Here is a 144,179-nt window from a genome sequence, read left to right as displayed (position 1 = left end):
CTACAGACCTCTTCCAGAACTGGGGTTTGCTCCAAATTCACATAGATTCTTTCTTCTAAAGGAGATTTGACTTAAAATAATATTATATAATAAGCAAGTGAGACATTAATTGAAAATAGGCACTTGTCTAATTTTAGAATTACTTATAAGGTTTTGCCTTATTGCTGTTTTCCTATTTTGCCTACTTTGGGAATCTCATGCATTTTTAGTCAGTATCCTTATTCCCTTCAATGGTATTATTGTCTTCAGAAGAGCAACAGGTAATTTTTCCTGCTGCAAAAATGGAAGGGCAGTGGAACAATATCTTCAAAGTGCTCTAAGAAAATAATTATCATCCTAAAATCTTATAGTCAAAAAATAGCTGTGCTGTGCAAGGCAGATTTAAAGGCATTTCAAACAAAAAATAAGAACATCTGCCACCAGCGGAACTTCATTAAAGGAAAATTTTAAAAGTGTTTGTAGGCAGAAAGGTTAAAATCGCAGATGTAATTTTCAAAATGCAGAAAGGAATGAAGATAAAAGATGTACACATGTGGGTAAATCTAAAAGAATATTGACAATAAAACAATAATATCTGATAGGGCTCTATATATTTGTACCTGAATGTAATTAAAATTAGTGGAAAAAATAACATTTACTTTGGGAGGTATTAAATTAAAAGTATCTAAGATAGTTTAATTGACAAAATGAAAGTAAAATTATCAATTAATGTTAGGTTTTGATAAGTCAACAAACTGTAATTTCTAGGGTGGCCACCAGAATTAGAGGAAAAGACTGTAAAACTTCTAAACAAATGATGGGAGAAGAATGGTTGATAACAAATCATCCACAGAAGGGAAGAAATAAAATGTTAAAAAACTTAACTGACAGAATAGAAAAAATTAGTAATGATATAGAAAATTGAAACATGATTAGCAAATTTACCTAATGAACTAATTACCCTACTGCACTGTACTACACAGAAGCAAATACTATATGTTTTCTTAAATTTTATTTTAATTCTAGTGTAGTTAATACACAGTGTTATATTAGTTTCAGGTATACAATATAGTGATTCGACAGTTCCATATATTAACCAGTGCTCATCATGGTAAGTACTCTCTTAACCCCTTTCATCTATTTCATCCATGCCCCCCACTTCCCCTTTGGTAACCATCTGTTTGTTCTCTATAGTTAAGAGTCTGTTTTTTGGTTTGTCTCTCTCTTTTTCCTTTGTTCATTTGTTTTGTTTCTTAAATCCCACATATGAGCGAATTATGTGATATTTGTCTTTCTCTGACTTATTTCACTGAACATTATATTCTCTAGCTCCACCCATGTTGTTGCAAATGGCAAGATTTAATTCTTTTTTATGGCTGAATAATATGCCAGTGTGTATATATATATATATATATATATATATATATACACACACATATACCACATCTAGGCACTGGGACTGCTTCCATAATTGGGCCATTGTAAATAATGCTGCAATAAACATAGGGTGCATATATTTCGAATTAGTGTTTTTATATTCTTTGGGTAAATATCCAGTAGTGTGATTATTGAAGTTGAATCATTCTTGATATCAGTGTTTCTCAGTGGCCAATCAATTACTTTCTTCAGGACTACCTCAGCATGCAGAGTATAGGATGCATCCTCTATTCAACTGACATGTTTGCCCTTAGCTTTCTTATGCACAAAATAATGGCACGAAACATAGAAGTATGGTCCTGCAGAAGGTCCATGGTACTTTCTGTCATTTATGAAGATCCTGGATGAGTTCTGGGATGCCTGTAGTTCAGGTCACGTATGGAGCTGCTTTCCTCTTCTTTCTTTCATTCTGCACATCTCCTAACTCTTGGTGTCTCTGAGCCTCCCAGTGCCTTCAAACTACCTTCTGCAGAACTCCTTTGGCTTTTTTCTATAGGATATTTGGCTAAAAGCCATAATCATTATGGATTATTTTTAAATCAGTCATAATCATGGTTGATTATCTTTGCCAGGGTCAATTCTTCTTTTGGAATATTTTCTTAAAATCTTTAATTGTAAAACTTGAGAATTTCATATAAGATAAACGTGTTTAGTCCTCTTGCAACATTTTATTTTATTTTCAATCTATTTTCCAGTTATGATTCTTTAGGGTGATTTGGCCAATTTATCTCTTCCTTTTATTGGCATATTTTAACAAGTTTTATGAACTATGCAACACTCATTTGTGATTCATTTCCTTTTTGAGGATTCTTGCCTTCCTTTTGCTATTTAAAAGCCATTTTCATGCATACTTTATATGGTTTTATGAAACAAAACAGTGCCTACTCAAATCTTGTTCCCATATGGTAGTTATATTTTTCCCATTAATTTAAATTAAGAACAAAAATATGTGATGGATATGCCAGAGCATTTAAAAATTTTGTTGCACCTTATTATTATAAAAGATTTTATAATTGAAGATTATTAAATATTATATGAATAACACTAATTAGCTTTTAAATTTATAAAATGGATTTGAATAATAAATTATTTTAAAAGAACAATGACCTAAATAAAGCTAGAAACACAGAAATAGTTATAATTATTTCCTTCTAAATTTGTCCACAGAAAATCTTTTTGTAATAGATTCTTAGATGCATTTATTAACATACTATAATTATACCTAAGATTATATCATGAACATTTTCTCATGACTTCTTATTTTACTTTTATTTTTTTAAAGTTTATTTTTGAGAGAGGGAGAGAGAGCATGCAAGCAGGGGAAGAGGAGAGAGAGAGAATCAGTGCAGGCCTAATGGGGGTAGAACTCAGCAACCATGAGATTAGGACCTGAGCCAAAACCAAGAGTCAGACGCTTAACTGACTGGGTCATTCAGGTGCTCCATGACTTCTAATTAAATAAAGCCCCATATCCAATTATCATTCAGTTCCGTTAAGCACACAAGTCAAATCTGATGTAATAATCCTGCTGTCATTAACATGTCTTCAGCCTTTTACCATGATGACAATTTCTTTATTCATGCTAATAATTATTCCAAATTATATCTAGGATAGGTCCAATGAAATGTTCAATACTTCATTAAGCAATTTTAGCATGAAGTTTTCCCTATTTGTGGTTATTTCAAGAACCTAAACCCTTGCTAAAGGTTATGAACATCATTAAGATTCTTGATACTGCTCAATTTAAATGAGACAGTATTAAATCACTCCAATAGTAAATCAAATAGAGTTATTGGTTTCTGTTTTTTTCCCTTGTTCCATTGAGGTATAAGAAACAAATAAAATTGGATTTATTTAAAGTATATAACCTGATGATTTGATATATGTGTACATTGTGATATGACTACCAAAATGAACTTAATCAGCATATTCATCATCTCATGTGTGTGTGTGTATGTACAGAATGCTTAAGATCTGCTTTAAGTGTTTTCATGCATACAATTCCACATTACTCACCATAGTCACCATGCTGTACATTAGGTCCTCAGAACTTATTTGTCCTATAACTCAAAGTTTTAATACCCTTGATCTACAACTCCCATTTCCCTCTGGCAACCACCATTCTATTCTCTGTTTCTATGAAAAAGGTTTTTGCTTTTGTTGATTAGATTCCACAAACGAATGATCCCATACAATATTTTTCTTTTTCTCTCCGACATTGTACATCTAGCATAATGCCCTCCAGCTCCGTCCATGTTATTTCTTGTCTTTTTGATAGCAGCCATATTAACAGGTGTGGGGTGATATGCCTATGGTGACAGCCTTGTAAATGACATCTTCCAGGGAACCACCAGACAGGTAAAATAATGACTGTTCTCTGGGAATGGTTGTGTCTGTGTGCGGATCCTTAAAGGAACTCCATTCCTCCCCCTCTAGAGGTTACTAGTCTGCTGATTTTTACCATGATTGAGGGATGTTGTTTTCACATCTATTGCAGAGCTGGGGAGGGTGGAATGGAAGTAAGGCAATAAATGAAAGCACCACAAAGGTCTCTGCTGTTACCAAGATTCAGCCACGTTTCTTCATTAAATGTTTCAAGAATTGCTGCAAAACTGGTTAATTTCCAGAGTTTTGAAAAAGTTGATTCTGACCATTTTGCCTGTCCTCTTTATCTTTATGGAAGAAAGAATTTTAGGAGGAATTTACTCCACCATTTTTGCAGACTTCCCTCCTCAAATACATTTTGCACATTGCCTTTGAATTCCTGGACCTTGGTAAATTGCTAAGTAGTTCTGTTTGTAAGTTTCTTTGGACTTTCTACATACTTACTAATGTCACTTGCAGATTAAAAACGGTTTTATCTTTTTTTTTTCATTTTTATGCTCTTTGATTTTTTCCCTGCCTGATTGAACTAAATATAAATGACAGTGCAATGTTGAATGGAACAAGTAATAGTATAATTCTAGTCTTGTTCTTAGGGGAAAAGATTTCAATGTTTCACAGTAAAGTATTATATTAGTGGCAGGTTTGTTACAAAGAATTCTATGGCTTGTTTCCTGAGAGTTTTGTTTTATTTTCTAAATCAGGAATCAATGTCAAATTTTATCAAGGAGTTTTTCAACATTTATAACATAATTGTCTTCTTTATTTTTTTAAGTGGTAAAATACTGATTCATTTTTCCAATTTTGGGGGAAATAATTTTAAATTAAGAAAAGGTTAAAATGATAGTGCAGAGAGTTTGTATGCCCTTCTTTCCCAGCTCCTATTCAGCTTTCCCTAATGTTGACATCTTACATAACCATGGTACATTTCTCAAGAAATTAATATGAGAACAATACTATGACCTAAATTACCAACTTTATCCAGTTTTCACCTGTTTTCTCCACTAATATTCTTTACTGTTTCAGATACAATCCAAGATACTATGTGCACTTAGTCATCATCTCTTTAGTCTTATTCAATTATGAGAGTTTCTCAGGCTGTCCTTGTTTATCATGGCTTTGATAATTTTCGAGAGTACTGTTTAGGTATTTTATAGAATGTCCCTCAGTTTCGATTTGTCCATAGTTTTCTTGTGATTAGACTGAGGTAATGGCTTTGGGAAGAAAATCACAAAGGTGAAATACCCTTTACATCACATCATTTCAGGGAGTGTATGTATGATAAAAACATGATTTATCACTGATGATGTTATGCTTGATTACTTGATTAAAATGGTATCTGTGACTCTTGTCCATTGTAAAGTTATTATTTTTCCCTGTCTGTACTTTGTTATTTGGAAATGAGTCACTAAGTTCAGACAACACTAAAGAGAAAGAGAATTACATCATTACCTCCCAAATGTAAGACTACTTACATATATTATTTGGAATTCTGTAAATATTTGTCCCTTATCTCTAAGTTATTTGTTTACTCAATCATTTATTTACAGAGGAATAGATTCATGGATATGTATTTTATTCTTTGAAGGGGATATAGTCCAATAGTATTGCTATTTATTTGTTGCTTAAATAGTTTCACATGTGGGTATTGAGAGTTCTTTCAGATAGGCTCTTGTGTCCTTTTGACAGGCTGTGATCATTGAAAAAATTATTTTAATGTTTATTATTTTTGAGAGAAAGAGAGAGACAGAGCACAAGTGGGAGAGGGGCAGAGAGAGAGAGGGAGACACAGAATCCGAAGAAGGTCATTTATTTTTTAAAACATGACTTCACTTTTGGAACTACAAAATGTGCCTGATTCATCTTGTGTTTTCTTGTCCCAGCCCTAGAATCAAGGAGCCTTGGTTCCTTTTGTTAGAAAATGGTATTTAAAAGTCAAGATCTGATTCAACACTTACATATAGTACTTGGTGCTCTAAATTCTACACCTGGAACTAATATTACAATATATGTTAACTGATGGAATTTAAGTTAAAACTAGGAAAGAAAAAAAAACCCCACCAAGATCTGTTTGCTGTGTGTTCTCATTGCTATTGGGGAGTCACTGCCTCTAGGCCCTTCCGAGGATATAGCTAGGATATGAATATATGCATTCTAACTGAGGTATGCACATGTATCTGTGTATCTTTTCTGGATCCATCTATACATATATTAACATAAATATGATCTCATACTGATGATCTCAGACTGATCTCAGACTCAATTCAGCACCACAGGGTTATGTATAGCCTTCCCTCCTTGGTTATTTGTACTTTCTCTGGTAGTGAGAAGCTTGGGCTTGCATTATCTACAATTTATTTAGTTATTTTTTTCAACTCTATTGCTACTCATTATCTGTCTACTTGTCATGTTTATTACTGGTCTTCAACTATAGTTTCTCATTTCAGATCTATCAATCTTTGCCATATGTATGGATTATGGATATATACATATATACATTCTTCTAAAGCTATATGTACAGAATTATATGTTAGATATGTTATGTATAGCTTTAGAAAATGTTAATAATTTATAGGACTATTTTAAATAATTATTTGTGTTACATTGAAAAACGGAAATAATGGAATATAGGATTATGGACACTGTGGGCAAATGGAAGTTAAATTGTAAAAAATGAAAACAGTAGTTTAGAATAATGTGTATAAAGACTATTATTACTTAAAATTATTCTGAAATTGCTACATTCTTTCCTAAAAGAAATATTTGAAATAAAGTGCTTGTTCCAAATAAATTTTCTGAATAAGAATTGAGGATTGTTCAATATAAACTTCTGTCTCAGGATATCTATAACATCTGTGAGAATAAAGGTGTTAATATTTTTATTTGAGATAAAATCCACGTACCATAGAATTAACCATTTTATTTTTATTTTAAAAAATTTTTAATCTTTATTTTTGAGAAAGAAAGAGAGACAGAGTGTGGGCAAGGGAGGGGCAGAGAGAAACAGGGAGACACAGAATCTGAACCAGGCTCCAGGCTCTGAGCTGTCAGCACAGAGCCTGATGTGGGGCTTGAACTTACAAACCATGAGGTCATGACCTGAGCTGAAGTCAGACGCTTAACCGACTGAGTCACCCAGGCGCCCCTTGTCTCATGCACTTCTAATTTAGGTTGCGGCATCTGACATTATAAGTAGTTAGGAGTACATCTTTTTTTTTTGCTCCATTTTTCCTTTATTTATTTATTTATTTATTTATTTATTACAAATAGTTTATTGTCAAATTATTTCCACATAACACCCAGTGCTCATCCCCACAAGTGCCCTCCTCCATGCCCATCCCCCCCCCCCCCCCCCTCCATCAGTCCTCAGTTTTTGTCAGCATTCAAGAGTCTCTCATGGTTTGCCTCTCTCCCTTTCCCCCACCATTTCTCCCCTTCTTCTCCCCCTTGTTCCTCAGTTAAGTTCCTCCTAATCCTCCTATATGTGCAAACATATAATATTTGTCCTTCTCTGCCTGACTTATTTCGCTCAGCATAACACCCTCAAGGTCCATCCATGTTGCTACACATGGCCAGATTTCATTTTTTCGTTAGGAGTACATCTTAACTATTGTAAACTCAATATCCTTTTGCATGCAGATATGTTCCAGTTCTCCACCATGCTCTGTTTTCATTTCAGCACCTGATATGTTGCAAATACCTTTCCAAAGTTCTTGCTAGAGCTGCCTTCACCTCCTTGTTCTTTAGGCTGTAAATGAGAGGATTGAGCATGTGAGTGACTACAGTATACTGAACAGAAAAGATCAGCTCAAGGGGTGCACCTGAATTTGGCATGAGATGGCGGAACAACCCTGAGCCATAGTAAAGGGTCACTGCAATGAGGTGGGACGAGCAGGTGGAGAAGGCCTTGCTTCTGCCTGAGGTGGAGCTGATGCTCAGGATGGTGGCGATAATACGGGCATAGGATAAGAAGACCAAAAGGAAGGTTCCAAGCCCATGTAGAAGAGTGGAGCAGAGCAAGGCAATGAGGTTGCTGGAGATATCGGAACAGGACAGTGAGAGAAGAGAGGGCATTTCACAGCTGTAGTGGGGGATGACTTGGGCCTTGCAGAAGACCATCTTCACAGCTAGGAAGATATTGATGAATGCATCCAGAAATCCCAGTCCCCATGAGCCCCACACAAGTTGCATATACATCTGTTTACTCATGATCTGTCCATAGAGCAGAGGGTGGCAGATGGCGGCATAGCGGTCATAGGCCATTACAGAAAGCAGACAGGCTTCAGTTCCTGCAGCAACAAACACAAAGAAGACTTGAGCAAGGCAGCCCTCTACTGATATTGTTTTCTTTTGAGACAGAAGGTTCTCCAGCATCTTGGGCACAGTGACTGAAGAGAAGCAGATATCAACAAAAGAGAGGTGACTCAGGAAGAAGTACATGGGTGTGTGCAGGTGAAAATCAGTCCTGATCACCAACAGCAGCATCAGGTTCCCCATGATGGTCAGCAGGTAAATCCCCAGGAAGAGCACAAAGAGCAGAGCCTGGACTTGGGGGTCGGCAGACAGCCCGAGGAGGATAAACTCCGTGATGGCGCTATAGTTCCCCAAGTCCATTTACAAAGTCCTTTCCCTAGAAATAATACAAAACACCAGAGGAACCAAAGGTCTATTATCCCCCAAGGAATATTCTAATTGCATTGATTCTCTTCATATCACTATTGCCCAGTAAGCAGTTTTGTTTTCTATTATAACCTGGGTTTTGTGTCAGCCACTTAGAACAAAAAGATGATTAATGATGTTCTTGTTCTTAGTATTCCCTATTGAAGAACACGGACATGAAAACTGCATGCTGTAATTAATGCAACGGGAGCTCAAATGTGATTTATTGAGGGTCTATAATGAGAGTACACTGAGTACACTGAGAAAATTTGACAAAACTTTTGAGAAAGTCTATGATTAATGTGTTTCTCACACACACATAGTTTGCCTGAAAAATGCACTCAAAGGCTCAAGACCAAAAAATCAGCTCAGTTCATGGGTAGTTAATATAGGGGTAGTTCTGAAAAGCTGATGCCTAGGGAATAAGAGAGCTTCATAGAGCAGTGGCTAAACATGTGGGCTCCTGAGATCAAACTAAGATCAAATCCTAGGTCCACCACTAATTAGCTATGACTTTATGTACAAGATACATAAAGTTCTTTACCTCATTATCCTTGCATGTGAAAAGAAGATAATAACAGTACCACAGAGGGTTTTTAGGATTAAATATGAAATTATTTACAAAGCTCTTGAAAAGCATCTATTCCTTACTGCCACTACTACTACTACTACTACTACTACTACTACTACTACTACTTCTACTACTTTTACTGCCGCTGCTGCTTCTACTTCTCCTCCTCCTTCCTATTATTTGAGATTTTAAGTCTAGGCAAAAGTCACCTATATTTTTACATTGGTGAAGCACTATCAAAGGCCAAAGTTGTTGGTGCTGATGCTACAGTCATTGTTACTACTTTACATGTCTTTATCAAGAGAAGTGCAAGAAATCACATTGAAGCCATCACCAGTAGCTTCCCCCCTCTGCTCATCACCTCCACTGGAAGGCAAATTAGAAGCTTAGAATTGTTTTGCTGTTGAGCCTGTCTCTACTTTGCAATTACTGTAGTGCCTTCACTCAGAAAGGAGGGCATGTAATTGCCAATAGGCATAGCTGGAGGACTACAGAGATGATGACAAGAGGGAGAGAAAGTGTTTGGGACTCCATGTAGACCCCTGGGTCCATCCACATTAGTAGGATGGATGCGTATCTTGCAACAGGCTGGAATCTCTAGAAAAGTAAGCAAGAAGAAAGCTTGAAAAGATTTCATGCCAGGGAATACTTGAATGGGTATCCTGTCCAGAGTAGGAGCTGGGAGAAGGGACTCTATCCAGTACCAAGCATTCTGGACCTCTCTCCCAGGCCGTATAGGAGAAAAAATGGGGGGTGGGGGTGCATTCTGTAGGACTAGCTTCTGTTGGAAGCGCCCACTGTTACTACTCTCTGCCCACAGGAGGAAGGCTCTAGCCACTAACTTTTCTATGTTCATATTCAGGGGCCTGTTTAAAACAGGAGTGGAACATCAAATTCTTTATATTCCTCTATCATACACATATTTCAATTAACTTTGTGGCTTTCATCCTGAGACATTGTCCTCACTCTTCATACCCAAAATTTCTCCTTCATGGCCAGATGTACTCATGTCACTCCCTGTGTTTCTTAAAACTTTATGTCTGGATTACAACAATTCTCTATTTGCATAAACATCCGTATTTACCAATGACTTCTGGCTTTGACCATATACTCTAAAGTCTGACTTTGGGTCACCCATAGGACTTATTAGGGTGGCCCAGCCAGTTCCTTGTCCTGACCATTCCCAGTAAGTCCAGAGCTCAGTCAAGGGAAAGTTGTGATTCTTTACCTGTTAACTCCTTAGCCATAAACCCAGCCTCAAAATCCTTCCCATACCACAAACACACATTACCTGTATATCCTGTTCAATAAGGTAATTTGCTCTCCAACTTGGCTGCAGTACTTTAATTAGATTCATTTAGTGAGAAGGAAGATGACCTGGAGAAAGTGGCTTCTATGTACGTCTGGTATCATGATAAAATTTATAAAATCCTATTGATGATTAAATGCTTTACTGGATTCTAACAATAAATTTATATAGCCAAGGAAAATTCCTTCTTTCAAAGAGTCTCACACTGTTAGTTTTTCTTGTTTCTAACATCACGTCTCAGTTACACAAAGCATAGTTTGGGTTTAATGAGTCCACAGAGCAGCCATGTTTAGGCAACTGGTTGGTTTAATTCCTTGCCCTTGGCAGGTTAGGGCATGGTGAGAGCAACAGCTTTTATAATTCTATGGCCATAACCTGAAGTCACAGTTAGTAGTAAAAAGGTGTTGTCAACCCTGATTTTATAAGGATGAGTGGGGATCTCTTAGGTGTGGCCTTTGGAACATGCAGGTGATGCAATGACCTTTAATCATTAATATAAATTCTTCTGAGTCTAGTGGGAGTTGAAAGTAGAAAGAGTGGCCAGAGGGGTATTGGCCTGGCTCCCCACGCAGGAAGAGAGTAGAAGTTTTCTTTCTTTTCTTTTTTTTTTTTCCTAATAGTTTATTGTCAAATTAGTTTCCACATAACACTCAGTGCTCATCCCCACAAGTGCCCTCCTCCATGCCCATCCCCCCTCCCCCCCCCCACATCCATCAGTCCTCAGTTTTTGTCATCATTCATGAGTCTCTCATGGTTTGCTTCTCTCCCTTTCCCCCACCATTTCCCCCTACTTCTCCCCCTTGTTCCTCCGTCAAGTTCCTCCTAATCCTCCTATACGTGCAAACATATGGTATTTGTCCTTCTCTGCCTGACTTATTTCGCTCAGCATAACACCCTCATGGTCCATCCATGTTGCTACACATGGCCAGATTTCATTGTTTCTCATTGCCATGAGAAGTGGACCCAAAAGTATACAGCCAACTAATCTTTGACAAAAGAGAGTAGTAGTTTTCAAATGACACCCCCTGGGCTGCATCTTCTCTTCGGAATTTCTTAGGCAAAATCAAGTCCAGTCAACTTTGGTGTGTAAAAGTGATTTGTTGATCAAAACATGAAAAAGATTAAAAAAATTAACATGCGTAGTTCTTTGTCTAAACTCTATCCAAATCCATTTGCTTTATGTATGTATTTAGAATCCTACACAGGACCCTGTTAAGGTTTGAATACTCCCATTTGGGAGTATTTAGGGAAGCATTTGTGTAAAAGTCTGTTATAGTCTTCAGTACAAATTGTCTGTTACACAAATCAAAAATTCCATTTATTTGTTTACAATGAACTATTAAGTTTTCAAACTAGACTGTTTTAGTATAATATCCCCCACTCCCCCACTGTTGCTTATCAAATAAATAAGCAAAGGAAACACAATTCAAGAACATATGAAATAATCAAGAACACCTTTTTTAAAAGAATGTTTGCTTTCTTTGTTAATCTATATGTGTTTTTAGGTGTTTTGATTTTAATTATTGTTATGATTAGGCCATTCATTCACACATGTATCTAAGAAATTATATATTATATATATATGTATTATATATATGAATGTGCATATTTAAGGTTTTCATGGAAAGATTACAGCAGAAAGAACAGGGGTTTGGAGGGTTTATTTGAGTCTGTCCCAATGTATTAACTCACTTTCTTCAGCATCTTCAGTTCCTTTGCCTATCTCCAAAGGCCACTCAGTTGAAGTTCATTATTCTCCTGCCACATAGCTGAAGTCTATTTCTATTTTTACTCAACCATCCAGAACCTTAACTTAAGAGTAAAGTATGCCTTTCATTGCCTTTTCTTAAACTCAATTGCTAATAATGATTTAAGACACACGTATTTTACTAATAAGATCAAAATAAATATTTGGTGAGTACTGAGAATAATGAATCAACACTTTCATGACTACATTTTCTGAATTGAGATAGTTATTTAACCCATTGTTTCCTTCTATTTAGACTAAAGTTAACACCTTTCTAATACTTTTGTGTTCATTTCTTATGCACTGCTTACTTATCTCATAACATCTGACATAGTATAGACCGTGAAAGTATTCATTAAAGTCAAATCACTCAATGTATGGTTAGTATCATATTATTCTAATTTAAAAAAATTATCTAGCAGCTTTTCTCTTTCACCTGGAACATGGAAAATGCTTTCCCAGTGTCCTTCTCACAGCTGCCTTCACCTCCTTGTTCTTCAGGCTGTAGACGAGAGGATTCAGCATGGGGGTGATCACACCATACTGCACAGAGAAGATCAGCTTGAGGGGGGATCCAGAGGTTGGCATGAGATAGCGGAGAAAACCTGAGCCATAGAAGAAGATCACTGCCATGAGGTGGGAGGAACAGGTGGAGAAGGACTTGCTTTTGCCTGAGGTAGAGTTGATGCTCAAGATGGTGGAGACAATGCGGGCATAGGATGAAATGATTGGGAAGAATGTCCCAAGTCCATGAAGCAGGGAGGAGCAGAGCAGCACTAGGAGGTTGGTGGAAACATCAGAGCAGGACAGAGGAAAGAGAGAGGGCACCTCACAGCTGTAGTGGCTGATGGTATAGTTCTCACAGAAGTCCAAGTTGGCAGCTAGGAGGATGTTGATGAGTGCATTCAAAAAACCCAACCCCCATGAGCCCATTACAAGTTGCACACACAGCTGTTTCCTCATCATCTGTCCATAGAGCAGAGGGTGGCAAATGGCAGCATAGCGGTCATAGGCCATCACTGAGAGAAGAAAGGCTTCAGTCCCTGCAGTGATAAACACAAAAAAGCCTTGAGCCAGGCAGCCCCTTACTGAGATAGTTTTTATCTCTGATAGGAGGTCTTTCAGCATCCTGGGCACAGTAGCTGAAGATAAACAAACGTCCAGGAAAGAGAGGTGACTGAGGAAAAAGTACATGGGTGTGTGGAGGTGAGAGTCAGCCCTGATCACCACCAGCAACAGCAGGTTCCCCAGGATGGTCAGAAGGTAAATGTTCAGGAACAGCACAAAGAGCAGAGCCTGGACGTGGGGGTTGGTGGACAGGCCGAGGAGGAGGAATTCAGTGATGGTGCTGTGGTTCCCCGAGGCCATTTACAAAGGCAGTTCCCTAAAAATTATATGAAAAGTCATGGCAGTGAAGTTTCTTCTATCCTTTAATCAGATTTTGCATTGCACTGATTTGATCTTATTATAAATTTTTAGCTTCTACACTAGGCCACCAGTTTTATGTCAGTCACTTTCAACGTAATGGGGAGGAGGGCATGGTTTCTCTCATTTCAAAGGTTGTGCTTCAGCGAGATACATTGCAAAGACAGGCAATTAAAAACCATGGTGATGGTGGGTTGGCAGTTCTAAAGATGATATTTGGAAGGTTCAGGAATGAGTTAATACTGAGTGAGGTATTTGAGCCAAGATTTTAAGGACATGTAAGCTTCCTCTAAAGACACATGTAAATTGAGAGAAAAGTGTGCCCAAAGCTAAGGAATTAGGAAAGTGAATAGTTCTTAAGAGCTGTCCCCTGGAGTGTGAATGAGCAGTATCTTTAGACACTCACAGGTAAGCATCAGCCTGGGTTCATCCCAGCTCTGCTGCTAATTAACTATGAGACCTTGTATATGTGACTTAACTGCTCTGTGCCTCAGTTTTCTTGTCTGTAAAATGAGGTAATAACAGTACCAACATTATATGGTTTTTGCAACGATAAATATATATGAAATATTTAGAAAAATGTCTACACAAAAAGCCCATATGCTATTCTATCACTATTATTATCATGGCTTACAGCTGTAGGCAGCAGGCAGATAGTACATCACTCTTACGGGGTGATACTTACTAGGAATTAAGGTTTTGCTGCAACATTCACTGCACTTGTTGTTTCCTGAAGGAGGTGTAAAAAAATCATGTAGAGATCACTAAGATGGCTTAACAATGACATTTTGAAATCATTTTGGAATGGTTCCATTCTAACATTAAACCATTTTACAATCATGAGGGCAATTTCACTCAGAAAGGAAGGGAATATGACTGTTTTCAAATGGAAGAGCAACCAGCTTTCTTCACAGAGCTAGAACAAACAATTCTAAAATTTTTATGGAACCAGAAAGGACCCCAAATAGCGAAAGTAATGTTGAAAAAGAAAATCAAAGCTGGAGACATCACAATTCTGGACTGCAAGATGTATTACAAAACTGTGATCACCAAGACAGTATGGTACTGGCACAAAAACAGACACATAGATCAATGGAATAGAATAGAGAACCAAGAAATGGGCCCACAACCTATGGCCAACTAATCTTTGACAAAGCAGGAAAGAATATCCAATGGAAAAAAGTCTCTTCAGCAAATGGTGTTGGGAAAACTGGACAGCAACATGCAGAAGAATGAAACTGGACCACTTTCTTACAACATATAAAAAAATAAACTCAAAATTGATGATGGGTACCAGGGTGGCTCAGTCAGGTTGAACATCCTACTTTGCCTCAGGTCATGATCTCACAGATCATGGGCTCGAGCCCCGCGTCGGGCTCTGTGCTAACAGCTAGCTCAGAGCCTGGAGCCTGCTTCAGATTCTGTATCTCCCTATCTCTCTGATCCTCCCCTGCTCATGCTGTCTCTCTCTCTCTCTCAGAAATAAAAAACAAAACAAAACGAAACTCAAAATTGATGAAAAACCTAAATCTAAGACAGGAAACCATCAAAATTCTGTAGGAGAAAACAGACAACAACCTGTTTGATCTTGGCTATAGCAATTTCTTACTTGACATGTCTCCAGAGGCAAGGGAAACAAAAGCAAAAATGAACTATTGGGATCTCATCAAGATGAAAAGCCGCTGCACAGCAAAGGAAACAATCAATAAAACTAAAAGGTAGCTCACGGAATGGGAGAAGATATTTGCAAATGACATATGATAAAAGGTTAGTATCCAAAATCTATAAAGAATTTAATCAAATCAACACCCAGAAAATAATCCAGTGAAGAAATGGGCAGAAAACATGAATAGAACACTTTTGCAAAGAAGACATCCAGTTGGCTAACAGACACATGAAAAAAATGTTCAACATCACTTATCATCAGGGAAATACAAATCAAAACCACAATGAGATACCACCTCATATCTGTCAGAATGGCAAAAATGTACAACTGAGGAAACAACAGATGTTGGTAAGGAGGCAGAGAAAGGGAAACACTTTTGCAGTCCTGGTGGAAATGCAAACTGGTTCAGCCACTCCAGAAAACACTATGGAGGTTCCTCAAAAAATTGGAAATAGAATTACCCTATGACCCAACAATGGCACTACTAGGTGTTTATCTAAAGGATACAAAAATCCTGATTCAAAGGTGTATATGCACCCTAATGTTCATAGCAGCACTATTGACAATTAGCCAAAAATTATGGAAAGAGCTCAATGTCCTTTGACCAATGAACTGATAAAGAAGATGTGGTCCATACACACACACACACACACACACACGATGGAACATTACTCAGTGATCAAAAAGAATGAAATCTTGCCATTTGCAACAACATGGATGGAACTAGAATGTATTATGCTAAGCAGAATAAGTCAGTCAGAGAAAGACAAATATATGATTTCACTCATTTGTGGAATCTAAGAAACAAAACAGTTGGACATAGGAGAAGGGAAGCAAAAATAAGATAAAAACAGAAGGAGACAAACCATAAGAGACTCTTAAATACAGAGAACAAACTGGGGGTTGCTGATGGGGTGTTGGGTGAGGGGATGGGCTAAATGGGTGATGGGCATTAAGGAGGGCACTTGTTGGGATGAGCATTGGGTATTATATGTAAGTGATGAATCACTAAATTCTATTCCTGATATTATTATTACACTATATGTTAACTAACTTGGATTAAATTAAAAAACATAAAAATTAAATTAAAAAAAGGAAGAGTAGCTATAAATGAGACAGAAAGTATTAGGGACTCTGGGTTTAATTTTGGTTCTTGCACTTACATTATTTTCTGGGATAGATGCAGAGAACTCTGGAAAAAGAAGGAAGCAAATTATGTGAATGGAAATTATGCTGGCGCTCAAAGAAACATCTAGGAAAGAAGACACTCTCCAAAACAATACACTCTGAATAATTCCCTTAGACAGTGTAGGACAGGAAGAGTATAAGAAGATTGGGAATGTATGCACTCAGTCCTCTGACAGCTTGTGCCTGAAGCGTCCCCTATGTTCAGATGAAATCATCAGCGGCTACTGACCCCTAGTCCATAAGAAGTAGATCTCGCCTTTTTTTGTCCAGTCCAGTCTGGAAAGGCTGCTTACAAACATTCAGTATATACCTGTATATACTGTATATACCACAATTGGATACCTCTCTGGTCTTGATCCTTAAACACTTTCTCAGTGTCTAAGTTCCAATTCCCTTTCTCATGCCCAGATGATGCTCCTCTCCTTAGATTCTACTTTTTTTCTAAGACTCTATATCTAGTTTATAACATCAGAGAGAACAGTGAAACAATATTACACATAGTTTCCAACTCTGGCCTGAGAGCCTAGAGCCTGTCCTTTAGGTAACTTTCAGTATTCACTGCGGTGCCCCAGCCTGATTCCTGAGTTGCTTGGTGGCTAATAATGCAAGGTCTAGTTCAGACCTAATTACCCAGCAAGGGTGACTCCTGGGCACTTACTTATCATTTCCTCATCCCTGATCCCACCTACAAAGCCCTTTCCAGAACCCAAATCCTGATTACCTATGAATTCTGCCCAATAAGATAATCTGATGCCCAAGAAGGCAACAGGAGTGTGATTTAAATCCAGCTTCTAAGAAGATGAATAAACTGGAGAAGGTAGCCTTTGCATCCTCAAACATGGTGAAGTTCATAAAATCCTACTGATAACTAGATTCTGAACTAAAAATATTACTAAATTCTGAACTAAAAATATGAAGTAGCCACGGGACAGTTGCTTCTTTCAATGATTTCAAATGCCTTCATCCAGGCGTCTCTTCATTTGGATGTCCACATGTTTCTTTATAACAGGTCTCAACCACTCATTGGGTTATCTGGTGTAACTAATCCTCAGAACAGCTGTTTAGACAGTTTGAGCATTAACTCCCTGGCGAGAAGCTCGGGGGACTGACAACTTTATTGTTCCCACTAGTCACAATTTGAAGTCAATCTTGCAGTCAAGAAACTTAACAACTGTACTCAAGAATTCATGGAGCTTGCTTAGATGTAGAATTAAGGAGCTACTGGTCTGATGTATGTATTATGTGTGAACCTTTGTTAATCTAGAGGGAGCTGGTTGGAGACAGATTGGGCTGAGAGTATTTATTTGATTGGTCCGCATGAAGCAATGGGAACTTCCTTGATAGTGAGTCACTGACTCACTAAATTGATTATCAAATAAGTAAAGAGGGGGAAAAAATCAGTGAACTCATTTTTGTAAACAATTTGTCTCCCGTTGTATGATGCATCTGTGTAGATTCCGCATACATAATAGCTCCATTAAGGTTTGAGGGCTCACAGATTGAGATGTGGGGAACCGCTTGCTTAACTTATCAGAGTCCTGATATAAAACAAATGTCCATTTATTTATTAAAGTGAGTTTTAAGACCATCAGTAAAATTATCTCTAGGATTAAAGTAATCCTTGACATTTATTATGTTACAGGAGGGTGGGAGAGATGCTCATCTTTGTCTCATGTGTCAGAGACTCATGTGTCAGAATGAATTTCACCAACAATAGAAAGTGAGCAAAGTGATAGAATATATTGAGGGAAAGTATAAAGCCTCAAGAGGGAAGGGGTCCCGACTGGGTAGCCACTGAGGATTTTCATCCCTGACTTTTTATTGGGACTTTATCAGAAAGTGTGTGACTCCACTCATGGCACCTTACTCCAGGCAGGTCTGGAATACATTTATCCTTTTTAAAAAAATTTTTTTCTTAATGTTTATTTATTTTTGAGAGACAGAGAGACAGAGTGTGAGCAGGGGAAGGGCATAAAGAGAAGGAAACACAGAATCTGAAGCAGGCTCCAGGCTCTGAGCTGTCTGCACAGAGCCCGACAAGGGGCTTAAACTTACGAACCACGAGATCATGACCTGAGCCTAAGTTGGCTAGCCAACTGACTGAGCCATGGCAGGTGCCCCTATCCTTTTTATTCCCACTTCAGCCTCCCACCTGAAGCTGTGGCCTGCCTTATCTAGCCCTTATCTATCCCTGCCTAATGTTAACCCTTTCCTACTCAATTAGAAAAGCCATCAAATAAAATTCCAAAAAGATTGGAAACTTGTCTTGATTAGTGTGGTTTGATGAGAAGTTTCTGTGGTGATGGAAATGTTCTATATATGCACTCTTCAATAAAGTAGTCACTAGGCACAAGTGGTTATTGAGCCCTTAAAATATGGCTAGTGAGACAGAGGAACTGGGTTTTTAGTTTTACTTGACTCTGATTAACAAAAAATTAAATTTAAATAGTCCTGTGTGATTAGTGGCTATCACATTGGACAAGTCAGGCCTGGACAATTGTTTCTCTCCAGGAAATTGATGCCAAATAATTTTTATTTATTTTTCTGATTATAAAAGTTATATACATATTATTATATTGTAATATAATATTATATATAATATTATTATATATCATGTAATGTAAGAATGTTGTATATGATTCATACATGAATTTTTGTATATTTTCACATGTGTATGGTGTCTGTGTGCTTGCATATAAGGAATATGTACAAAGTATTAATAGTTATCTCAGGATGGGTAGTATTATACATTATTTATTATTTTTAGGGGGATTCTCTGTGTTTCTATAATGAGTATCTATTAAAATAAGAATTAAGTATCAGAACAAAAGTAACATAGGTTCAATAAAAGAAAACCATAATTTTTGATATGATTTTTTTAATGTATTTTTTTTTAATTTCTAGGAGAGAGAGAGAGAGACAGCATGAGCAGGGGAGGGTCAGAGAGAGAGGGAGTCACAGACTCTGAAACAGGCTTCAGGCTCTGAGCTGGCCGTCAGCACAGAGCCCAATGTAGGGCTCGAACCCACGAACCGCGAGATCTTGACCTAAGTGAAAGTCGGACGCTTAACCGACTAAGCCACCCAGGCGCCCCAAAAGAAAGCCATAATTAAGAATATATAAAGCTCTTTTTATTTGACACATTTAGAAATGAATACTCTGGTATTAAGTAATTTTTCCTTTAATCCTGTCTGTCTGCTTATCTATCTTTCATCTATCTATCTATCTATCTATCTATCTATCTATCTATCTATCATCTATCTATCTATCATCTATCTACCTATCATTCTACCTATCTATCTACCTATCTATCATGTACCTACTTTCCCTTCAAATTTGATTACACTCTTGCTACTCAATAATGAGCCAGCATTATTAGCATCACATGGGAACCTGTAAGAACTGCAGACTCTTAGGACCTATGCTCATTGAATTAGGATCTACATTCAACCCCATTTCCATGTCTACATAAAAGTTTGGTAAATAGTGAATTAAATCCAATATAGTTTAGTAAAACTATTATGTAGCATTTTAATGTGTAGATTTTCCTTACATTGAATACTTTTCTAAATGTGATTTTAAAATATGAATTATATATTCTCGATCCATTCGTCAGTTGATGGACACTTAGGCTCTTTCCATGTTTTGGCTATTGTTGAGAATGCTGCTATGAACATTGGAGTACATGTGCCCCTATGCATCAGCACTCCTATATCCCTTGGGTAAATTCCTAGCAGTGTTATTGCTGGGTCATAGGGGAGTTCTATTGTTAATTTTTTGGGGAACCTCCACACTGTTTTCCAGAGGGGCTGCACCAATTTATCTTCCCACCAACAGTGTAGGAGGGTGCCCGTTTCTCCACATCCTCGCCAGCATCTAGAGTCCTCTAATTTGCTCATTTTAGCCACTCTGACCGGCGTGAGGTGGTATCTTAGTGTGGTTTTGATCTGCATGATGATGAGTGATGCTGAGCATCATTTCATGTGTCTGTTGGCCATCTGAATGTCCTCTTTGGAGAAGTGTCTGTTCATGTCTTCTGCCCATTTCTTCACTGGATTACTTATTTTTCGGGTGTGGAGTTTGGTGAGTTCTTTATAGATTTTGGATACTAGCCCTTTATCTGATATGTCATTTGCAACTATTTTCCCTTTCCTTTGGTTGCCTATTAGTTTTATGGATAGTTCTTTTTTTTATGGATAGTTCCTTTGCTGTGCAGAAGCTATTTATCTTGATGAGGTCCCAATGGTTGATTTTTGCTCTTGATTCTCTTGCCTTTGGTGATGTGTCAAGTAAGAAATTGCTGTGGTTGAGGGCAAGGAGGTTGTTTCCTGCTTTCTCCTCTAAGGCTTTGATAGTTTCCTGTCTCATATTCAGGTCCTTCATCCATTTTGAGTTTATTTTTGTGTATGGTGTGAGAATATGATCTAGGTTCATTCTTCTGCATGTTGCTGTCCAGTTCTCCCAACACAATCTGTTAAAGAGCCTTTTTCCCATTGGATACTCTTTCCTGCTTTGTCAAAGATTAGTTGGCCATATATTTGTGGGTCCAATTCTGAGTTCTCAATTCTATTCCATTGGTCTATGTGTCTGTTTTTGTACCAATGCCATAGTCTTTTGATGACTACAGCTTTGTAATAGAGGCTAAAGTCTGGGATGTGATATGATTTTCTTCTTCAATATGACTTTGACTGTTTGGGGTCTTTTGTGGTTCCATACAAATTTTAGGATTATTCTAGCTTTGGGAAGAATGCTACTGCAATTTTGATTGGGATTGCATTGAATGTGTAGATTGCTTGGGGTAGTATTGATATTTTAACAATAACAAGAGCATGGAATGTTTTTCCATTTCTTTGTGTCTTCTTCAATTTCCTTCATAAGTTTTCTATAGTTTTCATCAATCAGATCTTTTATATCTTTTGTTAGGTTTATTCCTAGGTATTTTATGGTTTTTTGTGCAATTGTGAATGGGATCAGTTTCTTAATTTCTCTTTCTGTTGCTTCATTATTGGTGTATAAAAATGCAACTGATTTCTGTATGTTGATTTTGTACCCTGCAACTTTGCTGAATTCATGGATCAGTTCTGATGGAGTAGGCTCTGGTGGAGTCTGTGGGGTTTTCCATGTAGAGTATCATGTCATCTGTGAAAAGTGAAAGTTTGACTTCATCTTTGCCAATTCTGGTGCCTTTTATTTCCTTTTGTTGTTTGATTGCTGATGCTAGGACTTCCAGCAGTATATTAAACAACAGTGGTGAGAGTGGACATCCCTATCGTGTTCCTGATCTCAGGGGGAAAGCTCTCAGTTTTTCCCCATTGAGGATGAGATTAGCCGTGGGCTTCTCATAAATGGCTTTTATGATGTTTAAGTACTTCTCTTCTATCCCCCTTTCTCGAGGGTCTTTATTAAGAAAGGATGTTGTATTTTGTCAAATGCTTTTTCTGTATCTATCGACAGGATCATATGGTTTTAATCTTTACTTTTGTTAATGTGATGTATTACATTGATTGATTTGCAAATATTGAACCAGCCCTGTAACCCAGGGATGAATCCCACTTGATCATGGTGGATAATTCTTTTCAAATGCTGTTGAATTCGACTTGCAAGTATCTTATTGAGGATTTTTGCATCCGTATTCATCAAGGATATTGGCCTGCAGTTCTCTTTTTTTGCTGGGTCTCTGTCTGACTTGGGAATCAAAGTGATGCTGGCTTTGTAGAATGAGTCCAGAAGTTTTCCTTCGATTTCTATTTTTTGGAATAGCTTGAGAAGAATGGGTATTAATTCTGTTTTAAATGTCTGGTAGAATTCCCCAGGGAAGCCATCTGGCCCAAGGCTCTTATTTGTTGGGAGATTTTTGATAACTGATTCAATTTCCTCACTAGTTATGGGTATGTACAGATTTTCTATCTCTTCCTGTTTGAATTTTGGTAGTGCATGTGTGTTTAGCAATTTCTTCATTTCTAGGTTGTCCAGTTTGTTGGCATATAATTTTTTATAGTATTCCCTAATAATTGCTTATATTTCTGAGTGATTCGTTGTAATAAATCCATTTTCATTTGTGATTTTGTCTATTTGAGTGTTCCTTCTTTTCTTTTTGAGAAGCCTGGCTAGAGGTTTATCAATTTTGTTTATTTTTTCAAAAAACCAACTCTTGGTTTCATCAATTTGTTCAACTGTTTTGTTTTTTGTTTTTTGGATTCTATATTGTTTATTTCTGCCCTGATCTTTATTATTTCTCTTCTTCTGCTAGGTTTGGGGTGCTCTTGCTGCTCTGCTTCTAGTTCCTTTAGATGCGCTGTTAGATTTTGTATTTGCACTTTTTCTAATTTCTTGAAATAGGCCTGGAGTGCAATGTACTTTCATCTTATGGCTGCCTTTGCCACATCCCAATGAGTTTGGATCATTGTATTTTCATTTTCATTTGTTTCCGTATATTTTTAAATTTCTTCTCTAATTGCCTGATTGTCCCATTCCTTCTTTTTTTTTTTTTTAATATTTTTATTTATTTCTAGGAGAGAGAGAGAGAGACAGCCTGAGCAGGGGAGGGTCAGAGAGAGAGGGAGACACAGACTCTGAAATAGGCTCCAGGCTCTGAGCTGGCAGCCAGCACAGAGCCCGACGCGGGGCCCGAACCCACGAACCGCGAGATCGTGACCCAAGTGAAACTCGGACGCCCAACCGACTAAGCCACACAGGCGCCCCTATCCCATTCATTCTTTAGTAGGGTGTTTTTTAACCTCCATGGTTTTTCAGACTTTTTCCTGTGATTGATTTCAAGTTTCATAGCATTGTGCTCTGAAAGTGTGCATGGTATGATCACGATTCTTTTATATTTATTGAGGGCTGCTTTATGACCCAGTATATGATCTGTCTTGGAGAAAGTGCCGTGCACACTGAGAAGAAAATGAATTCCATGGCCTCAGGATGTAGAGCTTAAATATATCTGTCGAGTCCATCTGGTCCAATGTGTCATTCAGGTCCATTGTTTCATTACTGATTTTTGTCTAGTTGATCTATCCATTGCTGCAAGTGGAGTATTAAAGTCCCCTGCACATTCTTATCAGTAAGATTGTTTCTGTTTGTGATTAATTGTTTTATGTATTTGGGTGTCCTGAATTTGGTGTGTAGACATTTATAATTGTTAGCTCTTCCTGATGAATAGACCCTATAATTATTATATAATGCCCTTCCTCGTCCCTTGTTACTGTCTTTACTTTAAAGTCAGGTTTGTCTGATATAAGTATGGCTACTCCAGCTTTCTTTTGACTTCCAGGAGCATGATAGATATTTCTTCATTCCTTTACTTTCAGTCTGAGGGTGTCCTCAGGTCTAAAATGAGTCTCTTGTAGACTGGAAATAGATGGATCTTGTTTTTTTTTTTTTTTAAATCCATTCTGATACCCTATGTCTTTTGAGTGGAGCATTTAGTCTATTTACTTTCAGTGTTATTATTGAAAAATATGGGCTTAGAGTCATTGTGTTCTCTGTAGGATTCATGCTTGTAGTGGGTCTCTGGTACCTTGTATTCCTTGCAACATTTCTCTCATAGAATCCCCCTCAGGATTTTTTTGTAGGGCTGGTTTAGTGGTGATGAATTCTTTCAGTTTTTGTTTATTTGGGAAGACATTTATCACTCCTTCTATTCTGAATGACAGGCTTGCTGGATAGAGGATTCTCGGCTGCATATTTTTCCTGTTCACCACATTGAAGATTTCCTGCCATTTCTTTCTAGCCTGCCAAGTTTCAGTAGATAAATCTGCAACTTCCCTGTTAGGTCTCTCTTTGTATGTTAGGGCCCTTTAATCCCTAGCTGCTTTCAGAATTCTCTCTTTGTCATATTTTGCCAGTTTCACTATGATATGTCATGCAGAAGATCGATTCAAGTTACGTTTGAGGGGAGTTCTTTGTGCCTCTTGGATTTTAATGTCTGTTTCCTTCCCCAGATGGGGGAAGTTCTCAGCTATAATTTTTTCAAGTACCCCTTCAGTGCCTTTCTCTCTCTCTTCCTCTTCTAGAATTCCTACGATACAGATATTGTTCTGTTTGACTGTATCACTCAGTTCTCGAACTCTCCTTTTGTGCTCCTGGATCAGTTTATCTCTCTTTATCTCAGCTTCCTCTTTTTCTATAATTGTGTCTTCTAATTCACCTATTCTCCTCTCTTCCTCTTCAATCCATGCATTGGCCACCTCCATTTTGTTATACATCTCATTTATAGCATTTTTAAATTCATCACAGCTATTTTTAAGGTCCATAGTCTTTGTAGCAATAGCATCTCTGATGTGTTCCATGCCTTTTCAAGCTCAGTGATTACTTTTATGACTATTGTTCTAAATTCTTGGTCATTTATGTTGCTTATATCTTTTTTGAGCAATTCTTTAGCTGTCATTGTTCCTGAAATCTCTTTAAAGGAGAGTTCTTCTGTTTCGTCATTTTGGCTAGCTTTTTGTCTCTTGTGAGTTTTAAAAGCTTGTTATGAGCTCTGCACCTGCGAGTACTGTTATATTAAAGGAGGCTTACTGACTGTCTAGGGCCTGTCTGTTCAGGTAGTGTTCTTTTAATGGTGTCTCTTGGTCTCTCTTGTTTAGAATTTGGTTATTTTATTTCCCTACTCGTAGCGATATTTAGGACTCTCCACCCTGTGTATGTTGGCTTGTTTTTTGAGGTAGCCCTGGGGGAAAAAAAAAAAAAAAAAAAAAAGACAGACAAATAGGGAACAAAAGCAGGCACAAGCACAAACAAATCAAACAAACCAGGAAACCGAAAGAAAAAAAAGAAAAAAAAAAAAAACAGGGGCGTCTGGGTGGTTCAGTCGGTTAAGCCTCCGACTTTGGCTCAGGTCATGATCTCGCAGTTTGTGGGTTCGAGCCCCACATCAGGCTCTGTGCTAACAGCCAGCTCAGAGCCTGGAGCCTGTATCGGATTCTGTGTCTCCCTCTCTCTCTCTGACCCCCCTGCTCATGCTGTCTCTCTCTCTCTCAGAAATAAATAAAAAACATTAAAAAAGAAAAAGAAAAAACAAACAAAAAACCCCCCAAAAAACCAAAACCAAAAATAAAAACTAGCAAAAGTCAAAGGAGAGTCTAAAAGCAGAAAACCAGAAATCCCATCTACAAATAAAGAGCAGGGTGCTGATGGAGGAACATATACAAAGAGAGAAATAATAGGGGTGGGGAGAAAGAGAAGTTGAACATTGACCAGGCAGAGAGTAAAAGCCTTAATTCAGGTAAAGAAAAAGGAGAATATGGTAGGAGGTAAGGAGAAAAGAAAAGAAAAAAAAAAGAAAAGAAAAAAGGAAGAGAAAAAACGAAGATAATGTTACCCAGAGAAACTGTAGTCTGATTATTTCAGAGAGAGAGAAAGGAAAGTAATGACAGAGATAGACCATGCATCAAGCGATTATATATGCCTGTTTAAGCGAACCTCTAACCAGAAAACTGGGTCCAGAGGAGAGGAGAGATAAGGATGAGATAAGGGAAATACCCATCTGAATAGCAAGAATTGATCTAGAGTCAATCACAGCAATGCATTGGTGTTGATGTTGGGAGAAGAGCTGCTTCCATATCCTATAGAGGCTCCACTAACCAAGAAGCTATGTATGTCAGATGGGCGTGGTTTGGCGTAGGCAGTCTCGCCTCCACTATGCATCCCTCCACCCACCTGGACGGTTATGGGGAGAGAAAATGGTGATCCCCCAGTCCCCTCTCGAACCAGACGTTGCAAAACACTTTTTTTGGGTCCAATCTCACTGTGCAGTGGATGCCTCCAAAGTGGGCCATGTGTTATGTCCCGCGCCCAGACTCATTTCCAGATCTTACTCTGTTTGTATTAATAATACCGCCAGGAGTGTAATTCCGCAAGCCTGGGTGCTTCCTACCGAGGGATCAGGGGATGGAGTATTAGACTGGCTCCTCTTTTTTTTTTTTTTTTTAATATTTTTTATTTATTTCTAGGAGAGAGACAGCGTGAGCAGGGGAGGGTCAGAGAGAGAGGGAGACACAGACTCTGAAACAGGCTCCAGCTGTTTCTGACTGCCAGCTCAGAGCCCGACGCGGGGCTCGACCCCACGATCCGCGAGATCATGACCTTAGTGAAAGTCGGACGCTTAACCGACTAAGCCACCCAGGCGCCCCTGGACTGGCTCCTCTTGAATCCGACTGCAACTGAGATTTCCTGGTGCCCGGCCCAAAGAAATTTCCACAGCTAGAGACGGGATTTCTCTTTGAAAGCCCTCCAGCTAAAGATGGGATGATACGATACCTCTCTGTCCCAGATGCGCTTTTTTCTCCCGTCTAGCAACCATTCTAAGATTCCCCGGCTGCTTTTTTTCTTCTTTTTGTCTCTTGGCAGATGGTGCTCCCTCCCCTCTTTGTGTCAGTGCCCTGGCCTGTTTTCGTCTTCCCCAGGTTGCAATTATGCACCTATGAGGCTGTCTTTTTAGCGGACTGTTTCTTTTCCTCCCAGCCTCTTGCAGTTCAGTTTTTTTGGCTTCAGCCCTTCTTTATTTGAAAGATGCAGATGCGAGATAGCGAATTCCCTACTTCTCCGCCATCTTGCCACCTTCTACCCAGTATGTCTGTGTTTCTGAATGGTGTTAAAATTTTCTGGGAAGTTTTCAATCCAAAGCCAGAAAAGGCAAAACATAAAAAGGAACCTGAGCTGAAGGAGAGTTAAATATCAACTAAGAGTATGACAAAATAAATAGAAATAGAAATAAAGTTTGAGTAAATAAAGTTAAATGAAAGAATGTCCTGAATAGACCACACTTTAGAGGTTTGGAAAAGTAAAATATCTTTTCTGGCATAGAGAAATTGAATTAGAAATCAATATCAGAAGGATAAATAGAAAAGTTCCCAAATATGTATCATTTTTTTTAAGACACTCTATTTTCAAAATGTTTTAAATTTATTTTGAGAGAGAGAGAGAGAGAGAGAGAGAGCACAAGCTGGGGAGGGGCAGAGAGAAGGAGAGACAGAATCCCAAGCAGGCTCCGTGCCATCAGCACAGAGCCTGAGGTGGGGCTTGAACCCACAGACTGTGAAATCATGACCTGAGCTGAGATGAGGCAGACACTCAACTGACTGCATCACCGAGGCATCCCCCTCTCCCCATACATTTCTAAATGCACATGGGTTAAAAGAGACATTGAAAAGGAAATTAGAAAATATTTTGAATTGAAATAAAATGAAAATAATATATCAAAACTTGTAAGATGCAGCTACAACAGTGCTAAGAGAGGCAAGAAATCTTTCAATACATTTATTAGAAAGACTGGAAATTTTCTAAGCTTTCACCTCAAGAAGCCTGGAAAAAAACTAGCAAATTATATAAAGAGCAAGTAGAAAGAGGAAAATAATCAAGAGCAGTAAACAAAATAGAAAGCAGATGTACAATGAAGAAAACAAGTAAAGCCAAAGTAGATTTCTTGAAAATATTAGTATAAATGATAAACTTACAGTATTGACCAAAAATAAGTAAACAATTAAAAAATTAGTGATATCTGAAATGAAAATGAATTACTACAATCTTCTAGACATTAAAAAGTTATAATGTTATGTACAAACTTATCAAATACTCTTGAAAATGTAAATATCAAATACATTAATAACACAAATTCCTTGAGAAACACAACCTAACAATTTTAGCACAAGAGGAAATACAAGGTTTGAGCACTTCAGTATCTGTTAAATAAATTAAACATGTAATTACAGTTGTTATGCTGAGAGACAGAGGCCAACCAAGACCACTGAAGCCAAATTAAGGGAGTCTTTATTACCGGCCGGGACTGCACAGCGTTAACACAGAACTCTAAATGTGTGGCCCCGAGTCCAAGGACTTAGGGCTTTTTATGATGAGCAAGCAGGCAGGCGGGCAGTGCAGAAGTAAAACTGAGTGGTTATTGTAAAAAGGCTACAAAGTGATAATAAAGAGAGCGGCCCTTATCCTGGTGTGTAGGAAAACATTTGTTGTTTTGAAGGCAAGGTTTAGGGTTTTGGGGAGTTTCAAGGGAATAGCCATTATCTCAAGGAAAAGTATGCAAACTGTGTCACAAATGACCATTATCAGGGAACGTTATAACCCTTCCCTTCTTATTTGTGTTTTTCCTTGCACCTGAGGAGAGTTATGTAGCCCTCCCAGTGCAGGCCCAGGAGGTAAACTCTGGGTCAGGATGGAAGGACTGAGGCTAAATTTGTGTGCAGCACAATATTTTCCGTAAAGAAAACTCCAGCCTACATGACTTTAATGGTGAAGAAATATTACCAGTTCTGCACACAAATTCATTTATAAAATAGAGATTGTAGGAAGAATTCTCAACTTGTTTTATGAGGTCAATAATAACCCTGATACTAAAATCTGACAAGGACGTGAAAAGAAAATAATTATCATGAATATAGATGGAAAAATTGCAAGCAAAACATACCAAATATAGTCAAATAATTTCTTAAAGAGACAATATATCATAATGAAGAGGGGTGCATTTGGGATAGCAAAATTAATCTAACAGTCAAAAATCAATCAATGGGAAAGACAAATCTAAAAGAAAGAGAGAAAGAGAGAGAGAGGGAAACAAATGATAAGAGACTTTTTTATTTTTTATTTTTTTTTGCTTAGCAACTTTAAAAGTAGCTTATTTACATTGTGGTGTATCAAACTATATGTGAAAATTAGTAATTTTATGCCAGAGTTCAGCTCCAGCCGGTCCAGAGGTCCCTAAGGATGGACAGTGTCAGCGAGAGGGAGTGAGAGAGCCCCGAGAATCTTTCCGGTCACCAGGTAGGCATCTCTGTCCTGTTGGTTTTGGTGTCTTTATTTATAGGTCAAACATTAACATGGCATTAGAAAATGGAATTTTTACAATGGATAGTTCTCAGTGATAAGATGTTTTGGAAAATGTACAGAAACAGGTTTTACAGAAGTATTCTTGCAGAACTACCCCAATTATAGTGAGGTTGAGTAACTAAGAAAATAACAGGGTGTTCTTAGTGAAAAACAGGATAATATACACATTCTAATAATGCTAAGATTAAGTAATAGGTTAAGTTGTAGATACTCTTATCCATCCTCATCACAGCTGCCAGGGTAAGGGAAGGTGTTTGTGGAATGTAGGCCTTAGGGAAGGGACTGCTATACATCACCAGTTAGCAAAGGTATATGAAGTAACTATTGTTCTGCCCTTATCTGTTCCTTCTCTTTAAGTTAGGCTCTTTGTCTCCAGGCAAGACTTGATTTTCCAGTTATATTCTTTATGGCACCAGAGAGCCAGCCATACCTTTAAAGAGTTTAGCTCATTTCCAATACTTAGAATAGACACCTTTGTGTCTAGTTTTATGATTTCTTGAATAGCTAGGGCATGAGAGACATTTTTGGTTAGTTGATTTACATGTTGAGCTGTGTGAACCTCTTGGACTAACGCAACTAAGAAACAGAATTGTACACGTAAAGGTCAGTCTTTTATGAGTAAGGGTCATTAGCCCGTTCATAGCTCAAGGGATAGTATAGAGGGAAACAGGACCTGCTGGAGACACAATGTCTGTTCCCATAATTGAAAGAAGAAGTTCCCACAGTAAGTTCCCTCACAAGGTGCAATCATCATACCAGGGCCAGAATAAGGGGACAAGTCACTCCTGATACCAATCAACAAGGTACCTTGGGGGTTAGTGCTCAAGCAGAAATAATTGAGTAGGTGTAGATATCAGTCATCATCTGATTGGCAAGACACTGTGCAAACTTGCTTTAACCTCGCAAGGAGCTTTCTTGACTAGTGGACTCAGAATGGCTCCCAACAATTTTATAACTGTGATAATAGCAGTGTAATATTTTTTAAAAAATATTCAAAGTTTATTTTTCCAACAAAAGTAAAATGATTGAAAATTTAAATTAGTTTCTTAAAATTTTTATAACTTTTTTTTTTTTTTTTTAATTCTCAAGTTAGTTAACACACAGTGTAGCCTTAGCTTCAGGAGTAGAATCCAGTGATTCATCTCTTACATATGATACCCAGTGCTCATCCTGAAAAGTGCCCTCCTTAATGCCTGTTATCCATTTAACCCACTTCCCAACCCCCCACCTGCTGGGAGCCACACCGGCCTCTCTGGATGGCAGTCACAGCAAGGAAATGGCAGTGTTTGCACAGCTCCTGCCATGAGAAATGAAAACTGGTATCTCTTTCTGCTACTACTGGCTCATGTTGGAAATGAGCCTGCTGGTATTGACCAGACCTCGCAATATTCCATATCAGACCCATATTCTGAACACAGATACCTCATAAGGAAAAACATATTCCTGCCTTTACAAAAGAGATTTTAGATGAAAGCTCTGTGGATGATTGTCAAAAGGCTCTTCCTATGGGCCTTGCAGATCCAAGACTTAGGTAATAAAGGGGGTTAAGAACACAAGAGTTACAACTGAGCCTGGCCCTGAGACAAAGAGCCTAATTTAGAGTTAAGGTACAGGTAAGGGCAAAACATAACTTACTAATTGGTGATGCATACCAGTCCCTTCCTCAAGGCCTACATTCCACAAACACCCTCCCCTACTGGCAGCTGGGATGAGGATAGATGAGTAGTTAACACATACCCAAAAGCAAAAGGTTAACACATTTAGAGCCCCCATGGTGTTCATGTTGTGCCCGAATCGTGAGTCCCCTGAGACTCCTAAGGAGTCATCACCGATTCAAGTACATAAGGGTCTTTATTACAAGCTCGAGCAGGGGCTCACCCGTCTACCGGCGCAGTGGCAGCAAGGAGAAGCCTCGAACAATGGTGAGCAGGGTTTTTATGGGGTAAGGGACGGGGGTGTTACAGTGCACACGTTGTATGTTTTGCATCATCACATAAGCACCAATCATAATTGTACAACATCCATGGTTATAGTTTTGACCATTCAGTACTTGTGAGGCTTCCGTTACTTTTGGCGGGACCCAATCATGACCTTTGAGAATCCTTTGAAAATGACCAATTATGAGGTGAGCTCAAAGGGCCTAGGTGGGGTTTAGGCAAGCGGTGAGTGATTGGCTAGTTTGTACAGAGTAACTACCTGCAGTTCCCAGCCCTGACTCAGACCACAGGAATGTTACACATTTCTTTTGATTGGCTGATCCGAGGGTGGTCCTGAGGGTAGCTTCAGCTGAAGCTTTTCCTGGAATTAGGGCTATGTGCAGCCCGAGGTTGCTCTTAATGGTGGACTTAATTTCAGGCTCTTCAGTTCACACATTCAGAATCAAATAGGTTTCCACAAACAAACCAGTTCAGAAACATTCATCCTCTTGAGAGCCAGACAGAATGACTCTAGCTTATCTATATACAACTTAACTTATATATTATCCTGTTTTTCTCTAAGAGCATCCTGTTAATTCCTTGGTTGTAAATTCACTATGTCTGGGATAATTCTGCAGAATATAAAAAACTTGTTATCGCAAAAGGCCTCCCATTGTAGAAATTCCTTTCTCTGACTTCATGTTGTTGCTGAACCTTTAAATAAAGACACAAAACCGACAGGACAGAGATGTCTGCCTGGTGATCAGAAAGAATCTCGAGGCTCTCTCACCCTCCTTCTCGCCGACACCGTCCATCCTTCAGGGACCCCTGGACCTGCTGGAGCCGGCCTCCGGCACCCACCCCCATTAACCCTCTTATGGTTATAAGAGACTCTTAATGATAGAGAACAAACTGAAGGTTGATGGAGGGAGATGGGTGGAGGATGGGCTAGATGGGAGATGAGCATTAAGGAGGGCACTTGTTATGATGAGCACGCGGTGTTGTATGTAAGTGATGAATCATTGAAAAGAAAAAAAAAACCCACAATGAGATAACATTTCATAACCATTAGTACAGCTATTATAACAACAAGTACAAAAACCCAAAACAGAAAATATTAAGTGTTAGTGAGAACGCAGAGAAATTGAAATCCTTGTATGTTGCTGGTAGGAATATAAAACAGTGTAGCTAATGAGGGAGCATAAGAGTAGCTGAGGGCAAAGCACAAGCTAGTGCACCCCCCTCCCCCCACTCATCCCTGCCAGGAGGGATGTATGTGATATTCCTCAGATACTTCTGGATGCCCAAGAACAAAGGAAAGGAAAGAAAACAAATGGTTAACTGACAGAGATCACAGTCATGCAGGACATGAGTCTCCATCAGTTTACAAATATCTCATAAAATTATAAGAAAAAGGCAATCTTATCAATAGCCTAATCTCCAGAAACCTATAGACTCAGTTTCCTGGAGCCCCAACGTCACCCTCCCCTCCATAGTGATGTGGGGAACACAGGCAAGAAGGAAATGGCAGATAAATTGAATTTCCTTATACCCTGCAGCCCATTGACAAATACTTGAGGCAAATACAGAGTACAACCTTTCTCCAGGAACCCCCTACCATCCTAATGTTAATATTTTCCTGGAGGGAAAAACAACCTTAGCTTGACAATAGCCAGGCCTCATGTATCTTAGGAGTCCTCTTTAGCATATCAAAGTCCCTCTGGGGGCCTCCTATTTGACTTCACCTCCCCAACTCCATAGTATAAAACCAGTCATTCAGGGCATGTGGGTGGCTCAGTTGCTAAGTGTGGACTCTTGATTTTGGCTCAGGTCACAGTCTCAACAGTTCATGAGTTTAATCCCCACTTCAGGCTCTGTACTGACAGCAAAGGAGCCTGCTTGGCATTCTCTCTCCTCTCTCGCAAAGTAAATATTCTTTCTTGGCCATCAGCTCTGAAAACCCCCGCCCCCTACCAAATCCAAAACTTGATCAGTTTCAGTTTGGGAAGTTGAAAATGTTCTGGAGATGGATGTAAGTGATGGTTACACAGCAATGTAAGGTACTTAATACCTCTGAACTGAATTGTACACTTAAATATGGTTAAAATGATAAATTTTATGTCGTGTATATTTTACCACAATTTTATTTTTTTAAAATGTTTTTATTTATTTCTAGGAGAGAGAGAGAGAGAGAGACAGCGTGAGCAGGGGAGAGTCAGAGAGAGAGGGAGTCACAGACTCTGAAACAGGCTCCAGGCTCTGAGCGGGCAGTCAGCACAGAGCCCGACGCGGGGCTCGAACCCACGAACCGCGAGATCATGACCTAAGCGAAAGTCGAACGCTTAGCCGACTAAGCCACCCAGGCGCCCCTATTTTGCCACAATTTTAAACTTAATGAATCAACCAATGCAATATATCCAATTAGAAACATAAACATAAGATCATTTCAATAGATTTATGAAAAGCAATGGACAGTACGCAGCCCTCAATAATGACTATAATTCTCAACAAATTAGGAATAAATATTCATCTATTTTGCCCATTAATATATACAGTTGGTGATGTTCTTATCAATTTAACTGATATAATAAATACATTAAACATCATCTGTTATAGCTGATTCCAACTTGTAGACTTTCTTAAAATGTCTTTTAATTTTGTGGGTTTCTTTTTTTGAGAAACAGAAATATTAACTTTTATATAATCAAATATGTTCAACTTTCCATATGAAGATTCTTTTTATCCCAAAGCATAGAAAATTCTTTTGTTAATATGAAGCAAACATCAAACATGTTTGTAACTCTTAATTTGTCTTAGAACTTAAATACTTTACATTCACTATCCCATTATTATTGACATTATACATTATTATATATAAGGTAAATTTGGCCAGTCACATATATGGACAAGGAAACTTAGAGTAAAGGAAGTTAATAAAAATAACCTAATAATGTATATTAAATGGTGTAAGTTGATTATGGTGTTATATGAATATTTAATAAAAAATTTTTTTTTGCTTTCAAGTGTTGTCTGTGGAGCATCCTTCACCTCTTTGTTCTTCTATCCACAGATGAGAGGATTCAGCATGGGAGTGATCATGTCATACTGCATAGAGATCAGATCCAGAATGAGGGGTGAATTCTGAAGTTGGAATGAAATAATGAAGAAGATCTGAGCCATAGAACGAGATCATTGTGGTAAGGTGGAGGAGCAGGTGGGAAAAGCTTTGCTTCTGCCAGAGGTGGAGGTGAGGCTCAGGATGGTGGTGATAATGTGGGTATAAGAGATGAAGATTGAGAGGGAAGTTACAAAGCCGTGTGGGAGGAAAGAGCAGAATATGACAATGAGGTTTGTAGAAACATCTGAGCAAGAGAGAAGGAAGAGAGAGGGCAGCTCACAGCTAGGCTGGAATGGGTATTACAGAAGTCCATTTTCATTGCCAAAGGGGCATTAATGAGTGGGTCCAGAATGGCCAGGTTTCATGAACCCTATGCTAGCTGCACACACCACTGTTTATTCATCACCTGGCCATTGAGCAGTGGGTGGCAGATGGTGGCATAGTGGTCATAGACCATCACTGAGAATGGGCAGACTCCAGTCCCTACCATGATAGATACAAAGAAGACCTGAGCCAGGCAGCCTTCTTCTGAGATGGTTTTCCTCATAGAAAGGAGCTTTATCAACATCTTGGGGACAGTGACAAGGGAAACAGAGGTCTAAGAAAGAGAGGTAATTCAGGAAGAAGTACACCAGGGTGTGGAGGTAAGAATCTGCCTTGGGCACCAGCAACATTGTCAGATTTCCTATTAGGGTCAGGAGGTAAATCACCAAGAAAAGCAAAAAGAAGAGAGCCTGGATGTTGGGGTCAGCAGATAGTTCAAGCAGGGTAAACTCTGTGATGGTGGTGTGGTTCCCCTAGGCCATTTAAAAAGACTCTCCCCGGCAAACCATGAGAGACTCTTGAATGCTGACAAAAACTGAGGACTGATGGATGTGGGGGGGAGGGGGGGATGGGCATGAAGGAGGGCACTTTGGNGGGGGGATGGGCATGAAGGAGGGCACTTTGGGGATGAGCACTGAGTGTTATGTAAAAACTAATTTGACAATAAACTATTTGTAAAAAAAAATAAAAATAAAAATAAAAAAATAAAATAAAAAAAAAATAAAATAAAAAGACTCTCCCCGAAATATGGTTATGAAAAGCATGGCAATGAAGTTTCTGTTTTCCTCCAGCCAAATTTCATATTGATTGTATTCTCTTGTAATATCATAATCATCCAGAAAATATATCTTAACTTTCATCATGGGCCAAGTTTTGTGTCAGTCACATGGAACGTAAAGAATAAGATTCAATGCCTATATTTTAAAATGTCATAGTTCAAAGAAGAACACAAAAATAAAAATAAGCAATTAAATCAGAATGTGAGTAACTGAAATGGGAACTTAAAGTTTGATTTGAGAGAAGTCAGTAATGTCATCTGATTTAAGATAGTGGAAGACTTTCTCTAGGAAGTCATGGAATGGAAGCACATTTAGCTGGAAGATTAGGATCGAGAGGTAGAAAGGCATATTTGGTAAAACATGGGCATTTCTTAATAGTTAAGAGCTTAGAATATGGGTAGATAATAGTGCAATGATTAAGGATGTAGGGTCCTGTGTCAGACTAAAATCAAATCCCAGCTCCACCTTGTGCATATTACATTACTGTCCATGACTTCTGTTACCTTGCTGAAAATTAAGATAACAATATACCTCTGTTAGAGTTGTTAGGAGAATTGAATGTGATAACATAAGTTCATTTTAAAAGCCTGTATAATATTTCTTAATGTACTGTCATCAATATTTGAGATTATAATTGTAGTCTAAAACAAATAATATCCTCATGCAGAATTATCCCTGATCAGAGTTAAAATTGTTTTTGCCACTACTGCTCCTGTTCATTACTGAAAGGGTTATAATAGAATCATTTTGAAATCACTAAAAGTAGATGCTTTCCTTTTTCCATCTCCCACCTGAAAGAGCATTTGGAATCACATCAAAGTTTTCAAGGATTAAAGACCTTAAAGTTACTGAAGGCAATGTTACTCAGAAGGAATGAGCAGCCAGATTTGAGAGATGACAAGGGAGAGAGAAGGTGAACTTGTGGACCCAGAAAGAAATCAATTTCTGGGATAGATGTGTACTCCAAGGACAGCCAGACCTCCAGGAAAATAAGGAAGAGGTCATATAAAGGAGTACCTTGCCAGTGTCTACTGCATGGATTGCTCACTCAGGCAAGGCAGAAAAGAAATAAAGTAAGGGCAGAATTTTAGGATCTCATGATCCTAGAACTCTGAGAACTTGGCAGGACATCTAAATTATTCTGGAATTACCACAAGAGATTCTTACTAAATAACTTTCCTCTGTCCGTTCTAAGAGGCTTCTTAAAAAGGGAAATAGAGCATTCAGCCATGTGGATACTTGGATTTATCCTTTGATCTTTGTCCTGAGACACTTTTCTCAATACGCTAGTACCAACACCTTTTACTGTACCTTGACTTTGGTTTTGCCCAAACACTCAAGTCTGGTTTATAAGAATACTCTGCCTGTTTGAACATCGGATGTTATCCATCAGTTCTAGCATTGGTCAGATGTGTTAGAATTGGACCTTTAGGTCACTTGTAGGACTTATATGGTGGCTGAGTCTACTTCCTCTTCTTGCCATTCCTTTGTTGCCCTGTTCCCAATAAATTTTAAACCTGACCAAGGGTAACTTGGAGTCCTTACTTTTCAACTGATCAGCCATCAACACATCCCTATTCCTTTCCCAATACCCAAATGCATGTTACCTATACATCTTCTTCAACAGACAGTCTACTTCCTGATGTGGCTATAGGGCTTGTGTTTGATTCAGTTTTTAAGAATGAAAAATGATTGGGAGAAGGCATTTTTTTATACCTGGTTTTATGACTAAGGTTATAAAATCCTGCTACTGATAATATTTTTTCTTGTATTCTTCACTATTAGAGTGAAATAGCTATATGGAATTTTTTTTCTTTCAAATTTCTTTCAAATTTTCTTTCAAAGCTGCTTCATTTAGGTACCTTAAGGGTTGACTGCCAGGCAACAGTAGCTCAGAGAATGGTTGATACAATGCCAATTATTCCTTGTAGTGAGAACTTGAAGATTTTGTAATAAAGAGTACCAGTGGGGTTCCCTTAAGTGTGGCATTTGGAACTTCTAAGTTGAAGCAATTACTAAAACTCCCATATGCGAACTCCTGATAAGGAAGTTCATAGGGGACAGAAAAGGCACTTTTTTTTAAGCTGTCTTCCTTGCAAAAAAAAAATATTTTTCACTTGACTCTCTAAAGCAATTTCACCCAGGTAAATCTGCTGCGTACATGTGAGTTTAAGATAAAATGAGTAAAAAATTATAATAAGGGAAAGAAATCTCATAACTAGTCATTTGTCTAGACTGCCCAGTCAACTTTTTCTGGTGTGATTAACCTATATATACAAATCCATGTGTATTTAAGTCACATGATGGCTTTATAACAATTTTCATGCTTAGTGATTAAGATTTCATTTAAATAAGCATTTACTTACTGAATGTATCATGTAATAAGTCATAATATATTATGATAAATCATAATTTCCACTTATTTATGATTTACTATAATATTACCATTCAAACTAGAATGTTTAACAGTGATTTTCATTCCCCCTGTCAATTTATTAAATAAACATAAACAATAGAATAGTAAGAAAATTAGAATACACAAGTCCATTTAGAACATTGTCTTCTTCTTCTTCTTCTTCTTCTTCTTTTTTTTTTTTTTTACAAATAGTTTATTGTCAAGCTGGTTTCCACATAACATCCAGTGCTCATCCCCACAAGTGCCTTCCTCCATGCCCATCTCCCCCCTCTCCCCCAAACCCATGAGTCCTCAGTTTGTTCTCAGCATTCAAGAGTCTCTCATGGTTTGTAGAACATTGTCTTCTTACAGGAAACGATGTGGATGCTAAAATTATTTCATTTCTATTAGTTAAAATTTTTTTAACGTTTATTTATTTTTGAGACAAGGAGAGACAGAGCTTGAGCTGGGGAGGGGCAGAGAGAGAGGGAGACACAGAATCTGAAACAGGCTCCGGGCTCTGAGCTGTCAGCACAGAGCCCGACCTGGGGCTCGAACCCATGGACTGCGAGATCATGACGTGAGCTGAAGTTGGCCGCTTAACCGACTGAGCCACCCAGGCACCCCTATATTAGTTTTTATAAAATTAAAATTAGGTATATGAAATATTTACATATACAGATATATAGTATTTATATCCCAACTATATTTCCTGGGACCCACCTGAGTTCATCTGCATAGTGATAGATTCCCAGCTCAAGTACCTGCATCAATTTACTTCTACAAAAGAGGATAGTCTCTAGAATCATGGGATCTTGCTCCAAGCACACATACTTAACCCAGAAGTTCAGGGTGCTAATGGCCATCAGGATCAAACTTAAACAATAGGAAATGGAAATCAGTGGATAAATGCCCCAGGAGGAAAGTTCCTGAGTTATGTATCACACTGCTTTTTTGAGGGTCCCCATTGAGATTGAGTTCTATTTCCCATTATAAAATCATTAATACATCCTTTATTGGTTTTTCTTTCTTGTCTCAGGCCTCCCATTTCCTTACTTTGAATCATCTCCCAAACACTCTATTGGTACCCAAATCCATGTCTCATTAAATGCTTCTGGGAGAATGCATAAGAAGATGGTACCAAATGAGGTTCTAGGGAACAGTGGGATTCTGGTATTATATCCCTTGCCAGTTGAGTGGCAGCAGGAGCTTTTTCTAGGGGTAAGTACTATGGGGATAACCCCTTTAACATCTAATTACTAGGATTCGTATCTGTGGTAGATTTGAATGATGTACATATAGGAGAGAGTGAAAATATTGGCTTTAGCTGCAGCAATTCAAAAATATGCATATAATGATAATTATAAAGACTGTGGACAACCAAACATTTGTCACTTGGGCTAGAGGCCCTGAAATAGAAAATGTATTTTCAAATCAGTCAGCTATCAACTTAGGGTGCACCAGAGATCCAAAAATATTATATGGATGCATTGAAGAAACCCTTGTTTCCTATTGCAGAAGGGGAGACTGTACTGAACACAAAGTTCAAGATTTGAACCGTAAAGAAATCTAAATATGTAGCTCTAGAAGGTCTCCCGTGCTAAAGTAAAGGCCTTGATAAGAAAGGAACTAAACCCTGAGGTCAGGAATGTGAATATTTGAGTGGACATGTTTGAGAACCCTGAACCCACATTGCCTTAAATCTTCAGGCTTCCAGAAGTGATGGTCCCTCCCAGTACCCTTTATTAAAGTCCATCACTCTCACACTGTTTGGATGAAAAAGCCCCAGCTGGGGCACATGCTTCACAAAATGATGTGTGTCCTCTTCAGTGTCTGTCCTAACTTCCCTTCATTGCTTCTAGACCAATAACATGGGTCAGATCTCAGGACTATAGGAAAATTTGGCATCCCTGTAGGAAGAAATAGCTTATTCATTGAAAGGGCAGCAAGATACAGTTAGTATGTTCTAGCAGGAATTTGTGAAACACATATATCTTAAAGGTATTGGTGGGAGAAGGGTGATTTATTTAAATGGTCGCACTGTCACATACCTTAAAATTCTATATCCCTGAAAGGGTGCAATAGAAGCATCCACACAATGGAGTAAATTAGCTGAAGTTGCCAGAACTGCCTCACACCTATTGAGGACAGAAAAAGACTTGTGCATAGTAAGTAGTTTCATTATTTATGGCTGGAGTATCCATCATCTGACTGTGTTCTTCATGAGGCCCTCACTTTGCTAAAGTTCTAAGGAGTTCATTACTGAAAAGAGAAATGAAATCACTCAGAACCTCAGGAGAGTCTGTCCTGTGTACACAAGGTTTGATGGTTGGAGATGCTGCCATGGAATTGGGCTACTTATTGCCAAAGGAAATAAGAAAATGGAATAGAAGAAGCCAGACGGCTATCTTTAATAGTCAAGTGTAAGGTGAACACAATTACTGTGATGTGTACAAGGCCATATTGGCAACCAAGGTGTGTTGGCCTGCAAGCATCTGTACTGATGCATAACTGATCTCAATGTTCATAGTGGGGAGATAGATAGGCAGCCAGTAAGCCATTATTTCTTTATTAATAATGCCCCCCCAAATATGATTGGGAAAAGGTGAGCAGAGGCTTATGTTAGCTGCTACAATGAAAACCCACAGTCCTGTGTCAAGTTTCCAGATCTGAACTAGTTCTAAGACCCAGAGTCCATCTCATTAAGGGGAAGCCAGTTGCTCTTGAGGAAAGTCCTACAGTCACAATAGTGACAATAGTGTTTTCAAAACTATTACTCAAAATTTCCCCCAAACTATTAATTTATTAAACTAAATGCACACTGAGAAAATAAAAATACTTAGATCTTTTGAGGACTATTATGCACAGGGTCTGAGCTGAACCCTGGTACCTGGAACATAAAACACCAGCAAGTCCTCATGGGCAAGTAGTCTCATGACACTCGCCACTATTGCACCAATGCCTTAGCTATATATAGTTCACACCTGTGGCCTCCTAGAAATTTTCCCATGATCAGCTGATGGAGGAAGATAAACCCAGGTTGAATTTGTTATTGAGTTTTCTAAGTTAGTTAGTAAAAGCTGAAAAAGCCTGACATACTACACTTCTACTAAGCGGTGGCTCCTAGAGATAGTGAGGAGAAATCCTCCCAATGGACAGAAGTTTGAGTGGTGTACTTTAGACATCAACTTTGTATGGAGATAGAATTGATCCAAAATAGGGTTGCACATGATCTCCTGGGTAGTGGAAAATGGCTTAGCTGAATGTTCAGGGGCTGATAATGAGGAAGATTGGAAGTTGGGACAAAGAAATCTTGGAAGAAGGAAAGTGGATGAATGTATAAGTGTTCATAAAATGTGTGGATCTTGATTTCTCATAAATGAAGAAGGCCCAGGAAGGACAGGGAGGGTCAACAAGTGGGGGTCTGTCAACTTTGTCCTTGATCACCTCAGTACTTGTACAATGGGCCAAAGTTATAGCTATAATACAGGGATGGAATTATGCTTTGGTCCAATGGCATGTACTCCCTTTCACCAAGATTGGCATAGCTGTTGTTGCAGCTTAGTGTCCAAGTTGTAAGAAGCAGAGAGAAATACCAAAGCCTTGATGTAGAATATCCTTCAAAGAGATTAATCACCCTCTTGGTAGTAAGTTGATTACATCAGACATTTTTAGTCTGGAGAAGCCTCTAAATTCTTCCCACTTGTGTTAGCACTTATTCTAGATATTAGTTAACCTTCTCCGTCCACAGTGCCTCCCATCTAAGGACTGATAGAATACCCAGTTTATAAGCTTAGGGATCCTACATATTATTACCTTGTACCAAAGGACCCACTTTATGGCAAAGAGCTGAGGCAATGGGCACATGACCATGGTGTCCATTGTTCCTACACTATATCACATCACATAGAAGATTCTAGTCTGACAGAATGTAAGAATGGTATAAATGGGTGATATGCCAGCTTGATTATCACACCCTCAGTGAACATCTTCCATGAAGCAGACTATACAGTGAATCAATGGCCATTATACGATGCTCTGTCCATGTTAGCTAAAATACTAGGGCTTCAGGAACCATAGGGATAAAGTTGAATTAGATCTCTCATCATCATTTCTAGTGACCTGTTTGGGGAAGTTGTGCTTTCCATATCTGATATTTTAGACTCTGGGGAATTAGAAATTGGAGGACTTTGGAATAAGCTAGGGAGAATACTCCCATCAGCTAACAGTGTGATGCTTCCACCAGACCTAATGCTACAACTGCTACCTGGTCATTTTGGGCTTCTCATACCAAATAAGAAGCTATTACATTTATAAGTTTCTTTATCATGAGTAGCCAGGGATCCTTCTACATAATGGGAGCATGAAGATGTTAGCTGGGTTCCCTGGGGACCTTTTGCTTCCATGTTTAGTGAGAGTAGTAAATGGGCAATTGCAGCAACCGAATCCTGACAGGAGCTAGGTCACTAGGACCTCAAATTCTTCATCTCACTGGACTGCACTGATGAGTTATTTAGAAATATAAAGGAGCCAATAATTCTTATTTTATAAAATCAATTTCAGGATATTTGAAATATGGAAAGAAATACAGGACATTTTATGAAGCAAGCAAGCAAAATGAGATTGACAGAAATAAAAAAGTAATCTATAATAAAAAATCATACTTGTGGCCTGCAGCTGGCATGTCTACTAGGCAGCCAGTAGTGTCCTCCTATGAGAAAAGTGTGAGGCTGGGATCAGGGCAGCTTTGATCTACACTCCTCTGTGCACTTGTGTGCTTGGAGCCCATAGGACAAAATGACAACAAAACAACCTGATATCAGCTAAGAAACTGAAACAAGAGTCAGTGAACCTGAAGAGATATTGGATGTTCCAATGGCTCCGTAAGCACCTATGGAGTATGGCGTGAAAAGTAAAATGGGTCAATGACATTGAGAAGTCAGTGCTCATAAAATACTTTGAAAAGAGTGTATGGGCCCAAGTGACAGACAATATGGATTGGAATTTTTACTGGGGGAGCTGCAAACAATCTGAAATATTTTAAGGTCAAAACCATGTATTGGAAAAAAGACAATTTCTTCAACAAATGGTATTGGGAAAACTGGACAGCTACAGGCAAAAGAATGAAACTAGAACACTTTCTTACACCATACACAAAAATAAATTCATAATGGATTAAAGACCTAAAGATCTAAATGTGAGACCTGAAACCATAAAAATTCTAGAGAACACAGGCAGTAACTTCTCTGACATTGGCCATAGCAGCTTCTTACTAGATATGTCTTCGGAGGCAAGGGAAACAAAAGCAAAAATAAACTGTTAGGACTTCATCAAAATAAAAAGCTTTGGCACAGTGAAGGAAGCAATCCACAAAACTAAAAGGCAGTCTACAGAATGGGAAAAGATATTTGCAAATGACATATCTGTCAAAGGGTTAGTATCCAAAATCTATAAAGAATTTATCAAACTCAACTCCAAAAAACAAATAATCCAGTTAAAAAATGGGCAGAAGACATCAATAGACATTTTCCAAAGAAGACATTCAGATGGCTAGGAGACACATGAAAAGATGCTCAACATCACTCATTATCAGGGAAATACAAATCAAAACTACTATGAGGTCTTACCTCATACCTGTCAGAATGGCTAAAATTAACAGCACAGGAAACAACAGGTGTTGGAAAGAACGTGGAGAAAGGGAAATCCTTTCATACTTTTGGTGGGAATGCAAACTGGTGGGAATGCAGCTACTCTAGAAAACATTATGAAGTTCCTCAAAAAGTTAAAAATAGAACTATGATCTAGTAATTGCACTACTAGGTATTTACCCAAAGGATACAAAAATACTGATTCAAACGGATACATGCACCTTGATGTTTATAGCAGCATTATCAAAAATAGCTAAATTATGGAAAGATCTCAACTGTCCATCAACTGATGAATGGATAAAGATGTGGTAAATATATACAATGCAATATTACTCAGCCACAAAAAAGAATAAAATCTTGCCATTTGCAACTATGTGGATGGAGTTAGAGAGTATTATGCTAAGTGAAATAAGTCAGTCAGAGAAAGACAAATATCATATTTCACTCATATGTGGAATTTAAGAAACAAAGCAGATAAACATAGGGGGAAAAGAGAGAGAGGCAAAACAGGAAACAGATCTTTTTTAAAAAGTTTATTTTGAGAGAGACAAAGATGGGGAGGAGGGGCAGAGAGAGAGGGAGAGAGAGAATCCCAACCAGGCTCTGCACTGCCAGCAAGAAGCCCAATGCAGGGCTTAAACTCATGAACCATGAGACTGAAATCATGACCTGAACTGAAATCAATAGTTGGACACTTAACCGACTGAGCCACCCAGGTGCCCCAACAGACTTTTAACCATAGATAACAAATTGAGGGTTGCTGGAGGGGAAGTGGGTGGGAGGATGGGCTACATGGGTGATGGGAAGTAAGGAGGGCACTTGTTGTGATGAACACTGGGTGTTGTATGTAAGTGATGAATCACTAAATTCCACACCTCAAACTAATTCCACACCTTCCACTGTAGGTCAACTAACTGGAATTTAAATAAAAACTTGAAAAAAAACCCCCACAAAAGAAATCCTGCATATTGGCTGTCTGATGATCAAATAGGCAAACACTTTGCCTATTTGCCACATTTTCCAAACCACTATGAACCGACCCAGAAAATCTGATGAAGAATATTAAAAGATATAGGACATAAAAAAGAATAAAATATTGCTATTGAGACAACATGGATGAAATAAGGACATTATGATAAATGAAATAAGTCCAAAATGAAAAGATAAATACTGTAAAATCTCATATGTAGAATCCAAAAAACTACACAAAAGACAAAAAAAAAAAAAGAATAACAACAACAAAATAAACAAAAAGGAGAACAGATTGGTGGTTGCCTGAGGCTAGGGATAGGGGATGGGCAAAATGGGTGAAGGAGGTCAAAAGGCACAATACATGAATAAATCATGGGGATGTAATGTACAGCCTGGTGACTACAGTTAATAATACTGTGCTGCATATTTGAAAGTAACCAGGAGATTGGATCTTAAAAGTTCTCATCACAAGAAAAAAATTCTGTGTGGTGATGGATGTTAACTGGACTTATTATAGAGATCATTTTGTAATATACACAAACCTTGAATCATTATGTTGTACATTTGAAATTAATATAATGTGTGTCAATTAAAAAAAAAAGAAAATGAAATTAATGACCAAAGGATTCACTGGGAAGAGTAGCAAGATTAACTGGGTAGTAGCAAGCAAGAACGTGTCCTGGGATGCCTTGGTGGCTGAGTTGAGCATCAGGCTCCTGGTTTGGGCTTGGGTCATGGTCTTGTGTGGTTTGTGGGTTCTGGTACCATGTTGGGCTCTGCTAACAGGGTGGAGCCTGCTTGTGATTCTCTTTCTCTCTGCCCCTCCCTCGCTTGCGTGTGCACACACATTCTCTGAAAATAAATAAAACTTTAAAAAGTTTTATTGTGCAGCTCTTCTCAGATAGAAGGGAAAGGGCAGGGCTATAGCCTGTGCATGTGCCCTTTGGTAGACTTTGTTTAAATGATGAGGTGATGAGACTAGGTATTTGACATCCTAGAAGACATTCATCCATCAGATGTTCACTATGTGCAGGGTATTGGCCAGGTCTGTGCCTTTGGTTCAGTATGCAGTCTGTGCATTGAATAAAGAGTGGGTGAGAATGGTGGTCTAAAATCCAGGCCAACTCCCACCTGCCAACGGTGAACTTGTGGGGGTTGTTACTACCCACAGGGGCCCCTGTGTAATGTTCACCCAAAGATTAGTAGTGGTTCTGCTTGAACCCCAGAGCTTCTTGAGAATGATCATGTACAGCTGTTACTCTCAGGGTACTTTTAGGGTAAATCCATACATTGTCCCTTGAGTGGGGACAGAATGTGTGACTTTTAGAATATGGTGAAGGTAAGGGATGTCACTTCCTTGATCAGGTAATGTTATAAAGTGAAGTGAAGGGATTTTGCAGAGGTAATTAAGGTCCTAAGTCACTTGATTTTGAATTGATCAAAAGGAGGATTATCCTGGGAGGGCCTGACTTGATCAGCCATTAAAAAAGGAACCTGACTCTTTTGTGCAGAGAGATGCTCCCCTGCTGGCATTGAGGAAGTAAACTGGTTTGTTGTGACTGCCTATAGAGGGCCATGTGGCAGGGAAATACAGGTGGCCTCCAAGAGCTGAGGGCAGCCAAAAGGAGCTGGGGATGGCTACCAGCAAGAAAGAAGCTGGGGCCCTCAGTTGTAAACTTGCAAGGAAATAAGTTCTCCCAAAAACTTGAGTGAGCTTGGAAGAGGAGTTTCATCCAGTAGAACCTCCAGGTGAGAAGGCCAACATTATAAGAGCAGTGGAGGACTGATTCATTTGTGACCCTTGACCCACAGAAACTGCGATAGTATAATTATGATACAATAAATGTGTATTGTGTTAAGCAGCTAAGTTTGTGGTAATATGTCTTTTTTAAATGTTTATTTATTTATTTTGAGAGAGAGAGAGTGAGCAGGGGAGGGGCAGAGAGAGAGGGAGAGAGAGAGAATCCCAAGCACGCTCCACACTGTCAGCGTAGAGCCTGACATGGGGCCCAAACCTATGAACTGTGAGATCATGACCTGAGCTAAAACCAAGAGTCAGACACTCAACTGACTGAGCTACCCAGGTGCTGCTATAGTAATAGTTTTTACAGCAAGAGAAAACTACACAGGTGATGGCATGAGAGGCAAAGTTCTGGGTATGGCAGTGGTGATGGCTGCTTTTTGTTTGTTTTTAAATGTTTTTATTTATTTCTGAGAGAGAGAGACAGCTTGAGCAGGGGAGGGTCAGAGAGAGAGGGAGATACAGAATCCGAAATAGGCTCGAGGCTCTGAGCTAGCTGTCAGCACAGAGCCCGACAAGGGGCTTGAACCCATGAACTGTGAGATCATGACCTGAGCTGAAGTCGGACGCTTAACTAAGCCACCTGGGAGCTCCTGATAGCTGCTTTTTTGGTGAGGATAGAATCTCTGATTAGTCCTGGAAATTGTTTTGGAAGCTTAATTAACTTAACCTGATTTCTCCAGTTAAGTACCCGCTAATAAATGCTAATAGATTTCATTTCGGCTTCAACTAATCAGAGAGGAGTCTGTAATTTTACTAAAATCACTAACTGCTATAGGATATAAATTCAAAAGGATATAAATTCTCCTTATGACTCAGCTTCAAAACCCCTCATTACTTCTAGACCCACAAATGTATTCAAATCCCAGAATGGTCTCTGGTTGGGGAGTGGGGCAATTACAAAGTGCAAAATGAAAGAAGAGTTGAAGTAAGATTTTGTTAATTTATACTGGGGAAAACTGGGGAATATATGTGGAAATAGACTCTGATGGTTGGACCAGGGAGGAAGTAAGATAATTTAGATCAGGCTGTGTTAATTGATATGGTCCCTTTTCTCAGGATTCTTTATTAAGCAAAAAAAAAAAATTTTTTTTTTTAAACCATATAGTTGTTGAAGACACCTGTCCCCAGCAGGTCTGGGTATAGGCATGGAGGACTTCATTTCTTTCTTTCTTTTTTTTTTTTTTTAAATTTTTAATGTTTTATTTATTTCTGAGAGAGAGAGAGAGACAGTGTGAGCAGAGGAGGGTCAGAGAGGGAGACACAGAATCTGAAACTGGCTCCAGGCTCTGAGCTAGCTGTCAGTACAGAGCCTGATGCGGGGCTTGAACCCACGAACTGTGAAATCATGACCTGAGCCGAAGTCAGACGCTTAACCGACTAGAGAACTTCATTTCTAACCTTTTAGATCTTTTAGATTTGTCCATGATTACCCCCCACTTTAGGACCATCATTACCTCTATGCTTTTAAACACTGAAAACATTATTTTCCCTAGAAATTATGGTACATGATGTCTATTATATTTTTAGGGAAATCAGAAAGCACCATTAAGGGGATAAAAGTAAACCTTGGGGTGGTATGCTGATTCTGTGGCAGAAGACACCAAGATTGAGTAAAAGTGTAGATAACTGAGAAAGTGAGAGATTCTCTGTGGTGGTATCGCATTGTCACAAATGTATATACAGAAGACAGTTGACACATGAATAGAGGGCATTGCCATTACTAGCTTGTAGCCAAATGCTGGGCAAATTCACCCTTTGCCTAGTTTGAATTGCATGCTAAATGAGATCATTATCACTGCCTGCACTCTCTTCTATAGTAATTATTAAGCAGTATTTGAGTAAACGAGGACAGCGAATCTCAGCCCTTATTAAGAAAGCAGTAGAGGGGCGCCTGGGTGGCTTAGTCGGTTAAGCGTCCGACTTTCGCTTGGGTCATGATCTCGCGGTTCGTGGGTTCGAGCCCCGCGTTGGGCTCTGTGCTGACTGCCAGCTCAGAGCCTGGAGCCTGTTTCAGAGTCTGTGACTCCCTCTCTCTCTGACCTTCCCCTGCTCACACTGTCTCTCTCTCTCTCTCTTAAACATAAAATAAAAATATTTAAAAAAAAAAAAAAAAGAAAGCAGTAGAATAAAGAGTGCAAGTCTCTTCTATTCTGTCGATAGTATTCCTATGTGGCTTATAAAAGACACTGCACAGCTGACTGCTGACTATTGACTTTTAAAAGTACTTCCATTGATAGCTTTTGCTTTGCCAGACATGAGGACAATATTTCAAGAATTCAGCAGGTTAAAGGTGACTGGTTAGCTAAAGGTGACTTGGCTTTTGTATCCTATTTTGGAAAGCCGGTCAAGTATAGAGTTCATCTTCATGTGAGATGGACTCTATTGTGCAATTACTGTCCAGTAAGGGTACCTGAATTCTCCTGCATACTGTCACAACCTGATAGGATGAGATTTAGATATGACCACTTTCAAAATAAGCTGATTTGTTACATTGATAAGATGATAATTTCCTCTTTGGAAGAGGAAGCCAAGGGCTCTTGTAAATTATAATGTGCAGAAGTAGTCAAGGCCCTTTAGGGTCAAGGCCAATCAGGCAAATATCCAGGAATATCCCAGGTTGAGGCCTATAGGGACATTTCACAAATAGTAAAGAACAAATTACTGTCCCTTCTGGGTCCCACTAATGAGAAAAAGATACTAGGTCTTGTGGAGCTGTATAAATTCTGGTGGACACATATACTGCATTTGAGTATTCTGTCCTTTGTAGGACAGAGTGACTAGAAAAAAAAAAGACTCAATTCAAATGAGCTGGAACAAAGGAAGCCTTTGAGGATATGTAGAGGGTAATATACAAGGTGAACCTCTGGGACTATATATAATCTTAACAGTCCAAGGATTTTATATGTGTCTACTACTAAAACTCAGAGACTGGAGTTATTAGTAGAAGTCTAATTCTGACACTAAATGGCAGCTACCCGTATTTTGAATTAGAAGATTATGCTATAACTTGGTACAAACCATTTGAGACACAGTTACTAGTATGCTCTTAAGCTCTGGTGGAAACAGGTCATATGGCTGAAGGACAAACAATTACCAAAGTATATATTTTGATATGAGTAATGTTAGACATTCAAATAAAGGGATGTAAAACAAAGTTCCTTGAAAAATTTTAACATTATACTTATGAATATGCTGCAATGGAGCAAGTGCATCATATTCATGAGCAGGTAGCCTTTCTCTGCCTCTAGGATCAATGATAGAACACCCTCTTCTGTTTGTGAGTGACCTGAATTGTAGGATTCTCTTCTCACTGACATGTAATAGGCTGCTGGCTCCACCAGTGGGAGCTCCTGTACTGGAAAAGGACACTTATGGAAGTCTGCTGCTATTTTCCCAGGGGCTAATTTGCTGTTAGCCCAGCGGCAAAGGTACAGACATTTTAACAATATTTGTTTCCTCAGTACATGAGCATAGGATGTCTTTCCATTTCTTTGTGTCATCTTCACTTTCTTTCATCAGTGTTTTGTAGTTTTCAGAATACAGGTCAAAAGACCTCTTTGGTTAAGTCTATTTCTAGGTATTTCATTATTTTTGGTACACTTGCAAATGGGATTGTTTTAATTTCTCTTTCTGCTGCTTCATTAGTGTTTAGAAAAGCAACAGATTTCTGTACACTGATTTTGCATCCTGTGACTTTACTGAATTCATTTACCAATTCTAGTAGTTGTTTTGGTAGAGTCTTTGGGGTTTTCTATACATATTATCATGTCATCTGCAAATAGTGAAAGTTTTACTTCTTCTTTATCAATTTGGATGCCTTTTTATTTCTTTTTGTTGTCTGATTTCTGTGGCTAGGACTTCTCATGGTATTCTGAATACAAGTGGTGAAAGTGGGCATCTCCTATGATCCAGTAATCACACTACTGGGTATTTACCCCCAAAATACAAAAATACTAATTCAAAGAGATACATGCACCCCTATGTTTATTGTAGCATTGTTTACCATAACCAAATTATGGGAGTAGCCCAAGTGTCCATCGATAGGTGAATGGATAAAGTAGATGAGGTACACACACACACACACACACACACACACACACACGAATGTCATTCAGCCATTAAAAAGAATGAAATCTTGCCCTTTGCAACAACAGATGGAGCTAGAGAGTATAATGCTAAGTGAAGTAAGTCAGAGAAACACAAATACCATATGATTTCACTCATATGTGGAATTTAAGAAACAAAATAAATGAGCAAAGGGGGAAAAAAAGAAAGAGAGACAAAGCAAGAAACAGACTTTTAACTATAGAGAGCAAACAGATGGTTACCAAAAGGAAGGTTGGTGGGAGGTGAGTGAAACAGGTGATGGGATTAAAGAGTACACTTATCATGATGAGCACTGATTAGTGTATAGAATTGTTCAGTAACTATATTGTACCCCTGAGACTAATATAACAGTGTATATTAACTATACAGAATTAAAACAAATTTAAAAAAGAAAAAAAAAGGTAAAGGTAATTGTGCACAATGAGTTGAACTGAAAGCAGTGCATAGAACAATATAAAAAGAACTGAATCTTGCTCTAGATCAAAGTCCTAACTGATATAAAATGCTATATAAAAAGTGTGGATATCACAAACCCTTAGCCCATAGCCAATGGCGCAAGGGGTGTTGCTAATAAATGTTTAATGGATGAACAATAAAGAATACTATATGTGAAGAACACAACTGTGGAAAGCCTATGGAATTTCAGAAACAAAATTAAAGTAGATCATATTGATGCTCACCAAAAGAACCCAATTATTGTTTCAGAGGAGAATTGGGATGCCAAGATGATGCCTTGGTCCATTGCCTGTAGGTAGCCACTTGGATACATGAAAGGAGGCATAGTCATGTCCAAATCATACAACGATGAGTTTACAAAAGCATATTCCACTGTCATCCACCAAAGTCACTAATGTGGAAGTTACTAATATAATTTCCTGAATGTTAACAAGAGATAAACAACTTGAACTTGGCCTTGGGAAAATCCCCCAATAACAAAATTGACCCAAAGCTGACAGGTGAATTGCACAGGGTCACTGCTAATGTTTCTGAAGGATTCAAAAGGATTTAAATAAAAATAGACACCATTTCTTACTCTTTAACAGAAGCAGCAGCTATAACACCATTAAGGTCCTGGAAATAGCCATTTTACGTCAATTTGCATTCACAACCTTTGCCTCATTGGAGCAAGGAACACATTTCAACGTGACTATTATACAAAAATGGGTCAAAAGAACACTTAACACCTATGGAGTAGTGACTTAATTGAACAACTAGACTGGGAAATTTAAACATTTTTATTAAGACATGGTAAGATCATAAAGGGGTTCCTAGCTCAGTTGGGTGAATGTATGCCTCATAAGAAAATGAAGAGTGGTAAATGTAGAACCCTTTTAAAGAGAAATCTGGACATTGGAGGGTTTTTGTTGTCATTGTTTTTGTTATCAGCTCCAATGTCCCTGGCCTTGGACTACATTTGCATGGTTGAGGTAAAGGGGATGTAGCTTCCCAAAATCATCTATCTGCTATTCTTTTGAATTAGATTGCATTTATTCCTAAGGCATATCTGGGTTGAATATTGATCTTGCCTCATGCATCAAAAGTAGAATTGATTGTAAGTACCACCCTATAATATCTTGTGATGATTTACCTCCCCAACTCTAACATCTATCTCTGGGAATAGAGAAGGAGAGGCTTTGATGAGGTTCCTATTGCCAGCTTATTTCTTTTTTTAAAATCATTTATAAGATGCAGCATCTTCCACCCTTTTATTGTCAGCCTTTCTGTACCTGATATTTAAGGTGCAACTCTTTTAGGTAACATTTAGTTGATAATCCCTTTTAGTAAGAGAACTTAGTCCATTTGCATTTAGCATGATTACTGATGTAGTTGGATTTAACTTCCCACCTCACCAGTGTCACACCTGCTCTATATTCCTTTTTCCCTCCTTTCTTGCCTTCTTTTGGATTAACCACAACCCCCTCCCCCCCCCTTTTTTTTTTATCATTCCTTTCTTTCCTTTCTATTAAGAGGCAATCTTTTACTCTTGTTTTAGTTGTTACCCTGGATATTACTGCATGCATCCTATAAATTAGTACTTTTACCACTTCCTGGGCAATATAAGGATCTTTGCAGAGTTTTAACACTTTTTACCCCCTCTCCAACTTTTTGTGCTGTTTTTGTCATGTATTTTGATTATGTGTGTGTGTACATGTACGTATATGTATGTGTGTATATAATCCTCAAGACATTATTTTTTCTATACAGTTCGATATTCATGTAAACTTACATGTTCAAACTTTCAGCTGCTCTATTTCAATAATTCCATTAATTCACTCCTCTATTTCAATAATTCCGTTAAGGAACTTATTCCCTCTATATAAGGAAATCTTTTCAGTATTTCTGTTGTAAAAGTACACTGGTGCTAAATGTCTTTAGCTGTCATTTGTCTGAAAATATTTCCCTTTCAATTTTTTTTTTGAAATGGCAGACTTTTAATAACTGTTTTTATTACCGGGTTAAGTCATGAAGTTACAAAGTAATTAGAAATTTTTGAGCGTATTATTGTTTTTTAAAAAAGGGCTCATTCCTTATATACGTAATGTCTAGTATTTCGTTGGCATACCACTGTTCAAAAGGTCCTGGCCAAAAACATCCCAAAACAAAACACTCAATCCAATGTTTTAAGTCCCATTTTGTTAATTAAGCTTGTGTGCCTATGAGGCCTCCTAAAAGAAAAGAGACACAAAATTAAACAATGCTTAAGCTGTCAGCCAGATTCCAGACAGGGAGACCGAGTAGAGTTTTTTCTGGGTTACTCTATTTGAATTATATTCAATTACTCAGCACAATAGATCCCTAAAAAAATGAAAAATCAACATGGTAAGGAGGTCACTGCATTATTTGGACTGCATGTCATAATTATATTTAGCAAATTCAGATAGCCACAATAAAAATAGCCTCCATCATCTGTAGTTTATGAAGATAACAATTCTCCATCTGGCTTTTTATTTTTGCTGGACAACAATACAGAACTGATGAACTATAAGTAATACTATTTTATATCATAAAATACTATATTTTTTCATTTATGTTTGTAAGCGCTTGCTGTTTGAGTCAAGGTTAGGCTTGTTAAATGATTAAAGGGAATTTTATTACAGCAGCATGTACTCATATCATTTTAAGAGAATAAAATGCATAGAAGAAACAGCTTTTATTTTTTTTGTATCCTGTAAAATTGAGTTATTTTGCTGATGTGAAATAATAATAACTAATTTTAGGACAACACTACCTTCTGAAAATGTCACACACCTACTTTTTAAATGCATCAAAATTATAGCATGTTCCATCTCAGACCTGGACAGAGTAAAATTATGCAAACAACTGATTGCTCAGCTGAAACAAAAGGTAATTAACATGTTGGGAATAAGCTGGGAGCTGGGAGCATATAGCTAGATGAAAAGGCTTTTTATTTAAAGGCAAAATATCCCAAGTGGCCCTCTGGCACAGGCAATTTCTACTTTCACATTCATCAATGCATATGTGATCTGCCACCATTAATTTCTTCCTTTTTAAATGGCTGATTTGGACTGACTTATTAAGAATGATGTCCTTAAGAGAGAACTCTTTCTGTAAACATGTGATAGGTTTGCAGAAGCTACAGGTAAAGAGGATAATGAAGAAGTCAGATATGTTCTATTTATTTGAAGGTCAAACCAGCTACACTGCACACCCTGAAGACTTTCTCAATGGTGCTGACATAGGCAGCTGTTTTCAGGTTCAATCCTAGGTTGTTCTTTGTGGCTGTGTACATGATTTGCCTGGCAGAAAACTCCACAGTGTAAGATAAACCAGAATGTACAGTGTCTTTTCTTAGATACTCTGTTTTGGAACCCTGACGTGGATACACTGGGAAAAGTTTGATAGTGCTTTCTAAATTTTCTTTCTAAACTATCTTGAACAGACATGAGAAAGCAGTAGCTAGAATCTCTTTCATATTTAAGGTCAAAGAGCCATAGCTGACTACACACACACACACACACACACACACACACACACAATTTAAGCAGGTTCTACATCAGCATGGAGCCTGAGGCTCAATCTCTGGAGCCTGAGATCATGACCTGAGCTGAAATCACGAGTCAGACAGGTGAACCGACGGAGCCACCCAGGAACTCCATGATTTATATTCTTTAGTCACTCAGAGTAAGATACTGTCACTCCTTCAGCATTTAGGAATAAATCAGGAATAAACATAATGTTCCTCTTCAGAAAAATATTATCAGCTTCTAGAATTGCTGGTTCATTGGAAACTTCAGCAGTGATCTTGGCTTTCATTCAGGGTGCACTAGACTTGGTTACCTGCTTATCATTGGCAGTAGGGATGGGTATGCCAGTTTGCTGGCAAGATGCTACCTTCCTAGGGCTTTGCCTTGGAGAAACCCAGAATTGATTCATGTTGTAATTTTATTTAAAAAAATTTTTTTAAAGTTTATTTATTTATTTTGAGCGAGTAGGCTGGCACCGAGAAAGAGGGAGACAGACTCCCAAGCAGGCTCCACACTGCCAGCACTGTCAGCACAGAGCCTGACGCTGGGCTTGAACTCACAAACCGTGAGATCATGACCTGAGCGGAAACCAAGAGTCCCATGCTTAACTGACTGAGCCACCCAGGTGTCCTGATCCATGTTGCAATTTCAAGTCTTATAGTTCCTTTTGGTCAATGCCATCTGGATTCCACATGCTCCCATTATATTCACCAACACCAACACATTTAGCAAAATTATAACGTAAATATAGAGTGCAAAATTGCCAAAGCCCTAAATAACAAATGTTTTATTTCCAAACCCTGGTGTCATTCCAAAAATGCTCATGAAAGAAGCTTCACTGAGGAAGTTTTCAATCCCATGTAAAACACTGGCTAGTAGCAGAGATGTCAGTGGACGAGACCCTGATTGATGGATTTACCAGGATAGCATGTGCATTAATTTGCATACCCTATGATGCTAGCATAGGTGTCAGCAATCTAGGACATCTCTCACTCACATTGCCCATGTCTGAGGAAGGCACATCGATGCCAGGACCAAGAAAGCCCATTTTTTTGTTAGTTCCATGGTGAACCCCCTTGTAATCTTTTCCCAGTTCCTTACTGGTGTAGTTCTTGGGATTAATCTTAACACTCTAGCATCAGCACCCCCAAGTGGCACATCAACCACAGCACGTGTAGAGTCATAAGGGAGGCCAAAACTTATACTTTGCCCACATTCACATCTACACTGTAACGGGAGCGTGCAGTGCTGGCTGGGCTGAGCCCCGTAGCCCCAGATGACTTCTGGGGAGCCGTTGTTTTTCGGGATGCGGACTGGCAGGCTGAGCACATGGTTGCCGGGTTTAATGATTCGCAGGATGCCATGCATCCGGTCCAGCTTCTCCTCACTTCTCTGGCCCTGGATGTGTGCCGCCAGTCTGTCCTCCAGGATGCTGGCCTCACGGTCGAAGAAGCTTTTCCAACACCTTGAAGAGGTAGGGGCTGTCCTCACAGCCTGCTGCCTCCTTGCTGTCACGTGGCCAGGAGGCTGCGCAGGCCCGCGCGGCTGCCGCCTTTTGTGGGGCGGCACCAGCTCTCGGAGGCCCAGGGGAGGGTTGCCTGTTAAACTTCCCGCCTTCCCGGAAGTCTCCTTTCCTCGCACCGCCCACCGCCTGACGGGAGGAGTCGGCTGCACCCGATGGCTCTTTGGAAGGCAGGCCCGCCCTGGCCAAAAGACGGAGGCGCTTAACCCAGGGCCCTTTCTTGCCCCACCCTTGGGTCGTCCCTGAATTCAGCCCTCACCGGCAAGCTCGGGGCGCTCTCAGGCCTGGGGCTCGCCCTCGGTGGAAAGAGGGCTGCGAGCGTCGGAGGCGGACCTGAGGCTGTGCGGGCCTCGGATTCTGAGGGCCTAGATGTTTGGAGCCTGAGTTACACTCTGCGGGACCCTCACCCTGTGGAGAGTGACGCGGAGGCGGGGAAGAGAGAAGGAAGCCAAACAGGACCCCCTAAAGCCCAAGCCCCAAGTCCAGGCCTGTGCCACAGTCGGCTGTGCCTAAAGGTGGTGCTGGTTAAAGGTATATTTGTCCTTTGTCTCAGTCTGTTTTTAAAATTTTCTTTGTCTTGGGTTTTCAGTAGTTTATTATGAAGTGCTGAGGTGGAGTTCCTTTTGTGTTTATCCTGCTGGAGGTTCGTAGTAGTTATTAGGCAACTCTCATCTTCAGACCCGCCATTAGGCTTTGTGATGTGCATGTTCTGGAAAGTATACTTTACGGCAGACTTCTCTTAGGTTCAGGTACTAAGGGGAGACTGCTTGCTGTTCCACTTTCCAGCTTTTTGCCCTAGCCCTAAGGATGGTAGCGATTTCCTGTAATTACTACTTCTGTGTCACCTTAATGTGTCCTTTTTGCTTTTTTTTTTTTTCAAGTTAGTTAAGGTACTGCGTAGTCTTGGCTTTAGGAGCAGAATTCAGTGATGTATCTCTTACATATGACACCTAATGCTCATCCCAACAAGTGCCTGCCTTTATTCCCATCACCCATTTAACCCATCCCCCTACCCACCTCCCCTCCAGCAACCCTCAGTTTGTTCTCTGTATTTAAGAGTCTCTTATGGTTTGCTCCCTCTTTCTTTTTATCTTATTTTTCTTTCCCTTCCCCTGTGTTCATGTGTTGTGTTTTTCAAATTCCACATAGGAATGAAATCATATTTGTCTTTCTGACTTACTTTGCTTAGCATAACGTACTCTAGTTCTATTCATGTTGTTGCAAATGGCAAGATTTCATTCTTTTTCATCACCAAGTAGTATTCCGGTGTGTGTGTGTGTGTGTGTGTGTGTGTGTGTGTGTACACACACACACACACATACGACATCTTCTTTATCCATTCATCAGTTAACGGGCATTTGGGCTTTTTCTATAATTTGGTTATTGTTGATAATGCTGCTATAAACATGGGGGTGCATGTGCCCCTTTGAATCAGCATTTTTGTATCCTTTGGATAAATACCTATTAGTGCAATTGCTGGGTTGTAGGGTAGTTTTATTTTTAATTATTAAAAATGTTTATTCTGAGAGAGCATGAACAGGGAAGGGGTCGAGAGAGAGAGAGAGAGAGAGAGAGACTCTCAAACAAGCTTCACACTGTCAGCACAGATCCTGATGCAGAGCTCAAACTCATGAACCATGAGATCATGACCTGAGCTGAAATCAAGAGTCAGATATTTAACTGACTGAGCAATCTTTAATTTTTTGAGGAACCTCTATACTATTTTCCAGAGCTAAAGTCAGGTGCTTAACTGACTGAGCCACCCACGTGCACCTGAAACTTTTTTTGTTGCTTTAATGTATTCTGCTTATTATTTTCCTGATGTTATGACATATTTTCACTCTGGGGTTAAATTCTATGTTGTAAAATTTTTAGTATGTTATGTTCGTTTGTTTAGATTTTGTTTAGGAAGGAGTTAAAAAAAACTGTACCTTTTCTGTCACGTAATATGTGCATTTGTATGTTCACACGCCACCGTATTTGATAAAATCCTAAATATTCCTTTTCTGTAGGAAATCTTTTTGGATGAGATGGCTTTTTCAAGTCTGGAGAATAGCTATGTTGAAATTGTACATAGACTGTGAGACCATCTAGATCACAGGATATCAAAAATGAAAGGAGCCTTCAGCATTTTCCAGTTATGCCTTATTATCTATAGGGGAGAAATCTGAGGTCCGTAATGCAGAATAACTTAGTCAAAGTCAAAGTGGGTTCGTGACCTTATAATTCATATTTTTTTCTAATCTACAGTGCTGTTCTCTGAACCAGACTTGGACATCTGATCACTATATCCCTTTACCCAGTAAGAACCGATAAAGTAAGTGTCTTTTTTATCACATTTATTTTACTGGTTGGTTGTTTGCTGTTTTCTTTGCTTGGCAATTGTGATGTGCTTGGGTCCCATTCAATTTTGAAGTTCCCAGGTGCAGCCGTAGATCCTGATATCTCTGCCCATGAGTATCACTTGCTCTTCTGGGTCAGAGGTGATGTCTGCCGAATAACTTCTTTTTTCAGGCAACCTAAGCTGTGTGTTAGATGTCCTTGTCACATGAATGGAAATAAAAGAAATTTGGTTCATTAGGCAGGTGGCACTGCCTTCATGATCCTATCCCAAGATATCTAACATGAAGTAAGGGAGGAGATATGCTGTTTGTATACCATCTTTCTATGCAGTGTTCACTCTTTGCTATCCTACGTACTGCCCATGTGGTCCTGAAGAGAAAGAATGCTGCTCCCTTCTTTAATTTCTGAACCAAATTGAGTTTCGAATGATGACGGAGGTTTTGTAAGTGTATGTGTTCTTTCAGAAAGATGTAAGCTTATTGCCAAAATATTGGAACATTTTGTGTATTTTGCTGATATATGTGGGATAAATATGGGATAAAGTATTTGAATGGGGACTATTCAAGAAAATACAGTTACTGTACTTAGATACATGCAGATGAGCCCACTTTTTTTCATCACCCATCACTCAGATTCTGTCTTAAAAGGAATTCCTAGTAAGTCCTAGATTGGGCCATATAGTGTGGCTAGCATTGTATATACCACAGGTGAGCATCTGAGACAGTCTTCTCCATATATTAGGTGTCAGATGAGACTAGGGAGTAGGGAACTTAAAAAGGTTGAGAAAATGACCCGTCACTCAAGCAGTGCCTTTGCAGGCAGCACATTCAAATACTTTATTGATGAAAATCTTGACAATGGAGTCTATTGTGGGCTTACTGTGTTTAACTCTTGAGTCTGAATTAAGCTCTAAAGGTAGTGTAAGTTTCCAGAGCACTTTCCAGAAAGGAATAATGGACCTCACATTTCTTTGTTTTTAAGCTTTCCTACCTTTCTATCTATCCTATACTTGTTTCTCTATGATTTTCTCCATATGGAACCATCCACACCTGACATACTCTAGCTCTCTGTATTGTTCAGAGAGACCAAAAAATCATGGCTTGGCCTTGTCCTCAACCTTCCACTCTCTTACTCCTTGTCCTTTTTTTTTTTTTTTTAACTTTAAATGTTTATTTTTGAAGAGAGAGAGGCAGAGAGAGAGAGAGAGGGAGACACAGAATCTGAAGCAGGCTTCAGGCTCTAGCTGTCAGCACGAATCTGATGCAGGGCTTGGACTCACCAACTGTGAGATCACGACCTGAGCTGAGGTTGGATACTTAACTGACTGAGCCACCCTGGCGCCCCAACTCCTTGTCCCTTGTATTGGAGCATACCTGCTTGGTTTGGTGCTGCTCTCTCATGTTAGAGTGAGGATGCATGAGGCCTGGTTTCTTGTCTATAGAAGGATGGGCAGGGTGGAGCTCAGGAGAAAGGCCATGTGGGTGAGACACCTGGCAGAAGCAGACAGGCCTTCTTCTCTTGATTGTAGGGGTAGCGTCCAGGGTAGCAAGGTGATTAATCAGAGAACTATCTTTTTAGGTTGTGGGCCTGGGCCCTTGATGACTGTTCTCCAGGGCTTCCCAAATTTAGGGTCATCCCATAATCTGGAGGCCTGATGCTTTTGTACCCAGTAAGAGAAGATTGTGATTGTGAATATATGAGAGAGAGTGTTCTCATCAACCCCAGTCCCCTGTCTTGGCCTTCACTGTCCTGAAGGATTTTCTCCTCACATTCTGCTGGGAATGGGAAACACTAGCTTTGGGAGTTGCAATTCTCTGATGATCATGTGGCCTACAGGGAATAGCCATTGCTAGGTCTTAGGAGATATAGTATCATAGCTTATAAGAGCTTGTGTCTTCATCAGGAAAGTCAGGACAGTTCCTCATGCTTGCCTCAGAGGAATATTAAAATTAAGTAAAATCATAGGTCGAATATGGTTTTTACCACACAAAAGTTCTCCTTGTATATAAAGGTTTGCAATAATTACATTTAAAATGTATGGGGCGCCTGGGTGGCTTAGTCGGTTGAGTGTCCAACTTTCGCTTAGGTCATGATCTCGCGGTTCGTGGGTTCGAGCCCCGCGTCGGGCTCTGTGCTGACTGCCAGCTCAGAGCCTGGAGCCTGTTTCAGTCTGTGACTCCCTCTCTCTCTGACCCTCCCCTGCTCACGCTGTCTCTCTCTCTCTCTCTGCTAGAAATAAATAAAAATATTAAAAAAAATAAATTAAATAAAATGTATTACCGGTCAGTTATTCCTTTCATGGTTTTGGTGCTCACCAATTTAAATTAGATCTGTCTCTTTAAGAATAATGGTGTTTATTTCACTAGAGCCAACTGTCTAAGAAAGGATCAAATTTGGGTGAAATAGTGGTTGGGGAGTTCACCTTCATTTTCTGGTTCAGGAAGGACCATATCTGAAATATATCAAACTGACTTTAAAAAAAGCATTTCTGAAGTCCTTTGTAGAACATGATGTTGCCATCTTTCTTGACTACCCAGTCCTCCTGTTTCTTAGTTGTCATTATTGGAAAGTTATTCCTAATGTCTAAATTAAATCTCTGGTGTTATAGCCTGATCTTTTTTTCCTTTGTCTTTTTTTGGTCCTTTTTTTTTTTTTTAAATCAAGCTAAGTATAGTCTTTAATCCCCATCACTGATTTCACCCGCCCCCCCACCGTCCACCCCTCTGGTAACCATCAGTTTGTTCTCTATAGTTAAGAGTTTGATTCTTGGTTTGTCTTTTTCTTTCCTTTGCTTGTTTGTTTTGTTTCTTACATTCCACATAGGTGTGAAATCATATGGTATTTGTCTTTAACTGACTGACTTATTTCGCTTAACATCATACTCCCTAGCTCCATCCATGGTGTTTCAAATGGCAAGATTTCATTCTTTTTTATGGCTGAAAAACATTCCATTGTATATATATACCACTTCTTCTTTATTCTTCATCTGGCAGTGGACACTTGGACTGCTTCCATAGTTAGGCTATTGTAAATAATGTAATCCCTAATAAACATAGGGATGCATGTATCCCTTTGAATTACTATATTTGTATTTTTTAAGTAAATACCCAGTAGTGTAATTGCTAGACCATGTGGTACTTATATTTCTAACTTTTTGAGGAAACTCCATACTATTTTCCATAGTGGTTGTACTAATTTTCATTCCCATCAACAGTGCAAGAGGGTTCCCTTTTCTCTACATCCTTGCCAATACCTGTTGTTTCTTGTGTTGTTGATTTTAGCCATTCTGACAGGTGTGAGGTGATATCTCATGCAGATTTTTTTGAAAACGTTTTAAGTGTTTATTTTTTTGAGAGAGAGAGAGAGGAAGGGAGAGAGACAGACACAGACAGACATAGAGACAGAGAGGGAGACAGAGACATGGAGGGACACAGAGAGAGAGAGAGAGAAACAGAATCTGAAGCAGGCTTCAGGCTCTGAGCTGTCACTACAGAGCCTAAGTGGGGCTTGAACTTGTGAATTGGAGGTGAAGTCAGCTGCTTAATTGACAAAGCCACCCAGGTGCCCGCATTGTAGTTTTGATGGGCATTTCCGTGATGATGAGTGATGTTGAGCATCTTTTCCTGTGTCTGTTGGCCACCTGTATGCCTTTTTTCAAGAAATGCCTGTTCATGTCTTCTGCCCATTTTTAAATATGACTATTTGTTTTTTTGGTATTGAGTTGTACAAGTTCTTTATATATTTTAGATACTAACCTTTTATTGGATATGTCATTTGCAAATATCTTCTCCCATTCCACAGGTTACCGTTTAGATTTATTGTTTCCTTCACTGCGGAAGCTTTTTATTTTGATGTATAGTCCCAGTATTTTTTTTTTTTTCTCTTGCCTCAGGAGACATACTAGAAAAATAATTGCTATGCCCAATGTCAGAGAAGTTACTGCCTTTGTCTCTTCAAGGACTTTTATGGTTTCAAGTCTCACATTTAGGTCTTAAATCCATTTTGAGTTCATTTTTGTGTAGGGTGAAAGAAAATGGTCCAGTTTCATTCTTTTGTATGTAGCTGTCCAGGTTTCCCAGTACCATTTGTTGAAGAGACTGTCTTTTTCTCATGTATATTCATTCCTCCTTTGTTGAAGATTAATTGCCCATATAATTGTGGGTTTATTCCTGGGGTTTCTATTCTCTGTTATTGATCTGTGCATCTATTTTTGTGTCAGTACCATGCTATTTTGATCACTATATCTTTGTTATATAACTTAGAAGTCTGGATTTATGATGCTTCCAGCTTTGCTTTTCTTTTTCAAGATTGCTTTGGCTGGTTGGAATCTTTGTGTTCCATAAAATTTAGGATTGTTTGTTTTAGTTCTGTGAAAAATGCTCTTGGCATTTTGATAGGCATTGCATTAAATGTGTATATTGCTATGAGTAGTAAAGACATTTTAATAATATTCATTCTTCCAATCCATGAGCATGGAATGTCTTTCCATTTCTTTATGTCATTTTGAATTTCTTTCATCAGTGTTTTATAGTTTTCAGTGTATAGGTCTTTTACCTCTTTGATTAAATTTATTCCTAGATATTTTATTGTTTGGTGGCATTGTAAGTGGGATTTTCTTAATTTCCCTTTCTGCTGCTTCATTATTAGTGTATAGAAATGCAACACATTTTTTTCTTAGAGTTCACTTTTAATTTTTTTTTAATTTACATTCAAGTAGTTAGCGTATAGTGCAACAATGATTTCAGGAGTTGATTCCTTAATGCCCCTCCCCATGTAGCCCATCCCACAACCCCCCCAGTAACCCTCTGTTTGTTCTCCATAAAGAGTCTCTTATGTTTTGTCCCCCTCTCTGTTTTTATATTATTTTTACTTCCCTTCTATTCATCTGTTTTGTGTCTTAAGGTCCTCATATGAGTGAAGTCATATGATATTTGTCTTTCTCTGACTAATTTCACTTCGTATGATACCCTCTAGTTCCATCCACGTATTTGCAAATGGCAAGATTTCATTCTTTTTGATTGCTGAGTAATACCCCATTGTGTGTATACACACACACACACACACACACCAATATATACCACATCTTCTTTATTCATTCATCAGTGTCATCGATGGACATTTGGGGTCTTTCCATACTTTGGCTATTGTTGATAAGTACTGCTATAGACATTGGGGTGCATGTGCCCCTTTGAAACAGCATACCTGTATCCCTTGGATAAATACCTAGTAGTGCAATTGCTGGGTCATAGTGTGGTTCTATTTTTAATTTTTTGAGGAACCTCCACACTGTTTACCAGCATGGCTGCACCAGTTTGCATTCCTACCAGCAGTGCAAAAGAGATCTTCTTACTCTGCATCCTCACCAATATATGTTGTTGCCTGAGTTGTTAATGTTAGCCATTCTGACAGGTGTGAGGTGGGATCTCATTGTGGTTTTGATTTATATTTCCCTAATGATGAGTGATGTTGAGCATTTTTTCATGTGTTGGTTGGCCATCTGGATGTCTTCTTTGGAGAAGTATCTATTCATGTCTTTTTCCCATTTCTTCATTGGATTATTTGTTTTTTGGGTGTTGAGTTTGTAAGTTCTGTATAGATTTTGATACTGACCCTTTATCTGATACGTCATTTGCAAATATCTTCTCCCATTCTGTCAGTTGCCTTTTAGTTTTGCTGGTTGTTTCCTTTGCTGTGCAGAAGCTTTTTATTTTGATGAGGTCCCAATAGTTCATTTTTGCTTTTGTTTCCCTTACCTTTGGAGATGTGTTGAGTAAGAAGTTGCTGCAGCCAAGGCCAAAGAGATTTTTGCCTGCTTTCTCCTGTCTTAGGATTTTGATGGCTTCCTGTCTTATGTTTAGTTCTTTCATCCATTTTGAGTTTATTTTTGTTTATGGTGTAAGAAATTGGTTTAGGTTCATTTTTCTGTTTGTCTCTGTCCAGTTTTCCCAGCACCACTTGCTGAAGAGACTGTCTTTATTCCATTGGATATTCTTTCCTGCTTTGTCAAAGATGAATTGGCCATATGTTTGTGGCTCCATTTTCTGGGTTCTCTGCTCTGTTCCAGTGATCTGAGTGTCTGTTTTTGTGCCAATGTCATGCTGGCTTGATGATTACAGCTTTGTAATACAGCTTGAAGTCTGGGATTTGATGCCTCCAGCTTTGGTTTTCTTTTTCAAGAAAAAAGACTGTTCAGAGTCTTTTCTGGTTCCATACAAATTTTAGGATTGCCTTTTCTAGTTCTGTGAAGAATGCTGGTGTTATTCTGATAGGTATTGAATTGAATATGTAGATTGCTCTGGGTAGTATTGACATTTTAACAATATTTGTTCTTCCTATCCAGGAATATGGAATATTTTTCTGTTTTTTTTGTGTCTTCTTCAATTTCTTTCATAAGCTTACTATAGTTTTCAGTGTATAGATTTTTCACCTTTGGTTAGATTTATTCCTAAGTATTTTGTAGTTTTTGGTGCAGTTGTAAATGGGATCGATTTCTTGGTTTCTCTTTCTGTTCCTTCATTATTGGTGTATAGGAATGCAACCAATTCCTGTGCGTTGATTTTATATACTGCAACTTTGCTGAATTCATGGATCAATTCTAGCACTCTTTTGGTGGAATCTTTTGGGTTTTCCTTAGAGTATCATGTCATCTGTGAAGAGTGAAAGTTTGACCTCCTCCTGGCTGACTTGGATTTCTTTTTTTTCCTTTGTGTTGTCTGATTGCTGAGGCTAAGACTTCCAATACTATGACTTCCAATAGTATGTTGAATAACAGTGGTGAGAGTGGACATTCCTGTTTTGTTCCTGACCTTAGGGGGAAAGCTCTCAATTTTTCCCCATTGAGGATGATATTAGTGGTGGGTCTTTCATATGTGGCTTTTATGATCTTAAGATATGATCCTTCTATCCCTATTTTCTTGAGGGTTTTTATCAAGAAAGAATGCTGTATTTTGTCAAATGATCTCTCCGCATCTATTGAGAAGATCATGTGGTTCTTGTCCTCTTTTATTGATGTAATGAATCATATTGGTTGTTTTGTGGATATTGAACCAACCCTGCATTCCAGGTATAAATCCCACTTGGTTGTGGTGAGTAATTCTTTTAATGTATTGTTGGATCCAGTTGGCTAATATCTTGTTGAGGATTTTTGCATCCATGTTCGTCCGGGAAATTGGTCTATAGTTCCCCTTTTAAGTGGAGTCTTTGTCTAGTTTTGGAATCAAGGTAATGCTGGCTTCATAGAAAGAGTTTGGAAGTTTTCCTTCCATTTCTATTTTTTGGAACAGCTTCAAGAGAATAGGCGTTAACTCTTTCTTAAATGTTTGGTAGAATTCCCCTGGAAAGCTATCTGGCCCTGGACTCTTGGTTTTTGGGCGATTTTTGATTACTAATTTGATTTCTTTACTGGTTATGGGTCTGTTCAAATTTTCTATTTCTTCCTGTTTTAGTTTTGGTAGTTGATATGTTTCTAGGAATTTGTCCATTTCTTCCAGATTGTGCATATTGGCGTATTATTGCTCATAATATTCACTTATTATTGTTTTTATTGCTGCTGTGTTGCTTGTTATCGTTCTTTCATTCTTGATTTTATTCATTTGGGTCCTTTCCCTTTTTGTTTTGATCAAATTGGCTAGGGACTTATCAATTTTGTCAATTCTTTCAAAGAACCAGCTTCTGGTTTCATTGATCTCTTCTACTGTTTTTTGGGTTCGATATTATTGTTTTTCTGCCCTAACCTTTATTATTTCCTGTCTTGGCCTGGTTTGGGGTTTTGGTTGCTATTCTTTTTCCAGCTCTTAAGGTGTAAGGTTAGGTTCTGTATCTGAGATCTTTCTTCCTTCTTTAGTAAGGCCTTGATTGCTATATACTTCCCTCTTATGACTGCCTTTGCTGTGTCCCAGAGGTTTTGGGCTGTGGTTTTATCATTTTCATTGGCTTCCATGTACTTTTTAATTTCCTCTTTAACTTCTTGGTTAGCCCATTCATTTTTTAGTAGGATGTTCTTTAATCTCCAAGTATTTGTTACCTTTCCAAATTTTTTCTTGTGGTTGATTTCAAGTTTCATAGCATTGTGGTTTGATAATATACATGGTATGATCTGATCTTTTTGTACTTGTCAAGAGCTGATTTGTGTCCCAGTATTGATCTACTCTGGAGAACATTCCATGTGCACTGGAGAAGAATGTGTAAGGAATGAAACAGATTTCTGTACATTGATTTTATATCCTTTGACTTTACTGAACTTTCAGTTCTACTAGTTTTTTTTGGTGGAGTCTTTAGGATTCTTTGTACATAGTATCATGGCATCTACAAATAATGAGAATTTTACTTCTTCCATACCAATTTGGATGCCTTTTATTTCTTTGTGTTGTCTAATTGCTATGACTAGGACTTCTAATACTATGTTGAATATCAGTGGTAAGAGTGGATATTTTTATCTTGTTCTAGACCTTAAGGGAAAAGCTCTCAGTTTTATTACCATTGAGTTGATGTTCCGCGTGGTTTTCATATAAGGCCTTTATTGTATCGAGGTGTGTTCCCTCTATACCTGCTTTGCAGTTTTTTTTTTTTTAAATCATGAATGGGTGTTATCCTTTATCAATTTTTTTTCTGCCTCTATCCTAATGATCATATGATTTTATCCTTTGTTATTGATGTGATGTATCACCTTGGTGGTTTTGTGAATATTGAACCAACCTTGCATGTTAGGAATAAATCCCACTTGATCATAGTATGTGATTTTTAAAAAAAATATTTTTGGATTCAGTTTGCTACTATTTTGAGGATTTTTACATCCATGTTCATGAGAGCTATTTTCCTGTATTTTTCTTTGTGGTGTCTTTATCTGATTTTGGTATCATGGTGATAACAGATCTCTTGGTATGAATTTGCAAGTTTTCCTTAGTCCTCTATTTTTAACAATAGTTAAAGAATAGGTGTTACATCTTTAAATATTTGGTAGAGTTTAACCATGAAGCCATCGGTTCCTGGAATTTTGTTTTCTGGGAGTTTTTTTGATTACTGATTCAGTTTCATTGCTGTTAATTTGTCTGGTCAAACTTTTTATTTCTTCCTGCTTTAGTGTTTCTAGGAATGTATCCATTTCTTCTAAGTTGTCCAGTTTCTTGGTATATAGGTTTTCATAATATTCTGTAATAAAGTTTTTATTTCTTTGGTGTTAGCTGTTATTTCTCCTCTTTTGTTAGTGATTTTGTTTATTAGGGTCCTCTCTCTTTTTTTAATGAGTCTGGCTTGAGGTTTATCCATTTTGTTGATCTTTTCCAAGAATCACCTCTTGAATTTCATTGATCTATTTTTTTTTTTTTTTTTTTTTTTAGTTTCTATTTCATTTATTTCTCCTCTGATCTTTATTATTTCTTTTCTTCTGCTGGTTTTAGGTTTTATTAATGTTGTTCTTGTTCTAGCTCCTTTAGGGGTAGGGTTAAGTTGTTTATTTGAGACTTTTCTTGCTTCTTGAGGTAGACCTGTTAGTGTTGTAAACTTCCCTCTTTTGAACCACTTTTGCTACATCCATAGGTTTTGGACTGTTGTGTTTTCATTTTTGTTGATTTCTATTTACTTTTGGATTTCTTCTTGATTTCTTAACTCATTCCTTATTTAGTAGCATGTTGTTTAATGTCCATGTTTTTGTAGTCCTTCCAGATTTTTTCTTGTGATTTATTTCTAGTTTAATAGCATTGTGGTCAGAAAGATGCATGGTATGACTTTGATCTTTTTGAATTTGTTGAAACGTGTTTTGTGGCCTAGTATGTGATGTGTTCTGAAGAATATTCTATACTCACTTGAAAAGAATGCATATCCTACTTTTTCAGAAGGAATATTCTGAATATGTTTATTAAATCTATCTGGTCCAGTGTGTCACTGTTTTTTTTTTGTTGATGTTCTGTTTGGATGACCTATTCATCAATGAAAGTAGAGTGTTAAAGTCCCCTACTATTATTGTATTTCTATTGATTATTTACTTTATTTGTTATTGTTTTATGTATTTGGGTGCTCTTTTGTGGGGTGCATAAATATTTACAATTGTATCTTCTTGTTGAATTGTCCCCTTTTTATTATATAGTGTCTTTGTCTCTTATTATAGTCTGTTTTAAAATGTAGTTTTTACAGTATAAGTATTTCTATCCAGGCTTTCTTTTCAGTTCCATTTGCATAATAAATGTTTCTCTATCCCCTTATTTTCATTTTATTTTTTATTTTTTATTTTTTTTTCATCTCCTTATTTTCAATCTGCAGGTATCTTTTGGTCTGAAATGAGTCTTGTAGGCAACGTATAGATGGGTCTTGTCTTAAAGACCCTATGTCTTAAAGATTTTTTTTTTTTTAACATTTATTTTTGAGAACTAGAGCGTGAGCAGGGGAGGAGCAGAGAGGGAGACACAGAATCTCCCTGAAGCAGGCTCCAGGCTCTGAGCTGTCAACACAGAGCCCATTACAGGGCTTGAACTCCCGAACCATGAGATCATGAGCTGAAGTCAGCTGTTTAACTGACTGAGCCACCCAGGTGCCCTTGTCACCCTATGTCTTTTGATTGGAGCCTTTAGTTTATTTTCATTTAACATAATTATTGAAAGATATGTATTTGTGGCTGTTTTGTTACTTGTTTTGTGATTGTTTCTATAGATTTACTCTGATCCTTCTCTTGCCTTCTTCATGGTTTGTTGAATTTCTTTAGTGATATACTTGGATTCCTTTCTCTTTATTGTTTGCATACCTATTACTGGTTTTTGATTTGTGGTTACCAATAGGTTTATGTATAACATCTTCTACATATAGCAATATGTATTAAGTTGATTGTTACTTAAGTTTGGAGCCTTTCTTTACCCTTCTCCACTGCCATGTCTTAGGTAGATGTCATGTTCTACATCCTTTTATTTTGTGAATCCCTTGATGTTAAAATTTACAGAAATACTTATTTCACTGCTTTTGCATTTTTTGCTTTTCATACTCCCTCTTAAGATATTTCTTTTCCACTCAAAGAACCCCCTTTAATATTTCTCATAGGGCTGGTTTAGTGGTCATGAACTCCTTTAGTTTTTTTTTTTGTTTGAGAAACTCTTTGTCTCTACTTATATTCTGAATGATAGCCTTGCTTGATAAAGTATTCTTGGCTGCACATTTTCCCCTTCCAGCACTTTGAATAGATCATGCCACTCCCTTCTGGCTTACAAGATTTCTGCTGAAAACCCTGCTTATCGCCTTGTGGGGTTTCCCTTGGATGTAACTGTCTTTTCTTTTTTTATCTTGCTGCTTAAATTTTTTTCTTTATAACTACCTTTTGTCATTTAATTGCTATTCGTCTTGGTGTGGAACTCTTTGGAGGAAATATTTTGGGGGAAACTCTGTGTTTCCTGGATCTGAATATCTGTTTCCTTCCCTAGATTAGGGAAGTTTTTACCTGTTAAAACTTTTTTTTCTACCCTTTTTCTCCCTTCTTCTGAGATCCCTCTAATCTGGATGTTATTATGCTTGATGGAGTCACTGTCTTCTCTAAAACTATTCTCAGTGTGCATAATTTTGTTCTTTTGTGGTCAGCTAAGTAACTTCCCATTGCTCTGTCTTCCAGGTCATTAATTTGTTCTTCTTCTTCATCTAGCATATTATTTATTCTCTCAAGTGTATTTTCAATTTCATTAATTGTGTTCTTGATCTCTGGTTCTTTTTTTTTTAACCTGTGTGTTAAGGGTCTCACTGATGTTTTGTACTCTTTTCTCAAGTCCATTAAGTATCTTCATGATCATTACTTTAAATTCCCTATCAGGCATATTACTTATATCCATTTGCCTTTAAGTCTCTTGCTGTGGTTTGGTCCTGTTCATTCATTTGAGACATATTTCTCTTTCCCTCTTTTTATCTAACTCTCTGTGTCTGTTTCAGTGTATTGGGAGAGTCAGCTATTTCTCTTGCTTTTGAAGATAATAGCCTTATGAAGAAGAGGTCTTGTAGTACTCTACAGTGCAGTGTCCCCCATTCCCTAGGGTCTGGCATTTCAGGCGGTGTCCCTTTTGTGTGTTGCATCTGCTCTGCTCTTGAGTTTTGGCCTGTTGTTATTTCAGTCCAGTTGTCTGCAGAAGTTCTCTTTGCCTACTGTGGGCAGTGTTTGGTCCCCAGCAGAGTAGTGGGGCAGTGTTTTAACATGTGTGGTGAAATGCTTGTGAAATGAGACCTGCCCTGTCGATGGAACTGAGGTCCCTCAGAATGCATAGGTTGGGAGAATACGTGTTGTTCTTCTGGGGAAGGAGGCCTGGGGCTATAGGACTAATGGGAGTGTGACTGGGAAGAGTGGATCTGCTGAAGTGAGGTAGGTGGGGGGCTTGGTGCAAGCAAGTTATGTAATGAGAATTGGCCCATGCAGTTTCTACAGGTGGCCATTGTTTATGCTGGGGGATCAGGGAGGGAAATGGCACCTGCCAGCTCTTTTGTTTTTGGAGGGGTCTCCCTGTGATCTCTGTTTCTCCAGACCATGCTCTGAGATGAGCAAATCACTCTCTGTTTTCTTCCCTGGCATTTCTACACTGCTGGTTCTATGCTATATCTGCACAGGCTGTTGTATTTCTTTAAGGAGTCGGCTTCCTAACACCCTTTGGGCTGTCCTAGACCTGAGTTGGTTGATTTTTTAAATTCTAGGTTTTACGTCCCGCTAGTTATAAGAACTCATGAAATTCAACCCCTTTTGCTTTCAAAAGCAAGTGTTATGGGGATTTGTCCTCCTCATTCTTGGGTTTGCTTGTATGAAAATATATTTTTTTGTCCTATGCACCACCAGCTCTCTCTCCATCTCGATAGCCATGGTCTGTTTCACTCTCAAACTGTGTCTTACCCTTCTTACCTGCTTTTATGTGGCCTCTTCTGTACCTTTAGTTGTAGAGTGTTTTTCTGCCAGTCTTTGGATCATTTTCTGGGTAATTTATGCTAATGTGAGTGTTATCTAGCTGTATCCATGGGACAAGATGAGCTTAGATTCTTCCTACTCTGCCATCTTCCCAGCTGACCAATTCTGGTCTTTTTCTTTTGGAAAAGAAATTAACATCTCCCATTGTTGGGGCATTGGACTTTAAAACTTTTATTAATTTTTTCTTCTAAGTCTTTTCTTCTAACGCCATAATTTTTTATTCCTTTCTCATGACTTTCTTTTCTTATCTGACATTCTTCCTGTGTTCCCTTACTCCCTCAGGTGAATGATGAGAATCTCCCCATATCTGTTACAATGAGGTCTAGGACTGTTCTTGAGACTACAGAGATTTCTTATGGGGATGAGGATGGAGGAAGAAGCCCTGGTTCTGTAGTTAACCATTAGTTGAGAGTGGTGGGGGCCACCTCCTGCCCTTTAGAAAAGATGTTTATTGGAAATACAGGTTTCTGAAAGCTCAAGGCTCAGACCCAGCTATAATCCTAGCCACTATACCCATATCTGGATAGATACCATTTCTACTGGGGATTATCAAATGAGGGCTACTTACCTAGTTCCAGATGCAGATGACCTGGGTTTCATGGAGCAGTTGCTCATCCCTGAGGTGGACACACAAAGGAGTCATTTTCTAACAAGGATCTAGAAATGTCTCCCTGAGGACCATGAGCTCTGCTCACATCCTTAGTTTGGAGTATAGCCAAAGAAGGAGAGGTTAGAACTTATGGGGAAACTAAAGAGAGACAGTTGCAGAATATGGCACCAGCCATCCTGGTCGCTTGCACTAGACATGTGGTCATTTGCAAAGCATAGTGAATCATGGCCACTATGATTTTCTGTTTAACCAGAGCTGGGCATTAGGAGTTAGCCAAGTGTCTCAGTTCCAGGGCACTGCCAGTAGAGAGCAGGTCCTTCGTTTCTCACTTCTTGTCTCCTTTTTATGTGTGGAAATAAATACAATGAGACTTTCATTCTCCTCATCCTGTTTTGAATCCCCACCCTCCCATCTTTTAGGAAGCAGAAAACTAACAGCAGCAGCAGTTAGGATCATAAATCGACATTTTTCCTTTCTAGGTCATCAGGTGGGTATTCCCAGAGTCCTGCAGTGACCTCTTTGAAAATCATCCTTCCTTGGATAAAGGAGAGTATCCTTTAAGCCGAGGTAAGCTCGGCGCTTTTGACGTGTTGACCATTAGGGATCAGCAGCCAAGAAGTTTCCTCTGTATCTCGTGATAGAATCTGCCTGGCCATATTTCTTTATCATTCTGGAATGGAGGTCATTGACCAGGCTTGAGGAAAGATCAGAAGGGTTCTCTCTGGACTGGATATATTTAAAGATTCACAAGAAGTTTCAGACTATTATGAGTTCCATTTTGGGGAGGGTCTAGAAATAGTTTTAATTCTCAGAAAGACTCCTAGATTAGTCAGAATCTCCTTTTGATTTCCTTCTCTCTCTGATTCCTCCACCCATATTGGAAGCAATGGGACTTGTAAACCCCTGAAATAAATCTTATTTCATTCTGACATTGGAGGATATTTCACTGGGTTATTTATATCCTTGAAACTAAAAGTCTGATTCATGAATCATCAGTTTTGGCACCACATGGTACCCTCTTAGAAATATAGAATCTCAGGCCCATGCTGGACCTACTGAATAAGAATCTGCTTTTTAACAGCATATATAGGTGATTTGTATACGTGTAAAAGTTTGAAAGCCCTGATTTATAAATTTCTTCTTGGATGGGTAAAGGATGGAGCTCCAGATATGGCTTTTATGCTGTAATTCTAGGTTTCTGGGGATTTTGAATATTTTCCTGTAGCACTAGAATTTTCATCTGGGCGTAGAACTATAGTTTAGAACTATAACTTGACCATCCTGAATAAGCCATCTGTTCTGATGTCCCCACTATTTAATCCCTATGCCAGCCCTGGTAAGCCCATATAACAGAACTAGGAAGCTGCTCAGCTCTATGCTTGCTGTCCCTCCTCTACTGAAAATAGTTATGTCTTACTGAGGATTGAGAGTATCCTCAAGTCCTCAGCAGTCATCCCATGAGAGAAAAGGATCCCTCTGTGCCTGTCTAGCTAATTGGGCTGGACAGAGGAGAGACTAGTAGTGTTCCTGGGAGTTCAAGGAAAGTCCATGTTCACTTGGCTGAAGGGGAAAAGAAAGGAGGATCTCGACTCCAGCTCTTACTCAGATGGAAGATGAGATCTTGGGTTGAACTCCCCCTTATTCCCTCCCACCACTCTTGGCTGATCCAAACCTTGAAATACTGCTTTTTTACCTCGAATCCGAGCATCTTCCTGCAGCTGAAAAATAATGAGAATTCGGAGAGAGTCAGAGACTTAGAGTCCATCTCCTCTGAAACTTTGGTGTACCAAGGGTACGCTTGGACAAATGTAGGAATGTCTATGTGGGAAATATGGGTTTTTAGGGAGTGGAATTAAATTCTAAGTTTCCTGAAAGCAGAATTTTGTGTTGTTTTTGTATCCCTCACAACAAACCACTTATCATAATGCCCTGCATACAGCATATATTCGATAAATGTTTGTTGAATAATGAATAAATAAATAGGACAAGATGTAGCCTCTTTAGGGGTAGGAGACACACAATTCTTTACTCTCCTCTTTTATTTTTTTCTGGTCTTTCTGCTCTCCCTTTTCTAGGCCCTTTTTACCCTCCTCACTGCATCTCCAGTGGTTCTCTGAGGAGAACTATTAAATATCTATCAAGGGCCTTAAAAAAATCCTTCTTACCCATCCTAGAGTGAACAGCTGAGGATACACTTTGGGACGCCTGAGCAAACAGGAGCCTGGTAGATCATCTTTCTTTATAACAATGCTTCAAACATGGGTCCTAACGTTTTCCTAATCAAAAAGAAAGTCCGTTCTAACTCTACCTCTCTCTGTTATCTTTTGCTTGACATTCTTCTCTCAGTATTTAAGTATAAAATTTTTTCTTAATAAGTCTGTAAATAGAGTATATGTTTGCCTGTATCAGCCTGTATCAGGGGGAATTTATGAAGGTAGGGTTTTGTCTGGTGGATCCCATGAAGTTCTGGAAGAGAGCTTCAGCATAGAGGACATCAGATGGGACTTTTAACTTCACATATAAGCCTTATGAGGATGGAAATCAACACACACAAGTCCCACTTACAGATAGGCTTCCTCTTCTTACTAGCTTAAGTGTTACCTTGAGGAGACTTAAGCCTAAGGGGACTAAAGTTCTGGGTAGGGTAGAGGCACCCTGACACTAAGGCAAACCTTGGGTGAAAAGATCAAGTTTCTTATCTCTACCTAGTGCCTTCTTTTACTTGCAGCCGGACAGAGGCAAAGACTGCTGTAATTTTCCCTAGAGTAAGTCCCAGACATAGCAGCAGGGTACAATGACATAGCTTCTTGGGACTACAGAAGGGGCTCAGTTCTACGGTAAAGGGTGGTTCAGATAGTGATTTAGAGAAGGTTTATTTTCAGTGCTTTCTCAATCAGTTTATACATGACTTCTTCCCAACTAGGCAGAGAGAGCTACTGTTTCTGAGGCCACGGGAGGCTCAGATTATACTTAGATGCTAATTTTTTTTAAAAGATTTTAATTTTTTTTAAATGATTTATTTATTTCTAGGAGAGAGAGAGAGAGAGAGAGAGAGAGAGAGAGACAGCGTGAGCAGGGGAGGGTCAGAGAGAGAGGGAGTCACAGACTCTGAAACAGGCTCCAGGCTCTGAGCTGGCAGTCAGCACAGAGCCTGACGCGGGGCTCGAACCCACAAACCGCGAGATCATGACCTAAGCGAAAGTTGGACACTTAACCACTTAACCGACTAAGCCACCCAGGCACCCCCTTAGATGCTAATTTTAATGAAACTGTATCTTTATTCAGAGGAACAAAAGAGTCTGTCTAGAAGTTTCCCATTTGTTTTGTTTTTATAATATTAGTACTTGTCTTAAGTTATGTGTTTATCTATGTAAATAGTCTGCTGATAGGTAATTGTGTAGACAGTGTGTATTGTTGTCTGCTGTAACAGACAGAGAAAAAAAGGTGGGACAGCAGGCTTGGTAGGACCCAGATCTATCAACACCTAGAGCAAGCTTGGGACAGTGCATGTTTGACTATATTTTAAAAATATTTGATCAGTATTTATATAGAAAAAGACCTAAATCAGCATGAAGGAAGAGCAGAGGAGGAGGAATGTTTCTGTTTAGCAGAGACATTTAGCTCTGACCTCTAATTTGCACTTCCCTACAGTTAATAGACATACTTGCCTATTAAAGAAATTTACCACAGTGCTTGTGGACTCCTCCTAACTCAGTCACTTATCAGTGTTTCATATAACTGCACAGATATTCTCGCTGAGAGAAGTTATGGTAGATACATTTTTCTCTATTGTCATATTTCCACAAGGGGATTGTTAGGCATCTTCTTCCCTTAGCTTCCTGAACTGACAAGTCAGTGCTGCTCTTTAAAAGGAGAAATCACTAGATAAAGGACTGATCAGAGTCAACATCATATTAGGGCATGGAAAAAATGGGAGCGAGGGAAAAATGATGTGGTCAGGGAGTTTAGAGAATTGAAATTTAATCTCACCTCCTTTTGTATATCCCTAAAAGCCATTAGCACCTGAAAGACACAAAAGTTATGAAAAAATTAATGTTATAGACTTTATTACAAAGGGATTTTATATATGGAATCTTCCATCTATTCGGCTATAGGGTGTGAATGCCAAGAGACTATGGCTTCCTAGCGTTAGCAATAAATCCCATCAACTTATACTCTACATATATTTCTTGGCCACCATTTCTCCATATGGTAAATGGGTGAAATGCCAGAAGTGATTTAAAGAGGGCTGAGTTGTGGGAAGAATGTAAATGAAACCTACTATTATATTTCATTTCTGCTTAATTGGTCCTTGTCCTGAAGCTAAGCATAGCCGTTAAAGTCAACACATATTTGTATTGGAGGACAGCACCAAATATTGGTGAAGCTACAGAGCAGTCGGCACTCTCATACACTGTTGGAAGGAGTGTAGAGTTGTATATTCACTTTGGAAAAAGTTTTGGCAGTTCTTGTAAAACTGAATATGTACCTACCCTCACACCTAGCCATGGATGGACATAATGACTTTTGGAAATCTGAGTTGCCTCATTTTGGGAAAAGGATGAAGACTTTGAGTTAGATAGTTATATCTTGTTCGGTGGAAATATAGAGTTGCTTTTGTTGAAATTCAGGAGTTTCAACATGTGTGTGTGGGTGCATATGGAAGCTGAATAGTCAATGGGGTAGACTGTGCCAATTACCAGTTTACTACCTTTGTTCACTCTTTGTTGTATCATTTCCTTTTTTATGTCATAGGTATCCAATTATGTATTGGTTCCCAACAGGATGGTTTTCTGATGCTTTCATAAGCAACTCACTCTCCTAATACAGTAATTATAAGAACATTAGTTATCCTATCCATATTAATTAAGAAGACTACCTTCTTCTGTAAAACTTACAGGAAGAGTCATCGTAAATCACAGAGAATAAAACAGTTGATCACATTACTCATTTCATATAATATTGTTTAATGGGAGCTTGCAGGAGAGGCTATGGAGACTTCTATTCATTTTTAATAAAAAATTCAGTCATTAATAGTCTTTTCCTGCTTGGCTCTGTATGGGAAACATATAGGTTCAAAGTGATCAATTGTCCACTAATTCCCATCTCTGTCTAAGAGTTTAAATGTATATGCAACTAGAATGTCAAGATTGGGACGCTGAAGTAGTTGATATTTTTGGGAAGTCCTCAGAAACTCCAGATAATGTCTGTATTCTTGAATTCACAACAGCTTGCTCTGGCTGCCTTAGAATAGTTAGCTTCTGCACTGATATGCTATTGAAATATATAAAGTGAAACCTGGCATTTTCATGTTTGATAATTGGCTACGTGTCATTATCTTATAGCTGGAAAACCAAGGACATTTTGTGAAAATGGAAAAGGCATCAGTTTTTATAGAATTAAAAGAAGCTACTTTCAAATTCATTAAATTCAAGTCTATTGTAAAGCAGTTTCAGAAAGCAGGACTTAATAATGTAGATTCTGAGACTAACCACTTATCGCTTTGCTTCAGTTAGAAGACTGAAGGCAATGAATTCACATTGGTGACCTAATGGGGCTATTTTTTATTTTCAACTCATAGTTGTCAAGTTCCAAAATATAGCCTTAATTGGATTAAACAATTTCATTATTAACAAAGGAAGACATTTTTTTGACTAGATCTCTTTAAATCAATTTAAATAATTTTCCTAACCATTCTTTTCCTAACCACAATAATGGCAATTATTCTTCATATCCAAAGTATGGACTCCTATTCTTTTACTTCTCAACACTTTAGAAGTTGTCAACAAAAAGCAGGTCTGAGTCTCTCAAATCTAATAAATTAAAGAACAGGAAAGCTCCAGCATGGTTTTCTACTATTAGCCATTATTCTTATTTAAACAACTGTCAATAAATTTGGGAATGTGCAGGACAGTTTGAAGCATTAAAACATTTTTGTTAGCAACCTCTGATCCCACAGGATGAATCTGGTATTTGTGCTCCTCCAAAATCCTTATTAAAATACTCCAACGAAATTCACAACAGATAGAAATTTATTAGTAATAAAGCAGTTCCTATTATAAATAATGCAAAGCAGAATGGTGTCCCAAATATTGAAATTATATCTGAATGACAATACAATTTTAAAGTCTTTTAATGTCTTACGATCAACCTGCCAGTCCATAGCCAGTGGGGAAAAAACAATCCTCTGTGCTAATGACAAAATCGTAATCATGTTCCACACAAGACCTTTAGAAGCAATGGGACCACTTAGGATGTTACTCTCTGACACTCACTAGCAATTATAGGAAAACTAATAATTTTTAATGGACTTAATTTGGCATTCAAATGGATTAAACTAAATACTTCTCTTCAGGTTGATTCATTTATTTTTTGGGAGGTTTATTTTGAAGCTAACTCCTTCTGGAGGGGCCAAATCTTTCAGAAAAGTTTTTATGATATAGGAATCAAGGGTCACAGTCAAGTAGTTGTCAGACAATTTGAGTAGCTCTAAAGATAAAATAACTTTCTTTAGGATCAGAAATGGAGTTAAGATCTTTAATTTTCATAACAAAATGGTAACTTTGCCTTCTCATCTAAGATTTAAAGTATATGGGTTTCTCAATACTCCCCTAAGTTTCTTGCTAGTGGATGAGATTTAAATTATTCATTTTGCAGTTATCAAAAGGCTGGGATTATCTAATGGACAAGTGGATACCCAGAAGGGTGCTGAAGTACACAAACATGAGGAGTCTCTGAGGATTTGGGACTGGATGAGTAATAGAACAAGATGGGAGAGAGCATGGGAATCCTTCACTATCAATCAAAGCAATTACTCAAGGGGAATGAAAGAAGTTTGCTCCTTTCTTAAGTCCTCTCTCCCTTCTCCTGCCTCTCAACATGCTGTCAAAGATGACCCCTTTGTACTTACTTGGTCCCAGAGGGCTTCAGTTATTGTTAGCTGTATTTCCTGTTGAAATAACAGACATATCTTGGGAATATTACCCTAACTCTCCCAGAATTGGATTATACACACTATTAAACTGATAGGACACAAGATATTTTTTTGGAATTGAGATGGACACTTGAAGTCATCCTATTTTTCAGACATTCCAAAGTCTCCTTTAGTCCTACTGAATAATTTTCAGGCCATATCTCCTGTCATCTCTTGATCTATCTGGAGGGTGACAGGTATAAATAGTCTCATATTTTTACCCTTATGATATCCACGTAGCCTTCCTGCCCCTGGAATTACCTAGCGTAGTAGTAGCACTGAAGGTATTACCTAGTCTTGGTAGACAGTGATCCACCAGCTGGTTAAGAACACCCTGAACTATAATGCCCAAGTCCTCCAAGATATGGTCCTTACTAGGCAGCATTCCTGTCTCCTAGCTGTAGTCCCTTCTTCTCCATTTTCTCCAGGAAACTCCAAAGGAACCAGTCTATTTGGAAGTCTTACCCACCTTTGGTTGCATGGTGTCATCAGTGGATTCCTGGAAAGAAAGAATGATATAAATCTGATGAGGCACTGGGTAGGTGATTTCAGCAAGAGGTCAGAAAAGGAGATTCCAGTCCTCATAACGCCCCGGAAACATCAATTTTGACAACCATCATGGATGGGAATACTTCTGTGGGAAATCAGGAGTCTAGTAGAGAGATTCCAGCGCCTCACAGGAGCAAAATATCCATAAATAGATGCATTGAAGAGGGTAAGAAAAACAGTTTCACTTTACCTGTGTCACCTTTCCCCAAGGGTAGCATAGCTCAGTGCCAAAAGAGACCTTCTCAGCCTGTGATTTCTCACAAGGGGAAAAGTGAGAGTGAAATGAGCACCCTGATTCCTCAGCCTTGTGAGATATTGCCTAAGAGGCCAACTTCTGCTTCGCCTCACCGAGGTCACTGAGGTGACTGGCACAGCTAAATAGTTTGGGTGGATCTGGGAACAGAGAAAAGGAGTGGGCACTCACAGAAGCCACCACCTGGATCTCAGAAACCAGCTGTAGATCCTACTAGTTGGTTTGTTGACTCTACCAAGAGGCCCACCCATGATCTCTACAGGACTCCTTATCTGCAGGTCCCCCATCCCTGAAACTGGCTGACAAATGCCCACAGCACTCAGCACACACCCCAAGATGGTGCATATAAGCCTCTGCAGATGGCACATGCAAGCATCTGCACAGTATGTAGATGGCAGCAGCTGGCACAGTTATGTAGGAATGAGGGAAGGCGTATAATATTGAATGCTCCAGGGTACCATCCTGGGGAAAATAAACAGGAGGCTCTCAGTACCCAGACTGGCTTTATGGGAAGAGAAGATATAAAATCCTAAACCTTCCCCAAGAGGGAAAAAGAAGATAAGGGTGAGTGTGTCCATAAAAAAGGCCTGAGAACCACCCCCCCTCCATTTTTACCTGGGCTATTGGTGAAGGTCTTTCACTCCCGGAACCAGCAATGGAAAAACTCAAGGAACATGAAGAATCAAGGAAAGCAGTGTTACTAAAGGAACAAAATAAAGCTCCAGGGGCAGGTACCAAAGAAATGGAAACATAGGAATTGCCTAAAAAACTATTTAAAATTATCATGTTAAAGAAGCCCAGTGAGCTATAAGAGATCACAGACAACTAGTGGAAATCAGGAAAGCAATATATAAACAAAAGGAAAAGTTCAACAAAGAGATAAAAGCCAGAAAAAATAAAGAACCAAACACTTTGTGGAGCTGAAGAATACAATGACTGCACTTAAGGATTCTATAGAGAGCTTCAAGGGCAGACTTAAGCAGGGGAACAAAAAGAAAAAAGAATGCAAAAGAGGGAAGAAAGTCTATGTAACTTATGAGATACTGTCAAGTGACACAATATAGACATTTTGAGAGAAGGAACAAGGAAAGAGAAAGGGGCAGACAGCTTATTTAACAATAATGCCAGAAAAATCCCCAAATCCAGGAAGGGAAATAAACTTCCTGATTCAGGATGCTCAGAAATCTCAGAAAGTCTGAACATTGAGAGATCTTCACTGAGACACTATAATCAAATTGTGTAAAGTCAAAAGACAAAGAGAATTTGGAAAGCAGCAAGAAAAAGTGAATTGCCACATACAAAGGGACTCCCAGAAGACTGTCAGCAGACTTCGCAGCAGACACCTTGCGGGCCAGAGGTGATAGTATGAAATAGCCAAAGTATTGTTTTAAGCTTATTTATTTTGAGAGAGGGCAAAGGAGGGGCAGAGAGAGGAGAGAGAATCCCAAGCAGGTACTGCAGTGTCAGCATAGAGGCTGACATGGGGCTCCATCTCACAAACCATGAGATCACGACTTGAGCTGAGATCAAGAGACATACGCTTAACCAACTGAGCCACCCAGGCATCCCACCAAAGTATCAAAAGAAAAAAAAACCCGTTAACCAAGAGTACTTTACCTGGCAAAGCTATCCTTCAGAAATAAATAAGAGACAACGACTTTCCCAGACAAACAGAAGTTAAGCAAGTTCATCACCTCTATATTTGTGTACAATAAATGCTAAGGGCACCTGGGTGGCTCAGTCGGTTAAGTGTCCAACTTTGGCTCAGGTCATGATCTCATGGTTTGTGGGTCTGAGCCCTGCATTGGGGTCTGTGCTGACAGTTCAGAGTCTGGAACCTGCTTCAGATTCTGTGTGTCATTCTCTCTCTGGCCTTCCCCCACTTGTGCTCTGTCTCTCTCTGTCTCAAAAATAAATAAATATTTAAAAAATGCTAAAGAAAGTTCTTCAAATTGAAATGAAAGGATGTTAAACAGCAGAATGAACATATGAAAGTGTAAATCTTGCTGGAAAAAATAAATACATAGTTTAATTCAGAATACTTCAGTACTGTAATGTTGATGCTTAAATCATTTTTAATGCTAGTATAAACATTAAAACCCAAGAGTATTAAAAATAACTATAGCTACAATAATTTGTTAATGGATACACATTACAAAAAGATCTAAATATTGGGATGCCTGGCTGGCTCAGTCAGTAGAGCATGTGGCTCTTGGTCTTCAGGTTGTGAGTTCGACCCCCACCTTGGATGCAGAGATTCTTAAAATCTTTAAAAAGAAAAGATTATTGTAAATATCAACAATAACAAAATGGAGGGGAGGGGTAAAAATGTAGATGCAATCAAAGTTATCAGCTTGAAATAGACCTATACTATATGTTTTATATAAACCTCATTGTAACCACAAAGAAGAAATTTCTAGTAAATACACAAAAGATAAAGAGAAAGGAATCAAAGCATACCACTAGAAAAATTCAACAATTCATTCCCAGTCATTTCTAGTTTTGTTAAAGTAGTAATGGGGTTGTACATCTAGTTTATTTTCTTATTAATACATGAGCCATTTTTGTAAAGTTTTTAATTACGTTTTATTGAAATTCAAAAATTCTAATTTTCTTTCACAATTCATGGTTCTTACAGAATATATGAAAACAGAAAGAGCCCTTGGGTCTTTGACAGTGAATATTAATCCTATTAGTTTAAGGTTTGTTTACTTATGGGTCATTTTAGGAAACTTCCTTTTATTGAGCATTTTTTACAAAATTTGTTGATAGGTTTAATAAAATGTTTTTTTTTGTTGTTGTGTATTGTAGGTGATCATACTTGCCATTATAATTACTGATTAGGCTAAAATGAACTTATTCTAAAAATGAACATTCTTGTTTTCACTGAATGAATGAACTACATTTTGTGTATGTATCTCTGTGTGTGTGTGTGTGTGTGTGTATTCATATATATGTATATATATTCATATATATATTCCTGTTATAAATGTTACAATTTTATTTGCAATTTCTGAAAATATAATCCTAACTAAACAGCTTATTTTGTTCTAAAAGAAAAATTCAACAAATCACAAAGGAAGACAGCAAGAGATGAGGAGAGGAACAGTGGAATTATAATATATTCAGGATTCAACAAATGGCAATAGTAAGCAATTATTGCTACGTAATGATCAATGGAGAATCATAAATTGATTATTTGATTAAAAAACTGGCTAAGTAAATAAAAAAACCAAACAATACCCAACACAGAGAGAGAGAAAGAGAGAGAGAGAGAAAGAGAAAAAGAAAGGAGCGAGGAGAAAGGAGAAAGAGGAGATAGAAAAGATGCAGTCATGGTAGAATTTCATCAATTTATTCCTGGAAATTGGGGGTTCAAGAAGATTGAGCCTCCATGAACCAGGCACTGAGGTAGGTGCTTTGATCCACATTTTTCATCCTCAAACACAGTGCTGCTATGAGGGTTGTGTGGGTGGAGCATTTTACTTTCCAGCAAACTGAGACTCTGACATGCTAAGTAATAGTAGTAAAAAAGCTGATTCCAACTCAGTCTGTTTGAATATACTCTTTGTTATAACTTCTCTAAAAGAGCATAAATTATTATGTCCTCCTCGTTTTATACTGAGTTATTGAAAGCCTAATCACACTGCAGTAGAAAGAATTTGGAATTTGGAGACAGAAGGGTTTGTCTGAATTCCAGCTTCATTGTGTTCCAGTTCTTGGACTTTTGTCAAGTCTCTTTGCCTGTATAAATTTATTTCTTCATGTGAAAAAAGTAGGAGAAATGATCTTCACCTTCCAGAGTTTGGGGTTGGATTATATGAAAGCCTTTGAAACTATAAAGTTCATTTTAAATATTGTTATCACTATTTCTCAGTGTCTTGCTCACTTTAACTGCCAGAACACCTATTTGTCAGCAGACATCTCTGGTGTGGTTTTATGCTTTCTCATATAGAACTCAGAGAGACTCTAATATCTACTCACTATTTCTCCTCATAGTCCTGCTGCTGTCTGCAAGAGACTTCATACTCTTAGAACAGGTTTCCATCTTCCTAGGTTTCAGGCTTCTCAATTACTTACTGGCTCTCAGACTTGAGGTCCAGTTGACCATTCGGAGCACTTTAAAGGTAGGCAGCTTGGAAACCTTGAAGACACTTTGACTCTCTTTCTTCGTGACTTCCTACAAACTCTTCAAAACATCTGCCTGCTTGAAAAGCTCAAGCCAAGTCCTAATTCCTTTCTGAAGCTTTCTTGACCCATAAGTTCACAGCAAGCCTCCTTTCTTCCGACTTTATGGGTCTCATACCTTGTTTCATGCAGCAGATTCTGGCCCTCCTCTCTACCCTAGTTCAAGGGAAGCATGGTTTTGGATGGCTGGCCTTGATTTACACTATAGATGACATAAGGACTTCTTAGCAAATGTTTGCTTGGGATAAATAAATGTCCCTATGTTATATACCCAGCTCACTCCTAGAGGGATTTCAGATTGATGCTTACCCTCTGAATTGAAATGACAAAGATCTACAAAGATTTCTTACATTGAGGAGGTGGAGAAGGGAGGATACATGAAAGTCTCCACCCTCCTCTGTCAGGAAGTAAGTGTATCAGAAGGGGGATAGTAGACAGGTGACCCTAGTTCTTCTCTCACACAGCATATCTAATCTAAAGACTTTTGAAGATCATCATTAGCCCTGTTTACCTATTCTGCTGCATGGAGATCCTTTGTTCCTGCTCTTGGAAAGTATGCTGTGCCGTTTGTTCTTGAACAGAAACCAGAGACTCTGGAGCTGAAGATGGAGACAGCTCTAGGTCCTGGGGAGGCACAAATGATAGAGGAAGAGTGAGAAGAGAAGCACTTACCCACAAGGACAGAGGTCTCAGCAGTACATGAAACATTTGTGTTTTGAATGGGTCAGTGTGTGTGTGTACATATGTATAAAGAAAGATAAGGATGAGAGAAAGGAAGTATAGCTCCAGGTAAGTCTTTTTCAGTAAGAACAGAAAATTCTAGTGAGAAGGTAGGTGGAAAAAAAAAAAAAAACCTGAGTAAAAAATAACAGCTGGCTGAGATTGGGGCTAAGGAGTTGGCTAGAGTGTCCTTGAGGTGAAGGTGGGCTGTAAAGCAAGGATAGGAAGTAGTGTATAGTGAATTGAAGATAGGAAAATTCCCTGTCCCATTCTACCCCACAGCCAGAATCTTCATGGTCAGTTAAGGGTAGCACTACAGGCTGGAAGTCTGGCAGCTCCAGCCTTCAAGTGCTTTGTAGAAGAAGAGGGAAACCTCATAGTTGATAGTGTCAAAAACACAAGGAGCTGAAAGGCCAAAGAAGTAACCTAGACAAGAGTTAAATCCTCCTCTGAAAAGTTGCCTCCCCGTTTCCTTCTCCTATCCTCCCCACCCTCAAACCCCAGTCAGAACTAGGCCAATTATGCCCAGAAAGTTACCCAGTTTGGCTGCCCACATTATACTTTGCCTGACTCATTTCCCCCTAGAACTTCTTCTCTTTGAGCCTCATTTCACAACAACCCCGTCTCATCTGCTCCCCATCTACCCTGCCCTTTTCAACTCTCTGTGACTTCAGCTGTGACATCATAGATCTGAGACAATTGTCTCTCCCTTCCCACCCTTAGCCCAGATTCTATTCAGTCCAAATGATAATGATGAAAGAATGAGAAAATACTTTAAAATTTGAGTTTTAATTTCTAGGATTTTTTTGCTGCTTCATTGCCTTCCACCATTGTATTAAACATCCAGTGCTTCTGAGAGACAGTAGGAATGAGCTTAGAAGAATCCTCCTTTAACTTTGAATTTCAAAGCAGGATCTGAAAAATTTGGCTTTCAGTTTCTTAAAACATTTTTTTTTATTCCAGTATACTTAATGTAAGGTGTTCGGGTGTTCAATATAGCGATTCAACAATTGTACATTACTCAGGGCTCATCAAGATAAATGTACTGATTTCACCCCCCCCCCCCCCCGGTTCCAGGAACCACTGGTTCTCTATTTAAGGGTGTGAGGTTTTTTTGTTTGTGTCTTTTTTTCTTTTTCATTTTTTTTATTTGAGAGAGAAAGAGGGTGCACAAGTGGGAGAGGGGCAGAGGGGGAGAGAGAGATTCCCAAGCAGGCTTCATGCTCAGCACAGAGCCTGATGTGGGGCTCAATCCCCTGACACTGGGATCATGAACAGAGGTGAAATCAAGAGTCAGATGCTCAACCAACTGAGCTACCCAGGTGCCCCTGTTTTGTTTCCTAAATTCCACATGAGTGAAATTATATGGTATTTGTCTTTCTCTGACTTATTTCGCTTAGAATTATACTCTCTAGCTCCATTCATGAGTAATATTCCATTGTGTGTGTGTGTGTGTGTGTGTGTATATATATATATATGTATACACCACCTCTTTATCCATTTATCAGTTGATGGTCATTTGGGCTGTCTCCATAGTTTGGGTATTGTTGAGAATACTGCTATGAACATCAATGTGCATGTATCCCTTTGAATTAGTATTTTTGTATTCTTTGGGTAAATACCTTGTACTGAAATTTCTGGATCATATGGTACTTCTATTTTTAACTTTTTGAGGAAACTCCATAATGTTTTCCACAGTGGCTACACCAGTTTGCATTCCCACTAACAGTGCATGAGAGTTCCTTTTTCTCCACATTCTAAACAACACTTATTGTTTTTTGTGTTGTTGACTTTAGCCATTCTGACAGGTGTGAGGTGATATCTCATTGTACTTTTGATTTGCATTTCTCTGAGGTGAGTCATGTTGAGCAGCTTTTCATGTGTCTGTTGGCCACGTGTATGGTTTTTTTTTTTTTTTAAATGTCTGTTCATGTCTTCTGCCTATTTTTAAATTGGATTATTCATTTTTTGGGTGTTGAGTTTTATAAGTTCTTTATATACTTTGAATACTAACCCTGTATCAGATATGCCGTTAGCAATTATCTTCTCCCATTGAGTAGGTTGCCTTTTAGTTTTGTTGATTGTTTCATTCACTGTGCAGAAGTTTTTATTTTGATGAAGTCCCAATTGTTTATTTTTGCTTTTGTTTCCCTCAGAAACAAATACCTAGAAAGAAGTTGCTATATCTGATATCAAAGAGGTTACTGTCTGCATTCTTCTATAGAATTTTTATGGTTTCAGGTCTCACATTTAGGTCTTTAATCCATTTTGATTTATTTTTGTGTATGGTGTAAATAAATGGTCCAGTTTCATTCCTTTGCATGTAGCTGTCCAGTTTTCCATTTGATGTGATTTGTGATACATTTGGGTGTAAGGCTGCCATATTGTTCTTTGTTTTCTATTTGTCCTAGCTATTCTTTCTTCCTTTGTTCCTCTTTTTCTGTGTCTTTGTGAACTGAGTATTTTATGATTTTCTTTCATCTCCTTTGTTGGGTTATTAGTTGTAGTTTTTTTTAGTCTAAGGGATGCTTTATGATTTATAGTTTATACCTTTAACATATTAGGGTCTACCCTTAAGTGATATTATATCACTTTATGTTTAGTATAAGAATCTTTTTTTAAAAATTTTCAGTGTTTATTTTTGAGAGAGACAGAGAGAGAGACAGAGTGCAAGCTGGGGAGGAGGAGAGAGAGGGAGACACAGAATCTGAAGCAGGCTCCAGGCTCCAAGCTGTCAGCACAGAGCCTGACACGGAGCTTGAACTCATGAACCATGAGATCATGACCTGAGCTGAAGTCAGATGCTTACCTGACTGAGCCACCCAGGTGCCCCTAAGAATCTAATAACAATATACTTTCATTTATCCCTTGATGCTTTTGTATTATTGTTATGTTATAACCCCCCAAATACATTTTTTTGCTTTAAATAGTAAATTATTGTTAAAGGAGATTTAAAAAGAATAAACGGTCTTTTATAATTGCTCATGTAAATACCCTTTCTGGTATCTTAATTTCTTTATGTAGATCCAGATTTCCGTATGATATCATTTCCTTCTCCCCAAAGGACTTTTCTTTAAATTTCTTGCAGTGTAGATCTCCTGGTAGTGATATTTTTTAACTTGTGTATGTCTCAAAAAGTACTATTTCTGAAGATTTATTAAGTGTAAATATTTAAATTATTCTACCTTCCTTTATAGCTTTGTTTGGACATTTGTTCATTTGTCTAGTTTAACAAGTATTTCAAAAGGATTTGGATGATTTGGATGTCTATAACATAATCAGGAGAGGCTGTATGACCTCCCTCCCCCATTAACTCCTTGGGCAGGAAAGAGCTAATTAACTCCACAGGCCTGGGTTTTTCATTCCCTACATATTCCAAAGAAAGCCCTGTTTTAGGACTCCTCCTTGGCTGGCTTCTGGGAGATGTTCTCCAAACCCTTGGAATATTCTGCCTGACGAGAATATTTTTGTAGACTGAGGCTTTGAGCTATGATGGACTAGTTTTACCAAATAAGTTTATATTTATGGTGAATAGCCTGCTTTTGATCTGGAGAGGACTTGAGTCTTAGTAGCTGAGGCTGGTTTTATAGGCACTGCATGAGACTGACCTTCAATAAAAACCCTGGGCCTCATAGCTCTGGTGAGCTTTCCTGGTTGGCAACTCTTCACGTGTGTTCTCACGTATCATTCCTGGGAGAATTAAGTGTGTCCCCATGCAGCTCCGCTGGGAGCAGACAACTGGAGTCTTATGCTTGGTTTCTCCTGGATTTTGCCACATGTGCTTTTTCCCTTTGCTGATTTTGATTTGTATCCTAACCCTGTAATAAACTGTAACCATAATTAGGACCACTTCTGAGTCCTGTGAGTCTTTCTGGTGAATCATCAAGCCTGAGGGTACTTTTCAGACTTCCAACATAACCCCCCAAATGTCAGCAGTTTACAACTGGAAAGTTTTTTTCCCCTCACATTACTTGTCCTTTCTGGGGGGCTTATGGTAAGGGCCCTACAGTGTATCATCCTCACTCAGGTAATCAAGCTGAGGAAGTTTCTTCTTCATGCTTTAGCAATTTCTGATTTAGCAAACCAGAAACATGATGACTTGTGCCTGCTTTAAAAAACATTTTCCTTAAATATGTAAATTCCACTTATTTATTTATTTTTTTCTTATTTTAGAGAGATCATAAACAGGAGAGAGGGGCAGAGGGAGAGACAGAGAATCTTAAGCAGGCTTCACCCTGAGCATGGAGCCCAGGATGGGGCTGGATCCCACGACCCTGGGATCGTGGCCTGAGCAGAAATCAAGAGTCGTATGCCCAACTAACTGAGCCACCTAGGCACCCCCACTCATACTTCATTGGTTCAGACAAGACATAGGCATTCTTAGCTTTGTGGTGTTTCAGAAATTCCCTCCTATCATGTGGTTAGATAGAAAACTGGAGTATTGGTGAATAGCATTGCTAATTTCTTCAGCATTTGCAAGCTAAGGAAACTGGGAAAGTGCAATTTCATAATATTCCAGCAAGTATAGAAATCAGAGAAGAAAGTGGTAGTTAAGATTTGTTAAGAATAAGATTTTGGTGCACAGACTATGTAGTTCCTGAGGAGGAGGAGAGCTGGAAGCCAGCTTACAAGGAAAGTGGGCTTTAAGAAAGGAATTGATGGGTGGAAAGTTACGTCAGTATACTTGGACATGTTGTTGAAAAACACAGCAACGGAAATAAGAGAAAGATTCGATAAGTTCTGCTAAACTGCTTAAAATCTATGTTTGAAAACTGAAGTAAAAGATTTACATGTTTTGTTAAAGACTAAAAGTATATGAGTCGGTTCATCCATGCCAAAAAGTCTCAATCATCTTTCCAAAATAGGAAAAGAGGTATCACCAGGATAGGGGTTTCATTACCAAACAAAACCAAACAAAACAGAAAAACCCAATGAGATATCCTTATGGAATGGGTATCAGGGATAAAACAATAATGAAGAGAGATCAGGAGGTTGATGTTAACATTATTTATTTTGTAAATGTTTATTAAGCATCTGCTGTGTCTTGACAAGTAGGATAGAAACTGGGAGTAAAATAGCTAGAGATGGTACAAGTCTTTGAGTAGTTCTTTTGTAGTTAAGCAGTAGTGTTTGTTTGAGCTATGCAGTAAATATAAATGTTAATCAGGGAGGAGGTTAATAGAGTGGTCGCTGTTACAGTAACAAAGCAATAGAAAGGATATGTGGACAATTATGGAAAGGAGGAGTCTATTCTGTTCAGAAATCCCAATAACAAAATGCCATGTATGTTTAATTACCTGAGTTATGTGTTTTAAATGTTTATAGTTCAGGGTTTTAACTGGTGTAATCTGTCTACTGTAGCAGTCAACAAATATTTTCTAAATCCAGCTAGCTTCTGAACAATCCCAGCTAGTGAGGCTGAAGACAATTTATGCTTGCAATTGGCTCTAGCAGGTCAGGCTAGAGCTCACTAGGAATGCCTCAAGGGTATCCCTTCTCTTTTTTGTATTTCTAATGCTTTTTGCTGAGAAGAAGCTGAAGACAAAGTGGGCATCTGGCCAATTTCTTCAGGGGTCTCTAAATGAGGGAGGCTAAAGTTCAGCAATTGTTCCTGAGTTTGGACACTGGGGAGAGCTCCTTCCACAAATTTTCTTTAACTAAGCTTCCTATGATCTGTCAGAGGAGGCAGAAGCTGCTGGAGCCTGAAGAGACAAGAGTAGTTCGCAGTAACAAGACCCCGAGATACCTGGCAGAATCTCACTTCCCATTCATCTCTCTCTATGGCTAATAATGCTCCATGGGAGCACAGTTGCTTCTCCCCAGGACAATATTCTAATGTTACCGTGGATGCAGAGAGTGCCAGACAGAAGAGCCAGAGCCAGAGAAGGCGGCTGACTGGAGAGGTTCAGAGGCTTCTGGGCATTGAGGCAGACTTAGGCAACCCACTAGAGAGAAGGTCAGAAGAGCCAAGGGCCTTTCTGAATAATTATCAATGGCTGAGGCTCTGGAGGCCCAATTTCCTTTACTTGAGTCATTCTCAAAGTGTACTCAGACTAGATGCATCAGTACTAGCCTACCAAGTTTAACAAATCAAGTTCTTAGGCTCCACCTTGAACCTACTGAAGGAGAAACTCTTCAGGAGTAGGGAGTGGGCAGCAATCAAAGTTTTAACACATGATTCAGATGCACACTAAAATTTAGTTACCACTGGTGTAGTTGGTTTTGGTTTTTTTTTGTTTTTGTTTGTTTGTTTTGGTAGGATTACCAAGCACACGGTGGGATGAGGTGAGCTATCTATCAGCTATTGGGTTCAGGCAAAAACTGCACCTTTTGCATTTATTTTGTGCTGATCTTATGGCTTATTCCTTTGAGTTCTAGGATGAGACCCAGATGGTCATCTCTCACAGGCTGGTCAGATTCCATTTAATTCCATACTCTTTGGAATGTCCACTATTTGCCGAGGTCATGTTAGAGATCACATGAAACAGAAAGTTATCATTAACCTTAAAGGTGTGATTTAAGAACTATAAGCAAAATATTAGAAACCACCAAAAAGGGAAGGATTTTATCAGTAGGCTCAAATCTGAATATTCAGGATAACATTAAAGATCCCTTGCAGGCTGGTCCTCATAATTATGGTAATGTAATCTTCCTTGGTGCTAAGATGCACATTTTTCGTATTTTAGTGTTTCTGAAATACAAGTGCATCTTACAATTCATTTAACATGATTTATTCTGCTTGACAAAAAAATAGCAATTAATAGTTGGTTTCAGCAAGTGACAACTTAGAGAGGAATATATTAATAATATCACAGCACGAATGGGCTAGACAATGTGCTAAATGTTATGTGAACATCTCATTTAATTCTCACAACCAATCTTTGGTAGGGCATGATTGTCACATCCTTTTTCTAGGCAAGGAAACAGGAGAAAGAGAAGTAGCCTGCTTAGGGTCTCAAGGCAGATGAAGAGCAGAGCTGGGATTTGAGTTCAACTGTGTTTAATTCCAAAGTTCATCCTCTTAATCCCAAATGTCACATGTCCACATCTGTCTCCCTTTACTAAAGTGTTTCTTTTTCCAGGAAGATTTTTTTTCTTTTCTTCCTCAAACAGTGATCTAGACAAGGCAAAGTCAAATAGGTATCTTTGCTGTGAATATTTTCCTGACCATCTGATAAAGAATGATTTTTCTTCCTCCTCAGAACTCCTTTGGCAATCTTGTCACACTGTTGTAATATAAGTTACTGTGTTCCATTGTAGCTGTTAATACAGCTTTCTTTCACACAATATCAATGTCTTAAAGGAAGAAACACTGTTTTACTCATCCTTGTATTCCCAGAGCTCAGTACAGTGCCTAGACAACACGCCTTACTAGCTGAACTGCATGAACAAATGTGTTCCTTCTACTTGACTTGAGATATAGAGAACGTTTACAGACTTTAAAAATATCATTTATTAGGGGAAGGGGGGTGATGGGCATGGAGGAGGGCACTTGTTGGGATGAGCACTGGGTGTTATATGGAATCCAACTTGACAATAAACTATGAAAGAAAAAAAAAAGTTAAAAAATAATATTCATGAAAATACAAAAAATATCATTTATTGAGTACAAACTGCTGACATAGTATTAGCTAAGAGCTTTACATGCTTTATAAATGTCTTGAGAAGAAATAAGATAAAGTAAAACATAAAATAGCCTGTGGCTCATGGTAGAGACTCAATCGTTATTATTTTTATTATTAACATTTTTAACTGCAAAACTCACTAAACTGAGTTGCAAAAACTGACTAAAGTAGTTACTATGATTATCCCTCTAGATAAGGAAAGTAATAGAGGGTTAAGTAACTTATTCATGGACAAATATACAATAAATGTCATTTTTTGAGCCCAGGTCTTTATATATTTATGAAGAAAGACCCAGGTTGTTTATATGTGTATATAATATAATTTTATATGATACAGAAAAGAGCAACACCTGTAATGTAGGCTTGATTTAAGTGTCTGTTAGTTTTTCTGTACAATCACGCTCTGCTGCATACCATTCTGGAACTACTGAAGTCCAGCTTTTCTTATTACTCAAGTCTTTTTTAACCTCTTTGCCCCCATACCTGGGAGACCTGAAAGAAAACCTGGATAACTTTTCTCTGGTTTTGTCTCTTTTCAGAATTGATATTCTTCTCATGTCTTTCTGGGATCTTTATAGCAACTCTCTTTCTACTCCAAGCCATGGCTTCTGTGACATTGGCTGTCAAAACTCTGATTTGAAAAAACAAAACACCTTCCAGTAATCATAACGTGTCTTTCTGGAATTGTGTCACGAGGAGGCAGTGGTATCTTAGTCATTTGATCTGAACCAGCTGGGTTATTTACTCTCATGCCTCTACAATTTATAACTTTGAGCTCTGCGTATCTCATTTACAAAAAAATGTAAATCTGTTGCAGTGGTTACCCTGACACTATTTTTAAAATATGATATTTGGAATTAATGTTAAAAATGAATTATTTAAATGTTAAAAAAGGTAGTCAATGGGGTGTGTGGGTGGCTGAGTCTGTTAAGTGTTTGACTCTTGATTTCAGCTCAGGTCATGATCTCAGGGTTCTTGAGAACAAGCCCCCAGACTGGCTTTGCGTTGAGCATGGAGCCTGCTTGTGATTTTCTTTCTTCCTCTCTCTCTGTCCCTCTCCTGCTTGCACTCTCTCTTTCTCAAAATAAAAACATTTAAGAAAAGAAGTCAAAATATAATTTTGTATTTTTCTCTTAACTCTTAGGTTATTCTAATTACCTTTAATTTTAGGTTGTATTAAAAGAAGAGAAAAAGAGGTAAGAAAAGAAAAAGTACATGGGCTTTATTCTCAGCTATCAGACTTGCTCAGCCAAACTCCACATTTCTTAGACCTTCCTAATTTGCTTACAGTTTGTGATCATCTCTATCTTGTTTCTATCTCAGGTAAAAATGGCTATGCCACTTGTTGGATCTGATTAATTTAATTAGAGGAGTTATCTTAATTTTATTTCCTGTAACTTAGAGCCCCTGCTGTATTTCTCAACAATAACCGGAGTTGTGTGACCTCATAATGTCATTATGCTCCAGGGTTACAGGAGCAGCCTCTAATGCCAATTTATGTAAATCAAAATAAGGCATTTCTCTTTTCAGTTCAGTGGAAGAATGAAATGTCACCTTCCTTTTTTTCTTTTCCCCCTCCAAGAACAGAGCAAATGAGCTACAAGAGATGTTTGTGTGTGTGTGTGTGTGTGTGTGTGTGTGTGTGTATGTGTCTGTGTGTGTCTGTGTAGACGCACAGATAGAGAGAGAGATGGGATTGAAAGGTATATGATATTTCACTTGCATGTTTCGTATATAATGGTGTATGTGTTTGAGACAGGCAAGATGAAAAGTAGATTTTAGATTTAAATAAACTTTAGTCCTTGCTCTTTAACTACCTTTCAATTTATAGTTACAATGTTTGGGAAAATTACTTAATTTATTGAAACTTGACTATAAATAAATTTAGAAGGAATTGTTTTTTCTCCAATCCTCTAATTTAAAGTGGTTGGATTTATACCACAAATGCAAGAATTTTCTAATTCAAGCTTTAAAAATAGTTTATTTAAATCCACTATTGAAATTTTAAATGAAAAAAAACCCCCACATTATCTCAGTGGATGCAAAAAGACATAAAATTCATTGATTATTCATTTATAAAGGTCTTTGCAAACTGGGCATTTTTTTTTGACAGGGAGTGATAGTATGTGCTTAGTGGGGGAAGAGGCAGAGGAAGAGAGAGAGAATCTCAATCTATATGGGGCTCAGTCTCACAACCATGAGATCATGACCTGAGCCAAAATCAAGAGTTGGACCCTCAACCACCTGAGTTATCCAGGCACCCCAGATCATATGGTACTTCTATTTTTAATTTTTTGAGGAACCTCCATACTGTTTTCCACAGTAGCTATACCAATTTACATTCCCACCAACAGTGCAAAAGTGTTCTTTTTTCTCCACATCCTGGCCAACACGTGTTATTTCTTGTGTTTTTGATTTTAGCCATTCTGACAGGCCTAAGGTGGTATCTCACTGTGGTTTTGATTTGCATTTCCCTGATAGTGATATTGAGCATCTTTTCACGTGTCTGTTGGCCATCTGTATATCTTTTTGGAAAAATGTCTATTTAGGTTCTCTGCCCATTTTTCATTTGATTGGGGGTTTTTTTGGTGTTGAGTTATATAATTTCTGTATATATTTTGGGTATTAACCCGTTATCATATATATCATTTTCAGATATCTTCTCCAATTCAGTAGGTTGTCTTTTTGTTTGTTGATAGTTTCATTTGCTATGCAAAGAAAAAAAAGAAAGCTTTTTTATTTTGATGGAGTCCCCATAGTTTATTTTTGCTTTTATTTCTCTTGTCTTAGGAGACATTATCTAGTGAAACATTACTATAGCCAATGTCAGAGAAGTTACTGCCTGGCATTCATCTAGGACTTTAATGGTTTCAGGTCTTACATTTAGGTGTTTAATCCATTTTGAATTTATTTCTGTGTATGGGGTAAGAAAGGGGCCCAGTTTCATTTCTTTATATGTTGCTGTCTAGTTTTCCCAGTACCATTTATTGAAAGAGACTATCTTTTTCCCATTGTATATTCTTGCCTCCTTTGTCATAGGTTAATTGACCGTATAAATATGGGTTTATTTCTGGGATCTTTGTTTGAAGAGCATATTTTTTAAGCCTTTTTTTTTTAATGTTTTATTTATTTCTAGGAGAGAGAGAGAGACAGCGTGAGCAGGGGAGGGTCAGAGAGAAAGGGAGTGACAGACTCTGAAACAGGCTCCAGGCTCTGGGCTGGCAGTCAGCACAGAGCCCAACGTGGGGCTCGAACCCACGAACTGCGAGATCATGACCTAAGCGAAAGTCGGACGCTTAACCGACTAAGCCACCCAGGCGCCCCTGAAGAGCATATTTTTAATATATGCTTTGAAGATACTTTAAAACTAGGAAAGCAGTAAAGAATTTTGGAGCCATCATCCCAAAGAAAAGAAAATCTAGAGAAGCAAGCTCAGCATTTGGGAGTCTGTTTTTCTCATAAGTGCATCTTGAAGAGGTCCCTGAGAATGTGAAAAGTTGTTTTGACAGTTTCCTAAAGTTAGTGGGAAAAATGGGATTCAGGGATCACCAACGGGGTGGGTTGGAGCCTTAAAGAGCAATACCTTGAATAAAAGTGGATTGAAAGTAGCCCAACTTCATAAGGACTGAAGCCCAGCTTTATCCGCCCCTGGAATTACATGAGAATGATTCAGGACTGTGAATGCCTATGGCTGTCTGACAGAAGCTAGTGAAAATTTTCTCTGGAGGAAGAGAATACAAGCCAGAGCCTTAAATTATTTCTATAATTTTCATCGTAACATCCTGTTCTCAATAGAGAAAAAAACAGTATGAGGAGATTAAAAACTGGAGACAGTAGAAACAGATCCAGACACATAACTTTATTTATTTATTTATTTGTAGTTAACAAATGTTAATTTTTTAAAAATAGTTTATTGTCAAGTTGGTTTCCGTATAACACCCAGTGCTCATCCCCACAAGTGCCCCCCTCCATGCCCATCATCCCCCTGCCCCTCCTACCCACCCCATCAGCCCTCAGTTTGTTCTCAGCATTCAAGAATCTCTCACGATTTGCTTCCCTCCCTCTCCCCAACTATTTTTCCCCTTATTCTCCCTTACGGTCCTCCATTAAGTTCCTCCTAATCCTCGTATACATGCAAACATATGGTATCTATCCTTCTCTGCCTGAATTATTTCGCTCAGCATGACACCCTCAAGGTCCATCCATGTTGCTACACATGGCCAGATTTCATTCTTTCTCATTGCTATGTAGTATTCCATTGTATAGTAAACCACACCTTCTTGATCCATTTGTCAGTTGATGGACACTTAGGCTCTTTCCATGTTTTGACTATTGGTGAGAGTGCTACTATGAACATTGGGGTACATTTGCCCCTCTGCATGAGCACTCCTGTATCCCTTAGGTAAATTCCTAGCATCAGACACATAACTTTAGAAAGAATAAACAAAAATATTTATGGAGATTAAAGACAAGATTGAGAATTTTGGCATAATATTTCTGGAAACAATAAAAAAATCTAAGTGAAAGTTCTGGAAAATTCAATGGCTGAAACTAAAGATTTTGTTTTTAAAACACTTTTTTTACACTCTCAACTATAGCTAAAACATGGAAAGAGCCTAAGTGTCCATCAACAGACGAATGGATCAAGAAGACTTGGTTTATCTGTGCCATGGAATACTACATGGCAGTGAGAAAGAATGAAATCTGGCCATGTGTAGCAACATGGATGGACCTTGAGGGTGTTATGCTGAGCGAAATAAGTCAGGCAGAGAAGGACAAATATCATATGTTTGCACGTATAGGAGGATTAGGAGGAACTTAACTGAGGAACAAGGGGGAGAAGAAGGGGGGAAATGGTGGGGGAAAGGGAGAGAGGCAAACCATGAGAGACTCTTGAATGCTGACAAAAACTGAGGACTGATGGATGCGGGGGGGAGGGGGGATGGGCATGGAGGAGGGCACTTGTGGGGATGAGCACTGGGTGTTATGTGGAAACTAATTTGACTAAACTATTTGTAAAAAAAAAAAACTTTTTTTAATGTTTTATTTATTTCTGAGAGAGAGAGACAGCGTGAGCAAGAGAGGGTCAGAGAGAGAGGGTGATACAGAATCTGAAACAGGCTCCAGGTTCTGAGCTAGTTGTCAGCACAGAGCCTGACACAGGGCTCGAACCCATGAACCATGAGATCATGACCTGAGCTGAAGTTGGACACCCAACCAACTGAGCCACCCAGGTGCCCCAAAGATTTTGTTTTTTATTTCTTTCTTTTATAGTTTATTGTCAAGTTGGTTTCCATATAACACCCAGTGCTCATCCAAACAAGTGCCCTCCTTCATGCCCGTGAAACTAAGATTTTAATGGGTAAGTCTGAAGGATATTAGTGTTGAGGAGTATACTAATGACTTATAAGTTAGGTAAGAAGAAAATATATTCAGTAAGACACAAAAAGAATAAAGAAAAAAATGAGAGTATAAAATACTAATGCATGGAATGGGAAGGATAACATAAATGTACATGGAATTATAAAGAAGGGAGAGAGAATGAGGTAATATATATGAAAAGAGGGCAACATGTAAGATAATGGATGAAAATGTTCCAAACTAAAAAAGTATATCAACTATAAATGCTGGAAGCCCTATAAGTAAATCCCAAGTATGTTAAATGAAAAGAAAAAAATGCTGATTGGAAGAGTCACATACACCCGTATGTTTATAGCAGTACTGTCAACAATAGCCAAACCATGGAAAAAGCCCAAATGTCCATCGACTGATGAATGGATAAAGAAGATGTGGTACACACACACAGACACACACACAGACACACACACATTGGACTATTGCTTGGCAATAAAAAAAAGAAATCTTTCCATTTGCAACAATGTGATGGAACTAGAAGGTATCATGCTAAGGGAAGTAAGTCAGTCAAAGAGAAATATCGTATTTCACTCGTGGAATTTAAGAAACAAACCAGATGAACATAGGTTAAGGGAAGGAAAAATAAGATAAAAACAGAGAGGGAGGCAAACCATAAGAGACTCTTAAATACAGAGAATAAACTGAGGGTTGCCAGAGGGGAGTTGGGTTGGGGGGATGGACTAAATGGGTGATGGGCATTAAGGAGGGCGCTTGTTGGGATGAGCACTGGGTGTTCTATGGAAGTGATGACTCACTGGGTTCTACTGAAACCAATAGTACATAGTATGTTAACTAATTGAATTTAAATAAATAAATTATTTAAAAAAGCAAGTCACACTTTGTCACATCATAATAAAGTTACTAAAAATCAAAAGAGAAAATATTAAAAGCTGAGAGAGAGAGAGTCAAATATTTAGGTAAATTTAAATTACCATTGACCATATAGTAGTAGTAGTAGTAGTGGTAGTAGTAGTAGTAACAATAATGATGTCATATATAATAATTACATTTGAATAAATGTAATAATGAAATATATGACATTAGAAAAATGACCTAAAGGGAACCTGTGAATCACTTCAATAAGAATTCCCAGAGGGATCTTTTAGTAACCATTTTTGGCTCATGAATCCAAAGTTAAGTTTCAAGCTGAGCTTTCCAGCAATCAGGATGGACCCACAATATCCCCTAGGCTCTCAGGTCATACTTTGCCATCTCATTGGCCACCTTAACCCACAATCCCTTCTGAATGGCTAGACTTGAGCCTCTTCTGTCAGGAGGGTGCTCTTAGCAATATATTACCAGTCATATAGAGAGAGAATGTGCAGAAATGACTGTGTAATTATGCTAGGGGAAATATGAAAGAAATTGCTTTATTACTTGTTAGGAATTTTAAGTTTTCAAGTTTTCCTTTGTCATTTTATGGAATCATAAAATGTTGTTGAAATAAGCATAAGCATAAAAATGTTGAAATTTAAAAGAGTTTTCTGAAGCCTTTATTTGCAGAGGGTTTTGAGGACTCGGCTTACATGTTTCTCTTTATGCACAGAAAGTTTTTAAATAGAAAAAGCAATGCCAGTTCACATGATTGGACAGGTGTGGTACATTTTCTCTCTTGTGAATTTCTCCTGAGCTCAGTGGCATGCCTACCAACTCAGAAAAACAGGATATATTCTGCACCAGAAAAACCTAGACCCATGGTAAGATTTTTCATCTTTTCTCTGATGAATTTGTCTGATTCTGTACTCCCTCTGTAGGATCCTTTCTGGCTCAATTACAGCTACTTCTTGTTATTCCCTCATCAGGCACTTCCTTTCTTTCAGCTCTCATCTCTCTGTTCCCCTGGACTGGATGTCGTGGCCTCTCCATCTCTCTGTGACATGGCATTCATTTCTGGGACCTGGAATGTTTGGTCTGCTCCTTAAAATCACCTCTCTTCCTCCTTTTGGGAAAATTAAACACTTGCATTGGGTGTGAAGAAGAGAGTCTAATAATTCTTTGGCATTCAGGATTCTTAAGTCCTCACAACTTTTCAAGGTAATTATTTTTAGCTTTCATTTTACATATGGGACCACTGGGACAAGATCTTTTTTTATATCCAGCATTATTCCTTGTTCCTGGTGCTGAAATGCCACATTTTACTGGAAACCTGGAAGTTCAGGGAGGCTGATACCTAAGATCTGTCTGTAAGAGGTGAGAAGGGATAGGACATCAGTGATAGACTTTGGGTACTTTGTGCCTCAAAAATAACTCTCCAAGCACTCCAGATGAATAGGGTCCAGAAACTAATTACACTTTTAATTATGGGTATTCTCTGTAGCTATATACCCCAAGATATATGGAGGTTCAGACCAGGGCATGAGACACTACAATGGGGCAAACCTTTCCAGTTGGCAAAATTTTTCAGTGCCCTTCATACATTTGGTTTCATGCAAGCCTCGAGTGTCCAAATCCCTTACTGGTTCCTATTCAGATCTGTGCCCTTTGAGTAGTAAAGCCCTAGACTATTCTTCCCCTGAGTTTCATTCATTCACTTACTCATTCAGTCATTCATGTATCTGTTTTTATCCATTGGGCCAGTTATAATGCTAGGTACTTTTGTATGTCTCATCGTTAAAGAAGCTCCTCTTAGGCAGCTTTTCTCTGGAAATTATCTAGTCAGCTAACTCCACCTGATTGTGATAATAACTGAAAACTTATAGTGGTAATGTTCTCAGAGCTGTTTCCATTTTAGATTTGGACTCACAGTCTGAATAAACGAAGTATTGAGAATAATGAAATTGCAGCACCAGGTGAAAATATAAGTGATTTTATTTATTTATGATCCTGCAAATAATTCTTAATACAACACACCTATATCTTTAAGAAAGTATAACCCCTAATACGGTACAATTTCCAGGTTTATCTTTCATGAAAATGTCCTTTTGTCTTTATTTCTAATAGAGAAAATTTCCCCAAAGTTTAAGGAGTTTCTAGTGCTAGTAAGTAGAGCTCCATTTGGAGATGAGGGGCCTTTCTTTTTGGTGCCTTCCAAAATTATAATGGGTGGTTCTCTATCTGCATTTCGTGACTTGATTTCTTGCTTTTCCAGCATCTTCTGCCAATGATGCTATATTCTTAGGATGAATCAGGTTGCTGTAGCTAGAGCTACAGTGGTGAGCAAAAGAAAAAAAATAATATGGAAAATGCAGTCGTTACATGACTGGAAGTATTTAGGTTTTTAGAAATAATATATACAACTTAGCCTTTTATTCCCTCTTTTAGAAATCAAGGGAGAGATCTGTATCCAACAGGAGCTTTCAAACTCCACCTTAACACCAAATTCTCACACTGACATTCAAACTTGTCTTCTGGATCACTGGATTTGAAAAAAAGGTTTTTATTTAATTCTGTGCTCGTTATTATCAACTAGGTGAGAAGTACAGGTGATATGGACTCAATTCCTAAGAATAGCTTTAATTCTAGGTGTTGTTTGGATAAATAATGGGAAAGAAATCACAAGTCCTTTGAGGAATAATACAATATGCCAGTCTTGGAGTATGAATGCAAGAGACAGAGCAGGACATGAGGGGTCAGGATGACTATCAGGATGGTATAGTCAGTGGTTTTGAGGGGTCATTCTGAATCTGTGGTTATAATCTGGGTTGTCAGTCCAGAGTAGGAAATAAAGAAGGCTAAGCTTTGGAAAGTTAGTAGGGAGTCTGTGCATTAGGGCACAGACAAGAGCTGAATTTGAATAGATGATGCAGACTGGGGATAGAGATTATGTCCAGAGTATGTTTCCATATTCATCAACAGTTCCCTTGATCAGTTGTATTGTATCTGGGATATCTCTATGCTGCCTTCTTTCTAATTCATTCACTTTCTCCTCCCTCTGCAAATCTAGCCTCTTCAGTTTCCATTAATGACCCCATTTAAATATTTATTGAGGGGCGCCTGGGTGGCTCAGTCGGGTAAGTGTCTGACTTCAGCTCAGGTCATGACCTCACAGTTCATGAGTTTAAGCCCTGCATCAGGCTCTGTGCTGAATATTTGCTCAGAGCCTGGAGACTGCTTCGGATTCTGTCTCCTTCTCCCTATGCCTCTCCTCCACTCATGCTCTGTCTCACTCTGTCTCTCAAAAATAAATAAATGTAAAAAAATTTAAATTTTTATTGAAAAAATAAGCCATTAGATGGGAACTACTTCCTTCCTAACAACAAATCTATGCATGTTTGGTGGATAAAGTAAACCCATTCCCACCTAATGCTCTGCTTCTGCTCTGCAACCTGGCTATTCTCAAAGACTGTTTCTGCAATTTTCTGTTATTCCTCCTGCATTTTCTCCATCTCCACTGGATTATTATCAAGAGTTTACAAAGTATCCTCCAGTAGCTTTAATAATAAAACAACAACAAAAAATAAATCCTAAGGCATTAAAAGAAAGAACAATAAAAGTGGACAGGGAGTTGATCTAGGATTGGAATCATGTAGAAAAGATTATTTCAGATTTTAGGAAATCTAGAGACTTAGGGAAGTTTATCATTTCAGAGCATTAATTTTTGAGTAGGCATGAAACTTTGTGAATAGAGAAGAGCGTTAAAACACTTGAATATTTGTTAGAAGAAGAGGCTTTACCTGATTTATTTCTTACATTTTAAAGAAAATATTGAAGGCAATGAGAAACCACAGTGTTGTTTCTGAGTTCATCCTCCTCGGGCTGTCTGCTGACCCCCAGATCCAGGCTCTGCTCTTTGTACTGTTCCTTGTTATTTACCTCCTGACCCTGATGGGGAACCTGATGCTGCTGCTGGTGATTAGAGCTGATTCTTACCTCCACACCCCCATGTACTTCTTCCTGGGACAGTTGTCCTTCTTGGATCTCTGCCACTCGTCTGTCACTGTGCCCAAGCTGTTGGAGAACCTCCTGTCTGAGAAGAAAACCATCTCTGTAGAGGGCTGCCTGGTTCAGGTCTTCTTTGTGTTTGCCACTGGGGGCACTGAATCCTGCCTACTCACTGTCATGGCCTATGACCGCTATATTGCCATCAGCTCTCCTCTGCTCTATGGCCAGATAATGAACAGACAGCTGTGTATGGGGCTGGTGTGGGGCTCATGGAGCTTGGCTTTTTTGGATGCTCTTATCAATATCCTTGTAGCTCTCAATTTAGACTTCTGTGGGGGTCAAAACATACACCACTTCAGCTGTGAACTGCCTTCTCTCTACCCTTTGTCTTGCTCTGATGTGTCTGCAAGTTTTACTGCCCTGCTCTGCTCCAGCCTCCTGCATTTCTTTGGAAATTTCCTCATGATATTTTTCTCCTATGTTCGCATTTTGTTCACCATCCTGAACATCAGCTCCACTTCAGGCAGAAGCAAGGCCTTCTCCACCTGCTCCTCTCACCTCACTGCAGTGATCTTCTTTTATGGCTCAGGATTACTCCGCTATCTCATGCCAAATTCAGGATCCACTCAAGAGTTAATCTTCTCCTTGCAGTATAGTGTGGTCACTCCCATGCTGAATCCTCTCATCTACAGCCTAAAGAACAAAGAGGTGAAGGCAGCTGTGAGAAGAATTTTGAGAAAACGTATCTAGTGTTCCAATTGACTACAAAATGAGAATGATGAGGGGAGAAATGAATAGAACCATAATGAGTAGTGCCTGAATATTAAGAATTTTCTGATATCATGATCTTCAAGATACCTTACATTGTTTCTTTAAAATGCTTAAGAAAATGTAGAGTTATTTTCTTGGAATGATAGTTATTCTGTCTTAGTCAGAGGAAAATGGATGGATAAATCTCTTGTCTTACAGTTTTTCTTACAAAATATTTAATTACAGTGTGGTAGACTTTGTTATTGCCTGCTTACAGTATCTTTACTATCCTTCCTGTAACTAAACTCTCTGTGTTCAGTATAGTTCTAGAGAGACTGTTAATCATGGTTTCCCCAAATCCTCTTCCCTCCCCCACTCATTATTCACTCATTCTTCCTGGCACTGTGGCTGGTATAGGAATGAGCACATGGTCAGTGCCAGACCATCCATTCCCTTAGAAATTTTAATCTTGGGGATGGATTCAGAGAGACAGAGGTCAGCCTTTCTCTTTGCAGCACTCTGATAGCCTATCCCAGCACCTCTGCTGATAAGATCACTATTGTTATCCTAGATTCTGTACTTTCAAGGAATATTGATAAATGAATTATATTAAAAGCATGTGATTAGATATTTGCATCATGTCAGATACTGTGCTAAGCATTTTACATACATTATCTCACTTAAATATTCCAACAAATGCTTTAGGTAAATACTTTAGTTATCTTTGTTTCAGAGAAGAGAACATGGACTCAGAGAGGTAAGTGGTAGGGTGGAATTTGGAACCAAATAGACTTATCCCAAAGCCTGTTTCCTTTACTACCTTGACACACTGACTTTCCCTTTGGTGCTGTGAGCTACCCCAGACCCAGTTCATGAATTTCCCTTTTAATGCTTTATATTGTTATTTTGTTTTACTTCACTTAAGTAAGTCAGAGTTAAATTCTGTCGTTTGCAAAGAAAAGGTGTATATATGTATACACACACGCACACACCACAATTAACTTGCATGTATGGACATCCAAGGACAATTGGGATATTTAAAATTGTTTATCAGACCTAAGCATGTCCAATAGGGACCACATTGTAGTCTTTACAGCTGTGAGAGGGAAATACTGCTGGACAAGAAGCTCTGCCACTCAGCCCTAATAATGCTACAGAAATGGCAGAATGTGAGAGTCCGTGGCAGAGCAAATGCTGCACAGTGCCTATGATAAACTCTAAAAGGAAACCAACAGAATTTCAGCAAAAGTCCCTTAGATCATGGAATACAATTGGAGAATTACTGAGAAGGAAATTTGGGAGATTAAAGCTATCCTGGTCAAAAATTAATTACTCTTTTTTTCTTTTTTTTTTCTTAAGTAGTTTATTGTCAAGTTGGTTTCCATATAACACCCAGTGCTCATCCCAGCGAGTGCCCTTCCCCATGCCCATCACCCACCTTCCTCTCTCCCCCACCCCCATCAGCCCTCAGTTTGTTCTTGGCATTCAAGTGTCTCTCATGGGTTACCTCCCTCCGTCTCCCCCACTATTTTTCCCTTCTTCTCCCCCATGGTCCTCTGTCAAGTTCCTCCTAATCCACCTATACGTGCAAACGTATGGTATCTGTCCTTCTCTGCCTGACTTATTTCGCTCAGCATGACACCCTCAAGGTCCATCCATGTTGCTACACATGGCCAGATTTCATTCTTTCTCATTGCCTTGTAGTATTCCATTGTATAGATAAACCACACCTTCTTGATCCATTTGTCAGTTGATGGACACTTAGGCTGTTTCCATGTCTTGGCTATTGAGAGTGCTGCTCTGAACATTGGGGTCCATGTGCCTCTATGCATCAGCACTCCTGTTGCTTGGATAAATTCCTAGCAGTGCTATTGCTGGGTCATAGGGGAGTTCTACTGTTAATTTTTTGAGGAATCTCCACACTGTTTTCCAGAGGGACTGCACCAGTTTACATTCCCAATAACAGTGTAGGAGGGTGCCTGTTTCTCCACATCCTCACCAGCATTTATAGTTTCCTTATTTTTTCATTTTTTATTATTTCTTTCTGAAATTACCTTTTAATTTTTACTTACTTACTTACCCTTCACTTTGTACTGCCCAGTAGCAGAAAATATAAACTTAAGGAAATCAAGGGCATTTTCTGCCAATCTTCACTACTTTTTCAAGAATATAAAATAATTTCAGAAATGTATGTTGCACAATAAATATATTTTGATTGCATAAATTATGAGCAAAGAAACTGAGAATATATGTAGGATAAATTCTCACCAGAGGAACTCCACTTCCAAAGCAGTTTGAAATAATTATGAGTAGAATAGTCTACCATGTGAATGCCAATCTTTTCCTTCCTGGTGAGCCTAGTTCTGGTCCATGTATTTGCAAACAGTGTGGCCATGGCTGGGCATGGTGGTTATGCAAAGGTTGGAGATTTTCATTCACAAAGGCTATCTGCAGTTACCACTGGTGCAACTTATTTTTTTTCTTTAATTTAGAGAATTTTTTAAATTTTAGAGTGAGGGAGGGGAAAGAGGGAGAGAGAATCCTAAACAGGCTCCATGCTCAGTATGGAATCCATTGTAGGGCTTGATCCCTCAACCCTGGGATCATGACCTGATCTGAAATCAGGAGTCAAATGGTCAACCAGCTGAGCCACCCAGGCATTCTAAACTTATTCTGATAAAGGTCACAGACAAATTTTGTTAGATATAGTACCAGATATTTTCCATTATTTGTTTCTATTATGAATTAAAAATTCAATTACATTTACTACTTGGTTATTTCTAGTACATAGGATTGTTGTGATATTTTGTAAACTAATTTTCTGTCTGTGAACTTTGTTGAACTATCTTCCTATTTCTAATGGCTTATTTATAAATGCCATTGGATTTTAAAATTACATTTTAATTATTTCATCTTAAAAGCAAATAATTTTGTTCCTTTTTCTATTTCTAATTTTTATGTATCCCATTTTTAATTTTTATGTTATTACTTTTAAATTAAAAAATTTTGTGTATATTGACACACAATGTTACATTAGTTTCAGATGTACAACACAGAGGTGATTCACCTTCTCTGTGTTATGCTGTTCTCACTACAGTATAGCTGCCATCTGTCACCATACAATGCTATTACAGTATCATTGACATATTCCCTATGCTGTGCCTTTTATTCCCATGACTCTTTCCTTCCTTAACTGGAATCTCATATCTTCCTCTCCCTTTCACCCATTTTGCCTTTCCCCTGACCCCACTCCCCTCTGGCAACTATTAGTTTCTTCTCTGTATTCATAGGTCTGATTCTGCTTTTATATTTGTTTCTTTGTTTTTTTGAGATTATGAGCATATGAGTGAATCTAGTATTTGTTTTTTATGAGATTTGAGATTATGAGCATATGAGTGAATCTAGTATTTGCTTTTCTCAGTCTGGCTGATGTCATTTACTCTCTGGTCCATCCATGTTGTCCCACATGGCATGATCTCATCTTTTTATGGCTGCATAGTATTCGTGTGCGCACGCACGCATATGCACGCATGTGCGTGCACAAATGCTACCCCCCCATCTTTATCTGTTTGTCTGTTGATGGACACTTAGGTTGCATCCATATCTTGACTATTATAAGTAATGCTGCAATAAACATTGGGGGTACATATATCTTTTTGAATTAGTGTTTTCATTTTCTTTGGATAGATACCCTGTAGTGGAATTATTGGGTCATATGGTATTCCTGTTTTTTAAAAATGTTTGTTTATTTTTGAGAGAGAGGGAGCATGAGCAGGGGAGGAGCAGAGAGAGAAAGGGGCAGAGATAGAAAGGGACAGAGGATCCAAAGTGGGCTCTGTAATAACAGCAGCAAGCCCTATGTGGGTTCAAACCCACGAACCATGAGATCGTGACTTGAACCAAAGTCCAATGCTCACCTGACTGAGCCATCCAGCCATGCCTATTTTTAATTTTTTTGAAGAAACTCCATCCTGTTTTCCACAGTAGCTGTACAAGTTTATATTTCCACCAACAGAGCAAGAAGGTTCCTTTTCCCCCACATCCTTGCCAACACTTGTTATTTCTTATGTTTTTGATTTTGCCATTCTGACAGGTTTAAGATGGTATCTCATTGTGGTTTTGATTTGCACTTACCAGATGATTAATGATGTTGAGCATCTTTTCATGTGTCTGTTGGCCATCTTAATGTCTTCTTTGGAAAAATGTCTGTTCAGGTACTTTGCCCATTTTTAATTGGATTGTTTATTTTGTTTGTTGTTTTTGGTGCTGAGTTGTATATGTATTTCATTTTTAGAGTTAATCCAGGGGCCAGAACCTCTGGTACAAACATCTTCTTATTGAAATCAGTGAAAAAGCTTATGTTTCAACTTTAAGGATGATGTTTGTTCTGTTTTTGATCAATGTATCTTACATTATAGGATATAAAATTCACTTATAAATAAATTTACTTATAAGAATTCTCTCCTAACTACATTTTACTAAGACTTGGTATAAAATTTTGTCAACTGCTTTTTCTGTTTCCATTGAAGACCAAGACTCTTCCTCTTTTGTTTACTAATGTATAGTATCTGTCACATTGTTGGGAGCCATTCTGAACTCAGTAGTTGAGAATATTTCTTGTGAGATTAAGGCAGATTTGCAAGGACTCCTCCGGTCAGATGATGACCTATATCTACCCCCACTGAATTGTTTCTGCTTGAGCACTGACCCCTGAAGCACCTTGTTGATTGGTATCCAGAGTGACTTGTCCCCTTATTCTGGCCCTGGTATGATGTTGCACCTTGTGAAGGAACTTATTGTAGGAACTTCTTTTGTGATTATGGGAGCAGACACGGTGTCTTCGGCAGGTCCTGTTCTCCTCGATACTTCCCTTGAGCTATGAACGTGCTAATGACTCTTGCTCATAAAAGATTGACCTTTACATGTACACTTCTGTTTCTACCATTGTGTTAGTCCAAGAGGTTCATACAGCTCAACACGTAAATCAACTAACCAAAAATGTTTCTCATGCCCTAGCTATTCAAGAAATCGTAGACAAAAAACTAGACACAAAAGTAAATGCACTTGAAGAGGCTATTCTATGTATTGGAGATGCTCTAAACTCATTAAAGGTATGGTTGGCTTTCCAGTACTATAAGGAATATAACTGGACAATGAGGTCTGGCCCGGAGACAAAGAGCCTAATTTAGAGATAAGGAACAGATAAGGGCAGAACATAAGTTACTACATATACCTTTGCTAACTGGTGATGTATAGCAGTCCCTTCCCTAAGGCCTACATTCCACAAATACCTTCCCTTACACTGGCAGCTGTGATGAGGATGGATAAGAGTAGTTAAAACATAAACCCAAATACAAAAGCTGACACATTTAGGGCGCCCATGGTGTTTACGCTTTCAGCATCAAATCAAAAAGTTATTAACCAGCTCAGATACATTCTTCCTCTTGTGAGCCAGACAGAATGACTCCTAGCCTATGTATCTACAACTTAATCTATGACTTAATCTTAGCATTATTGACTTAAAACAAATGTATATGTTATCCTGTTTTTCACTAAGAATGACATGTTATTTTCTTAGTTGTAAGATTTACTACTCAACCTCACTATGATTGGGGTAGTTCTGCAAGAATACTTCTGTAAAACCTGTTTCTGTACACTTTTCCAAAGCATCTTATCACAAAGAATTATCCATTGTAAAAATTCCATTTTCTGATGTCATGTTATCATTTGACCTATAAATAAAGACACCAAAAACCGACAGGACAGAGATGCCTGTCTGGTGATCAGAAAGGATCTTGGGGCTTTCTCACTCTCTCGCTGACACTGTCCATCCTTAGGGACCTCTGGACCAGCTGGAGCTGGACTCTGGCATCACATAATAGGCATGCAATAAATACATGTTGGATCAAAAATAAGTTTATTGAAATAGTCATATAGTTTTATTTTTTTGTTTTTATTTAAATTCTAGTTAGTTAATATACAGTGTAATATTATTTTCAGGTGTACAATTTAGTGATTCAACACTTAACATACAACACCTGGTCCTTATCACAACAAGTGCACTCCTTAATCCTTATCACCCATTTCGCCCATCTCTGAACCCCCTACCCTCACCCCTCTGGTAGCCATCAGTTTGTTTCTCTGTGGTTGAGAGTCTGTTTCTTGGTTTGCCTTTCTCTCTTTTTTTCCCCTTTGCTCATTTGTTTTGTTTCTTAAATTCCACATATGCATAAAATCATATGGTATTTGTTTTTATTTGGCTTAACTTATTTTGCTTAGCATTATACTCTCTAGATCCCTCCATGATGTTGCAAATGGAAAGATTTCGTTCTTTTTTATGGTTGAATAATATTCCATTATCTACACACACACACACACACACACACACACACACACACACACCACATCTTCTTTATCCATTCATCTGTTGATAGACCCTTGGGCTGCTTGCATAGTTTGGCTGTTACATATAATGCTTCAATAAACATAGGGGTGCATGTATCCCTTGATTTAGTGTTTTTGTATTTTTTGGGTAAATACCTAGTAGTGTTACCACTGGATCACAGGTGATGTCTACTCTCTATCACTAATATTCAACATAGTACTGGAATTCCTAGCCACAGCATTCAGACAAAAAAAAAAAAAAAAAAGGCAATAAAAGGCATCCAAGTTGGTAAAGAAGAAGCAAAACTTTACTATTTGCAGACGACATGATACTCTACATAGAAAGCCCAAAACACTCCACCAAGAAATTGCTAGCACTAATACAGAAATTCAGTAAAGTTGCAGGATACAAAATCAGTGTACAGAAATCTGTTGTATTTCTATATATCCATAATGAAGCAGCAGAAAGAGAAATCAAGGAATAAATCCCATTTATAATTGCACCAAAACCCGTAAGATATTAGGAATAAACCTAATCAAAGAAGTAAAAGACCTATACTCTGAAAACATTGATGAGAGAAATTGAAGATGATACAGAGAAATGTAAAAACATTCATGTTCATGAATTGGAAGAACATATATTGTTAAAATGTCTATATTACCCAAAGCAATCTACACATTTAATGCAATCCCTATCAAAATACCACAATTTTTCATAGAGCTAGAACAAAGAATCCTAAAATTTATATGGTTTTATTATTTTTGTTAATGCTAAATTGTATCAGTAGGTGTTCTGGTATTGAAGAATTGTTGCATTCCTAATCACACCATTTATGTGGAGTAGTAAAGTCTAAATTAACTTTTGCCAATATTTAACTTAGGAATTTCCAATTTATGTTTATAAATCAAATCGTATAATTTTTTTCTTACATTCACCTGGTCTTGTCTTTTCATCAGCTTTCCTGAGAGTATGTTTCACAAATCACAAAGATCACCTATTGAAAGCATACAGTTCAGGTCATGGTAGTGGGGCATGGGCCAAGTCCTGCACCTCATCCTGGGAACCCGGGGGCACCCTCAGGGAGGGGTTGCTGCCAGAGGAGCTCCAGCACTACTGCTAACCTGGAAATGCGCAAGCCTGTGTGGTGAGGATCAGGGTTCTGTGGAGAAGCTGCAGCAGTGGGAGGCCGCTGAGACCCTGTGGGGCAGGTGCTACCCATGAGTGAGGTGGGTCTGCCCTGGAAGTTTGAGCCTTTCTTTGCCTGAGCCCCAGCAGGACCTGCACAGAACCAGTCCAGGGGTGATTGAGGTCAGGATCCGTCCCCCACCCCCCCATCGGCCTCTTGGGCAGAGCCTGCCTTGGAGGGAGACTCTGAGCCTGTTGTTGCAAGGGTACAGTTGCCTACATTTGCTTCTGTGAAGGATAGTCTTATCCCACCATTCCAAATCCAAGTCCTGATATTTACACAATTAGAGTAAAAAATTTGGGCTATAGCCCAGATGAATTTGACTCAACTGTTTTTGGAATGTTTACTTATTTATTTTGAGAGAGAGTACGAACAAAGGAAGGGCAGAGAGGGGGAGACAGAGGGTCCCAAGCAGCCTCCATACTTCCAGCGCAGAGCCCAACATGGGGCACCATCTCACAAACTATGAGCCAGAATCAAGAGTCCAAGGCTTAACTAACTTAGCCACCCAGGCCCCCCTCAATTTTTTTTAAATATGTACATTCCTGCCACTTATTTCCTTTGAGCTAGGGTACCTGATTGTCACCTTTTGGCTTGAGAGTTTCCAAAAGGCAATTGTGGTCTCAAACATGTGTGTATATGCCCATAGTTCTGGGGTTCAGCCAGTATGGGACACAGAATAGTCAGTGGCAGCAGGGTTGTATTTTTAATGGTCTCACGCACATGGTGGAAACTGGAAAGTTTGGCATATTTTTAGAATTTTGTGAAACCATTTTATAATAAATGAGAATCTCTGAAGGAGAAAACAAGCAAACAAAATCAAGCATACAGTTCAGTGGTCTCTGGCACAGTCACAGTTGTGCAGCCATCACTACATTTCATTACATCCTAGAGTAGCAGCTGAGTGCCACACATTTACTCCATTATTCCTATTATGTAGCAACAGCCCTGTTTCATGATGATCACTGGTATCAGTGTACCATTCCTTCCTGCATCTCAGATCTTTCACCTAGGGTTAGTTCTCTCTTGCTCCATGCTATTTTTTAAGTAGGGCTTTTTTTAAATTTAAATTTTAGTTAGGTAACATATAGTGTAACATATGTTGGTTTCAGAAATAGAATTCAGTGATTCATCACTTACATAAAACACCCAGTGCTCATCATAAGTGCCCTTCTTAATATCCATCACCCATTTAGCCCATCCTCCTCCTTCCCCTCCATCAACCCTCAGTTTGTTCTCTATTATTAAGAGTTTTTTGTAGTTTGTTCCCCTTTCTTCCCTTCCGTTTCCCATATGTTCATCTGTTTTGTTTCTTAAATTCCATATATGAGTGAAATCATATGGTATTTGTCTTTCTCTGATTGACTTATTTCATTTAGCATAATACTTTCTACCTCCATCCATGTCATTGCAAATGGCAAGGTTTCATTCTTTTTGATGGCTGCACAATATTCCATTGTATATATATGTCACATCTTCTTTATCTGTCAATCAGTTGATTGACATTTGGGCTAGCCCCACAGTTTGACTATTGTTGATAATCCTGCTATAATCATTGGGTGCATGTACCTATTCAAATCTATGTATTTTTTTGTATCCTTTGAGTAAATAACTAGTGGTGTGCTGGATTATAGGGTAATTCTATTTTTAGGTTTTTTTTTGAGGAACCTCCATAATGTTCTCTAGAGTGGCTACACCAGCATGCATTTACAACAACAGTGCAAGAGGGTTTCCCTTTCTCCACATCCTTACCAACACCTGTTGTTTCCTGTTCTTAATTTTAGCCATATGACAGGTGTCAGGTGGTATCTCATTGTGGTTATGATTTGTATTTCCCTGGATGTCTTCTTTGGAGAAGGGTCTATTCATGTCTTTTGCCCATTTCTTCACTGGATTATTTGTTTTTTAGGTGTTGAGTTTGGTAAGTTCTTTATAGATTCTGAATACTAACCCTTTATCTTAAATGTCATTTGCAAATACCTTCTCCCATTCCATAAGTTGCCTTTTAATTTTGCTTATTGTTTCCTTAGTTGTGTAGAAGCTTTTTATTTTAATGAGGTCCCAGTAGTTCATTTTTGCTTTGGTTTCCCTTGCCTCCGGAGATGTGTTGACTATGAAGTTGCTGCGGCTGAGGTCAAAGAGGTTTTTGCCTGCTTTCTCCTCGAGGATTTTGATGGCTTCCTGTTTTATGTTTAGTTCTTCCATCCATTTTGAGTTTATTTTTGTGTATGGTGTAAGAAAGTGGTCCAGGTTCATTTTCTGTATGTTGCTGTACAGTTTTCCCAGCACCGTTTGCTGAAAAGACTGTCTTTATCCCATTGAATATTCTTTCCTGCTTTGTCAAAGATTAGTTGGCCATACGTTTGTGGGTCCATTTCTGGGTTCTCTATTCTGTTCCATTAATCTGAGTGTCTGTTTTTGTGCCAGTACCATACTATCTTGATTACAGCTTTGTAATACAGCTTGAAGTCTGGGATTGTGATGCCTCCTGCTTTGGTTTTCTTTTTTAATATTGCTTTGGCTATTCGGGGTCTTTCCTGGTTCCATACAAATTTTAGATTTGTTTGTTCTAGCTATGTGAGGAATGCTGGTGTTATTTTGATAGAGATTGCCATACCTATGGGTTTTTAATGGTGATATTATGAACCATGTATTATGAATTTTACCATGCCAGATGCTTGGTATTTTTTGAATTCCTTAAAGTATTATTGAGCTTTATTCTGGGAGCAATTAGGTTATTTTCAGGTCTTGTTTTAAAACTTTGTTAGTAAAACCAGAGTAGTGTTTAGTCAAGGTTTAATTTTCCCTGCCATTGAGGCAATACCCTACTGAAAGTCTAACTGATTGTGGAAGAAGTCAAAAAGGCCCATGTAAAGGCAATTACCAGTTAAAGAAATAAGAGCATAGAGGAGTAGAGAGAAGGAACAAAGCAAAGCAAACAAAACTCAAATTCAAATTAGTCTATGATAGAAATCTGTTATATTTTTATACATCTATACATTCTTTAAAATGTTTATTTGTTTTGAGAGAGAGAGAGAGAGAGCATGAGTTAGGGAGGGGCAGATAGAGAGATGATTCCAGGCAGGCTCTACTCTGTCAGTGCAGAGCTTGACACAGGGTTCATTCCTATGAACTGTAAGATCATGACTTGAGCTGAAATCAAGAGTTGGACATTTAACTAATTGAGCCATGCAGGCACCTCCATCTCTATATGTTTATAATGAAGTGTTAGAAATTAAGAAAACCACCCCATTTACAATTGCATCAAAGATAATAAAATACCTATGAATAAACTTAACCAAGACGTGAAAGACCTGTACTTTGAAAACTATGAAACACTGATGAAAGAAGTTGATGATGACACAAAGAAATGGAAAGGCACTCCATATTCATGGGTTAGAAGAATGAATATTGTCAAAATGTTTATACTACCCAAAGAAATCTACAGATTTAAAACAATCTTTATCAATATATCAACAGAATTTTTCACAGAACTAGAGCAAACAGTCCTAAATTTTGATAAAACCACAAAAGACCATGAATAGCCAAAGCAGTACTGAAAAAGAAAAACAAAACTGGAGGTATCACAATTCCAGACTTCAAGTTATATTACAAAGCTGTAGTAATCAAACCAGTATGATACTGGCACAAAAAGAGACATAAGGATCAATGGAACAGAATAGAAAACCCAGACATAAACCCACAATTATATGGTCAATTAATCTTTCACAAAAAAGGAAATAATATACAATAGGAAAAAGACAGTCTCTTCAACAAATAGTGTTGGAAAAACTGGACAGCTATATGCAAAAGAATTAAACTGGGCTAATTTCTTATGCCATACACAAAAATAAACTCAAATGGATTAAAGACCTAAATGGAGACCTGAAGCCATGAAAATCCTTGAAGAGAGCACAGATATATATCTCCTGAGGCAAGACAAACAAAAGGAAAAATAAACTATTAGGACTACATCAAAATAAAATGCTTCTGCATTATGAAGTAAACAGTCAACAAACTAAAAGGCAACCTACTGAATGGGAGAAGATATTTGCAACTGACATACTTGATCAAGGATTAGTATCAGTATATAAAGAACTGATATGACTCAGCACTCAAAAATCAAATAATCCAATTTAAAAATGGGATGGCAGAAGAGATGAACAGATATTTCTCCAACAGAGACATCCAGATGGCCAACAGACACATGAAAAGATGTTTGACATCATTCATCATCAGGGAAATACAAGTCAAAACTGTAATGAGGTATCATCTCACACCTGTCAGAATGGCTAAAATCAACACTACAAGAAACTAGTTTTGGGGAGGATATGGAGAAAGGGGAACACTCTTGCATTGCTGTTGGGAATGCAAACTGGTACAGCCACTCTGGGAAAAAAGAAAGTATTTAGGTTCCTCAAAAACTAAAAGTAGAACTTCCCTACAATCCAGTAATCACACTACTGGGTATTTACCACCAAAATACCAAAACACTAATTTAAAGGGATACACGTACCCCTGTGTTTATTGCAACATTGTTTACAATAGCCAAGAAGCAGCTATTGAGCAGATGTGGAAGCACCTCAAGTGTCCATCAGTAAATGAGTGAATAAAGAAGTAGTACTATGTATAAAAAAAAAAAAAGAGTATTGAATAATACAACCATAAAAAAGAATGAAATGTTGTCATTTGCAACTACATGGATGGAGCTAGAGAATATAATGCTACATGAAATAAGTTTGTCAGAGAAGGACAAATACCATATGATTTCAGTCACATGTGGAATTTAAGAAACAAGCAAGCAAAAGGAAAAAGAGAGACAAAGAAAGAAACAGACTCTTAACTATAGAGAACAAACTGATGGTTACCATAGGAGAGGTAGGTGGGTGGGGGATGACTGAAATAGGTGATGGGGATTAAAGAGTACACTTAACATGATGAGCACTGAATAATGTATAAGATTTTTGAATCACTGTATTGTATTCCTTAAACCAATATAATGCTGTATGTTAACTATAATGGAATTAAATTAAAAAATAAGAAAACAACAAAAATTTCAAATTAGTCTGTAAGCCATAATTCCAAAACATAGTAGGAATGACAGAAAAAAAAATCAAGAATTAGAAGAGGAGTAACTCTATAAGAAATTCATATTATAATTTATTCTGAAAAAATTCTTTTAAAAGATATATTTAAGATACTCAAAAGGGTTAAAGGAAAGCGTAATTTCCACTTTCAACAAAAAGAAAACTACTAACAAAAGCAGAAAGAAACAAAACATGATCAAAGAGATATGAAATATTTACTAGTATTTTGGAAATGAAAAAATGTGACCACTGATATAAAAAAACTAATATATGAAATAAGTCCTAGATTGTATTTTATTATTAGACTACCTCAGTGTTGCCAAAGATAGGACAATCATAGTGAGAAACTCATACATAATAAAGCACATTGAAACAAGGATATTAAAATTATAAATGAGCTATTAAGAGGCTGCAGAATTCTTCTAGTAGATGGACTTAAGGGAATCATGGAAGTGATAAAATCTCAAGAGGCAAAATCTCAAGAAATTATTGTAACAAATTTTGCATAATTTAAGAAAGATATAACTTGTCAAGTACTTCAAGGAAAGAGAAAAATTCACATTAAATAGAGTCAAATGGTGGATGACTGATGAAGAGAGAGTTTCTCATTGCAGCCCAGAGATAGAGAGCTGGAAATAGCACCACTCCTGTCACTGCAACAAGAAAATAGCTGGACACACTGCAGATTAACAATTCAATTCTTTTTTTTTTTTTTTTAATTTATTTATTTACTCAGAGAGAGCAGGGAAGGGGCAGAGAAAGAGGGAGAGAGAGAATCCCTAACAGGCTTCATGCTGTCAGTGCAGAGCCCGACTTGGAGCTTGATTTCACGAACCATGAGTTTAAAAGCTTAACCCACTGAGCCATCCAGGTGCCGCTGTTCTTCTTGAACCCCTAAGCAGGTTACAAGGCAAATGGCTAATTTGAAATCTAACCTGCAATGATAACAAGGTTTAACTAGGATAGATACTACTTAAAGCCATCTAAACTGGTATGAAGAATAAATACAACATTTTTGCTGAATTCCCAAAGGCTGAGTGTGGGCTAGTGTAAGAATATGACTCTGGGGGTTGCAGACTCTGGAGGTTCACACTCTCTAGCTTTTCTTCTGAGAAATGTAAAGAAAAAAGAGTATTGTATAAAAGCCTCCCTGTGGTGGGGGTAGGGGAATAGTCATTGCAGAAACTCCACATAGACCCTTTTCCTCTATTTCTCTTATGTAACAAAAACCTTAATCTGCACAGAGTATACCAAAACGTTTAGTTTGAGGTCAGTGATAAAATTCTTTGCACCTTGGGGAAAGGAAAAGAGGGGAAACATGGAGTACTACCCATGGGAAAAGAGCAGGAATTTGTGCTAGACAGAGGAAAAAAAACATACATTACCTGGGGTGGTACAAATATAAGAATCACAGCAGCCTCTGGTTGTTGCCAGAGGTGGGAGGTTGGGGGATGGGAGAAATAGGAGGGGATCAAAAGATAAAAAGACAAAAAAAGGAAATTCAGTATTAAAAACCTTTTTTAAAAAGGGAAAAAAAAAGAATTACAGCAGAATTCCCATTAAAACCATGCAAGCAAGAAGACAGTGAGTGAAATTTTTTAAGTGCTGCAAGAAAGAAATGGTCAACTGAGAACTGTCTACCCAGCAAAGATAACCTCCAAAATTACAGAACAAATAAAGACTTTCTAGGCAAACAAAACAGGAGAGAATGCATTGCCAGAAGACTTATTTTACAGAAAAAGTTAAATGAGGTTTCTCAGGTACATGGAATATTATATGCTAAGACTTTAGACTTATAAAAAGAAATGGAGAGTGTAAAAAAAGAGAACAAATAAAGGGAAAAATACAATCTTTTACAAATTTTAACTGCTCTAAATTATTTTTATAGCAAGACAATCACAAGAGAATGACAGAATGTGGCAGTAGTAATATGTATGGTTTCAAAGCATTGAAACATAGACACAAGTGATTCTCAAGTAAGATCCAGTGTAGCAATCTTGAAAAATTAAAGCCAATCAGAAAAAAAATTAAAAGGTTGCCTTGGAGAAAAGAATATTTTTAAAGCAAAAATATGTTCTGCATTCATATAATAGCGCACTGTGTGTTTACAGGTGAAAAACATGAGAACAGTGGCACAAAGGAAAGAAAGGAATAATTGGGAATAAGTTGTTACAAAGTCTTTATACTACTTGAAGTGCTATACTTATTATTTGAAGGTAGACTCAGATTATTTAAAAATGTGTATGATAACAGTGTAGGGAAACCACTAATAATAATTTTGAATGTGAGTGGGCTACACAAATGGGTTTAAACACAAGATATTATTATATTGCACTATAAGAAATAAAATTTAAGAAGACAGCAATACATCAAATGAAAACTGATGAGAAAGATATACCATGAAAACAAATAAAGAGGAGGGTGGATTATCCATACTGATTTTTTGAAGTATATTTCAGAATAAAGAAGATTATCAGGGACAAAGAGAAATATTACATAATGATAAAAGAATAATATCTCCCCAAAAAGAATAACTTCCAAAATGTTTATGGATATAAAAACAGAGCTTTGAAAATATATGAGGCAAGAGAAGTGACATCTGCAAGATGGAGGGATAGGAGCTCCCAACACTCTCTCTCCACCAAAAGCAGCAAAACAATAAATAAACAACTAAAGTAGCTCAGAGAAATTTCTGTACTACAATGAAGAAGGAGAAAAAATTGTGCTGAGCTCAAATATTGAGGATGGCCACATAAAAAAAGCATAAGAAGCATTTTACGTGTGTCAGCCTATCCCCTGGTCAAAAGCAGCTCAGTTCCAGGAGAGGTCCTCTCAGAGGAATTTCATCCCATGGGGAAAAGGAGAGCAGGAGAACCCCAGCAAGTGTCACTACTGTGGATGTTTGCATCCTTTGGTACTGAGAACTCCCATGGACTTCACTGTTGCTTATCCCAGCTGATGGAGCTCCCTGGAGGTCCCACCACTGCATCGCCTCCCTGAGTCTGGAGATGTTGCTGTGATGAGACCTGCCCCCGGGGACTGTAGTCACTGCTGTGCCCCACTTTCTGGGATCAGGACGCCACAGTACCTTGCCATATATGGAGCCAGAGCTATGCTTCTCTGAATCCTTCCCCCAGTCCCAGGTCATAGCTTTGTCCTGCCATTACTAGGGCAGCCACTACTTCTCTGAACTCTACTCCTTGGGTCCCAAGTCAGTCTTTGACCACCATTACTGGGGCCAAAGGTAATGGTCACAGGTTGTGGCTCTGACCTGCCATTCCTGGGACCTGAACACCACTGCTCTACAATCTGCCACCTGGGTCCTGACATGTAGCCTTAACGGACTGCCACTTGAAACATGTTCCTATTTTTCTTTAACTGCACCCTGGGCCAGAGTTGGGACTTGGACTCATCATCCACAGGTTGTGCTGCTACTATACCCTGCTGCCTGAGCCCAAGACAGTATTGTGCCTTGTCATTATGAGCCTGCTGCTACTACTGCATTTCTCCTTCCTGCCTGAGACACTACAACAAGATCTAGAGACCCAGACCCTGGTTCCATGAGAGATTTGCACACTCCCACACTTTAGACACTGTACTAGTGCAGCAGCAAGTGCATCTGTGCACCAGGACCCAGGCACTGTGATAGTGCTATGTGTACCTGATCACAGGACCCCAACTCTGCTACCACTTTGAGTGCCAGCATGCCAGATCAGGTAGAAAGAGGGATCCTTTTGATTAGAACTTCCTACCATGGGTAAAAAGGGGCAACAGCAAGACACCAGCAGCTTTCTTCTTGAGACTATTAATAGCCATAGCCACCACTGCCATCCATAGGAACTCCACAGTCTTGGCCACAGAAGACTTCCACAGTCTGTGCCAATGTTGACTTCAGATGATGGAGCTGCATAGAAACTATGCTGCTGTGCCCCCTCCCAGGAAGCATAGACACTGCACACCACCCAACCAGTTCCATTGTATTAACATTCAGATGAAGATATTCTCCACTCAACAGCCAGTGCAAAAAAGCCAGAAGAGGTGACTGCTTCCTCAGATGTGCAGACATCAGTGCAAAGTCATCAGAAACATGAAAAAGCAAGGAAAGGTGACACCACTACAAGAACAGAATAGTTTTCCAACAACTGATCTTCCAAAAATAGAGATCTGTGAGTTATCATAAAAAGAATTAAAAATAATTATTTTAAGGAAATTAACTGAGATTCAAGAGAATACAGATGGGCAACTCAGTGATCTCAGGAAAACAATGCATGAACAAAATGATACATTAGTAAAGAGCTAGAATCAGAAAAGAACATAGCAGAAATTCTGGAGCTAAAGAATACAATGAATGAAATGAAAAATGCAATAGAGAGCTTCAACAGCAGGCTCAGTCAGGCAGAAGAAAGAATCTGTAAACTGAAGACAGAGCTCTTGATAATTATCCAGTCAGAAGAGAAAAAATAAGTTAGAATGAAAAGGAGTGAAGAAAGCCTGTATGAATTATGGGTAACTAACAAAAAGAAAAGTAGTTGCATTATAGAGGTCCTAAAAGGGCAAAGAGAAAAAGGGACAAAAAATGTATTTGAAGAAATAATGGCTGAAAATTGCCTAAATCTGGGGAGAGAGATGACCAACCAGGTACACAAAGCTCAAAGATCCCCAAAAGAATACAACCTAAGGAGATCTTGACTGAGATAGATTATAATCAAGTTTTCTAAAATCAAAGACAAGGAGGGGATTTTAAAGGCAACAATAGAAAAGATTCACCACATACAAGGGAATTCCAGTAAGACCAGCACATTTCCCAGCAGTCACCATCCCCCCAGGAGAGAATGGAATGATATATTCAAAATGCTCAAAGTCAAAAAATTGTCAACAAACCAATTTACCCAGCAAAGTAAGTTGTTCTTCAGAAATGGAGGAGGAATAAAGACTTTGCTAGAGAAAAAAAGAAAACTGAAGGAATTTTATCACCACTTGACATGCCTTACAAAAGAATGCTAAAGGGACATCCAAATTCTGAGACAAACAAGAATGGAAACAGAACATACCAAAACTTAGGGGAAGACCCATAACACTGCTAGAGATTTCTCAACAGACACTTGGCAAGCCAGAAGAGAGTGGCATGATATATTCAAAGTGCTGAATGGGAATCTGCAACCAAGAATACTCTATCCAGAAAGGCTATTTACATATTTATAAATTTTTGAGAGGGAGAGAACACACATGAGCAGGAGAGGGGCAGATGGTGAAGGAGAGAGAGAATCTTAAGCAGGCTCCACACCCAGCCCAATACAGGGCTCGATCTTATGACCATGAGATCATGATCTGAACCAAAATCAAGACTTAGCGCTTAACCAGCTGAGCCTCCCAGGCAGCTGTATATTCAATATACTCTTAATCAAAATTGCAGCATAATTTTTATGGAAATTGACAAATGTTCTCAAATTCAATTTGAAATTTAAAGGTCCACAATAGACAAGACATCTTATCTTGAAAAATAACTCTAGAGTACTTTGTCAGATTTTAAGACTTGCAAAATAAACATAATTAAGACAATGTGATATTGGCATAATAACAGACAAATTGAAAATTGGAACAGAAATGGACCCATATGTATATGCATTTGATTTATAACAAATGTACTAATGTAATTTAAGTGGAAATGAAGGTACTAGGTAGTTTGAATATCCCACATGAGGTATGACCTCCTTCACACCATACAGAAATTCAGTTTCAGGTGTTGTAATCCTATTTGTGATTAGTAAAATAATAAACCTTTTAGAATATTACCTAGTAGAGTATATTCATGATCTTGGGATGGGCAAAGATATTATAAACAGGAAACAAGAAGACTACTTATAAAAAGATAAAAATGAGGGGCGCTTGGGTGGTTCAGTCGGTTAAGCGTCCGACTTCGGCTCAGGTCATGATCTCATGGTTCGTGGGTTCAAGCCCTGCGTCAGGCTCTGTGCTGACAGCCAGGTCAGAGCCTGGAGCCTGTTTTGGATTCTGTGTCTCCCTGTCTCTCTGACCCTCCCCTGCTCACGCTGTCTCACTGTCTCTCAGAAATAAATAAGAACATTAAAAAAAGATAAAAATGGCTAATTGTACTGCATCAAATTAAAAATTCCTGTTCATTGAAAGACATATTTAAGAAAGGTAAAAATAATTTATAGACTTGGAATATATAGTCTCAATATAAACAAATGGAAAAATTTTAAATCTTTCACCAAGCACGATACACAAGTGGCCAGTAAACATATGGAAAGGTCCTCAACATGGTTGGTAAAATGCAATTAAACCACAATGAATTTCTACTTCACATGCAACTGATTTGCTTAAATTAAAAAAAAAAAAGACTAACAGTACAAAATATCGACAAGCATGTGAAGCAACGGAAACCCTCATACCTTGGTGCTGAGCATGCAAAGTGTTACAAACACTTTGGAGGATAGTTTGCCAGTTTCTACTAAGACTAAACATATAGTTATGCTTGTCCTAGTAATTCCTCTTCAAGTAATATGCAAGGAAAATTAGTGTGTATATCTACATAAAAGATTTTTATAAGAATGTTTATAGCAGTTTTATGCATACTAGCCAAAAAGTGGAAACAACTCAAATACCGATCAACAGAACAAAGGGATAAATTTGAAATTTACAAAAAATGGAATATCACAAGATTAAATTTCAAATAAGTGGCAAATTCTTTTTCTACTTTATCTGTCATTGCTATGTGTGTGTAATAGAAGGATATGTCAAATAAAAAATACTTGCTTGATTTTCATTGGAAATCTTCATTATGATTGGTGTTGATCTGTGCCAGCACTAGTTGTGAAGATTAATTATTATGACAGGAATACAAAAATTATTCTGACTTACTTTTCCTGTCACTGTACTAATTTAAATATATTGGCTTTAGGTTACATGTCTTCTCAAAGTGATTTTGTGCTGCAACTGTAGACACACACACCTTTCCTGTTTCCCCCCAGAAATGAGAAAGTCTGCTTTGAGAGGCCGAATGACTTACATGCATGGCTCTGATCTTATTTGTTCTCACATTCCCCTTTTACATGTTATGCAGCATGAAATCAACATTGTTGAGTCCACATAGTCAAATAGATACCTCACACAGTTAAATACACAACAGTAAGTTGATATAACTGAGAGGTGGAATATGTATACTATCAAACCTGATTTCCTCTTTGATGCTGATGCAGCAATTGCAATATAGTGTTCTAGAGTCCAAAATAACTAGCATACACACCCATAGGTGCAAACATTTTTTTGCTCAGTATAGCACTAATTATAATAGATTTGAATCTATTGAAGCTTGGAATCAGCTTGAATAATCATCAATGGAAGAATGGTTAAGTAAATTATGGCAGATCTATATATGAATATCACATAGGCATATGGAGAAAAAAGCTGGGTATTGCATGTAGGCATGAAAAGACCTGCAAAGTATTTAAATGATGAAAACAAGCTGGAGCATACATATGGATCTCATATATGAACAGAAAATGCCTCTGAGCATATCTGCTAAATCATTATATCTAGGTAAGGTGGTATAGTGTCTAATGGTTTGGTAGGAGATTGTTTCATAATTTCTTACATAATTAAAGACTAATGAAAAACAATTTTGTCTTGTTTTCACTCATTTGACTATCCTGCTATTCAGCTTACTTGTATTTACAAACCTATTTCATATACACATGGGAAGATGATCAGGAGATAATCTCAATCACTCCTCAGCTTCCATGGAAAATCCCAAGAGGGTTCATTCACCTTGTGTTTGGCCTGAGGGAGAATCCTGGCTTCCTACATGGGGACCAAATTTTCTTCTCCCTTCTTGTTCCTGTGGAACTCTCATCAGAATAATAGAATTTGTCATTCAGTAGTTCAAAGTAATGGCTTCAACCCAGAATTTCCAAAGGTGTTGCATAATAAACTCCCCTGTTGCCCTCTCAAAAGTTCTTCGTTTTAGTTAATGAGTCCAAAGTCAACTTCTAGTGTGACTCCAGGGACTGCCTAACATTTGCCAGCTGTCTCTTAGGCTCCCCGTTTAGTCCTTCAACTCATCAACTGACAAAATCCAGCTGCCTATCTCTGATTGGTTATATAAGAGGATTCATTATTTGGATGGTGCAAACAGCAAGGTATTCATCATAGAGGAAGTGGACAAATGATTAATCAGGATTAATAGAGCTGAAAGAAATTGCTCAAATGAGATGATCCTCAAGCAGAGATTAGAAAAAGTTTCTGAAGATTTATTTACAGGGTCTTTTGGAACCTGTGTAAACATATTTCTTTTTACTCATCCAGCTTTTTAGACTGAAAATTATACCTATTCACAGAGTAGTTATGGTAATCCTCTCTTTATGGGAATCATCTGAGCAAGGATGGCTTCACTTATTAACACTCAGCTTCAGAATACAAGTCAAGAGCATAATAATGTCCTTCCTAAATTCTCTGATGTTTTTGTTCCTTCTGAAGCCACTTGAGCAACTTTCTTGTCCCTTCTCTCTCTTTATGGCTTTCTAAGATACTTTTTCTGATTCCTCTCATCTAAATTCTTTACTTTTTTTATTATTATTATTATTTTTTACTGTCCCAGAGTTCTCCTGCGATGCTGTTTGCTCCAGGATGGCTAGTTTTTATCTGTTCCCTAAGATATCCTCGTCAGCTTCTCAGATGTGCTTCTTTTCCTCATCCTTTGGAATATTAAGCATTTAAAATAAATTGAAAACGGAGTTTGTTAAGGCTTTTATTTTATATAAATTACCCAGTTAAATTATTATGACACTGCAAAGTGGATTTTGTTATCCCCACTGTAAAGATGGGAAACTTGAAATTAAAAAGATGAAACTTTTTTTAAGCTCACATATCTAGACAATTGCAGATCTGGGATAGGGCCCCACATATGTCTGCCTCCAATGAGGTCTCCATGCCTCTGCTGCTTCTCTTTGCCTTTTAGCATAGAGCCTGAATTTAGCATAGAGGTTACCACATGACCAGGTAAGAACATCAAACACATATTTCTAATCTTTATAGATTAAAATCTTCTGTAAACCCTAAACTCCAGAGAGTTGTACTTTTTGGCAGTTAAAAAAATAAATCAGAGTTTGTATCAGGTAAGTTATAGATTTGTTGTATGTAATTTTATGAGTTGTCAGCATTTTCTTAAATATCAATCCTATAAAATAATATCTTTAAGAAATGTGTACATTGTATAGTGCCTGTGTGGCTCAGTTGGTTGAGCAACCAACTCTTGATTTCACCTCAGTTCGTGATCTCACAGTTGTCAGATTGAGCCCATAGTTGGGCTCCATGCTGAGGTGGAGCTTGCTTGGTATTTTCTCTTTCTCTCCCTCTGCCCCTCCCCTGCTCATGGGTGAGCTTGCACATTCTCTATCTATAAATAAATAAATAAATAAATAAATAAATAAATAAATAAAAAGGGGCACCTGGATGGCTTAGTTTGTTGGGCATCCAACTTCAGCTCAGGTCATGATCTTACCATTCCCTCCTTCGAGCTCCATGTAGGGCTTTGTGCTGACAGCTCAGAGCCTGGAGTCTGTTTCGGATTCTGTGTTTCCCTCTCTTTCTGCCCCTCCCCCATCAGCACTCTGTCTCTCTTTCTCAAAAATAAACATTAAATTTTTAAAAAATAATAAATATAAAAAAAACAATGCGCATATTGCAACAAGTATATTTTGTGGATCTTGCTTTCTCAAGTGGAAGTCTTGCCACTTTGTCTTCATATATGTGTATAAAACTAAGAAGTTAATAAAGTAAAAAATGACTGTATATAGCATATAGTACATTTGAATCAGTAGACTTCTAATTCCTTCACAGCAGAAGTTGGAATTATTGTCAGCATAAACTTACCATTGCTGACAATGTGCATGATTTTGTATGTTAACATAAAACAATAAACAAAAGAAACTCAATCAATAGGATACTTGCAAAGAAAAATCACAGCATTATAAAACTCATTTGTATCTATATTTGTGGAGCAACTGCACAGTCATTTGTTTATAAGTTTCTAGTTCAACATTTTCTAATCTATATCTGAAAATTAAATTACTTAAAACATTTAAAAATCATCACGGAAGCCAAACAGTTCAGTAATTCAAGATACGCTTTTCATTTCTGTGTTTGACTTTAGTTGCTACTTTTGGGCCATTCTGTTGAAAATATGGCTTTAATGCTGTTAACTAAAGATCTCAAAGTACAACCATGTTGGCAGTGAGGGCTGACAGAGCGAGCACCATAGGTTGGGCACTCATTACACCTTAACAGTAAAGCAATTGGTCCAGCTACTTGGTTGACATGTGCAGAGCAAGTAACTGGTTGGATTTCTCCCCTAAGCAGCTGATTTTTGGATTGCATTAACGGAATGCTAGATTCTCTATTGCTTTAATTATAGGGATTTGAAGTACGATTTCTCAGTTGCTTTTCTTTCCTTTCTCTTTCAAGTTTATTTATTTTGAGAGAAAGAGAGTGTGAGGGAGGTGCAGCAAGAGAGAGGGAGAGAGAGAGAATCCAGATCAGCTCTGCATTGTCAGCACAGAGTCCGCTGCAGGGCTCAAACTCACAAACCATGAGATCATGGCCTGAGCTGAAGTCAAGAGTCAGATGCTTAATGGACTGAGCCATCCAGATGCCCCTCCTCAGTTGCATTCCTATTTTGGTCATTTTACCTAGCATATATTTTCCATATGTTGGTCAAGTTCTTTATCTATTTTTTAGTTTTTACAGAGGTGAGAATTCACAGCTTTGACTTAACAAAAGGAAAAGCACACAAAAACTTGTCTTAATTATGTATTTGAATACATAATTTGTTTATTTGGAATGTGTTTGGTGGGTGTAGAGGGAACGTGTTTCAACCAAGAATAACATTTTACTATCAGATTTATATTGCAAACACAATGGCCTTGTAACTAAGGGAAAGACACTGTTAGCCATATTCTGTACATTTTTGTGTTTTAAGATATATCATCACTTAGCTTTAGTTTGATCTCCCATGTGGAAAAGTCTAAGTAAAATTTAGTCATTACATTTGTGGGTTTTTAATTCAAAATTTGAAAAGCATTTTTCATTTAAAAAAATTACAAACAAGGATACCTGGCTGGCTCAGTTGGTTAAGCATTGACTTCTGCTCTGGTTATGATCTCATGGTTTGTGAGTTCAAGCCCCACATCGAGCTCCACGCTGGCGGCATGGAGCTTGAGTCAGATTCTCTTCTCTGTTCTCCCCAACTTGTGCTTGCTCTTTCTTGCTCTCAAAAGCAAATAAATAAACTTAAAACATAAAAAAATTATACTGGAGCACCTGGGTGGCTCAGTCAGTTAGGCATTCCACTTCAGCTCAGGTCATGGGGTCTTGTGGTTTGTGAGTTTGAGCCCCACATCAGGCTCTGTGCTGACAGCTCAGAGCCTGGAGCCTCTAAAGATTCTGTGTCTCCTTCTCTCTCTGCCCCTCCCCAGCTCAGGTTCTGTCTCTCTCTTGCTCTCAAAAATAAGTAAACATTAAAAAAAATTAAAAATAAATAGAAAATAAAATAAAATAAAAAATGATAAACATACTGGGAAGTTGAAAGTAATATGATAGTATAACTTTTACCTAGATCCATAAATTGTGAGCATTTTGCTACGGATACTTTATTAACTTAGATCTATTGATCTATCTATCTATCTATCTATCTAATTTAGTCTGCTGAATCACTTGAAAGTAATAGGACATTGTAACACCTCACTCATGGATACCTAAGCATTTATCTCCTATGAATAAGGATATTCTCTTATATAATCACAATCCCGTTGACAGACCTGAGATGATTAACAGTAATTCAGTAGATATCTAGTAACTGAGTTTGTGTTTTAACAGATGGGATTTGAAGCCTTTTGAAATGTATGTAGTGCTTCCTTGTCCTCTAAGATGGTATTTCACCATCATTCTTTTTGTGCTGTCCTATGGGCAGCTTTATCATCTTGTCCATGCTTGTAGGGCAAATGTGACTGCTATAGGGTATCACAGATGTGAGGCAGTAAGCTTTGTCATTTGGTGCTTTTCCTGGGAAGCTGGAACTGGAAACTCCATAAGGTGATCTTAGTTACTATGCGATGTATATAGCTCTTCCTCACTCATGTGGGAAAGTACTGTTCAAAATCTTGTCAATCGATTGCATAATAGGAATCACTGTGATTTGTAAAGGATGGGAAATTATACTACAGTCTAATTTATGTAATAATACTATTGATTTCCAAGTTTGTTTAGTAAAGCTTTGTGAAACCAAACCAAACCAAAGATCTCCCTTAATCTACCTCAGAGCATATGAGGTACCTAATTGGTCAAGGAGCTGGACATAAAGCAAAACCAGGGCCCATATAGAAAATAGGTGATGGTTATCTTTGGCCCCTCCCATTTTATGTTTTCCCCTAACGGCAAGTGCCCCTTACAAACCATGGGACTACAACTAATACAGACCATATAGAAGCATGTGTCTTCATCCCATAGACTGGCTTGTCTTTAAAAAGTAGTTTACCATTCATTCATTTATTCATTCATATTTTTCACCATCACATTCTGAGTAACTCTTATGGGCTATTTATTATGCTTCGTATCCTTTGTCTGATTCTGAAATTAACACTTCTCAGAGAACTTTTACTTTGGGCAAGAGCCAATTAATTTCCTCCACATAATGCTGTTAATATCTAGAAATAAACCTATTATATTATGTTCACAGAGCTGTTTACTTTAAATTTTGAAATAGAGATTGAAGAATAAATCAATAATGGTGATGTTTCAGGAATCAGCCACAATAAAAATGCTTTAATATAACATTTAAAGCACCTTATTGAGATGACATTGACAAAGAAGAAGCTGTATCGTTTCTATGTGTACATGTGAATAGTTTGGAGATAAGTATACATCTGTGAGACCACCATAACAATTTATGCCATAAACATATCCATCACCTCCAAAAGTTTCCTCCCACCCTCTTTATTTATTATTGTGACTTTTTGTGTGTCATAAGAACATTTAAGATTTGCCATCTTAGTCACTTTTAAGGATATAGTACAGAATTACTAACTATTGTCACCATGGAATATAGTAGATCTCTAGGACTTACTCATTTTGTGTAACTGATTTTGTACCCTTTAATTAATACCTCCCTGTTTTCTCCTCCTCCCAGCCCCTGACAGCCATGTTCTGGTCTCTGCTTCTATGAGGTTGACTAAGATTTCTCATATAAGTGTTATCATGTAGTATTTTTCCTTCTGTGTCTGGTTTATTTCACTTAACCTTTAGTCTTCCAAGTTCATCCATGTTGTTGAAAATGGCAGGATTTCCTCTTTTTCTTAAGGCTGAGTAATATTCTATTACATGTATATAAGACATTTTCTTTATTCCTTCATTAATCTATTGATGGACTCTTAGGTTGCTACCATGTCTTGCTACTGTGAATAATATGACAATGAATATTGGAGTGCAGATGTTTCTTCAAGAGGAAACTTCTTCAGCAAGGAAAGTCCTTCACCATCAGCCAGGCCAGAGATTCTGGGTAGGCTGGTTGGTGGGAACCATGAGCAGGCTGGCTGATGGGATATGTGGGCTAGCCTTGTGCCTTGTGTTGGGATTCACAGGCAGGCAGGTAGTGCTGGGGTGTGTAGGCAGTAAATCTGGGGCTGGCATCCATGGGTATGCTTGCTGTCTCTTTCCTCCGTGGGAGAACTTGGTCAAGGATACCTTTTTTTGTGCTTCCCTGTGCTGAGTTGTGAGAGGGTTGATATGGGTAAAGGTATTTCTTACCCTCTCAAATGTGTCTTTTCTCATTTCTGTATTCCACTAGGGTGCTGTAATGTCTCACCTGGATTCCAGATCTTTCATAAAGGTATTTTCATCCATGAATGCTTGTTTTTTTGTGTGTGTGTTTTTTTTTAATATTTTTATTTATTTCTAGGAGAGAGAGAGACAGCATGAGCAGGGGAGGGTCAGAGAGAGAGGGAGACACAGACTCCGAAATAGGCTCTAGGCTTTGAGCCGGCAGCCAGCACAGAGCCCGACGCGGGGCTCGAACCCACGAACTGCGAGATCATGACCTAAGCGAAAGTCGGATGCTTAACCGACTAAGCCACCCAGGCGCCCCGAATGCTTGTTAAATTCCTGTTTCTTGGAGGGATAAGGGCTGGGACCTCCAATTCTGCCATCTTACTGATATCACTCCTTAATTTTCTTTTTAAAAGATTGTTCTGAGAATCTCTAAATAATGTTAAAGAAGAAACTTACTGTGAAATCAAACCCTAGCATTGATTTTTATCAGAATGGTTGTTTCTTTGCAAGGTATTGCCTTGATCCAAGGTTGGGATTGTCTCTATAGTTCATGGAATCTCTGGATCTAGTTAGTTGGACTGTTTGTTGGTAGCCAAGAGAAAGGGAATTCCTTTGTATGTGCTGTCTCTGAAATTATACAACACAAGCCTCACCCCTGGCTACTGTGAACCCTTACTTGGGTTCTCTTGCTTTGCTCTGGGGACCATGGGGGTGATGTCAGAATGAATATTGGGAGCCTCCATGCACAATATTGCTATATCTAAAGAGTGAAAAAGGAAGAATTTAAGATATTATCTCCTATATTCTGACCCCAAATAACTATAAATAAATTTCTAGATATTACTCAAAATTTATTATTTTACATTGCTAGTGTCGAATCCATCATAAATGTTAACATCCAACATACAATTTTCTACTTCTCCCTTAAAGCAGTATTCTTAATGTTGACTTCACAAGCTGAAGAGTTTTATTACTTACTGGATCTGAAAATATTTTTGGCACAAAACCAGTGTGCTACCAACTGAGAATTCAGGTAATTAGGTTTTGTTCCTTATGTGGGCTGGGAAGCATTAGTTGTACAGTGAGTGAATGACAACAGAATTGATTCCTCAGTTTGCTGATGAAGGAAATGAAGTAGTGTTGAGTTAGAACAGTAAGGGCCAGGAAGGGCTTCAAGTTTGAGGCAAGAATATTGAACAGTTATATTGAGACTCAGGTGAAGTTTAGAATATCACGAGAAATGTATGAGGAGAAAGTTTAGATAACCATGTGGGGGCCTGAAAGCCTGCAATAATGGCAGACAGGAGTAATGACTACATATATTACTGGATATATGATTTTTAGCGTTAGCCTGGTGATCTAACCAGACAGAGCATTGTCTTATCACCTGGGGACAGCTTCCCATGACCCATTATAGTCATAGCATTGCCCACAAGAGCCCACCTAACACATCACTGGATATGATGATCTAAGCTTTCAGTTTTTGAAAATTTATTATTATTTTGTGAATGTATTTTAAAATTAAATTACAACATGATGCCATTAATTAAAATGAAGGGAATTTAAAGTTAAAAAAATCCAGAGCAATCTAATTCCACAGCCAGTTTCTAATTCCTTGATGTCTTATTGTCCTCCTATCCTCTAATAGTTTCTTACACTTCACCTTGGCCCCTTTTCTCAAGATTGTGCACTTAATTTTATCATTATTAATACCTTTATAATTCCTTGTGTAGATGTGGGCATGCTCACACACATACACATGCACAACCCATGATCTCATTTACACCTTATTGAAACCTAATGGAGGCAGTCAAATGGAAGTTCACTTCTTGCACTCTTGACCTTCTCTTAGACATAGAAATGACAAAGTATCCCTGCTCCTACCTAAGTCCTTTTACTCTAGATTTAATCCTATCTCAATTTCTCAAGTAATTCACTCCTGAAATCTTCTTTTCCACCTTCTTCTCGTATCAGGAAACTTCTTTTCAAATGTACCCTCTAAACAACATAAAATCATTATAGTTTCAGAAAAAAATATAGTAAAAAATAGGATCATGGCTTATTTAAAATATCAGTGGCAAGATGATGGCCAAGAAGTTAACTTTTAAATACCCGAATGTGGATTATGGGACATTAGTGAAAAGGTATTCATGTAGAATAAGATCTAGGTTCTGGGCTAATTAAGAGGCACTGAAAGACTTTTGGTGGATCTTCTTGTTTTCCAGAGAGAACACTTCTCTATATGGCAATGAAAAACTACAGTGCTATCAGTGAGTTCATTCTCCTTGGACTATCTACTGACCCCAATATTCAGGCCATACTCTTTGTGCTGTTCTTTCTGATTTACCTCTTCACTTTGATGGGAAATTTCTTGATGCTGCTGGTGATTAGGACTGATTCTCACCTCCACACGCCCATGTACTTCTTTTTGAGACAACTGTCCTTCCTGGACCTCTGCCACTCAACTGTCACAGTCTCCAAGATGCTGGAGAATCTACTTTCTGAAAGCAAAATCATCTTTGTAGAGAGCTGCCTGGCTCAGGCCTTCTTTGTGTTTGCCACTGGGGGCACGGAGGCCTGTCTGCTGGCTGTGATGGCCTATGACCGCTATATAGCCATCAGCTCCCCTCTGCTCTATGGCCAGTTGATGAGCAACCAACTCTGCGTTGGGATGGTGTGGGGTTCCTGGGGCCTAGCCTTTGTTGATGCTCTCATCAATATCCTCTTAGCTGTCAATTTAGAGTATTGTGAGGACCAGACTCTTCCGCACTTCAGCTGTGAGCTGTCTTCCCTCTTCCCTCTGTCTTGCTCTGATACCTCCACCAACTTCACACTCCTGCTGTGCTCCTCTGTCTTGCATTTCTTTGGAACCTTCATTATGATTGTTTTTTCCTATGCCCGCATTGTCTCCACCATCCTGAGCATCAGCTCTACCTCAGGCAGAAGCAAGGCCTTTTCTACTTGCTCTTCTCACCTCACTACTGTGATCTTGTTCTATGGCTCAGGTTTCCTCAGCTACCTCTTGCCAACTTCAGGCTCCCATCTGGAAATGATGTTCTCCTTGCAATACAGTGTGGTCACTCCCATGCTGAACCCCCTAGTCTACAGCCTGCAGAACAAGGAGGTGAAGGCAGCTATGGGAAGAATGTTCAGAAAATATTTTCATTCTCTCATGTAATAGACACAAAATTATGACTAAAGGGAGACTGAATTATTATGCTACCTGATCATATAATGGATTTTAAGGAGAGTTTCTTGATTGTCCATGATGGTAGATACTATAGGGAATTATTTCCTTGAAAATGCTTGTGAAGAGGACAGAAAACTATTATCTCAGGATGATTCAGGTTCAGTCTTATTCAGGAAAGGAGAAATGAATCAGTCTTCTTTTCAAGGGGTCATTTTATAAAAATGTTGATTTTTTTCCCCCATATCTATGTGGACATCTATTGCTATTGGTTACTCATTGCTCTTTCACACTTCTTCAAGTGATTACACCCAAATTCTCAGGAAAACTAGTTCTCTCAGATTCATATGGATCTGTAAGTGGGGAGATCCTATAACCTAGGATAGGCTAACTTTTTTACCCCTTTCTCCTGACAGTGCATTGAGGCAAAGAGCAAAACCAAGACCCAAGTGAGGTTATTTAGAATCTAACTCTAGGAAATTCAAGTACTTAGCAGGAATAAACAACAAGAAAAGACAGCATTTAGAACAGAATCAATCTGACTGTAGTGCCTAAAGAGTCCATGAAATCCAGCTTGCCTAGCAGTTGTCCTTCCTGAAGTCATATTTTTAACAAATATAGTGACAATAACTAATTTGTTACATTTCTTTTTTTAAAGTGTGTTTATTTAGTTTGTGACAGAGAGCAGAGCATGTATGAGTGGGGAGGGGCAGAGGGAGAGCAAGAATCCCAACCAGGCTCTGTGCTGTCAGCATGGAGCCCAATGCGGGGCTTGATCCCATGAACTGTGAGATCATGACCTAAAATCAAGAGTCAGAGTCAGGATGCTTAACAGACTGAACCACCTAGGCACCCTCTAATTTGTTATATTTCTTAACTCAAGCCAAGATTTGTGCTAAGTTCCTGTAATAGGCAGGCTGGCCACCCAAAGAGGTCCTCCTAATCCCTAGAAACTATTAATACGTTATATGGCAAAAGGGAATGGACAGACATATGAAGTTACAGACTTTAAAATAGGGAGAGTATCCTAGATTTTCCAGGTAGGCTTAGCGTAATCACATGAATCCTTAAAAGCAGGGAAGCTTCTCCAGCTATAGGCAGAAACAGTGAGGCAGAAGGGAAGGTCAGAGATAATATAAGCATAAGATAAACTCAACCTAGCATTGCTAGTTTTACTCATCGATGAGGGCCATGAATCAGAGATTGTGAGTGGCCTCTAAAAAGTGAGAATAACCACCAAGAAATAGGAACCTCAGTTCATGAAATTCATGGAACTGAATTCTGCCAACAAACTGAATGATGTCTCCTCCAGATCCTTCAGGTAATGTCTGTTGGCTTGATTTTGGCCTTCTGTGATCCAGTGGAATCAATTGAGCCCATCCAGATTCTGACCAGAACTGTGAGATAATATATTTTTTGTTATTTTAAGGCACTAAGTTTGTGGTAATTTTTTATAGCAGCAGTAGAAAACTAATACAGTATCTTACCTTTATTATTGTACTTAATCATTTCAACAGGTATGAGACAGATTTATTTAGTTTTCCTTTACTGTTGCAGAGATGAGGATATTTGACTCTCCAGGGATTCATAGCAAGGACATGGTGGAGTTGGAATTTAACCTCTGCAGTTTGAACAGAGTCTGTGCTCTCAGTCATTGAACTGTCCCCTCCAGTAAGTCTACATGACTCACAGATCCTTTTCAGAATTATTTACTACCAGATTCAGTTGCTTATAACCAAAGAATGGTAACTGATACAGGTTTCAAAGGTGAGATTAAATCAACTGAACTTCAGTGAAATGCAAAGTGTTTAGATCCTCATCTCTGCAACAGTAAAGGAAAACTAAATAAACCTGTCTCAAACCTGTTGCAATGATTAAGTACAATAATAAAGGTAAGATACTGTTTGGTTAAGATTTGAGAAAAGAAATGATTATTCTGGTACCCTTCCTCTTCTGTTTTGTGAATCACCCTTCTTTGTTTTTTCTAAAAATTCTTTTTCTGCCTTTTATCAGGTTATCCAGTCAGTTTTTGTTTCTTTCAAAGAAACCGAATTAGTTTTGAAATAGGAATGGGAGATTGATTTGTAGACAACAACCCTCAGGGAAGTGACATATGTGGAATTACTTATTGTGCTAAGATGTGCACAATGAAGTGAGTTGTAGTTTCATTTTTTCTTCTCATGATAATGTAATTGCCACTCTTAAGACCAATGATAGCCTGAGACTGTGGAGATTGTGTTAACTCTGTGAATAAGGAGGAAGTGCTAAAATTAGTAAGTCCAAGAGGAAGAGGAATGCCAAGACCACAGGTCTTCTGCTGTCAAGATAATTATTTTATTTCTTGACTTTTAACCTTAAGGTACAGAATGAACTTCAGGGGCTTTCTTCCCTATGCTGAAAGGATATCTTTCATTTTATAATCATAGAGCAGAGGCTCTAGAAAATAACTAGGAGATCATTCTAGTGCCTGCTTCCCTAGCCCTTCTTAAACATTTTCATAAGCAGCTGAGACATCTATCAAATTCCCTTTCTGTGATTGCAGCTGAATCTAGCTGGATGCAGTGAGCCACTGTCTCAAAATCTCTTAACTCTTTTTTCATTTACTATTATCTCTTAAATTTCCTAGACATGCAATTATACAACAAAGAAAAAAAATATTTTATAGTCTTTATTTCTAATATCCATATAGTAATTTCATTTTTCTTTTTTATTTTGTGAAAACTTATAACATTTAATAATGGTATCAATGAGGATCCATGGCTTATTCTTGAATTTAACTGAAATTTTTTTAGTATTTCACTTTTGAGATAATATTTTCTAATTTCATTGTAGTAGTTTCTTTCTATTCTTATTTATTAGCAGTGGGTACGTAATTTTACAAATTGCATTTCAGTACCTACTGCTATTGCCACATTTTTACTTCTCTGATTCTGTGATATTATCAAAGCAAAAATTGCACTAGATAAAATAAAAAAAGCAAAGAACTGTATTAAAGGCTATTGCAATAGAAAAGAAATGAGTCTGCACTCAACTCCAGTGACACAAAAGACAGTAGGGGTTTTAAGAACTAGGATGAAGGGGGAGATCCTGGCCCATCTCTGTTTGCCAATTGACTTTACCCATAGGAAGAGTAAACTCTCTTGTGTCTTCATGAAAGGAGGTAGTTTTGCAACTTCGACCAATGTGCCCTTGAAGTTAGGCTCTGACCCTCCCACAGAATCCAAGAGATCAAGTGCTCATCTTCCTTGATTATTACATTTCAAAGAGATAGTTCCCCATAAGACTGTTTCTGTTTGTGATTAGTTGTTTTATATACTTAGGTGCTCCCACATTTGGTACGTAGACATTTATAATTGTTAGCTCTTCCTGATGGATAGACCCTGTAATTATTATTTAATGCCCTTCTTCAACGCTTGTTACTGTCTTTACTTTAAAGTCTATGTTGTCTAATATAAGTATAGCTACTCCAGCTTTCTTTTGACTTCCAGTAGCATGATAGAAATTTCTCCATCCCCTTACTTTCATTCTGAAGGTGTCCTCCAGTCTAAATTGCATTTCTTGTAAACAACAAATGGATGGATTGTGTTTTTTATCCATTCTGCTACACTTTGTCTTTTGATTGGGGGCATTTAGTCCATTTACATTCATGTTATTATTGAAAAATATGAGTTTAGAGTCATTGTGTCCTTTGTGGGATTCATACTTGTGTTGGTGTCTCTGGTATCTTGCGTTCCTTGCAAGATTTCCCTCAGAGAGTCCCCCTCAGGATTTCTTGTAGGGCTGGTTTAGTGGTGACGAATTCTTTCAATTTTTGTTTATTTGGAAAGACTTTTATGTCTCCTTCTATTCTGAATGAAAGGCTTGCTGTATTTGAGGATTCTTGGCTACATATTTTTTATGTTCATCACATTGAAGATTTCCTGCCATTCTTTTCTGGCCTGCAAAGTTTCAGTAGATAGGTCTGTCACCACTCTGATAGACTTCCCTTTGTATGTTAGGGCCCTTTTCTCCCTAGCTGCTTTCAGAATTCTCCCTTTGTCCTTATACTTAGCCAGTTACACTATGATATGTCGTGCGAAGATTGACTCACGTTACGTTTGAGGGGAGTTCTCTGTGCCTCTTGGATTTCAACATCTGTTTCCTTCCCCAGATTGGGGAAGCTCTGCTATAATTTGTTCAAGGACTCCTTCAGTGCCTTTCCCTCTCTCTTCCTCTTCTGGAATTCCTATGATATGGATACTATTCCATTTGACTGTATCGCTGATCTCTGGAACTCTCCTTTCATGTTCCTGTATCAGTTTATCTCTCTTTTTCTCAGCTTCCGCTTTTTCTATGATTGTGTACTATCAATAAGAATGTGCTAATAGCAGAGGACGTTAATACTCCACTTACAGCAATAGATAGATCAACTAGACAGAAAATCACTAAAGACACAATGGACTTGAATGACACATTGGACCAGATGGATTTGACAGTTATATTAAGAACTCTACATCCTGAGGCCATGGAATTCACTTTCTTTTCAAGGGCTGTTGGCACATTTTCCTAGATAGATCACTTACTTGGACATAAATCAGGCCTCAATAAATATAAAAGAATTGAGATCATACCATGCACACTTTCAGGTCACAATGTTACGAAACTTGAAATCAATCACAGGAAGAAGTCTAAAAAACCTCTAAAAACATGGATGTTAAAGAACACCCTACTAAAGAATGAATGGACCAATCAGGCAATTAGAGAAGAAATTTAAAAATATATGGAAACAAATGAAAATGAAAATACAACAATCCAAACCATAAGATGTGGCAAAGGCAGTCCTAAGAGGAAAGTACATTGCACTCCAGGCCTATTTCAAGAAATTAGAAAAAATGCAAGTGCAAAATCTAACAGCACACCTAAAGGAACTAGAGGGAGAGCAACAAGAGCACCGCAAGCCCAGTAGGAGAAGAGAAATAATAAACATCAGGGCAGAAATAAAGAATATAGAAACCAAAGAAACAGTTGAACAGATCAATGAAACCAAGCTTTGGTTTTTTGAAAAAATAAACAAAATGGACAAACCTCTAGCGAGGGTTCTCAAAAAGAAAAGAGAGAACACTCAAATAGACAAAATCATGAATGAAAGTAGACTTACTACAACCCACCCCTCAGAAATAAAAGTAATTATCAGGGAATACTATGAAAAATTATATGCCAACAAATTGGACAACTTAGAAGAAATGGAAAAATTCCTAAAAATACACTCACTAACAAAATTCACACGGTAAGCAATAGAAAACCTAAATAGACACATAACTAGTGAGGAAATAAAATCAGTTATCAAAAGTCTCCCAACAAATAAGAGCCCAGGGCCAGATGGCTTCCCTGGGGAATTCTACCAAACATTTAAACAGAATTATTACCCATTCTTTTCAAACTATTCCAAAAAATAGAAATCGAAGGAAAACTTCTGGACTCATCTTATGAAGCCTCCTTCACTTTGATTCCCAAGCCAGTCAGGACCCAGCAAAAAAAAAGAGAATGACAGTCCAATATTCTTGATGAATACGGATGCAAAAATCCTCAACCAGATACTTGCAAATCAAATTCAACAGCACATAAAAAGAATTATCCACCAAGATCAAGTGGGATTCATTCCTGGCTTACAGGGCTGGTTCAATATTTGCAAATCAATCAATGTGATACATCACATCAATAAAACAAAAGATAAAAGCCATAGAATCCTGTCGATAGATGCAGAAAAAGCATTTGACAAAATACAGCATCTCTTCTTATTAAAGAGCCTCAAGAAAGTCAGGATAAAAGGAACTTTCTTAAAATTCATAAAAGACATCTATGAGAAGCCCTCAGCTAACATCATCGTCAACAGGGAAAAACTGAGAGCTTTCCTCCTGAGATCAGGAACACGACAGGGATGTCCACTCTCACCACTGTTGTTTAACATAGTGCCGGAAGTCCTAGCATCAGCCATCAGACAACAAAAGGAAATATGAGACATCAGAATTAGCAAAGAAATCAAACATTCACTTTTTGCTGACGACATGATATTCTGCATAGAAAACCTGACAGACTCCACCAGAAGCCTGCTAGAACTGATCCAAGAATTCAGTAAATTTGCAGGATACAAAATCAACATACAGAAATCAGTTGCATTTTTATACACCAACAATGAAGCAACAGAAAGAGAAATCAAGAAACTGATCCCATTCACAACTGCACAAAAAACCATAAAATACCTAGGAATAAACCTAACCAAAGATATAAGAGATCTGTATGATGAAAACTATAGAAAACTTCTGAAAGAAATTGAAGACGACACAAAGAAATGGAAAAATATTCCATGCTCATGGATTGGAAAAAGAAATATAGTTAAAATGTCAATACTACCCAAAGCAATCTACACATTCAATGCAATACCAATCAAAATTTCACCAGCATTCTTCTCAAAACTAGAACAATCTATCCTAAAATTTATATGGAACCACAAAAGAAACCAAATAGCCAAAGTAACATTGAAGAAGAAAACCAAAATTGGAGGCATCACCATCCCAGACTTTAGCCTCTATTACAACGCTGTAATCATCAAGATAGTAAGGTATTGGCACAAAAGTAGACACATAGACCAATGGAATAGAATCGAGAACTCAGAATTGGACCCAAAAGTGTATAGCCAACTAATCTTTGACAAAGCGGGAAAGAGTATCCAATGGGAAAAAGACAGCCTCTTTAACAGATGGTGCTGGGAGAACTGGACAGCAACATGCAGAAGAATGAAACTAGATCATTTTCTCACACCATACACAAAAACAAACTCAAAATGGATCAAGGACCTGAATGTGAGACAGGAAACCATCAGAACCCTAGAGGAGAAAGCAGGAAACAACCTCCTTGACCTCCACCTCAGCAACTTCTTACTCGACACATCCCCAAAAGCAAAAGAATCAAGAGCAAAACTGAACTATTGGGACCTCATCAAGATTAAAAGCTTCTGCACGGCAAAGGAAACAATCCATAAAACTAATAGGCAACCAATGGAATGGGAAAAGATAGTTGCAAATGATTTATCAGATTATGGGTTATTATCCAAAATCTATAAGTATCTCACTAAACTCCACACCCAAAAAACAAACAACCCAGTGAAGAAATGGGCAGAAGACATGAACAGACACTTCTCCAAAGAGGACATCCAGATGGCCAACAGACACATGAAACGATGCTCAGCATCCCTCCTCATCAGGGAAATACAAATCAAAACAACACTGAGATACCACCTCACGCCAGTCAGAGTGGCTGAAATGAGCAAATCAGAGGACTCTAGATGCTGGTGAGGATGTGGAGAAATGGGCACCCTCTTACACTGTTGGTGGGAATGTAAATGGGTGCAGCCCCTCTGGAAAACAGTGTGGAGGTTCCTCAAAAAATGAACAATAGAACTCCCCTATGACCCAGCAATAGCACTCCTAGGAGTTTACCCAAGGGATACAGGAGTGCTGATGCATAGGAGCACATGTACTCCAACGTTCATAGCAGCACTCTCAACAATAGCCAAGACGTGGAAAGAGCCTAAGTTCCATCAACGGACGAATGGATCAAGAAAATGTGTTTCACCATACAGTGGAATACCACATGGCAATAAGAATGAAATCTGGCCATGTGTAGCAACATGTATGGAATTTGAGGGTGTTATGCTGAGCGACATAAGTCAGGCAGAGAAGGACAGATACCATTGTTTGCATGTATAGGTGGATTAGGAGAAACTTAATGGAGGACCGTGGGGGAGAAGAAGGGGGGAAAATAGAGGGGGCGAGGGAGGGAAGCAAACCATGAGAGAGCTTTGAATGCTGAGAACAAACTAGGACTGATGGGCGTGGGGGGTAGTGGAAGGGGGATAATGGGCATGGAGGAGGGCACTGTGGGAATGAGCACTTGGTGTTATATGGAAACCAGCTAGATAATAAACTATTAAAAAAAAAACCCAAAAATACCACAAAGAGATATTCCCAGGTCTTTCAGAAAGACATTCCTGAGTTGTAAAATTGGTAAACGGCGTTTTAAAAGTTTACATTTCAAAGAGGTTGAGAAATGATATATGTTGACAAGTTTTCTAAAGTAAATGCTTTAAGAAAAGAGAAGTCAGGGGCCTAGAGTCAGGAAAAAGCCTATCTAAAGATAGTCAAACTAACGGAAGCAATAGGCCATCTTGTTGTAATGTTTTTGTTAGTCAACTTAACAATATGAAGCCATCCTTATATTTTGGCATTAATCCTTGTTTGGTCATACTGAATTTTAGTTTTATACATTGCTGTGTTCAATTCACTAATAGTTTACTCAGAATTTTTGTGTCAATATTAATAATAATTATATTTGTACATAGTTTTCTGATTATTGTTTCTCATTTTACATTAACAGTACTACAGAGATTGCTCATTGAAACCAAATTTCTATTATCTCTATTTTGCGTCACCACATAATTATTACAGTTCTTTATCTAAGCCCATCTATATGCAGAATAATTCTTCAACCAGTCTTTCTTGCAGCCATGTGTGACCACGTGATTAAACTCAGACCAGTGAGGTATAACGTAAAAGTTTTAAGGAGTCATCCTTGAAAGAGTATTGTTTCTTGCCTTTTTCCACTTCCTTCTTATCCCTTTTTCCTTACTACTTGCAAGACTGCAAGAACTGGAATACCCATGTTGTCTACTACATGACTTTGGGAATGGAGGCCATTCATGTAAGTAAAAATATAAGTTGCTGGGATGCTGAAGATGAGTCAATAGAGCCATAATAGCAACCCTGAATACCTCCAGATTTTTACGTGACAAAAATATAATTCTGTGTTGCTTATGCAATTATCATTTTGGTCTCTGATACTTGTAAATAAATTTTATCCTAAAGAATATAGAATTTGATTCTAGGAAGTGGAGTGCTCTGTATAACAAAACCTATAACATGTGGGGTTTGGTGCAAGCAGTCAAGCAACAGACAGTAAGGATTTAGAAAATGAATACTAGAAAATCCAATACCCTAGTTAAGTTGTAAGAAATTATTTGATCAAAGTTGCATCCATGATACCTTGAAAGGCAGCCCACAGGCTTGCTTGACCACATAACATTAGAGGAAATGATAGTAAAAATACAGGATATTGGTGGGTGTTGACCACCTTCTTCCCATTTCAACAAAGTCTTATGAGAGATCAATTCTGGCTAGAACTTCTGCCCACAAGCAGAAATGGAAGGAAATACAGTCTACCAAATTAATTTTTGCCTGCAGTTTTAACAGTCTATATTAACTGAGAGTTGTGTAATTTAGAGTCTTAAAGGAGTGAAATGTTGACTGCTCCTGTATCTGAAACTGATAATGTTATAAACACTGGCTTTGATGCAACAGCCATCATAGGAGATAAAATTAAATTTCTTCCACACAAAAGGATGAAAACATACTGGCAAAACAAGGTTTTGAGTGTTTGTTTCTCATTCAAACCCATTGCTTCAGATAACCTCAGAGTGGCCTGATTAATAAGGGGAATGATGGGAAAGTGGGCTTGCTTGGTAAGATTAAGATAATAGTGTCTTCAGACTTAAAAATCAAGGCTATTTAAGATTGATAACTATGATTACCTACACAGAGAACCTACTGGAAGCCTGCCCTGCAAAAATCAATGTTTGATCGATCCCTAAAGAAAACTCTACATTTTCTTGAAGCCCAATGAGAAGCAGGCAGGGAAAGCTATGAAGATGCTAAGAAGGACATTTTTTCCAGTGCTCATCTCAGATCTAGACATGCAAAGTAGTGGAACAAGGAATATTCCTGAGAGCAAAGCTAAATGGTAGAAAAATTGATGGATTCAGGAAGAGATCAAGTTCCTACTCAAGAAGTTCTCTACTCAAGAAGAGAACTAGGGCTGTCATGTGTGCCACAACAAGCGTACTCCACTGCCAAGGCAGGAGTCTTCACAGCTCCTGAGCATATGTGCCATTAAGTTGCTGAAAAAGTCGATACAGTTTTCCTGTGGAATATCTGCATTCTGGATTTAGCCAATTTGCTTCCTAGTTTTGTTACTTACCTTGTCCACTGAGCCCACATTTTGTCATAAGAAAAGATTTGAGTCCTTTCTGAAAATCTTCATAAGTGGGGTTGTGAACTTCATGTTGCATTATATCAGAAATATGATGTTTGGTTATCCTACTTTTTGATGACAAAATAGATCAGTGGGTGCAGGTGATGATGCTTGTATCCCATCACTTCTGATGACCATAATTGGTTGGATACTGCCTTTACTTTCTGACAACAAAAAAATTTCAGATTTTTTATGTGTACATTTTGCCCTAAACCTATATTCAGCCATTTTTCTAAGGAATTCTGCTTCCTTTAATGGTATTTAGAAGCCAAAGTCAGGATACCATAGGTGATCATTACTACTTTATCAATACTTCTAGGCTTTTTCAATAGACAGAGCCAGTTAAAGTAAATCAAAGGGTAACATGTTCATAAATATTTCAAATTCAAATTTAAGATTGCAAAAATTTTTATTTCTCTGATTCTATATTGTGTCACTTTGCTCTTGTGCTGAATAAATAAATATTCCTAACAACAGTAGCATAATATTTGCTTTATCTTTCAGATATCCATATAATAGTTTCAAAATACAATACCAATGTTATTGCTTACAATAAGACTACTGAGTGAATTGTCTCTCCCACTGAAACAGCCTACTCAAATCCTATAATCTCAGGTCAGTTGAAGTAATTCTTTTCTATAGTGGTTATATCATTTCTTTGATGTATAGCTAGGCTCATTTGTTTTAGTTTTGTTTTTAATTTTAGAATTTTGAATTTAATCTTTTTATTTGGTAAAATAGATTATTCAGAAATCAATACTATATAACAAATAACATTAAAAATAGCATCACTTTCTTCCCTGTTTTTTCCCCATCCCTGTTTGTTTTCTCCATCCTTCTGTATGTAATCATTTTTATTAGTTTTTATTTTATACTTAAACATTTCTTTTTTAAAAACTAAAAAGTATATATACATATCCATGTACATAATTTGTTTTATATATAAACACATACATATACACATATATAGCTAACACCATACTAATTCCTATGGATATTTCTCTAGTTATTGGATATAATTAGACCAGATATCTTTAACAACTGGAAACTTCTCCCCTTCTGACTCCTTGATCTTTGAGGTGAAGTAAGAATAGGAGAGATTATAGGAAAGCTATTGAAAATTACATTCTGCTTATATTCTTTACCATGACTGTATATTTGTTGTATAATAAGATACAGATTAGTATTTAAATTATTTAAAAAGGTTTAAAAATTACTTCACTTGATTAATATTAATGTTGATTAATATTAAACCCAATTGAATAAATAAAATCATCTCATACACATATGAGATGATAATCTGGAGGTTAGCTGTGAATCTCTTTTCAGATCCTAGACAAATTCTCTGAGGGTCCATATGACCTCTATGCTCCTGAGGGAAAAGATTCCAAATTCTCTTTTCCAACCCTGCCTCTCTTCAATTCCCAGACTAGCAAGAGAGC

The 144,179-nt window shown here is 38.2% G+C and overlaps 5 protein-coding genes and 2 pseudogenes across 7 annotated transcripts; 2 read left to right on the top strand and 5 right to left on the bottom strand.

The window, feature by feature from the left end:
- Positions 1-7,473: 7,473 nt before the first annotated feature.
- Positions 7,474-8,412, bottom strand: LOC120223026 (olfactory receptor 8S1-like). The gene has a single exon (XM_039221088.1). The coding sequence runs from the start codon at positions 8,410-8,412 to the stop codon at positions 7,474-7,476; it is 939 nt and encodes a 312-aa protein (XP_039077019.1).
- Positions 8,413-12,516: 4,104 nt separating this feature from the next.
- Positions 12,517-13,452, bottom strand: LOC120223028 (olfactory receptor 8S1-like). The gene has a single exon (XM_039221090.1). It carries the CDS (start codon positions 13,450-13,452, stop codon positions 12,517-12,519), a length of 936 nt encoding a protein of 311 aa, XP_039077021.1.
- A 12,427-nt stretch (positions 13,453-25,879) lies between these two features.
- Positions 25,880-41,617, bottom strand: LOC120222993 (annotated as a pseudogene).
- A 12,286-nt stretch (positions 41,618-53,903) lies between these two features.
- LOC120222992 lies at positions 53,904-55,765 on the bottom strand (annotated as a pseudogene).
- A 2,331-nt stretch (positions 55,766-58,096) lies between these two features.
- Positions 58,097-85,156, bottom strand: CUNH12orf54 (chromosome unknown C12orf54 homolog). 3 transcript variants are annotated; one of them, XR_005526163.1, is made up of 9 exons: positions 84,858-85,156; positions 84,112-84,224; positions 80,028-80,076; positions 79,080-79,109; positions 75,628-75,660; positions 73,331-73,355; positions 71,596-71,644; positions 59,491-59,768; positions 58,241-58,298 (listed from the first exon to the last, which is right to left on the bottom strand). XR_005526163.1 is itself a non-coding variant. In XM_039221051.1 (8 exons), exons 2-8 carry the CDS (start codon positions 84,123-84,125, stop codon positions 58,235-58,237), a joined length of 264 nt encoding a protein of 87 aa, XP_039076982.1. In that variant the 5' UTR covers positions 84,126-84,224; positions 84,858-85,008; the 3' UTR covers positions 58,097-58,234. The 3 variants fall into 3 exon arrangements, 1 of the variants encoding a protein (XP_039076982.1); XM_039221051.1 differs by lacking the exon at positions 59,491-59,768 and having other exon boundaries at positions 58,097-58,298; positions 84,858-85,008; XR_005526164.1 differs by lacking the exons at positions 58,241-58,298; positions 59,491-59,768; positions 71,596-71,644; positions 73,331-73,355; positions 80,028-80,076 and having other exon boundaries at positions 84,858-85,005.
- A 16,857-nt stretch (positions 85,157-102,013) lies between these two features.
- LOC120222996 (olfactory receptor 8S1-like) lies at positions 102,014-102,931 on the top strand. Its single transcript, XM_039221050.1, has one exon. The coding sequence runs from the start codon at positions 102,014-102,016 to the stop codon at positions 102,929-102,931; it is 918 nt and encodes a 305-aa protein (XP_039076981.1).
- Positions 102,932-131,670: 28,739 nt separating this feature from the next.
- Positions 131,671-132,606, top strand: LOC120223031 (olfactory receptor 8S1-like). The gene has a single exon (XM_039221093.1). It carries the CDS (start codon positions 131,671-131,673, stop codon positions 132,604-132,606), a length of 936 nt encoding a protein of 311 aa, XP_039077024.1.
- The last annotated feature ends 11,573 nt before the right edge of the window (positions 132,607-144,179 follow it).

This window comes from Hyaena hyaena, unplaced genomic scaffold, assembly GCF_003009895.1.
Source record: "Hyaena hyaena isolate Hyena2069 unplaced genomic scaffold, ASM300989v1 scaffold_936, whole genome shotgun sequence".
Taxonomy (NCBI): Eukaryota; Metazoa; Chordata; class Mammalia; order Carnivora; family Hyaenidae; genus Hyaena; species Hyaena hyaena.
The sequence above is the reverse complement of the archived record's forward strand: the minus strand, read 5'-3'. Positions and strand labels throughout refer to the sequence as shown.

Coding starts and splice junctions, on each gene's coding strand:
- CUNH12orf54 (XM_039221051.1), bottom strand. Junction 73,356..75,627: donor TTAGGGATATACAAAAGGAG/GTGAGATTAAAT, acceptor ATTATTTTTCAG/CTGCAGGAAGATGCTCGGAT. Junction 58,299..71,595: donor TCATCTGCATCTGGAACTAG/GTAAGTAGCCCT, acceptor TCTAACACACAG/CTTAGGTTGCCTGAAAAAAG.
- LOC120223031 (XM_039221093.1), top strand. CDS start 131,671: ATGGCAATGAAAAACTACAGTGCTATCAGTGAGTTCATTCTCCTTGGA.
- LOC120222996 (XM_039221050.1), top strand. CDS start 102,014: ATGAGAAACCACAGTGTTGTTTCTGAGTTCATCCTCCTCGGGCTGTCT.
- LOC120223028 (XM_039221090.1), bottom strand. CDS start 13,452: ATGGCCTCGGGGAACCACAGCACCATCACTGAATTCCTCCTCCTCGGC.
- LOC120223026 (XM_039221088.1), bottom strand. CDS start 8,412: ATGGACTTGGGGAACTATAGCGCCATCACGGAGTTTATCCTCCTCGGG.